This window comes from Pollachius pollachius (genome assembly GCF_949987615.1).
Source record: "Pollachius pollachius genome assembly, chromosome: 3".
NCBI classification, from domain to species: Eukaryota; Metazoa; Chordata; class Actinopteri; order Gadiformes; family Gadidae; genus Pollachius; species Pollachius pollachius.
In genome coordinates this window covers 31,089,754-31,211,649 of record NC_136936.1, presented here as the reverse complement: position 1 = coordinate 31,211,649, position 121,896 = coordinate 31,089,754, and the positions used below count along the sequence as shown (strand labels likewise).

The 121,896-nt window shown below is 45.6% G+C and overlaps 3 protein-coding genes across 5 annotated transcripts; 2 read left to right on the top strand and 1 right to left on the bottom strand.

The window, feature by feature from the left end:
• Positions 1-551: 551 nt before the first annotated feature.
• LOC307072845 (CASP8 and FADD-like apoptosis regulator) lies at positions 552-11,298 on the bottom strand. 2 transcript variants are annotated; one of them, XM_079732365.1, is made up of 10 exons: positions 11,127-11,298; positions 10,246-10,566; positions 10,042-10,147; positions 9,607-9,742; positions 5,783-5,847; positions 5,626-5,689; positions 3,956-4,002; positions 2,144-2,222; positions 1,226-1,757; positions 552-1,060 (listed from the first exon to the last, which is right to left on the bottom strand). In XM_079732365.1, exons 2-10 carry the CDS (start codon positions 10,536-10,538, stop codon positions 931-933), a joined length of 1,452 nt encoding a protein of 483 aa, XP_079588491.1. In that variant the 5' UTR covers positions 10,539-10,566; positions 11,127-11,298; the 3' UTR covers positions 552-930. The 2 variants fall into 2 exon arrangements, with proteins under 2 accessions (XP_079588491.1, XP_079588492.1); XM_079732366.1 differs by lacking the exon at positions 11,127-11,298 and adding an exon at positions 10,775-10,900.
• Positions 5,856-72,156, top strand: LOC307072844 (hyccin 2). 2 transcript variants are annotated; one of them, XM_079732364.1, is made up of 11 exons: positions 5,856-8,980; positions 35,977-36,058; positions 36,724-36,825; positions 38,713-38,892; positions 41,393-41,473; positions 42,464-42,579; positions 44,555-44,650; positions 46,512-46,628; positions 60,259-60,346; positions 62,830-62,986; positions 67,113-72,156. In XM_079732364.1, the coding sequence occupies exons 2-11, from the start codon at positions 36,008-36,010 to the stop codon at positions 67,853-67,855; spliced, it is 1,731 nt and encodes a 576-aa protein (XP_079588490.1). In that variant the 5' UTR covers positions 5,856-8,980; positions 35,977-36,007; the 3' UTR covers positions 67,856-72,156. The 2 variants fall into 2 exon arrangements, with proteins under 2 accessions (XP_079588490.1, XP_079588489.1); XM_079732363.1 differs by lacking the exon at positions 5,856-8,980 and adding an exon at positions 11,401-11,586.
• Positions 72,157-75,700: 3,544 nt separating this feature from the next.
• trpm2 (transient receptor potential cation channel, subfamily M, member 2) lies at positions 75,701-105,349 on the top strand (the record flags this gene model as incomplete). Its single annotated transcript, XM_079733779.1, has 32 exons — positions 75,701-75,879; positions 76,306-76,444; positions 76,698-76,878; positions 77,536-77,699; positions 78,150-78,330; positions 78,544-78,605; positions 78,942-79,142; positions 79,664-79,766; positions 80,492-80,613; positions 81,132-81,497; positions 81,789-81,911; positions 82,018-82,147; positions 86,476-86,621; positions 89,448-89,560; positions 91,516-91,614; positions 92,014-92,239; positions 92,708-92,826; positions 93,207-93,339; positions 95,990-96,161; positions 97,340-97,520; positions 99,847-100,028; positions 100,732-100,864; positions 100,993-101,074; positions 101,334-101,421; positions 102,047-102,189; positions 102,270-102,334; positions 102,584-102,613; positions 102,721-102,807; positions 102,931-103,009; positions 103,175-103,276; positions 103,583-103,699; positions 105,224-105,349. 32 exons carry the CDS (start codon positions 75,701-75,703, stop codon positions 105,347-105,349), a joined length of 4,374 nt encoding a protein of 1,457 aa, XP_079589905.1.
• Positions 105,350-121,896: the final 16,547 nt, after the last annotated feature.

Sequence of the window (121,896 nt, the reverse complement as noted above, 5' to 3'; positions counted from 1 at the left end):
ACCAGCTCTAGATAAGGGCATGTGTTGCCTTCCATGCAGTTGCAATACTGTATGTTATTCTCATAAATAAAAGCAAAAGGATAGTATGTGATAGGCATGCAAACTTGAAACAGATTCTACTAAGTTCTGTTTAGTTCTGACTTTTTTATCGGATAAAAAAAACGTGCTGACTGTGAAGAACTTTTAGATTCCTAACGCAGTGCACATGAACGGTCGCTGTCGGAAACATGCGAAAACCTGTCGAGCCGTCTCGTTATCACCAGGACAGTGAACGCGCCTTTAGTTCTCAGGGCTGGCTTTGGGATTGGGCCATTGTCTTTGAGCCCATAACAATTCTGTGGGTAAAACGAGGCAGAAATTTTTTTAATTATTCCCTTTGTCTAATTGTGAAATCATCGTCAAACAATCTACTCATTGAGCCAACAAGGCAAGTAATGTACACGTATATCCAGACAACAATGTCTGCATGTTACCTCAGCCCAAACCTAACTTCTGTTAGGTTCACAAAGAAAGTAACAGGTTAAAGTCATTGACATGAGCACACACTGCAGTATTATGACATAAGCTTTATTTTAGTTCGAACCAACAGACAAAGAGACTGTGATACGCCTCAAAGTGATACTCGCAGCCTGTTAAATATAGGATATTGCTTTAGTAGAATAATAAATAACATCATACAAAATAAGTGGTTCATTGCGTTAATATCCTTATGCTTACTATTCCTCTTATTTAATATATTACCTATTAGGCGTTTATTCAATAATCAATGAAAGCCTAGCCATAATAATGTACAATTATTGCTAGGATATAATCCATGTACAAGTGTGAGTATGATATCCACCACTAGAGGGCAGCCTCTGCATTCTAATACAGGTTTAACTAATATCTTGGCCCATCATGGGCATCTAATTAATGATGGAGAAACATGACTTATGTCAAGCAGAGTTGCTTTCTGAGTGTGTGTTTCAGATCAATGTCGTATCTGGCTGCAGGATTCCTCTTGTTGTGTTCGTAGATCAGCCCGTTCAGTTCAGTGTGAACATCAACCAGATTGGTTTTCCTATCAAAAAACCAAACAAGGGATTAGCGTGAACAATACAACTTTTATTTATATTTTTTACTTTGGGGAATTGGGGGATGTTTACATTTTATGATTGAGGCTGAGAACATGAAGCGACCCTCACAGACGTGTTATCAGATCCAATAACCAGCTGCTCTCTCTTACCTCCTCCTCCCCCTGAGCAGGCCGTCAGTGAGTGCCCCCAGGTAGACCGAACGGTGGTTCCCCTGCTCCAACTGACACTCGCTGGTCCAGCAGTGGCTCCAGAACACGTCTGCGTCCGTTGGGACCGCCGCCCCTCCGCCACACGCCACCTTGCCGCACGCCACCCCGTCTGTCTCCAGATCCGAGTCCCGGTGAGTGGGCGCGCTGCGTTGCGGGGCCGAGGGCTGCTGGACTCCGTACCTCTGGATGAAGAACAGCTTGGGTTTGCCGGCCAGCATGGGGCAGTTGATGCCTGAGAACAGGTGTCTGACGAGGTCCAGGTCCAGGCCTACGCCGTGCTGGGCGGGGTCCGTGGCCAGCAGGCGGGCGGAGGTCCCCCGGCTGATGATGCAGCAGACGAAGGCGTCAGCGCAATGCTGCGCCCCAAGCCGCCAGGACACCTCCCTCAGGAGGGATTCCATGGTGTGGACGCTCAGCAACTGGTGGAGCTCCACCCGGAAATGGAGCGCTCTGAACGCTTGCTCCAACCTCTCTGAGCGGGTTGAGAGACCAACAGTTAAAGGGTTGGGATGGGATACTGGTACACTTTATTAGTTAGGGAGTGATTGTTCATGGATGGGGTGTTGACTCCCAGTCAAAGTTACTGGGTTTGATCCGAAAGTATCCACAATCCACTTGTAGGCATCCTGGAATAAGTCACCCCAACAAAATCCCTGCTGCTTAATGACAGTGGATCACTTTGGACAAAAGTCCACATTTTAACCATAAATGACAGAGCTAAGCTTAGACAGGGATACTAGAGGCTGGTGTGATGCATAATATGGACACATCCAAAGGCCAAACTACAACTAGTATGAGAAACTATTGAGGGCCATTATCACAGTCTTTACTGGAGGGGAAAAGCCTGCACAACCTCACCTCCGTCAGCTCCAACGCAGTCGATGATGAGACAGAATCCTCTCTGCTCCGCTTTCAGACTGTACCCCTCCATCACACTCTACAAGACAGTGAGGGGATTAACCCAGATGCACCTCACATCACTCTTCTTGTGTTTCACATTTTTATTTATATTTTATATATATATCAGGGGAGGCTTCTCCAGTGAGGAGAGGGAGGAAGATCCTCCTTAACATCGTTGTAGAATAAAAAATGGAGATTGCCCAGACTACTAATGAATTAATGCCATTAAATATGACTACTTTAATGCCTTTGTATATGTAATGTTCGTTTCCCTCAGTAAAGGGACATTAGCATCCCCTATCGCCTATTGACAATTACTTCAGGGAGTAATTGTCAACATGTCAATTACTCCCTGCCTCCATTGACTCCCATTCATTTCCCCGAAAGTGTTGGCGACCGGTGAATAACATGGGGTTCAATGGGAGTGAGGAGGAAAGTCCTCCTCTGAGTGGGTGTGACTAGCTAAGGGATCTGGATCTCGCCTACGTCTGTTCACGGCGCATGGCTACGCTATGAGCCAATAAGCAGGAGCCCTGGCTGTGGAGCAGCCTGGAGGGAGGGGTTATCCCCTCAAGTCTAGGCTACGAGAACCAACGAACCCACTCAGTCGTATGCCTCGCTTCCACCGTTATATTGGCGTTTCCGTAGCCCGCAGCCGGGATGCGGAGCCCGTGGCCGGGCTGCCCGTGGCCGAGCTGCGGAGCCCGTGAGGAGGATTGACTTGATGTTGAAGTCCCTCAATCTTAATTGGCTTAACACCATGACCAACATTCTGAAACATCCATTAACATCCACATTTGCCTCAAACAAAACAGCCCATGTAAATCGTTGTGGAATAATGTTATTTTAATTGTTTGTTACTCCGACCATTCTGTTTGATATTGTGGAAAGGATGTTAGCTAATGATTCAGAGCATGATGCATTTTATACGGCATCACTTTTGGTCCTGTGTCTTCATTTTTCTTAAAACAATTGTAGCTGAAATTAAACATAGCCAAATGACAACCAATAGCTTCAGTCATTGAGGGCAAAAATAGGTCCAATGCTAGGCCCAGATTTTTTTATTGAGTTTTACAAATCAAGAGTAGGCCTGATTTGACTAATTGGCTTTCCATCCTTTCCTTCTGCCATTTTAGGCAAAGACATGCTGCCCACCAGCTTTCAAAGTACAATGCTGCAACTAGTGGATTTGTATCAATTCACATAATTATCTCTCCCTAATATTTTGTAGTTCCCCAAACAACTTGAGCCTCACATACTTATGCCACCATACGCAGGCAAGCAGGCCAATGGCAACCAAGCACGCAGTCCTTCCTCCCTCACTTTAAAAACCACCAGCCGCCACTGATACATACGTACATACATACATACATACATACATACATACATACATACATACATACATACATACATACATACATACAATTTGCCCTGTCAGGATGTTATTTAAAATCCTGTGCAGAAATAATGTTATTTAATTAACATTATTTCTGCACGTGCAAGCAAAAAGATAACTGTGCCAAAAAGATGTTTCTTCACAGTAGTTTGTATCCTCAAGATGAGATTGACCAATGCATGAAAGCAGATCACACCTCACAACAAACGGTTCACAGTTCACACGACAACGTCCATTCGTGAATATTCACAGATGTGAATAGGATTTGCGGTTCACAAAACTTAACTTTGTTTATGTATTCACGTCACAAAACCATAATTAGATGTGTAAATGCATGTAAGTAATATTGGCACTAAATTCACTCCATAAATTACCTCCTGGCTGACTGGCGTTGACACCGGTACTGTGGAGATATGTGGAGCTGAAAACAAGAAGGGATGGGATGATGAATTAGCTATTATTCTTGAACTGGGGTCTTGAAAATATTTCTCAACCCGGGTCTACACACAACAATTTAAAATAAGCTTTAGGTTAGACTGTAGAGTTATAATGAGAGAGAGAAGACAGACAGAGAGAGTAAAATTCTGAAAAAATAACCCCAAAAAAACGCCTCCTTCCTCCCTATGCGGCACGTCCTTGAGAAGTATTGCAGTGACTCACTTATGATTGACAAGCAAGCAGAATTTCCTGAACCAATCAGATTAGAGATACCCTGATTGGTCAGGAGGTGGTTTCAAATCTATCCGGACCTATGCGGTTTTTGTTCACACTACATGCGTCCGTCAACGGATGACCGAGGGCGTGTCTGACGTATAGGGGACTAGTCTTTTTAGACGCATACTGCAGCCAATCAAATCGCTTCCCGCTACAAAGCCGATGTGTGGATATAAATTCAAAAGATGGCACAAACAACAGGTGCCTAGAAACAATCCTATCATTCCACATTTCTTTAAAAAAATATAACCGCCGGATTTTTACTGCTTCTTCCTGCTTGTTATTGCAAAATGGATCCAGGAAACGCATGGGGTATTTGCATATCCGCGATCTGATTGGCCGACGGATCCGCCGCTGCCTGAAAAGTTGAACATTTCTCAACTTTTTGACGCAGGCCACGGAGCCGAATGGACGGATGGACCCACAATGCATTTTGCGAGCGCCCCATGCAAAGTCAATGAGATCCGTCGACTGCGGAGGTAGTGTGAACAGGATTCGTGTGGACGGCCGCATGAAACGCAAACGATGACGTCATTAGCCCACCCACCAGCTGGGGGACGTCAGAGTTGCGTTGAATTTTTTTAATTATTATTTTATTTGTATTCTTTTTGTAGCTTTAAATAAAGCCCCTTGATAAATTTAATTACTAACTGTACATTAAAAAGTACTTTTGCTCAATTTAAAAGGTTGAATCTCCTCGTGACTGAATGTTTGGATACAGCGCGCCGGCTGTATGCGCGCAGGCTTGATGCGCTCCACTTTTTCTGTGGAGAACCAGCGCCTTGAATATTTACTACAGCGTTTCTACAGCTCGATGCGGTTTAGCAATGACTCCGTCTTTACGGAGCTGTTCCCGAACCGCATAAAACGAAACCGGATCGGCTCCGTGTGGACGGTGCCTCAGCCTGAGTACGGTTGCCTCTTGTACATACGTATGCGTACGCGCTTGTCGGCTCATTAGCATCTGTACCGTGGCCTGAGCACGTCTCTCCGAAGTGTACTGAGGCCAGGGGCGTAGGAATGAGTTTAACATTTGGGGGGACACATATCGGAAACCTGACAGATCCGGTATAATTTTTAGGCGGGACAAATGCGCCTGTCTCCGATATTGGAGGGGACACCTCCCCTCCGTCCCCCCCGGTTCCTACGCCCTTGACTGAGGCCACGGAGTTTAACTATATTTGAGTAGGGATGGCGTGCTCACACTAGCCAAACGATCTAGACTTTAGGGGGCAAACGTACTCGGGCACGGTACAGATGGCCTAGTGTTAGTGCGCCCTAACAGTAAGGTATGCGTGTGTGTCCAAGACAATTATACATATAAACTTACCATTGTGTAAGATCTGTCTGTGGCTTAGTTGTTGGAGAGGATAAGAATAAGTTTGAGTTGGACACTGAAAAGAGGGGTGAAAAAAAGGTAAAAAATTGGTTCGGTGGATTCAGAATAGGGTCCAAAAAAACAAGTTTTTTTCAAGCTTTCTACTTACATGAGCTGCAGTACTCTGCTGTGGAGCTGTCGGGTGAGGGACTGACTGTATCTGAAGGGCTCCATCTATTTGGTTTTGATGCAAATATTAGCATTTATTTAAATATTCAGCCCTGTATCAATATGACAGGTGCAAACCCAGTCTCACGGACATACGTGACACTGTCATGTCATTTAATCTATTCATTTGTGATCTGGGACACGTAATTTCAAATTTCTAACAATATGACAGCTTTTGGCCACCCGTTTCTACTTTCACCTTTGATTCTGAGAAATAGTGACAATTCACGGATATATTTAATGCAGGTGCGCTGCTCTGTAGGCAAACCGCGACTGAAAAAAAGGTAGCTGCTTGCTCTTCTTTTTAGGATGAGTTTGAAATTTGTGCTTTTGGCACGAAAAAAAATGAAATTAAGTGTCCCAGATCAAGAATGAATAGATTGAATGACGTGACGTGTCACCTATTTCCGTGATACTGGGTTGGGTGCATAGTAAGTAACACTAGCGCTTCCAGTGGCGTTTCTACATTAGGGGCAGGTGGGGCAGTGCCCCACCAGACCCACGAGATAGCGCTGTTGAGCAGAAGGCTCAATCCATTCCTACTTCGTGGCAAACTATATATATATTTTTTATATGCAAAGTAGCGTACATATTTGTGTGAATAAACTTGACTCACAAGCATTATTGCCTTGTTTTGGAGTAATTTGATTTGTGTGTTCTACTGCCTGTGTGCTTGCTTGAATGAACGTTATGTCTATATTTCCGTTTCCTGTTTCCGGAGGGGCAAAGACCCACGCTGCCCCACCGTTACCATAGAAACACCAATGAGCGCGAACCACACCAGCCAAAGTTAACATTGAGGCTAGGGGCAATTTCAAATTTGCCCCTAGACGTTAACTGCGTAATCTACGTATTCTACGTAATGTAGACTGGGATAATGCGAAACCCGCGAGAACTCTACCCCGAGACTAAGCAAAAAAAAACATACAGTGAGAGTGAGATCAGGAGTTACAGGAGACTTACAGAAGAGTTCGCTATCGGTAGATTTTACACAATTTTGAAAGAGTTTTTTAATTAATGAATAACAATGAATAACGTAGATTATTTGCTGAGGGTGCAATTCAGCACATTGCCGCAGGAAGAAAAATTAGAAATAAAACGTTTGGGACCACACAGACCAGACGACTTCATTCTGAACCAGCCTGGTGAGAAAACGAACCGAAATTTCAAGATGGAGTGGTTTGAAAGAAAGACATGGCTAACTGCGAGCACAACAAAAAGAGCACTGTTTTGCTTTCCATGCCTTCTTTTTGGAAATACCACTAACGCAGACTCAGTTTGGACCACTGATGGCTTTAAAGACCTGAAGCATCTGGCGGAAAGAACGGTAAAGCATGAAAGTAGCAAAGCTCATATCAATTGCGCCATGAAATTGGGACTATTGGGACGGGTCAACATCATGGCACAGCTGGACAGTGCTTATCAGCGGAGCATTTTAGAGCACAACAAGCAGGCGGAGGAAAACCGATATGTACTGGGGAGACTGATATCGTGCCTAAAGCTGTGTGGGAAGTGTGAACTGGGTCTGCGTGGTCACGATGAGTCAGCCGACTCTGTAAACCCAGGCATTTTTAGGTGCATTTTTGAAACGATGTGCGAGGGCGACACCAGGCTGAGACGTCACTACGATTCGGAGCCTACGTTCAAGGGGACATCAAGCACCATTCAGAACGAACTCCTGGATTGCATGTTTGAGGTCTACAGGTGTGAGGTGGCCAAGCAATTGCGGGACACCCAGTTTGTAGCTGTTCAGGCGGATGAGACCACTGATGCCTCATGCAAATCGCAAATGGTCATAGTCCTGAGATACATGGTGGACAGCAGCGTCACAGAGCGGTTTCTTGAGTTCATTGAAGTGAAGGACAAAACTGCCATTGGCCTTTCTACTGCTATGAAACATGTCCTCGACCCACTGGGACTGACTGACAAGCTCATAGCCCAAACCTATGACGGGGCAGCGGTTATGCGTGGCAGTGTAGGCGGCGTGCAAGTACTTATTAAGGAAAGCTACAAAAACGCAATATTTGTACATTGCTACGCACACCAGCTGAACCTAACTCTGCAGCAAGTATGTGCATCCAGGATCAGTGAGCTGAAGGTGTTCTTTGCTGATCTGTCTGGATTTGCCACGTTCTTCTCCACCTCACCGAAAAGAACGGCTGCTCTGGCAGAGACATCGGACAGGCGGATCCCGCGGCCACCCGGCACCCGATGGAATTTTAAAAGCAGGACCGTGAATGTGGTATGGGAAACTCGCGAAGATATACTGGAGTGTCTGGATAACATTCGCACTAAACCAGGATGGGACAAGGTGTCCATCAGCGAGGCATTCGGCCTCTCCATTCACCTGCGGGACCGTACGTTTCTCCAGCTGCTGGAGTTCTTTGCCAGAGTTATGCCAGAAGTGGATGTTTTGTATGGCATACTACAGAAAAGAGAGATTGACGCATCTGGGGTGAATCGTGCAGTGGAGAATTTCAAAGTGCACGTGAAAGAAATCAGAGAGAAAGCAGATGAGATTGGTAACCAAGCCAGTGAGGAGCCGGGCACATCAAAGCGCAGGAAAACAAATACGCCTGCCGTGATGAAGGAGGCCTGTGATACGATGATTGCGCAAGTGGAGGACCGGTTCTCACAGAGTTACCATCTTATTGCCGCACAACTGGTGGACTGCACACTGTTGCCAAAGTTTGTTAAGTCATTCCCGGAGGCCCAACTCGCCTGTGCTATCAAGCTCTGGCCCACAGCTCTGATGAACGAGGGGAAGCTGCAAACTGAGCTTACTCTTTTTTACGGACACACTGAGCTGCACACAGGGAAATCTGCACTGTTGCTGTTCAAGGCCATTCACGACGACAACAACCTGCAAGAGGCCTTGTCTGAAACCTGCACTCTACTCAGCATCATCATCACAACCCCCATGACGTCTGCGGAGTCTGAGAGGAACTTTTCAACGCTGAAAAGGATAAAGACTTTCACTAGGAACACGATGGGACAGAAGAGACTGAACGCCCTCTCCATGCTTTCTATTGAAAACACCTTCATTAATGGACTGCTGGATTTTAACGACAAAGTAATCGAGAGGTTTGCTCAAGCAAAGAACCGTCGAGCCAACTTCCTTTTTAAGTGATCGGCATTGGTGAGTCAAAACCTTTTTTTTTTTTTTGAGCTGAAGGAGATCGTCTTTTTTGTTTAATAAATTATGGAAGTTATTGAAGCTATGTGTCTGTCTAATTGTTTTACTTTAATGGTATATTATAGTGCGTACCATGTTGGCGCTCTGAGATTCTTTGGAACGAATAGTGCGTTTAAAATATAATGCAATATTATTATTATTATTATTATTATAGGCAACATCTTTGTGTCGTACTGAGCGCTAAAGCATGTGAAATGTATTTGAAATAGGATGTCTGCTCCCTGGTGGCACTCAAAATGCAGCACATAGTATACCTGACTGGTCTATATACGTAGGCCTACTGTTATAATAATCAGCTACCTCTATTTTTGTGACGTAATATGACGTCATATAAATTTGCCCCACCAGAAATTTCAGGCTAAAATCGCCACTGAGCGCTTCACAGTGGCTTTGATAGCATATAACGATATAAATATAAAACAATAATATATTTTTACATTACGACACTATATGTATATGCAATATGTAACATACACAAATACAACTCACAATTATTTGTTTATGCCGTTTAAAAAGCCAATTAAAAAACCCTAGGAATATTTATAGTTATAATTGAAATCCACTCCCACCTGATTGCTTATACAGACAAACTTTTTTTGCCAGATCAATCCTGTCAATATTTCTCAGGCAATTTTCAATGAAGTCCAAGTGTTCAGGGGAACATTTATCCAGTTTCTCCAGTTCAACCACCACATCCAGGAAATACTATAAAGAAGAACAATAACATCCATGTATATGATTTGTTTATTTTGTATTTATATTTATTATAGGTGATCTAAAATGATGCATTATAAATCGAATGGTAATTCTTCAATCGCTGGGGAAAATATTAAACCACAAAGACTAAATCGTCTTTGTGGTTTAACCACACTTATTATTCATGCATTTGTGGAATCCTGTGTATCATTTGTGGAATGTGAATTAGTAGTATCAGCCTTCAGTGTCTTGGCCGATACTTCCTTCATTCCAGACATTGCCATTCCTACGTCAAATGTATAGCTTACCTTAACTTTGTACATTTTTTCTCTTGGTACCGTTCTACTTAATAGGAATATTAAGTTTTTTATATCTCCATTTGTTATATTCTCATTAATGTTCACCATCAGCACCCTGTGCAAATCAAACACATTTAATTTGGTTTAAGCTTCAACACTTGACTGTTGTCCGTTTCCATGGATCTAAAGAGAGGTAGGCTACTCAGTTCTCACCTGTATCGGGACAACACATGCCTGTTCCCCAGGGCGCTCTCAACGTCATGAGCTTTGGTGCTGAACAACTTCCACAGAATGTCAAAGCGTTTTACCTCAAACAAGAGCTCGACTAGAAACAGGTCATTCATCTTCCCCTGAATGACCCCCGACCTCAAGAACTCTCCAAGGCCCTCTTCGTTAGTGTCCAGATCGAGGCGTCCACACAGGTACAGCATGGTCCTGCACTCCCCCGAGTCCAGGGCTCCGGCCATCTCGTTAACGGTCTTGAGCAACTGCACGGTCGAGGCCATGGTGAGGGTTTATCCAGAATCAAAGGCGCTGTGAAGCAGAGACACGAATGAAGGTCTGCATGTAGTTGCGTTTTAACCCCTTGGCTAACTGTTAAGGGTTCGATTCCCGCTTCGGCGTTATATTCAAATTAAATCACAAACTACGACATTGGCCTCTTGGTTGTGACACAAACGAGAAATACTCATGTTGTTTTTTAAGTTTGCAATATTTAAATGTTTCAGAAATTGGAATTCACCTTAATGTATTGCTTGCCTTGCCTCCCCTTGTCCCAAAGTAACACTCGCCAGTCACACGGCATATTTTACATAATTCTCGGAACATTTAAAAAATCCCTTGCGGTTTCTACGCATCAGCTATTGCGAAAGAGAAACGAAACTAAAAATACGTGATAACTGCTGATATGCGTCACAATTTCGTCCTGTGTGTGTTCATCTGGATACCTTAACACATAACAACTCCTTGTACTGCTATAGCAATTTTCTGACTTGGTAAACTCACTCAAAGATACACAGGCCAACAATACAAACGGACAACTACACATCATCCTAAAATAGATCATAGGCTTTAGGTAATAAAGCATACCGTACCCTGTCAGTAGCTACATGCCCCCGTACACGACCAACTCCATCACTAATCACTGACAATTTACATCACTAATTAACTACTAATTACTTATCGAAGCTCACTGTGAAACACGGGATTAGCCCACAGTGCTGTACAGCTGAATCTACATTACTGAAGTGATCCGGGTGAGCTTCCTGGATCATCTAACCCCTCAGACACACCTCCTCTATCCGAGCGCAGAAGGCGCACAGCGGCCAATAGCGGCGGCTCTCCACCAGTGGCTCACTGTTCTCCGGCAGTGACTCTCTCCAGCCCCAGTGGTCGCAGTGTGTCGGGATACCACATGAAGAAGGTGCTACCGGTCCAGGGATCCTCCTAAGGGAATAGTTCAACTCTTGTCTCTCGGACGTACCGATAGTCGTCCTGCGTTGTTGATGCAGTCCCTGGATGAGCGTTCACCGTTCAGCGACGTTCCTACAACGGGTGAGTGTCAGTTGTCCTAGCAGCCATCAGGGGTAATGCGTCTCCCAGGTAGTCGCAGTCCGGAACACCGCTACATGTGTGGCTGTGGATCCGAGTGTCCGATCCCCCGGTGTCCCGAGTCACGACCCCCCGGACTGCGACCACATGGGCGATACATAACGGAACGGATCGGCTCACTCACACCACAAACCGGTATTCGTAACGCACCGATTGACCATCGACGTGTTCCCCGTCATCGATGAGCTAGAATCGGATGTGTGAGTGACCAGGCATGGAGGTAGCTAGGGCTAGGTGCAGATCGCTAGCAGGCTGCTGACGCTAGCCCAAGCTACCTCCTTGCCTGCTGGAGCTACTTAGCTGCTAAAGCTAGCCGTGGTCGTGCTTAAGCCTCCGTGGCATCCCCGGTGTTTTGGTTGTAATGTGGTTCACGTTTTCATAACACCAAGGGTGAACGCCATCCGAACGCCGATGGTGCTCGGAGCTGGGGTGCTGAACGCACGGCACGACTGTCGATTGTCATGACTTTGGGTTGAATGAATGACCCAACGTCCTCGGATATCAGGGATAAACAGTGTAAGATTCAGTGGGTGGGCTGTGTGATTGTGATCAAAGGATGCCTTTATTGTTCTCTAAAGCAGCACCGTCGTTTGGCCACACCGTGTGTTATGGTGGCGATCATATCACAGACAGATGAACTGAACTACTCAAAATCCCCATAATTCCATGCCATCTGCTGCTCATTTTCTATCATCATCATCCTCATCCCTCCACCTCCTCCCTCTTCATCGTTTCCACTGTGTGCTGTGGGACCAGGCTGCCCATCAGAACTACAGTCTATTTTAGAAACTCTGCTTACCCACTCTGGGTCTCCTGCTCTCACAGAAGGGCCTTTTTATTTTCTGCTTGCCTGTACAGGCGTTTATTATGGTACACCTTTGTTTCTTGTCTGAAGGTTGTTGATAGATGCGAGCGTTGAAATATGTTGCTGTGGATCATATGTATTGCTAAAAACATTGTTGTGAGTCAGAGCTCTTACGCAAGGGCTCCCAAGTCGTTTTTTTTTTTTAATGCTGCATCTTTCGATGATCATTTGTACAGTATTATCTGATTGGAACATGCAATCAGGCGGTCAATGTATTATTGACGGTCTGTTATTGACTGTGTGTGCACTATGTGGAATATATGCTGAATCTATGCAGCCAAACAATATAATCCCGCTTTCACCCCCTTACTTCTGCTTCAGCTGGGGCTAAGGTACTCTGATTGAACGTATTTACCAGGGGTCTGACATGAGTGCACCATGCCTGTCCACTGCTGTCTCTATGCCCCATGGAGGGATTCACAGCTTGGAAGATCAGAGCTCTAATTAGCCTGCCGTGGATTAGCAGCAGTGGGGACTGTCCTCCACGACGCTCGCTCCCTTAGCGCCTGTGGCTCACACAAGCAGCTTTACACAACGCCGGCAGCAATGGGAAAACAGGTTTGCTGCATTTGTAGTTCCCCCCCCCCCCCCCCCCCCCCCCCCCCGCTATAGGTAATGGCAGGGGGGAGAGGGCCCATGGGCTCTTTGATGATGCCAATTCTGCAGGGGATTCATATTGACTCAAGGTATATAAATGTTTATTAACTGTAAAAACCTTGAGCATAGCCCTACTGTTACAGAGCAGTCTATGTGTATGTTTCTGTACTTGACAGAGGCTGAGGCTGGGCTGTGAGGCCGGGCAGGTGGGCTGCATGCTTTTGTCAAGTCAAAGACGACCTCATGTCAGACATCAGGCTTGTTTCATCATGATACACACCTGGGGCCGTATTACAGAAACTTCCTAACTCGATAATCCTATCCTATCTTATCTGTTCGGTAACTATGGTAACAAGGGTTAGGACCGGATTTTGGAAAAAAAAGTCATTACAGAACGGCAGATCCTAAAGTCAGTGTTCTTATATTAACTCCAGATAGGAAATGTGTATTACAGAAATATCCTTAATTACCAAAATCCCAAATAAACTGTCCTATCTTTAGGATGACCCATCAGCTCTCCTAACTGTCATTTACTGTTACAAATTAGCGAGATGGCAGCTCTTTTATTACATGTAGCGCAGCAAAGTAGATGTAGGCCTAATGGTGATCGACAAAATATGTTGGTTGAAAGGCTTAATCCGTAATCCGACTCCGTAACTACGGAGACCCCTCGAGCATTCGAAGTTCTCCGTCGGGATGTCGGATATGCAATGCAATTCGCCGCCCGATTGATCTTATATGTTGACTACAAACCATGTAAACAGTGTTGTAAATAAACTTCCAAAGCTTTTCAAAACTTATTTGGTGTTTTATTGGTCCTTAATGTGCAAAGTAAACAATGTACAAAGTAAATAAGGTGCAAAGTCAAAACGGAAAGTGATTCCGGAAATGATTTTGTTAGAGGACCAATCACAGTGCTTGCCGTCTCCGTTCCGTCGAAGGATGGTTAAAATCTTTTTGGATGTGCACGTAAGCTTCATCTGTTGCTAGGTAACAGACATAAAAGCTGAATGTCGATGCTAGATCGCCTACTTAGGATAACTTAACCTGAGATAAGATAGGATTCCTAAATTAAGATAGGATTTTTCTCAATACAGAAACATATCCTATCTTACACTATTATCTTAATTAAGGATTTAACATAGGAAGTTTTTATACATTTTCTAAGTTTTGAAAAGCTTTGGAAGTTTATTTACAACACTATTTACATGGTCTGTAGTCAACATAGAAGATCGATCAGGCGGCGAATTGCATTGCATATCCGACATCTCGACGGAGAACTTTGAATGCTCGAGGGGTCTCCGTAGTTACGGAGTCGGATTACAGATTAAAGTTCACACCCATTCATACCCTACGGTAAATACGGATAGGAACCCTTTCGTCCGGTCCTGGAGGTCGTTTCGTCCGTCAGTGGGTGCGTCGCCTCTGACGCCTTGTTCACACTACATGCGTCCATCGACGGATGGGTTTTTTTTGATGTATCCATGTGTTTTTCCGGGTTGTATTACAAAGGGGATTTCATTGGACAGTGTCCTTGTGTATATTTGCATAACACAGTCTGATTGGACGACGGATCCGTCGCTGCCTGAAAAGTTGAGCATTTCTCAACTTTTTGACTCAGGCCACCGAGCCGACAGAACGGACTGACTCACAATCCATTTCGCAAGCGCCCCATGCAAAGTCAATGAGATCCGTTGACGGACGCATGTAGTGTGAATAAGGCGTTAATTTACGAATCCGGAGTGCTCCGGGAGAAACGGAGCAATACCAACGGAAATCGAGGCGGCAGTACTGAGTATAGAGTCAGAAGTCCAACCATTCGTGAAAATAGAGAGAGTAGTATAGAGTGGCGAAGTCACGCCCCTTCCGGTAGAGCTCATGGGACTTATGAGATCGAAAAATATGAATGGGTTTCAATGGAGAGAAAGTAATTATTTTCTGGTCCCAGTCTTTATATGCCCTGGATTACACATATGTTGTTTGTCGATTTAAATGGTAATTTTTATGTCTTTTATGTTTTAATTTTAATGTCAAGAGTTTGACCATTTATTGTGCAATTGTTCAGTGAAAGGCTGTAGAGAAAACACAATGAGAGACTACACGTCTCGTATGTGCCGTCACGCTCCCTGCGACTGGCGTGGACAAGACCGACAATCTCCCCATCGGCATAACTGAAACTCTCCACATGCCCTGACTTATACTGTTTTTCACCTCTTTCAATGCTTTTATAATCCCCTTGGAAAAAACATTATCAAACTCCTTCACGAAAAGGTTTAGTTTTCTTTGCATGAAAAATGATCATTTAAATCCACAAACAACATATGTGTAATCCGGGGCATATGACGACTGGGACTAGAAAATAATTACTTTCTCACCATTGAAACCATTCATATTTTTCGATCTCATAGGTCCCATGGGCTCTACCGGAATGGGCGTGACTTCGCCACTCTAAAATATCTGATATGTATATATATATATATATTGTATATTATCGTTTTATACTTATATTATATACCTGACCTTTTTATTTTATTGTTCACCTGCTTTGGCAATGAGTTGTAGCTGGTCATTTAAAAATGGCGCAACATTTTGAGGAGAGATTCTGCGGGTTGGTGACGGGTGTCACATGCCACCGCCTTGTAGGCCTACACTTTTTGCGCCTTTTTTTTTTGCAGATTTTGGATTACACAAAGCAAAATCATTGCCATGTTTGCGATTGTCGATGCAGGTAATTTGTGACACGACAGTCACTGCCCTCTAGAGGATGTATTGCGTAAGATCCATAACAACGCTGAAACTGGACGGCGGTATGAAGGGTAGTCCCGGCGACAACGTTTGGTGCGGATGGACGAATTTCGTCCGGATCCGGAGGTATGAATCGGCCTTAAGCCTTTCAACAAACATATTTCGTCGATCACCATTAGGCCTACCTCTACAATTTTGCTGCGCTACATGTAATAAAAGTGCTGTTAGGACAGCTGATGGGTCATCCTAAAATTAGGACAGTTTATTTGGGATTTTGGTAATTAAGGATATTTCTGTAATACACATTTCCTATCTGGAGTTAAGATAAGAACCCTGACTTTAGGATCGGCCGTTCTGTAATGAGTATTTTCCTGAATCCGATCCTTACCCTTGTTACCATAGTTACCAAACAGATTAAATAAGATTTTCGAGTTAGGAAGTTTCTGTAATACGGCCCCATCTTTCCAACTTCGCTCGGCAAAGAAGCGGTTCAATCTGCGTTTTGATGGAAGATTACCAAGGAGGTGCATGTGCACCAGCAGTATGTTGTACCACCCAGGGAGCGCTCTAGTTTACAGTCAGAATGCACGCACTGGAAAATAATGCACTTAGTTTATTTTGGTCAGCAGCAGAAGACTGGGGCTTGTTCTAGCGGTCTACTAGGCTTGCCATGTTTTTTTTGCTAGCCTTAGTTTGGATAGTGAAGGCTATCCGTTTGTTGTTTGTGCTGCAATTTTAGAGCAACTACATAACTAAATGTTCCATTGTGCAACAGACTAGGTGACCAAGAAAGTGCTGTAGTAACAGCTCTGTCAACATTGCCGCTGAAGGAGTCTAGCTCTAATCTGCTATCCTTGAACGGACAGATAAAGGTTAACCCCATTGCAAGCGTGGTCAGAGCCCTGGTTGATAATTAATAGTTTGAAGTCGGCCTCTTCCCTCTCGGCCAGTGTTACATGTTATCGAATGGGGAACAGGGCCGTTATAAGGGCTCCTGCACACAATCAGCTGAGCTCATTTGCTGGGCGAATGGTGAAGTCTAGCTTAGACGCTGTAGTATCGACTGAATATGATCCCCACTATTGATGTGCACCTATGCTGCAGGGCCGATGACACACAGCCCACACCCCAGCTTCTCTTTCCATTGGACCCCTGGCCTGGACTTCATTGAATATCTTTTTTTTGTGTGTGTGTGTGTGTGTGTGTGTGTGTGTGTGTGTGTGTGTGTGTGTGTGTGTGTGCGCACACACACTTGTATCTGTGTGTGGCGTGTGTGTACTAAGCATGCCTTTGTGTGCACGTGAGGCACAGGTTCCAGGGTGCACACAACATTAAATACAAGACTTAAGCACGACAGCTGTAGCACAAGTTGACAGAGTTGAGCAGCGATAAGCAGGGATGCAGAATTGTCGTGCAGCGTCCCAATAGCAAGCTAAACCTGGGCTTGCAGTGTCAGACAATCTGACCCATAGATCCATTCGATGTTGTTGAATGCATCTACAGGGAAACTGTTGAGATGACATGAAAACAACATCATCATCCTTATTTGCTAGGCCCGAGGGGTGTGCGGATAATCTACGTGTGTTGTGTTTCCTTCAAGCTGATCCATCAATAGTGCCTGTATGATTTCTCTTTGGGTGAATGTCGCTCCTATTGCCTAGTCTGCCGTACAACTCACCAAAGCTTTGCACAATGTTCAAACCACCTTTCTGCTTTGTGATGATTGGAAGTAGGCCTTCTCTCCTTCTAGGGAAATGTTAACCTCCACAGACTGATGAGTGGATCGTAACCCACTGGCCTTAAAACAGCAATCCTTCCTGATATTGCTGTTTACGTTTTGCTTTATTAGTCCCATTAGAAGTGCAAAGAAAACTTAACAGTAATCGGCAGCTGGAATGGATGATTTGGGGCCCACCCTGGTAGATGAACAACAAGCCAAATGTTCTTCACAGGCACCCCCTACCGCTTTTTGGAATGCGTGTGAGTGTGTGAACACAGAGCTAATTTTGAGAGGGGGACTCAGCCGCAGCTCATCCCTGATGTTCAAAACCTTTTTGAATGTGGCTCATACATAGCTGGTCTGAGTGAGCAGTTCTCCAAAAAAGCGAATAATTCTGCATAATTCTGGGTTTATCCTCTGCTACCTCGTCTCGTTTGCAGAATGGATACATGGTGTACAGGCCTTATTTTGCATGCTTAAAATGTTGGACCCATGATCTCTGTCAGGATTTTCATTTTTTATTCAGGGACATTTTTGGGAAATGACACCAAATGTTGGGGAACTTTTTTTTTACCAAATGACACCAAATGTTGGAAAAAATGCTTTATGGATGTGTCGGATTCAAAAACAATTTGGGAGTTTGATTAAATTATTGGCCAAGTAACGTGGAAATCGAAATATTTAAATGAACGAACAGTTTCAAACAACTCCACTTCAGAATGTGCCTGACCCTTGAGACCAGTTATGCTGGAGAAGGGCGGCAAAGCCAAATAGACTAATACTTTTAACAGTCATTACCTGTTATAGTAGTTGTTGTTTGACCTTTTAATAGTTCACTTTTTGTATGAGAAGTGACCAACTGTTGCTCTTCAACAAGAGGAAGTGATATATCCTGTTGTTTTTTTTATCAGAGCTGTTGTTCCAAATGAGTAACCAGTAACTAGAAGGTTAGCCAGATGCCACTCTGACCTGAGCCTACCCTGAGCTGGGCCTACCCTGACCTGACCTGATCCTACCCTGACCTAAGGGTAGGCTAGAGTGAAAGTATCTGATGCCATAACCAGAAAATGTCTTTCTTTAAACCAGATTGTTACTATGTCTAGTAGTATGAGCCCGACATGTCAGCATGAGCTTCTTTGGTGTCATGGCTACTGAACAATTAGCGTTGTTTTTGTGGAAACATACTACAGGGCTTCCGGCGTTCATCAATCCATGACGTGTGAGAACGGACTAATCACAATGGCTCTGGACTGAACGCTGAACATTGGGGGCCAAACTGACCACAATGATATCTAAAGCAGCTGTTTTCCCTGCCCTCTTCAGCTTTCAATTGGTGTATGACAACATGTCAGACTCAAGGGGGGGAAAGAAAACAAGCTGTTCATCATTTACAACACGCACACGCACACACTCACACAGGAAGCTGCTTGACCGGGTGGTTGCCTGTGTGTCCAGGCCAAGATAATTGTCCATTGTTGTTATTTCCAGCCGTGCTGCGGTTACCTGCCAGACTGTCTGTCTGTTCTCACCCTGCTCCCTTGTGGAACGAGCCCCTGCTACCAAGTTGAGCAGAAGCCATAGGCCGGCTCATTCCAGGGGCCACTAACTGGCTCATTCCAGGGGCTACGAGCTGGCTCCTACCAGGGCCCGGTGAATGATGGGAATCAGGCTCTTTGGTGTTCTGAATGAGGAGGATCGGGAAGAAGAAGAGTGCCTCAAGCCAATTGGATGTTTGGTACAATCCCCCGTCATCACTGAGCTGGCTTTCTCGGTTCACTGGAGAAGGCGGGGCTACGCCCAGAGATTAGACCTCTTTAGAATAATTTGCATACTACGAATGTTAAAAAAAGAAAATTATGATTCAAGACGGTATATTCTTATATCCAATATATTCTTTATTTTGCTGACCACTTTTTTTATCCCGAAAAAAAAAAAAACCTCATGAGGAAAGTTCCTCTGCCTTCCTGTTCCTCTCGTAGATCGCACCATCTTTCCCTGCACCATCTTTCCCCGTCTTCGTAAAATGTGACTGCATCACCTTCTCTCACATGATCAGTAGCTCACGGATTAAACCATCTCTCCAGTTAGAACTACTCATGTTGATGTTGCTGTGTTGTCTCTGTTGTAGAGACAACGCAGCAACATCTCTAACACGCAAGTCCTGCCCCTGGAACCATGGAGCCATCTAATCGCATTTATATCAAAATGAAACTTCAAATATGTGTAGGGTCCGAGAGGGTAAATTGGGGTGCGAACTCAGACCGGTATATTACCTTGTTCAGTGTAAACGTGCGGACCAAAAGGGGTGCATAAGACAGGCATATTTGGCAGTGTAAAAACGTTTAGTAATGCAGCCAGTTCCACTGTTAATTCTGGAGAATATCTTGCTTAACCTCCTTACATTAGCATATTCGATTATTCATTTGGATAATCCTGCAAATTTTTCTAATTGATGGCATTTCAATCGAAGGGGAAAGTGTGTGTGTGTGTGTGTGTGTGTGTGTGTGTGTGTGTGTGTGTGTGTGTGTGTGTGTGTGTGTGGGGGGCGGCCTGGCTGTGGGAGGCATCGCGGTCCCTTCCTCCTCCACTCCACAGGCCATCGCTCCCCCCGTGCTGGTGGCTGTTCGTAGCACACAGCACAAACTGGGGGTGGGACAAAATATCGATGCGCTGATATATCGTAGCCCTTCTCCGTGCAATACTAGAATCAATACACTGGTACTAAATATCAATATTATATTTTTGCATTTTTATGCTTTATTCCTGAAGAGTTAGAGAGAGGAAAGAGACAGGAAATATTGCCTCAAATGTTGATATTTTAATCGATAAAATAAGGAAACTTGAAGAAGATTTTCTGTTACGACAGACAATGACGTTTTCTGAATCTGAATCTGAACAGAAGTTAATTAACCAAAGATGAGCAACTGAAAAACTCAGTTTGGATCCTGAATAAAGAACGAAATCCAGCCCTTTACCTTGTCATTTTGTATTCATTGTATGACATACATCATGATGTATCATTATAGGATTGTCTAACAATATATTGATTATTGCAGATTCGGGGTATCACGGTATTACCGTATCGCGGGCCATGTCTCGCGTATCTTATCGTAAGATACCCTGTCACTCCACCCCTAGTACTGACTGGGGTTTGGCCATCATCCCTCTGGCTCCTTAGTCCCAAGTACGATCCGGTGCCTAGGGGGAAGGGGGGTGCGGAGGCAGGTGGGGGGAGCAATACAGGAATGAGGATGTATTAAACGGGGAGCCTTTTAATTCATATAATGATAGCCAGCCCCTCCAGAAAAATGCGGCGTTTTCTTGTGATTGTGGCGGCCAAAAATCCTTGATTATGCGGCACGTTTTCTTAAAAAATGCAATGAAATATGCGGCATATTTATGCAATGAAATTGCAGGAACTTGCAAAAATTGCGGGAACTTGCGAAAAATGCAGTTTTTCGATGACGTTCACGTCGCGTAATTACTTCATACTTGCAGTCACTTCATAACGTTCCCATGGCAAGATATATGTGACTTTTTTTCTAACGGAAATGCGGGGATTATGAAATCATGCAAGCCCCGCATATTTTGCGCGGAGGTCTGCAACTTATGCGGTGAAAGTGCGGCATATTTGATAAATTGCGGCACTCGCATGAATATGCCGACTTTGGCTGATTATGCGTTGAATTATGCGATCGCATAATTGCGTTTTTCTGGAGGGACTGGATAGCATGTCTCCTCAATCAATCAATGGCTCCCTTTAAAAGTCTGTGTGCCTGTGGTTATTGGGACATGATCGCAGCATCGTGTTCCTTTTAATGCTATTATCATATTTTTTATATCACAATCTAAATCATCTCCATATCTTTAACTACTCTTCTGGAGCGCAGAACAGAACAACGTTCTTGAGAGCAGCAGGCATGTGGAGGCGGAGATGAAAGTTGTCAGATCCACAGAGATGGCTGGGTTGAACAGACACTCGTGCTGGTGAGCAGGGGACGGCTGCTTCACACAGTGATAGCTATTCCACAAAGGTGTGTGTGTGTGTGTTTTAAGCATCAGGACACTGTACCCCAGTCAGCCCCCCCCGTCTGTCCGCAGCCCTCGAGATTGGCCTTTTGTGGACGGATTTGAGAGCACTACATATATAGTGCTCAGTGCACCATACCCTCCCATAACCCCCCTTCTCCAGAGTCTTGATAAGTGCTTGGCCACACACACACACTGTTGCATCCATCAGCGCTAAACACAGAGGAATTAGCGGTCATGTGTGTTAACTGACCCAGTGTTTCGTAACAATATGAATCATAAACCACTCCAACCCCTCCAGACCTTTGTATATGGCAGTTCTTGGCCATTATGCGGTCAATGTTATCAGGCTGTAAGTAATTTTTCTTGTAATTTGTTGCTCGAAAAATGTGTTAATGCTACGTAGCTTTAATGTGTATTCGGTACTGAACCATAGGTGTGTTCCCACTGACTCTATCGCAAATGTTTCTTTAAATCTGCCTAACAAAATACAAATGTGCACTTGTTTCCAGTTCACTGCTGTTATGTGAATTGTAGTAGTTGGTTTATCTAGATAAGCAGTCGGTACCAATTCTGCAATCAGGGGCTGTTATATCACCGCAGAAGAAGAGGGGCAACGAGATGACGGAATTAAAATGGTGGCGGTCAAACGTCAAGCGAAGGAAGCGGAGGCTTGATGGAGCGAGGGTCAGAAGAGTTCTGCTACGGCCCTGTGCGTACCAGCGGAGCTTCAGTGACATTTCAGTCACCCGATTTCTGTAGCCTACCTCATCATTTATTCATATTTCTTGGCTGAATCTGTTTCAGTTGTACCTAGTCGCATTTACCTTTTATCGATACTCTAACGTTTCCTCCTCACCCTCATGCAGAAAACATTATCCTCGATTTTGATATATCTTTTCAAATGTTCAGTGTTTCAACTCCAACGTTTTTTTATGCAAATTGCAAATGCTGATAAAAGCAGCTGAATGAAAACAAACCTGAGGCCTCCCCAGAGCTCAGGGCTCATTTGTTTGTGGTGATCCCCGGCGGTGCTGTAGGAGAGACGGGAGGAAGGGAGGGGCGTAGGCAACGCGCTAGAGAGATACTGGGGGGGGAGGATCTGCTGGCACATCACCTGCAGCGCTCACCTGTCGGGCTAAAGCAGGCGGAGCAGCGTGGCAGACGCTCTGTGGCTGGCTCCGGGCTCCGGGCCCAACCCAACATGTCTGGCCCTGCAGCTGCGGCAGAGCTAATTTTAGCCTGGGACATGCGTCGCCTGTTCACCAGACCAACCATACATGAGAGAGGGAGACTCTCTCTCCCTTTCCTCTGGTGTGCTGTCCTAATCACCTCTTATGATGGGGCCCACAAAACATAAAGTCCTGCATTATTGTTTGTGGTAAAGTGAAGGTCAGCAGTGGGCTGCTTGCGTCTCCATTTTGTTTGTCTCCCTGACCACTTGCTCAGGTTGTTGTGTGACTGGCTGTCTGGCAGCCTGGGGTTTGGTCTCACCATCTTTATTTCCTTTTGTACTTGATTTTGTAGGCTAATCAAGGCCACTGTCTGTCTGCTATCCCGTGAAGAGCCTGCTTCTTGTTAGCAGCAGTACAGACACTGTAGAACTGGGCATAGTCCTTGTCCTCATGTATAACACGGAAGTACCCTGTATCAAAAAGGGAGACAATAATTGTCTGTCTTGCCTCTAGCTTATCTAGTCCAGAAGACGACAGGTCTACTCTTTTCACCTTACCTCCTGGGTTCTCTGGGGCCCGAGACCCCTGTGGACCACTGTCTCGTTGAGAACACAACATGTCACATCTTGCTCGACGCTCGGGAACCATAGTAACCAACCAATCGGAGCAGGAGGGATTCAAACCGCAGGTCTCCATAGCACACCACGCCCCACTGCCGTCGCCGTGCCGACCCCAACCACACCCGCGTCAAAACAAACGCTGATGTTGGTAGACTGGTTCCCGGGGACAGCTCACCCGATCGGGGGCCGGAGCGGCCCTCAGTCCGTCCCCTCGGCCGACCCAGCCCGGTGTCACCCAGTAAACATTGATCGCCCCGCTACAGCAGTACTCCGAGGTGTGTGTGTGTGTGTGTGTGTGTGTGTGTGTGTGTGTGTGTGTGTGTGTGTGTGTGTGTGTGTGTACAGGGGTGACTTTTCCTAACCAAAATAAACAGACTCTTTGGCTGTCGAGGAAAATATTGTCATAATCACTATTGTTAGCATGGCTGGTGCTTACTGCTCGGAATAGTCAGAAGATGTCCTGTCACAGGCTGTTCCCCGACAAGAGGAAACGTATGAGGACGGGTAGGGACTCGAGAGAGACAAGCGTGGAAAACGGGAAAAGCGTGGAAAAATCGCATGTTGGAGACAGGCAGCGGGAGAGAGTGAGTGAGAGAGAGAGAGAGCATGCAGCAGCGGAGTTGAGGCCGTAGCCGAGGAGAGCAGCAGCCTGAAGGGGATGGGCAACAGGGCTGGAAGTTCAATAATTCAGGGTTGGCTGAGCGACGCTGACCTTGGAAAAAGGGCCGGACTGTTGGAATCTGCCACTGGTTATGTAGGACAGGGGGAAAAACACGCACGCGTATGCACACTTATCTTTTATTTTGTCTTTTTTTTCATTAACTGATGTTTGACTGGCTGAGTTTGACCACATTGTGAATGGATGTGAATGGAAAAGGGCTCAGGCAGCCAATATAACACCAGAAAAGGTTTTAAATTAGAGTGTGCATGTGTTTTCAACAACAGATTAACATGTAATACTAATGTTTAACTAGACGAGTCAACGTCTATGTTGATATTCATGCGGGTTTCTTCCTGAAAAGTAATTTAAGGAAGCCTTTTGCTAACGTTAAATTTGCAAAGAGCAGATGTTTGTCTGATCTTCCTCCTCTGATAGTGTGTGTGTGTGTGTGTGTGTGTGTGTGAGTGTAGGTGTCATGCTATAATTCAGTTAATAAAGGTGGTTCAGTCAAGGGTACTAAAGCACTCGTGGGAAGCTGTTCAGCTGTCCACGGGCCAAACCACACAGACCAAACTAGTCCAGGCTGGGGCCTCCATGCTGGGGCTTCCAGGCTGGGGCCTCCGGGCTGGGGCCTCCAGGCTGGGGCCTTCGGGCTCTGGGGACGGGGCTTTGCCTGGCTTAAAGGCCGATGATTTCAGGTTATAACCATGTAATGAGACATTGGAGGCTGGAGGAGAAGAACCACTGGGCCAAACGTGACCCGACTCTTTCTTCAGTTTGGTCCCACAGCTATTGGTGTATTTTGAAACAATGGCCAGAGGAATATGAATGTTCCTCTTGGATTATGTGAATTCACATAATCCCAGTGTCGTGTACATTCTCCACAGCATATCATCTTTTGCTAATCTTTATTATTATTTTTCACCTCAATGGAGGCAACACCAGGGAAAGCCCTGTGGTAACCAGAAACGCCGCGATCATTAAGGCTAGGTGTCACTTCTGAGCTGAAACGTGTCACCTGTCAGAGAGGAGGGACACCTGTCTGTCCTTTCTGCTCAGCCGACAGGTGTGTGGGTGTGTGTTCCTCTGTGCAGTACTTCCCTGTTGTGGGTGCGGTTCTCTCAGGGTTGGAACCCATGGGTTTGTTTGCATGTCATAAATGCTGCTGGTCTGACTCATTTTACCACGAGGGATGAATGTTCCCTCGTCCTAGGACAAACACCAACGCCTCTTGAAGACTGCTCTAGTACCCAGCGGTACATAAGGCGAGCAGACGGGTAACGAGTGTAATGTACACTGTTTGTCCTGAGACGCCTCTGTTAAAGGATGTTATCGGGTCAGCACTACGTGTTGAACGCAGTGTATTTAGAGGTTTATCTACAGCCGCTTGGGAAGGAAGTGGACCCCCTTACTGCAGTAATCATTAGTGAGACCCTTAAAGTGGAGCCGCCGTTTAAATGGATTCAGTCCAGAAGGTCGGAGAAGGTGCATTGATGATACGCACACGAGGCAGGCACAAACAGAAACACACGTACACACACCAACATACAGGCACACACGAAGCAGGCACAAACAGACACACACATACACACAACAACAAACAGGCATGCACACATCAGAAACCTGCAGCAGGCAGGGGATTCGGCCTTGAGTGTGTTGCCAGCAGCTTGTTTGATCTGACGGCGTGTTGTCGTTGTGAGAGGAGTGCTATGTTGTAATGTAGCGTGCAATGCTGCCGGTGTTCAACGTCCCAGCATGCTTTGAGATGCAGGCAAGAACAACACTCGTCAGTCCCCGCAGCAGGAAGACCCAAATATGGCGGTGGACATCACCCCACCTGCATGTCATGTCACCGAAAGACAAACAAGCTCGTCGTTGGTACACAGCGTGTAGGGCTTGCATGAGACGTCCTGTTCACGGTGGTCACCACAGAACCCCCTGTAGTGGCTAGGCATTCCAACTATGTCGCGAAACCAGTATAGTTCAAAGAATTAAGTTCCAGTTCTTGTATGCGTTTGATCCTTTATCCTTTATTCTTTTTCTTCGTAAACAGGTTGGAATACAAACTTGTGCCAGTGACCGAATCTTTAATTGTTGTGCGCAAGTGCAGTCAACGGAAATGAATCCCTCCCAAGTTCGCTCTCGCTCTCTCTCTCTGTCTCTGTCCATGCCAAAAACATACGAACAGGAGAATGCAATCACACATAACCACCATTACTACGGCCCAACCCTCTGGGAACACGGCCACCACCTACAGTGAGAGTGCGGGGTAAAACCACAGAACACAGGAGACCCACGTGGCTCCCGCACCCGCTATGATGTTCCAGGCGTCCTTTTGCCTTTTCCTGAAGCATCATGTTAGTGATGGGCTTCATGGTTTGAGGTTTCCCTCCTAATCATAACATGATGACGGCGCTTCATGTGGCTCAGGAGGTAGAGCTGGGTTGGCTGGTAACCGAACGGTTGGCTGGTAACCGGGAAGGTTTAGCTGGTAACCGGAAAGGTTGCCAGTTCGAGTGTCGAGGTGTCCCTGAGAGAGTCACCTCATCCTGACTGCTCCTGACGTGCTGTCTGTCGCCTTGCATGGTTGACAACGCAGCCGGTGTGTGAATGTGTGTATGAATGGGTGAATGTTAAGGAATATTGTGAAGCGCTTTGAGGTGCAACTGGTTAGAAAAGCGCTGGATAAGTGCAACCATTTACCATGTTTCCTTTGTGATCATAACACTATGACACCAGGCAGCTGGAGAAAAGCTTATGGAAAACATGGATTCATGTTGGTCGTCATGGTCAAATCATTTAATACGTGGAGATTCAGGCCTTCCCTGGTGCCCGTGGGCAGGGAGGGCTCTGTATCAGAAAGGATATCTATTACCAAACAGAATTCAAAAATGCAATCGATAAGGCAAATGGGTATATCTTCAAACAAGAGCCTAAGGATTAAAAAAGATTGGACACAATTGCATTGTTTGTTGTGCAATACTGCAGGGTAGAACCTGAGACGACAAACCACAACTTTTCTACCCCATAGTGTTACGGTTGTTCTAAGAACAAATTAAGTTGAATGTCTGCCAGAATGTGTAACGCCAGACGTTGTGCGCTGTGCGTTGTCCACAGTGCACACCCAGTCTCCTCACCTGGGAAGGGAAACTACAAGGCTGGCTAAAAACTTCAGCTGGATTCTTGAGGACTGCGTCTATATTTATCATCCTGTAGGCTTTGCACTTTGCATTTTTATATTCCTCACCTGGCTGATTTTTCTTTCTCTTTATAGGGGTCCTACAAAATCCGTAGGAACCCTATTGTATTCGTTAGTATTATTATTTTTTTTTCCCTGACAAAATCGGCCATATCTCAAAAACGACATGGTCAAAAGTTCTGAAAATTGGCAGGCTTGTAGAACTCGTGAAATGAGTGAGGGATAACAAGGATGGGCCAGAATGAAGTATAGGTGGCGCTTTTGAAGTTCAACATACTCTACAGGCTGCCATTTCCACTAGGAAATTGCAATATGTATGAAACTTGTTATACATGCACCATTTGTCATGATGAACAACTTTCACACTGCAACCCATACAGTCAGACCATTTGGATATAGTGCAGTGACCACAACTTGACCAAACAACCACACATTAACTCCTTTGGCGCCGAAAGGGGTAAAAGCTGCATACTCGGCACACATGTACCAGGTGAATTTAACACCGTATAGTCCCAGGTGACCCTGGGACTATGTGGCATTAAATTCATAGCAATAAGGACAAAGAATAACCTGGCTCCGCCCGCCTAAGTACTTCCGCTCAATTTGAATTTCCCTTCAGTACTACATCTGGGTCTGCGGTGTGTTAGTTGGTTTTCTCCGTCCAAATTTTCTGCGTCCAATCAGCGAACAGAGGGAGTGCCTGAGAACAATGACGTTAAAGTCAGCTCTCGTTGACATCTTCACGCACAGTGTTTGGTTTGTTTACAGCCTGCGCGCAACGTGATTCCCGGCCAAACATTAGCGATTGGTTATGGCAGATCCAGAGTGGCACTGGGCAGATCCAATAGTTTTAAACTTCAACAGACACCCACCTTCAAGGGAGTTAACATTTGTCAATTGAGTAGGCCCAGACTCTCTGTGCAAATTAAATGAAGTACGAGAGTCTCGTAGGACCAGGCTAGACAAGACGGTAGAGATATACATTTTAAAGTGAAAAACAGGCGTACCTCCGATGTTTAAACAGCTCGAACATTACGTAAAAAAATCTACAGAAAAGGCCTACAATGTTTATGTAGTCTTGCATAGGAGATAAGAAAGAATATCATAATGAGGGCAAAAATGACGTTCGCCTTTGTAATGATATGAACAAATTCATAATAACGCATCAATCAACATATATATTGTACAATTTCCAACAGTTGGAAGCAATTCAATATATTCGGTATTCTTTACTTATTTTAAATAATGTGCACAATCAGAACAGTTTTATTTCACTACAATGGTGCACATGATGTTTTCTATCTGCCGGAGCTGGATGGCAGTCCTGCGGCCCTCGTTGGCATGTCATCTCAGGTCTTTTATCTTGCAGAATAGGCGCTCTCGTCTTCTTTACCGCAAGTCGTTTTCGGACAGGTTGGAGAGGATACACAGACTTGGCAGGCCGATGTGAAGCATATCTTTAGGCTCTGGTAGAACTTATTGATTATAGAATCAGAAAGACAAAAGGATGTGTTTTGATTTATTGAAGATAGCAACCACTAAACAATGATTGGCAAGGGAGTTCCTCCTAGCTGCTGCCCTGGTTCAGCCCTGTCTCTGTCTTCGTTGCGTCCGAGGTGCATGAGGTTTGACTCAGACAAGGGTTCTGGATTCAAATCCTTAGTGGCTATTCTACCTGTAGGCATCCTTGAGCAAGACCAAGACCTAACCCCCTGCTTCCTCGTTAATGATGTTTTTAGATCTAGTCTTGGTGGTTCAAAGTGTCTGCTATACTAACTGTACAGGAGGAGATGTGGAGGAAGAAACAGCTCCTCTCCACCGCTCTTCCTGGGAACAATGAGGCTGTCCTGTTGTCATTGGCCGAGCCTCATTAGACAGACGGCCCGTTTAGCCAACAGAGGGAGGTAAGGTTGCTATTCTAGACAACACTAATACCAGGGTGGGTTGACGGTAAAAGGATGGGACAGCATTCATGGCCCCAGGTTACATTCCAACTTCCAAGTATACAACAAAAACAACATAATGGGGGAACTCGGCTTACCGTGTTTATTCTGTATGGGGAAGTTAAGATAGCAGTCTATTTTATGTGTTGCTTGTATTCAAATAGTTGTTTTATATTATGTTTGTCAGAGATGTGACAAAGTCACTGTTTGGCAAGTCCCAAGTAAGTCCCAAGTCTTAGCAGTCAAGTCCGAGTCGAGTCCCAAGTCAAGACAGGGAAAGGCAAGTGGAGTCCAAGTCAAAGTCACACCAAAGCCAAGTCGAGTCCAAGTCCAAGTCCAAAACTTTATGCAGTCTTGAACAAGTCACCGTATTTTTCTTAATAATGTCATTATTAGGCTATTGATCATAATTTCAACATGTCACTCTAATGTACAGTGGCACAGGGCTCTCAAGTTATGAACTGAGTTCAGAGTGAGATTTTGTCGGTGGCGGGGGGGGCGTATATTAACATGTGACTGCATACAAATGTGTCCCCAGACATGGTGACTAATGTATGATAGTAAGCATTATTGGCCCTTAACACTAATATTCAGAAACAACACTGCCTCAAAAGGCTATTGGCTTAAGCAACACCAGGAGAGGCCTATGCTTTCCCTGAACTTTTAAATGTTGCAAACGTGCAAAAACATAATTATATATTTATGTGGCATTCAGTCCAATGCTTAAAATATATCTGTGGCATTCAGTAGGCCAATGCTGTGGTAAAGTGCGTTCGTCTCGTTCGTCTCGTTCGTCTCGTTCATTCTCGTTCATTCTCAGACTCGACTCCTCCCAGACCCACTAGTCGCTGACAGTTCGTTCACTCACTGTGAGTGGTGAAGAGGGACCGACGAATTGCGTTGTTGTTTTCCTTTTAAAATAGCTGTAATGCTTTTTTCTTCGATGAGAGCAAGGAAAAGGTTTACCTTTTCATCTATTATTCACATTGGCCATCTGCTGCATGAATGAATTTAAAGGATACATTGTACATATTTATAATTCGAAATTCCCAGCCTTTATACCACAGATTCTCTAGAGTCTATAGCATATAACCGCATTGTCTGATTACAGTTTAATTCATTTTTCACAACCTACCAGCTCTCGTTGTGTAGACTAGTCACCGCGCCATTCGTTTCAATGGGAATCACAACGGCCTATACTTTCAACATAAAGTGAACATATTTGTAATTTGAAATTCATCCCAGCCTTTATACCACAGATACTCTAGGGACTATAGCGTATAACCGCGTTGTCTGATTACAGTTTAATTCATTTTTAACAACCTACCAGCTCTCGTTGTGTAGACTAGTCACCGCGCCATTCGTTTCAATTGGAATAGCAACGGTCTATACTATCAACATAAAGTGTACGTATTTGTAATTTGAAATCCGTACCAGCCTTTATACCACAGATACTATAGGGTCTATAGAATATAACCGCTTTTTCTGATTACAGTTTAATGCATTTTATCACAATTTACCAGCTCTCGTTTTGAAGGCAGTGTTAATTTTGGCAGCTATTTTAGATTTAGTCTTGGGCTGCACAGGGTTCTGTTTATGAGAGCCTAAAACACCCGGGACCCCCATCATCATTGCTAAATCAAGTCTATTATCTTGCTGATTTGTTAAACATCCAATAATCAATTAAACTCCCCTACCCGCTGCGTTTGGTTAAAGTTGTAATGTTGACGTTTGAGAATGAGAACGAGGGAGGAGCTGAATCTGAGAAACGTGCATTCCATGATTCAATTCACCGCTACCGGAAACTCGACTGAACGAACGAACGATTCGCAAACGACTCCTCTTGGCGCACTGACCGACGCGAACTGAATCATGGAGACAAATTAATAAATCCACCACTAGACTCGAGTCCAAATCTCTGATGGTTGTTGTTGGTCGACTTTTAGGTCTTGGATGTTGTCCATAAGTAGCACCGTTGCAAAGACAAATCCAACAGTGTGTTTTTGTGTTTGGTTCTGGCCCTGTTGTAACGGAGCTCAGAGTCTGTGTGCATTCCTCTGCTCCTCGTGTTTTTGCCTCCTGTCAGAAGAAGCCCTTGAGGCACTCTCTGACCTGGGGACACGAAGCTAGACCCAGACCTCAGTCCCCTCTCTGACCTGGGGACACAAGGCTAGACCCAGACCTCAGTCCCCTCTCTGACCTGGCGACACGAGGCTAGAAGGGGCCCTCAGTCTCCTCTCTGACCTGTGGACACGAGGCTAGACGGGGCCCTCAGTCCCTTATCACTCTCTGACCTGGGGACACGAGGCTAGAAGGGGCCCTCAGTCCCCTCTCCGACCTGGGGACACGAGGCTAGACGGGGCCCTCAGTCCCTTTTTGCCCTCTGACCTGGGGACACGAGGCTAGAAGGGGCCCTCAATCCCCTCTCTGACCTGGGGACATGAGGCTACACTCCGTCCTCAGTCCCCTCTCTGACATGGGGACACGAGGCTAGAAGAGGCCCTCAGCCCCTTTTCGCTCTCTGACCTGGGGACACAAGGCTAGATGGGGCCCTCAGTCCCCTCTCTGACCTGGGGACACGAGGCTAGATGGGCCCCCCACGCAGGAGGAAGGGCCCCAGCTCATAGCTTATCCAGAGACCATCATCGCTGTCTTTCTCCAGATGGTTGCTCATACAGCAAAATGTATTTATGACTGTATGATGATGAATATACATGCTATTAAGTTATATTTATTGCAATTATATTATATTTATTTTTTCTGTTATTGACACAAACAGGTTTAAGTGAAGGTATGAGGACTTGTACAAGCTTCTAAAAAGGGCCAAGTAGCTTTATGGTTTAAAGTTGAAGTGATCTTATATTGAACTTGTTCATTCAGCTGTTGTAATCTTGAATGTGGTTGTATCAGAAGAGCTTGCCTAAGGGGAGGGGATCCCTCCACTGTCGAGGTGTAGGTGGTTGTAATACTGTCCTCTCCTTACTAGAGGAAATGGTTGACCTCCTGTGAAGCTTGTGTATGTGATGATCAAGATGACCTGTCTGTTTTTTTCTTCCTCTCCCTCTGAGCCTGATTTTACAAGTTTGTAGTTCAACTTAATGCATAAAGAGGAAGGTCTATTTGTTTCCTTTGTGATGAAGGAGCATGTCACCATAAAGAAGCATGTCATTTAGGGGCAGTCAGTTGGGGCTTTGGGCTGGGAGACCCCTGTCCCATTGCTTGGCCCTGTGAATTGCTTAACATTTGATGCAATTCAAATATTGAGCAATTGCCGCAAGGCACCAAGGAACCATTAAACCATGATCATTTCAACTCTTGGTTATTTCTAAAACCTTTACCACCTTTTCGTTGTTCTTCAGCTTAACTTTGCGTGACTTGTGGCATGACGCCATATTGACTCTCCTCCCCATGGTGTGTACGGGCTGTACACACATGAGTGAATTGAACCCCGCTGTACACAAATTGAACCCACTTTCAGGGTTTCATAGTTACATATCTATGAAAGCACCCTCCTGATATGACTAGGTTTTGCCGTCATTTTCGCTTTACCTTGAAGGGGATTGCCTGTGACTGTTGGACAGTTTGACAGGGGAAAGAAGAACAGAGTTTTGTTTCCGAGGCAAACAGGGCCACGGTTGTGACGCAAGGAGCTGGTTAATTTATCACCTTAACTCACACACACGCACATACACGTTTCATGTTCTTGAATGCTTGAATCGGCGGAAGTGGTTGCGTAGGAAACCTACACAGACGCATCCACACAGCGTTTCTTTATTCAGTCTGTGACTATGATGCCTCATCACGGAAAAAATTGTCTTTGCATGGTATTATATTGTCATTAAATGAAGATATAAACGTATCATTATACCAATTTAATAGTCTACATTATACCTTTAATATGATTTCAATATTATGCTTTACATTTCCATACACTTCAATTGAATGGCCCTCAGTTAGACTGTTTAAAATGGCATTTTGAATTTGTAACCAAATCGGGATATTTATTGGAATTCCCCATAAATATCGTGTCAATAAATCTTTCCATATTGCCGAGGCCTAGCTGGATGTGTCAGAAGTAATGTTTCATGCAAACCACGTCAGCGATTTCTCTTCCCTTGCTAATTTTAGCTGTTAGTGTGATGAATTGGGCGTTTCTGATAGTGTTCTGCAGTGCCTCTGAAGGGGCTGTAGTATACACACAGGGCTGGGTCTTAAATCCTACAAAGGCTGACATTGCGCTCATTGGGCAGAGCTGCTAATAGCTTGCTGCGGATCAGCACAATTTCATAAGGGGGATTTGGATAATGATCACATGCACATAAGCAGTGTGTACCACGAGCTGATCCTGCTCGGACTCTTGTGGACGTTTCTAACTTCAGAACCCTGGGCGGTGGTGTTCTCCATGGCTAGGTTTGGACCCATCAGCGTGCTAAGACCGGAGGCAGGGCTGCTGCCTGTCAGGGCGTCCGGGCGCTGTGGACCGTATACTGCTCTTTAAATTGCCCAGTAAGCTGCTCTGGGATTATACCTGACACTGCTAACACGCCCAAATGGAAATATATGCATTCATCTAAATCCCTAATCCTATCAAGTGAAAACCACAACAAGCTGCCGAGTTGTTTTTGGAGGGCGAGGGGCTCAGTGGCTTAGCTTATAAGAACCCCCCGCACCTCAGCCCGTGCAGCCTGACGGGCGGCAAAACATATTTTAGGTCTTCTCCTTCTTCAGTTGTTCCAGAGTAGCATCTAAACCCTTTGAAGGAGCTGGCAGAAAGGCTTTGATCTGCAGACCAGCCTCCAGGCCTGTGGGGGGGGGGGGGGATGCATTTCTTGCCTTTGGATTATGACATTTTTACGGTGATCATTTTTGCTTTTCTACATCATCGAGAGGATTCTATTGTTTTCTAGAATGGTTGTCTGCTAAATTAAATCAGAGAGAGGCGTACGTTTCTCTGTCCGGCGTAATGCTCCTTGATCAATACTCCATACTCCAGCTGGATTCTGTATGAATGTGATGATGAAGACATTCCTTCTGCATTATGTAGGCTTCAATAAAGGAGGAAAAACATTTCTATACTTGGGAAGATATAGACTCATCCTGGGTTCACGACACAGTATATTTGCTAATAGAGCAGACAGACCCCAGGACATCAAACACAACTGCAGTTTTACGAGGACCAGCTAACTATAGTTGGTTGCTAAGGAACCAGCTATCCGGATAGGCCTATCTTTACCAAAACTAAAGTGCTAATTATAAGTTATTAAAGTAGTTATCTTCTGTTAACTTTCTCTCTATGCCAAGACAACCTTTGGAAAAATTATTCTTTTTTAGTAGTTAGAACATTCTTGAGCCTGCCTCCCCATGTCTAGTGAGTTTACCTACCTAATACCCCACAGTCATGCATTCTCGGTTACACTGTCAGGGAAGGGTTAATAATTAGGGGACAGTGGAGCTCTTGTGTTCCTATAACCTACATACCCAATATTTGCCATGTTTGGTAACTTCTTTGAGTGCACAAACACTCCATTGTGCCAAGTACAATCAACACACACATTCACACAACACTAACTTCTCAAATACTGTCATTCTTTAATGAGTAGAGAGAGACACATGCTCTTTGATAGCAGCTCGTATAAACATGGTCTATTATGGTATAGTTAATGATCGATCAGTTCTGTTGGAGGAAATTTTGCTTTTCACGCTCTCTAAACTGCTGATTTTAGTTGCCAGACACTCGCAATTTGTGACACACATATCTCTTAACGTCTAATATCCTTAAGCAAAGTGGTATTGGAATAGATAATATGATGACGTGTATTAAGAAAAAATATATACGGAATATACAGTATGTTAATCCTATAAATTCATCATCTATACACATTCAATGTCATAATTGCTGGATTGACAGTGTGGGCGGCCATCTTGAGAAAGAGCATTCTTTGGCCAGTGTTGTGTCGTCCATACCCCTGAGCACTTAAAGACTGTTGCCCGTTAGTAAAGACCCGAGGTTGATGGTTGACCTTGTCTATGTTGAGATGTGAATCAGCCATGATGTTTGGTCGCTCACCTCCCCCCCCCCCCACAAGGAGGATTCGCTAATCCTTCCTTTGCAAAGCATAGGAACCACCCTGTTGATTTCTCGATTAAGAAATCGACAGTTTGGATTCTGTGTTTGCAACCCAGTGTATGGTCAGAGTCTGAAAAGCTGTACTGTATGTACGTTCATGCAAACGGATCCGAGCTCTTTATTTATATTCAGAAGAATTGAGCTGCCCTTCCTGCACCGACCAGACCCTCTTATTCAGAGAACATCTCCACTCTGATCTGGAGTCCTGAGTCCTGAGCCTCCCAGTGGCCTGTCATCCCGACATCCAATGCAAGGATTTGTTGGTTTGCGGGAACAATTTAAGAGAGAGACCTAGCGAGGGCGGTTTGTGTGCACCCACTTGTGTTCGACAAACCAAGATACAGCTCTGGGAGAAGCTAAAGTTTGAAATAGGCCGTGAAGGTCTCACCAGCCCCCCAATTTAGAAACGCATTTCCACTGCAAGAGGGAGTTGAACATCAATCGTGCATGAGTTACATCTCCAACAGGTCAGCATTAGCCTGGGGTCTGAACTATACAAATCCTTTCACGATTTCACTGTCTCAGGAAGGTCAGGTGGTCAGATAACGACACATGTTGTCTGTTGCTCCTGGTACTTCAAGCAACCATTTTAGTCTCTCTCTCTGTCCCTCTCTCCCTGTGTGTCTCTCCCTGTCCCTCTGTCTTTCTCCAGGAGGCTGCGGGAAGGGGGTATTCTGAGGAAGATGCTGGGGTCAGAGCGCGGCGTCGTGGAGGAGTGGCTCTCAGAATTCAAGGTAACCTGTCAAAATTATAATCCAGTGTGAGCAATACATTTATTTGGGAAAATATGCCAATTCTTCTGTGTACGTTATAGCTGTTGTTATAACTGCTGGCTGACTGCCATACCAATCTGTCCAATGGACTTTCATTGTTTTCAACTATTTATATGAAACCTGTGATGCAGGAGGAAGGGAACTGCAGCATACACATGATGGCACAACAGGAGGAGAGGTGTGTCTGTGTCTTTGGCTGGGGGTGCTTGTGTGTGTGTGTGTGTGTGTGTGTGTGTGTGTGTGTGTGTTGCTCTGACCGAGCACACAGTGTTCACCCCTAAGCCAATAGGAGTTCACGTTTGTATTTTTAGGCAAGGGATGCCAATGAACATCCAATGAACACAGCAGTTTGCGTTGCCTGGATCCAACTGTGATTACATCCCGGTCATAAGCTGTTCTTCAGATAATGAACTTTCACATATGTGTGACTCAACATTGCAATTGACCACAATATATATTATCACATCACAACACACTCCTACTCTTTCCCCTTGAGTGGGGGACTCTTCTGTCCACAGTGACTGGACTGGAGTGTGGTGTGTGGAAGGCTGAGGAGGCCTCTGGGACCCACAAACTTCCAGCTGTGTGTTGACTGCACTGTCGTGATGCTGTTGTCGTCCTTTCAGACCTTGCCAGAAACCTGCATCCCCAGCTACGCAGGCAGCCTGCACCTGAAGAAGACCCTGGTGCCAGCGCTGTACTGGGTCATCCAAGACCCCAACAATGAGGTGACACACACAAGCACACATTCATCAACATCCAAACACACACACACACACACATTCATACGCATGCACATGCACACACACATTCACATGCACTGTTGGCTCAGGAAAGAGCTTTGTGATTGAGGGGATATCACGGTCCAGGCCATCCAAGTCCTCTCCGGTGATTCCAGCAACACTGATTGGCTGATGCTAACCCTATCGCATGCATGGGTTGAGCCAACATGGGAGGGACTCTTGAGTCCATCATCATTGGTTATGTTGGCAGTGTCCACATGTGGGCATGTGTGTCTTTGTGTATGTGTGAGTCACTAAACAATGAAGGACGCTGTAGGCCCTGACTTTATCTGTGAGTTGTGTGACGCCGGCCTGCGAGTCATGTGACGTGGGCCTGCGAGACATGTGACGTCGGCCTGCGAGTCATGTGACGCTGGGCAGGGGTAAGGGTCAAAGCAAGTTAACGTAACTGCACACAATGAGGTCGGTTTTGTGTATCGCCAAACGTGCAGACAGACTTCCCATCCAGACGGAGGAGGGGAGGGCAGCATGATGTTGCCTGCATCTCGCCCGCTGTCTGCCTATTTCCCCGGCAAACATGTCTCCATGCTCTCCAGTGACTGGACTATTTTAGTCCAAGGGAAAAATAAATAAAAGGTCACAGCGTCTGCGCCGCCAGCCTATAGGCGCCCAATGAAACGCTACTTCAATTTCTGTCGTGTGTGTGTGTGTGTGTGTGTGTGTGTGTGTGTGTGTGTGTGTGTGTGTGTGTGTGTGTGTGTGTGTGTGTGTGTGTGTGTGTGTGTGTGTGTGTGTGTGTGTGTTGATTTTTAATCCATTTGTGTAGGTAAAGGTGGCTGCATGCTGCCTGGCACACAGCAGTGTGTGCTTGGCTGAAGCCTCTTGTCCTCTCCCCAAGCTAGATGAAAGTGTGTGCTGTTACTCATCGGCGGGTCGACAGTGTTGTGTGGGCCGACCCAGTACTGCCTGCTCACCCCCTCAGTCAGACCCCCACCATAATGCTCACTGCTCTCTTGCTCTCTCTCACTCGATTGCTGTCTCTGTCTTTCGGTCCCTCTCAATGGCTCTTCTCTGCGTCTCCCCATCTGTTATCTCGTTCTCTTTCCAACCACTCTCCCTCTTCTCCGCTTCTCTCACTCTCTCTCACTGGCTCCACCTCACTCTCTATCTCTCCCTCCACTCTCCCCCCATGGTGTCTCTTATTTATCGTCCTCTCTGACGTACACATAACAGTCATTAGCAGAAGGCCCTCCGACCACACACACACACCCGTCCACCGTGACGCAGATCTGTGAACCCACACCAGCATCTGTGTTATGAAGTCAACACAAGTCCCAGCATATCACTGCTGGTCCACTGGAAACCAGCAGTGATGGAGAGTCACTCACTGCTGGTCTACTTGAAACCAGCAGTGATGGAGAGTCACTCACTCCTGGAGACGGGGAGGGAGTCAGGGAGGGAGGAAGACTGGGAGGGAGTCGGGAGTGAGTCGGGGAGGGAGGGAGATGGGTAGGGAGACTGGGCCAGAGGGAGATTGGGTAGGAAGGAGTCGGGAGGAAGGGAGACTGGGAGGGAGGAAGTCGGGGAGGGAGGAAGACGGGGAGGGAGGATGTCTGGGACGGGGACCACACTGGTGGTCTGTACACAATCACAAACTAACCCCTGTGTAAACAATGTGCAGTGGCCTGAGCTCAGTGTCATTCTCCTTCTCATTCATTGCAAACATATTCATAACTATTGCCTCCAATGACTGACCACGCACACCTTTTACTATGACTTTGGCCTTGCCCTCATCAAACATCCATGAGCCTTTATATATTGTAATCTCCACACACAGCGTTGACGTTCTTCAATGTACGATCCCCTCCCCAGCTGCTGGAGCCTGTGTGCCACCAGCTGTTCGAGCTATACCGGAGCACAGAGGACCGCCTTCGTCGCTTCACCCTGCAGTTCCTGCCCGAGCTGGTCTGGGTGTACCTGCGCGTCACGGCCAGCAGGGACCGCCAGAGCAACGGCTGCATCGAGGCCCTCCTGCTGGGAATGTACAACCTGGTGGGTGCCCCCCCTCGGGCCTGGGTCAGAACTCATTGAAAAGGCCTTTTTTAAGGAGAAGAGCTGGTCCTCTAAGGGAAGGGGGCTGAAGGCCTTTGTTAATGGTCTCATGGCATGAAAATTTCACTTTATGAGGTTTTCTAACATTAATGAGTTCCCCTAGCCTGCCTATGGTCCCCCAGTAGCTAGAAATGGCGTTAGGTGTAAAACAAGCACTAGGTATCCTGCTCTGCCTTTGAAAAAAACAAAGCTCAGACGCGCTGTTTTGGAATTTTCCCCGTATGCCGTCATAAAGGGACATGTTACCTCCCCTTCTCTGCTTTGCCCGCCCAGAGAATTTTGCCCGCCAATGAGACAATGAGCTACGACTGTTATATACTTCTTTGTTATTTGGATAACCGTTCTGCTGTTGGTGTAATGGCGCAATAATGGCGCAAATAGTCAAATCAGGCCTACTCTTGATTTGTAAAACTCAATAAAAAAATCTGGGACTAGCATTGGGCCTATTTTTGCCCTCAATGACTGAAGCTATTGGTTGTAATTTGGCTATGTTTATTTTCAGCTACAATTGTTATAAGAAAAATTAAGAAAAAATACCAAAAGTGATGCCATTTAAAATGCATCATACTCTGAATCATTCACTAACATCATTTCCACAATATCAAACAGAATGGTCAGTGTAACAAACAATTAAAAGAACAAGAACGTTATTTCTCTAACTTTTTAGCCTAACTTTTACCCTAACTTTTTGAATGGGCTGTAAGCCTAACATTGTTTAAGGCAAATGTGGATGTTAATGGATGTTTCAGAATGTTGGTCATGGTGTTAAACGAATTAAGATTGAGGGACTTCATTTATAGATCAAATCAATCCTCCTCGCGGGCTCCGCAGCTCGGCTGCAGGTTCCGCAGCATGGCCGCGGGCTCCGCAACTCGGCCGTGGGCAGCCCGGCCGCAGGCTCCCACGTCAGCCCTGCCTGGCCGCGGGCTCCGCAGCCCGGCCACGGGCTCCGCGCTTCAGAAAGGCCAATACAACCAAACAGAGCTGCACTGTACCGCAACGAACAGTAGCACACCGCTCTGTGGAAACGAGGCGTACGACTGAGCGGGTTCGTTGGTTCTCGTAGCCTAGACTTGAGAGGATAACCCCTCCCTCCAGGCTGCTCCACTGCTAGGGCTCCTGCTTATTAGTTCAAAGCGCAGCCATGCGCTATGAACAGACGTACGCGGGATCCAAATCCCTTAGCTAGTCACACCCACTCAGAGGAGGACTTTCCTCCTCTCTCCCATTGAACCCCATTTTATTCACCGGCAGCCAACACTTTCGGGGAAATTAATGGGAGTCAATGGAGGCTGAGGGAGGAACGTCCTCCCTGAAGTAATTGTCAATAGGCGATAGGGGGTGCTAATGTCCCTTCACCGAGGGAAACAAACATTACATATACAAAGGCATTAAAGTAGTCATATTTAAGGGCATTAATTCATAAGTAGTCTGGGAAATCTATTTTTTTTTTATTCTGAACAATGTTAAGGAGGATCTTCCTCCCTCTCCTCACTGGAGAAGTCTCCACAGAACTACATGTAGACAAGAGATAGATTGCTAATTAGCAGAGAATTGCACTTTCCAGCCATTTCAGTGGAGGAATTGGACTCCCAAAGCAATGTTAAAAAAAGGATAAAAGGAGCAAGTAAGTTGCATATTAATTAAGTCTTTCGGCCTGTAGCATATAAGCAAAATGAAGCAACTGTCCCATATTTCTAACTGTAATTGAAGTAGACATTGAGACTCACAAAAAAATTACGCTATAGGACAGTGATCATGATTTGTCTCAATATCAGAATAACAACAATGGGTCAAATAGCAATGGCTGGTGGAATGGCCTTAAAGTAGGTCTGTATATGCAGTGTAAGCTTGTCCAGGCCCTGCAAGTCAGGATGTAGGCTATGAATCTGAATGAGGAGTCGGTAATAGGTAGTGGCCATCCCCAAAATGCACCAGAATACAGGAAATCAAATCTGCAGTCTGACTTTACTTCAGTCCTGACTCCTCTCCTCCCAGTCTAGTATACTTTACTTCATTCCTGACTCCTCTCCTCCCAGTCTGGTAGACTTTACTTCAGACCTGACTCCTCTCCTCCCAGTCTGGTAGACTTTACTTCAGACCTGACTCCTCTCCTCCCAGTCTGGTAGACTTTACTTCAGACCTGACTCCTCTCCTCCCAGTCTGGTAGACTTTACTTCAGTCCTGACTCCTCTCCTCCCAGTCTGGTAGACTTAACTTCAGTCCTGATTCCTCCTACCCGGTCCACGCCTCCACTCTCAAAAACTATCCAGAACTGAAGATCCCCGATCATCAATATAAAGGAGTGTGATGCGATGCAAAGAGCCTTCACTTACTCCGATTAGACTTTTTCCTCCTGCTCCTCTCTCCCCCTTTCCCCTCTCCCATCCTCTTCCTCTCCTTCGTCATTCACATCAATTTCCTGTTTTTTGTGTTTCAGGAGATTGTGGACAAAGATGGCAACAGCAGGCTCCTCTCCTTCACCATCCCGTCGCTGTCCAAGCCCTCGGTGTACCACGAGGTGAGGCTCCCGTCTGTCCCTCCGCCTGTCCGTCCGTCTGCTCGTCTGAATCACAAACTCAAAGGAAGATTGTTGGGTTTTCTGTCAACATGGTTTGCAAGCATGATGGGTATTGGGTCTGAATAGTTAAGCGTACACGGTAGAAGAGGCTCTGAACTTGCCAAGGTGCAAAGTTCAACCTCAATGGAAACTATTATGTAAGTCGTTTTCTCTTAACGCCCTTCTTGTCTTCCAGATTCTCTCTTCGCTGTCTTGCTGAGGTTTCCCTAATCTTCTCATCCATGTATCAGTCTTCATATCTTCTGCATTGCTGCAGTGTCTGTATCTAATTATCCCACTCTTCTAACCTCATTCATTCCTCACCCTTCATCTCGATGACCATCAAGGGAATGAGCTCCTCATCAAGGGAGTGAGCTCCTCATCAAGGGAATGAGCTCCTCATCAGGGAATGAGCTCCTCATCAAGGGTTAGGGTCTGCCCCCGCTGGGACATGGCTCTGTGTCCGTCTGTCTGTCCGTCTGTCAGTCTCTGTGTCCATCTGTCCTTCTTTCCGTCTCTCTCTGTCCGTTTGTCCGTCTCAGGGTCTGTCTGTCTCTCTGTCCGTCTGTCTGTCTCTGTGTCTGTCTGTCTGTCTCTGTGTCCGTCTCTGTGTCTGTCCATCCGTCTTGGTGCCTGGGCTTTGGTGTCCAGTCTCTCTGGATTTGGTCAAACCCATCCAAGTGGCTTTGGTTCCCTCTTCAATTATTCACTGAGCAGACAAAGCCCTGATCTTCACAGTTGGATGTGTGGATTATCTTCTTCAATCGCCAAGCACCACTTTGTTTCTGCTCTCTCTCTCCCTGTCCCTCTCTCCCTCTCTCCCTCCATTTAAAAGAACCACTGGTTCCCCCTCAGACATCAAATTGCAGAATCTTAATGTGCCTTTCATCTGGTCAAGGGAAGGGAACCTGGGGAATAAGCAAATATCCTAATTGGTTTGTGTGTGTGCAGCCCTCCAGCCTGGGTCCCATGGCGCTGACGGAGGGGGCCCTGTGTCAGCATGACCTGATCCGGGTGGTGTACAGTGGAGTCCACCCACAGAGAGAGACCTTCACTGCACAGAACAGGTACCCCCACCCCAAGAGAGAGACCTTCACCGCACAGGACAGGTACCTGCCCACCCCCCCACCCCCAGAGAGAGACCTTCACCGCACACAACAGGTACCCCCCAGCCCAAAGATAATAATGTTATTAATAAAATCCCATCCTATGACTGATACACTCTTAAACACAAACCCCCTCCCCAGTGGACATGAACACCGTCAGTGAGGATGAACACCGTCAGTGAGGATGAACACCGTCAGTGAGGATGAACACCGTCAGTGAGGATGAACACCGTCAGTAAGCATTAAAGGTCCCATGGCATGCCACCAGGTGTGGTGTGATTAGCTGTTTTGGAAATCTGCCCCTTATGACATCACAGGTGGGTGTGTCCACCTAGAAGTGTGACGGATAGATGAGCAATGTTTGCTACAGTCCACTGGGTAGGCTGGTAGACTGATCTATCAAGCACACATCTAGGTGGACATGCTCACCTGAGATCATAAGGGGCAGATTTCCAAAACGGCTTGTAATGGCTAATCACACCACACCTGGTGGCATGCCATGGGACCTTTAACACAGTCAGTAAGCATAAACACTGTCAGTGAGCATTAATATCGTCAGTGAACATTAACAGTGTCCGTAAGCATTAACACCGTCAGAAAGGATGAATACCCTTAGTGAGCATTAACACCGTCAGTGAACATTAACACTGTCGGTAAGTGATTGATGAGACCATTAGTTAGGGTTATAAGTGTTCATTAACTGTTAGACTCAGTCTGGCTTGGCTTACCTAGAGAACACCTCTTAGTAACTGGTTGGATTACAGTTAGAGGGTTTAAAACAAACCTGCTTTGCAGGACCAATCAGAAGTCTTCAGGGCGGCCCTTCATGTTCATAGGTTGTGGGTTAAAAAATATTACCAATCCTGTGGACTGAGGACACGCATTCAAAAAGGAATAAAATAAGTGAACTCTCTCCTAGTCACAAAGTTGTGAGAGTCGTATGTCAGAGTTCCACCTTGACATTCAAACAACTCACTTTTAAGTGAGAAATAGAGATGTTTGGTAGGTGGCAAGATTTCCAATGGTCCGGTGTCCACAATAATGAGCTGTTAGTTTTAATGACTGCACTTAAATTAATCGAGTGTAATTAAGTGTTGGCAGTGGTTCTTAAGAAAATAGATGAAATCTATTCACTAGCTACACGTTGGTGTTAATAAGAAACCTTTAAGAAGTTAGAATCCCAGCCCTCACCTATAAAAGCTTTTCGGGCTTGACATCTGTCCACCATGGAGCAGTCCTCAGCTCAATCAATAAGTTAAAGAAGTAAGTCAAATTAATAGTGGGTTTTGCTAGTCTTTTTTGCAAGTATTGTGCTAGTAGCAGCAGACTGGTCGGCTCTCCTGGAGAGAGCCATCCAACACTTCACAGTTAATAAATTGCCAAAGTGATTCTGGATAATTGTGTAGAGTGCTTATGCTCCGGCTGCTACAATTTCATCTGATTAGAAGTATTGACAAAAGAAAATGCTGACCGGGCCTCGCGGTGGATCTCAGATAAACACCTCGGACATGCACGGAAAAAGCCTTCACGTCACGTGACCATGCAGTCTTCCTTTGGAACAATTGAGTTTACTATTGCTGTTTAGAAGTTATTCAGCAGACTCATCTCAGAGCCACTCTGATGTGAATTCAGATCAGTAAGCAGCAGGTGGGGCTAGAGATGTTTCCCAAAGCTTCAGACCCCAGGGATCAAACCAACAACCATGGGTCTGTAAACGAGGTAGCTCGGTGTGTCCTGGCTCCGGGGCGTGGGAGTTGGAGACTTGTGTGCTGGACATATTACCAAAACCTTTTGGGATGAAAAGTGATGAAAAGGTCTTCTAAATGTTTATCCCAGCAGTCTGCCTGATGATGTGTAGATTGTCCATCCCTGACGTCAGACTCCCCCCAGCCCTCCCTGCCGGTCGCATGGTGTGTGACTGTGTCTCTGTCTCCAGGTTCGAGGTGCTGTGTTTCCTCATGCTCTGCTACAACTCGGCCGTGGTGTACATGCCCCTGTCCTCCTACCAGTCGGCCTGCCGCATGACTTCACGGTACGTACAACACGCGCAGGCACACATGCACACACATGCACACGTATGCAGGGGCCAAGGCTTCTGGGTAATGTCGTTTCAGTTCGAATCAGTAATTTCATTGAATATTAGAGTTTTGTCGACTTCCGCCTAGGGCTGGGCGATATATCGATATTTGAAATATATTGATATTTTTTCGAAAGAGACGCTATCGTCAACATCGATATAGTTTAATTTTCGTTGAAAGTACAGCATATTTTATCCCAATAACGGCAGTTTCGAACCGCGACTGCCGCCTGCTATTTCGTAACTCTGCTTATCTCTCTCCCGCTCTGCCTCCGGCTCACACAAACGGCCCGGCCCCCCTTCCAATCATGTCACTTTTTTAAATGCCCTACAGAGCGAAAGATGGCGGCGCAGAGGAGCTTGTATGTAAGCAGAAGACAAATGGCTCCATAGTATGGAAATGTTTTGGGTACAAGGTGTCTGACGAATGACAGAATCAGGTTTTTTGTAGAGAGTGCTCCAAATCTGTCGCAACTAAAGGTTTGAGTACGACCAACCTCTTCCATCACTTGCAGCAGCACAACGTGCTCAAAAATGCGTGCAGCAACCCAAAATCTTAAGCTGTCTCGACATTAATTATTTTTTATTCAGATAAGGCAGTACAGCAATTGTCGCAAAATGATTCCAGACTCCCAGACAACCGCCGGGGTGTCCGGCGGGTGTTCGCGATTCAATTCTGTGCTTCAGATTGATGAGGAAGTGGAAGAACCAGAGACGTCAGAGAAATATTAATAATATAATTATTATTAATATATAATAAGATTCATAATATTCCAGAGGCGCAGACAGCTTTTGGCCATGATAGTATATATTATATTGTAATGTTCTCAAATACGAGGCGGAGGCAGTGTCTAGTCCACGGTTTATTCAACCATCAAATTGTATTCAATTCCGAACGGTAGGAATAGTAAGGGTAAATCCAAACGGTAGGTAGGTAGGCTATAGTAATAACGGTAACTCCCCCCTCCACCCCATCAGTAAGGCAGGTTAACGAGCACAGCGACGCAGGCAGGCTGGAAATGAGAGCACAGCGGCACCACCAATGTAGAATGACGAGTTGGAGCGCGGCAACAGCAACTATGTTATTGCGTCAACAAATATCGATATTTATCTTATATCGATATTCTGCTTGAAGATATCGAGATATGACTTTTGGTCCATATCGCCCAGCCCTACTTCCACCCCGCCTCAGGCTCTCCTCTTTAGCGAGACAAATTACTAGAATCCCTCCGTCTCCCCCAGAGTCGCGCTGAGCTCTAGTGAAGACCTCTTAATGACGAGCCATTTCAACGATGCCTTCCTCAACTGTCAAAAGGGGGCCAGACCCCACATGCTCTGTAGGCCTGGTACTGTTGTCTGGGACCGCCTGCAGACCGTTATGTCTAGACAGATGCACAGACACCCACCGAGCGTTCAGCGCCCCACTGTTTGAGAGCAGAGCCCCCTCCTAAAGGAATTCTGGTGGCCTTTGATCTCATTATGATTTCGGGATCTCGGCCCCCCTGCGTCTCATCTGATCCTCCATGTTCCTTTCGGGTGTTGCTGTGGTTCCCACTATGGTTTGCATTATTCCTGCTCGCTGTCAATGGACTCTTCATCTACAGCATTTTCTTTTGTAAACAATGTGACAAAGGAACTCCACCATTGTCTGACCTCAATCGATCTCCGCTTTTACTATGAAATGTACTTCTTCTTCTCTGAGCATGTGTGTTTGATATGTGCGAAGACATGTGCACATTGACTAATGGAAGCCGTTCTCATTGTGTGTGTGTGTGTGTGTGTGTGTGTGTGTGTGTGTGTGTGTTTGTGTCCTTAGGTTGTGTGTGTGTGGGTTCCCACGGCAGCAGCAGAAGTCGTGGAGAGAGCCGTGTAACCGCGTGCTGCTGGACCCGGAGTTCATGGTTCAGATGCTGACCGCCGTCTACCACGCCATGTACGTATCTATCCCATAATACTACAGGTCATACTCAGAAAAATAGTTAGCACGATATTAAATGAACTTTTTATATTGTGCAAAAGTTCATTTATTTCAGTAATTCAACTTAAAAGGTCATGCTAATACATTATGTAGACTCATTACATGCAAAGTGAGATATTCTAAGCCTTTATTTGTTATAATTTTGAAGTTTATGGCTTACAGTTTATGAAAACCCAAAATTCAAAATCTCAGAAAATTAGAATATTACATGAAATCAATAAAAAAAGGATTTTAAATAAAGAAATGTTGGCCCTATGAAAAGTATAATCATGCATATGTACTCAGTACTTGGTTTGGGCCCCTTTTGCATGAATTACTACCTTAATGCGGCCTGGCATGGATGCTATCAGCCTGTGGCACTGCTGAGGTGTTATGGATGACCAGGATGCTTCAATAGCGGCCTTCAGCTCTTTGGCATTGTTTGGTCACATGTCTTTCATCTTTCTCTTGCCAATGCCCAATAGATTCTCTATGGGGTTCAGGTCAGGCGAGTTTGCTGGCCAATCAAGGACAGTAATCCCATGGTCATTGAACCAGATTTTTGTAGTTTTGGCAGTGTGGGCAAGTGCTAAGTCCTGCTGGAAAATGAAGTCAGAATCCCCATAAAGATGGTCCGCTGAAGAAAGCATGAAGTGCTCTAAAATGTCCTGGTAGACGGCTGCGTTGACTCTGGTCTTAATAAAGCACAGTGGACCAACACCAGCAGATGACATGGCTCCCCAAACCAACACAGACTGGAAACTTCACACTGGACTTCAAGTATCTTGCATTCTGTGCCTCTCCAATCTTTCTCCAGACTCTGGGACCTTGGTTTCCAAATGAGATGCAAAATTTGCTCTCATCCGAAAAGAGGACTTTGGACCATTGAGCAACAGACCAGTTATTTTTTTCTTTAGCCCAGGTAAGACGCTTCTGACGTTGTTTTTCGTTCAGGAGCGGCTTGACAAGAGGAGTACGACATTTAAAGCCCTTTTCACATATTTGTCTGTGTGTGGTGGCTCTTGATGCACTCACCTCAGCCTCAGTCCGGTCCTTGTTAAGCTCTCCAACACTTTTGAAAGGCCTTTTATGCACAATCCTCTCCAGGCTGCGGTCATCCCTGCGGCTTGTGCACCTTTTTCTTCCACACTTTGCCCTTCCACTTAACTTTCTATTAATATGCTTTGATACAGCACTTTGCGAACATCCAACTTATTTTGCCATTACCTTCTGAGGCTTTCCCTCCTTGTGGAAGGTGTCAATGATGGTTTTCTGCACAACTGTCAGGTCAGCAGTCTTCCCCATGATTGTGAATCCTACTGAAGCAGGCTGAGAGACCATTTAAAGGCTCAGGGACTCTTTTCAGATGTTTTGGATTAATTAGCTGATTACAATGTGACACTTTGAGCCTACAATATGGAACCTTTTCAAAATATTCTAATTTTCTGAGATTTTGAATTTGGGGCTTTCATAAATTGTGACCAATATTCTTCAAAATTATAACAAATAAAGGCTTGGAATATCTCACTTTGCATGTAATGAGTCTACATAATGTATTAGTTTGGCCTTTTAAGTTTAATTACTGAAATAAATGAACTTTTGCACAATATTCTAATTTTCCGAGTATGACCTGTATATAGCACCATCTACGTATCTATCCCATACTACTATATAACACCATCTACGTATCTATACAGTAATTCTATATCACACCAGGTACCTATCTTTACCATAATGCATTTTCACATGTCATTTATCGATCAAATATAAATCACACCAGACACAAAATGTTTATAAAATATATATTTATATGATGTACGCCACTGAAGTTAAAATTCAGAGTTCAGAGTGACTCTCCTCTGGTAGGGGAGGAGCTATAAGGGGTTAGATGATGATGATACCTTTTCAGTACTTTATTCTCTCTAATAACATAAATGTAATTTCAGTTGTCAAAAATTTTATTTAAGTTATCCAACACTCATAATTGCAGCGCCTCCAAGCAGTCTTGGTAGAGAAAGAAAACGGCAGGAATGTTGTTTGGAAGTACTTTGATTTTGAGGCAAATGACCAAGGAAAATCAAAAGAAGCATGTCAAGCCATATGCAAGCAATGCTAAAGAGACACATTTAGCGAAGCACCTGAAGTGCTGAAATGCAGCAACTCTTTTGGAGAGGTTGGTGAAAGCTCCAGTTTTAACATCACTGAAACATTACCTGTGTCTATGTAAAGCCCCTAACCCCCATTGCAATGAAGTTTTGAGGCATTTCAATTTATGACAAATCATGTGACACACCCCTAGAAAGATTACATTCTGAACTTTTAGTCTATCATAACCATTGTTGGCTGAACAGATAGATTGCTCCATATAACATATAATACCAACAACATAGTACATGTACGTTGGCCTAGAAAACGATACAGATTCCATCCAACTATTTACGAAAAATGCTGTCAATAATTTATATAAAAATAAATGGTTACATATCGATCGGCAACGAGGTTGGAGTAGCCTACCCACATACATGTTTGTAATAGGCCTACAACAACATTGTTAACTGTCATACATAGCTAAACAAGCAAATTAAAAATTAAATACTAACACAACTGAAATGTTTATTAGGCTATTAACAATATTATAAAAATGATACCGTATGTACCCGTTCTTTGTCCTTGGATCTTTTGGATAAATGGTTCAATAAATGGTGAATCGCAATGATCGCAAGCAGAAGAACGTGAGTCATTGAGCAGCAGCTGAACCAGTCAAAAAATCCCTTTATCACTAAAACACTTTTAGTGATAAAAAGTCACCGCAGTGCCTAAAAACCATCAACGTCATTCATGTTAAGTAAAAGGAAAATCCTCGGACACAAGAAATTAACGGAGCCGTGCACTAGCCCCTCTCGAATGCCGGGCCAAAACAACATTTGTTTCACTACGACTCCTTTCAGCTGCCCACCCCTCCTTCTCCAGCAAAAAATAATAACATAAAACGGCTAATAAAACGCTAGAGGTGGCGTTTTGAAAAGAGAAAACTTACATTTTTTTAGTACATGGCATAAAGATAATTATGAGCCTTTGATTGATATCCAGTCATTTTTTGCGGAGACACATTCCTGTTCCCCACTTGTATTGGAGTGAACGGAGATATCTACTTCTGGGCCCCTTGAATCGAGGGACCCGTCCACAGCCCGCTTAAACAGCTGCAATACCAGGCTTGGCCGCTGAGCACTGGTGGATTACGGAAGTATGCACTGTTCCTGGGGGCTTGATGGTGACACTGTCTGGACCAGCCTGTTGTCCTCGTGGGCGTCCAGGCCCTGGAACAATGTCTGTATCCACTCCCTGGACGGAGAGGGGCTCAGCAGGACTCCTCAGGTCCAAAAGCCTCTCTTTGGTCCTACTGATGAGGAGTTGCAAGGGGTTTAGCTCACACAGTCCTCGAGGTTTTCACCACAGCCTGGTCCTCCACCAGGTGTCCCCCACAGCCCTGTCCTCCCTGAGGTGTACCCCACAGCCCTGTCCTTCCTCTGTTCTCTGGGGTGTCCACCACAGCCCCGTCCTCCATCTTTCTCCTCAACACCCTGGGGCGTCCAGCTGCTGCAGTCCTCAGAGACTGCAGGTAGCAGGATGCTGTGCGGTGGACTAGGTCTTGGATGTACAGGGGTAGACACGCATCTCTGCAGGCGGACGGAAAGCAGGCCTCCAGTCAGGAAGTCCACGATCCAGGACCCTGCAGACCTCCAGTGGGGTAGATCCACCAGGTGGATCTACCCGATGGACACCGGTGGAGCATCTGCCTGCACCGCCAGGAGTCCCAATATCTCAGTCCTGCTGGGATCCCCTCGTCCTTCTTCCATCTCCATGGCAATAATCCAACCAGTGGTCTCAGTCATCTGGATGTGACCATGTAACTGACCAGGTGCTCAGCCAGCACATGGTCGGTGTGTGCACCTGGTCTGTACAGCAGACAATGCCTCAAACATGTAAATAGTTGGGAAATAATATTCTTGTTCTTTTAATTGTTTGTTACTCTGACCGTTCTATTTGATATTGTGGAAAGGATGTTAGTGAATGATTCAGAGCATGATGCATTTTAAATGGCATCACTTTTGGTCTTGTGTCTTCATTTTTCTTAAAACAATTGTGGCTGAAAATAAACATAGCCAAATTACAATCAATAGCTTCTGTCATTGAGGGCAAAAATAGGCCCAATGATGTTGTGTTCTGATAATAAATATGCGTGAGTCACTTTTGTTTTTTTCGTTTCAAAACATGCCAGTTCCTTTATCTTCTTCGTTCCAGTAGTATCAGCGCATCTTATATCCACAGCGCCCCCCACGGGACAATGACAATAACCAATTAGCATTATACCACATCTCCCTTTCTTAATTAGCAGAGGGTAGACTGCCTCTGTCTCAGCAGACCTTGGGGGTTAGTGGACGAAAGGCCTGTTCCTATCAGAACTATTATGAAAGACCTATTTAACATTATATAAACCCTAACCTATTAGGTTTAACAATGGTCCTCCCAAATCTGGTTTGGACAGAGGGAGTCCCTGCTGTTTAGGCCTGTGGTGCCACAGCAGGTGACAAAGATGGCTAAGCAGCAGGCAGCTCAGGCTCAGGTGTCTTCTCCTGCAGTGGGGCCCCTCCATCCTGCGCTGGTGTTTGCAGAGATATCAGGTGCTGGCGGTTTCGTCGAACCACCCCCTGAGGTAGATCGACCAGGTAAGACCTCGGAGTGAAGTGATTCCCGAGCACTGTCCCTGGCATCTTTGCATTCGTCACCCATACCTCATCACCTGGGGACAGGTTTGAGAGTGCTCTAGCACGGTGACACCTGTTGTAATTTTCAGCATCTGTAATCCCCTTGACCTTTTCCTTCTGAAAAAAACGGATGCTGTCTGGCAATACAGGGTCCAGCTGCGAGGGATCAGACGGCACAGTAGTACGTAGACGCCGACCCATAAGGAGTTGGGCTGGGCTGTAACCACTCTGGAGAGGTGTAGCCTTATAGGAAAGTAGAGCCAAATAGGGGTCCCTCTGCCTTTTTCAGAAGGCTTTTCACCGTCTGGACGGCTCGTTCTGCTTCAACATTGCTTTGCGGAAATGCTGGACTGCTTGTTACATTCCATAGGAAGCCGCAAAGGAAGTAAAGGCTTGTCCAGAAAACTGCGGCCCATTATCTGACATCAAAACCTCTGGGATGCCATGAGGGGCAAACATTGACTTTAAGTGAGTAATGGTGTCAGTGGACCTGGTGTGACATAACAGGGCAATTTCGACAAACCTGGAAAAGTAGTCTACGACCAGCAGGTTTGTTTTGAACTCCAGGAAGAATGAAGTCCGTCCCTAACTTTTGCCACAGCCTTTGAGGACATTCTATTGGCCTGAGTGGCTCTTTATTGTTGCGCCGCTCTTGTATGCAGGTCCGGCATTTAAGCACCATGTCATTCACTTGCTGTCTGAGTCCTGGCCACGATACAGACTCCCGAGCACGTGCTTTGCACTTCACTATACCAAGGTGGCCCTCATGTAGTTTAGCAAGCACGTCATTCCGTATTGCAGATGGAATAAAGAGTTGCATGCCTTTAAGTAGTAGGCCATCTCTCACGGTAAGTGTAGCTTGCTCAAGCCATTAGTTTTTTAGCACAGGCTCCTGTTTTGCATGAAGCAGCCATCCTTCAGCGCACAGTGTCATCACGCGTAAGCAGACATTGTCTGCTTTTAACTGTTCTTTTAGGTTTTTCACATAGGAAGAGACAGGTTATTTATGACACAGTCCACATAAATGTTTGTGCTCTCCATAAGTTCCATGTCTTCAGTGGATGTGCATGATGTCACAGGTGCGCGTGACAGGGTATCTGCTGTCCCAAGTGACTTGCCCGGCACGTACACAATAGAATATGTGTAGCTCATCAGCCTCCTCCTGAAGCGCTCAATTCTTGGTGGAAATAGATCTAGAGCTTGGGCTCAGAGTAGGTTCAGAAGAGGTTTGGAATCGGTTTCCAGGCAGAATTGCTTTCCAACTAGGAACATTTTGAATCGCTCACAAACCCAGGTGAGCCCCAGAGCCTCTTTCTCCACCTGCGCATAATGCTTTTCTGTCATGCTAAGCGACCGTGATGCGTATGCCACAGGCTTCCATTCTTCCCCCCATTTCTGAAGAAGAACGCCTCCCAAGTCGTATGATGAGGCATCAGCTGACACTTTGGTTTCTATGTTTGGGTTGTACATGGCCAGCACTAGAGGAGAAGACAGCTTTCTTTAGCTCTTTAAATGCTGTCGCCTGGTTCACGTCCCAGACACAGGAGTTCTTCATTGACAAGAGGTCACGAAGTGATTTATCTTTGTCTGTTAGCTGGGGAATGAATCTTCCCAACTGATGTACTATCCCAAGAAAGCTCCTTAATTCCGTCACATTAGTGGGTGCCTTCATCTCTGTGATGGCCTCAGTTTTCCTCGGGTCAGGGTGGATGCCCTCGATTGTGATGATATGGCCTCAAAAGACAACCCTGTCTTTTGAGAGTTTGCACTTGTCTACAATCAACGCCTGCTTTTTCCAGTCTTTGAAGCACGGCATGGAGTCTAATGTCATGCTGCTCCTGGTCTTTCCCAAACACCAAAAAGTTGTCTATGTGGACAATCACACCTTCCAACCCTTCAATGACCTCAGCCATCCTACACTAAAAATGCCCTGGGGCCGAAGCAATACCAAATGGAAGGCGATTAAAGTGGAACCAGCCAAAGGGTGAGATGAACGTGGTATACTTTGCAGATGCCTCTGTCAGGGGGATCTGCCAGAAGCCCATGTTTGCATCTAATTTGCTTAACACTTTAGCCCCGGCGAGCGTTCCAAGGCTCTGCCCTACTGATGGCAAAATATACTTCTCACGGCATACATACTAATTTAAGTCCGTCAAGTCAACACACAACCTGACCTTTTTGTCTTTCTTGGCCACAACCACAATTCCGGCACACCAGTCAGTTTGCTCCTCCACCCGGCTGACACCCAGGGCTTCCATTCAATGGAGCTCATCTGTGACTTTATCCACTAACGGCAGGGGAATCCTCCTTGGGGTTTTCACAGAAACCGGTACGGCCCCTGATTTAAGTTTGATAGCGTATGGCTGCTGAAATACGCCAAGGCCACTGCACAGCTTGGGGTAATCTGATTTTAGTGTAGCCTTGTCTATACTATTAACACGGTGCAGTAGGCCCAGGACTTTAATGGTTGGCAACCCAAACAATGTATTACTTAATTTTTTGACCACATAAATATTCTCAAGAGCTTGCTTATCAACTATTGTCAATTGCAGTCTGGTAAACTCCACCACCTCCAAGGGAATCTGTCCAGGACCCAACAAGGGCTTTTTCGTCTTTTGGAGGACGGTGACTTGGAGTTAGAGAAATTGTTGTCAAAATCAGACTGTGAGGCAACTGTGACATCTGCTACAGTGTCAAGTTTAAAAATGATTGTTTTGTCCTGAATGTTTATCTTAACAGTCCACTCATCAGTAATTGGTCACAGGACCAAGAAAGAAACATTCCTCCTCCTCTTCTATACTATGCACAGCTCTACCTGCACGACACACACGCTGGTAGTGTCCCATCTTCCCACAAGAATGGCACTCGACATCATTTGCAGGGCATTCGTGCTTAGCATGAGGCATACCACCACACTTAGAACAGTTGGAGCCTTTTGTAAATTTGCTTTGACAGCCCTGTGGCTTTGTCCCATAGTTTTTAATTTTGGTGAACTTACTTCTGTCTTTTTGCTGCCTGCCGTGCCACAGAGCTAGCCTCAGTCTGCTTCATGCTAGCATCATTCCTTAGTATGGTTTGTTGCTTTTTTATTTCTTCTAACTGTCTAGCCCAGGGGTCGGCAACCTTTTGTATCAAAAGAGCCATTTTGGCCCATCTCCCGCAAAAAAAAAATGTTTGGAGCCGCAAACTTTTTAATTCACCCCCTCCCTGTGACACTCTGTAAAAAAAAACATAGTTCGTTGCATTCATGAAATTATAAAACAACAAAGAGAAAGCTGTTGAAGAACATTTTATGCTGTTCTAACAGGAAAACCTCAAACTCTTATGAAGAGGAGAAATAACTTTGAAATAAATCAAACAAATAGAACGAGTATAATAAGTCTAAACATAAAGAACATAGTTCGTTGCATTCATGAAATTATAAAACAACAAAGAGAAAGCTGTTGAAGAACATTTGATTGCTGTTCTAACAGGAAAACCTCAAACTCTTATGAAGAGGAGAAATAACTTTGAAATAAATCAAACATATAGAACGAGTAGGCTATAATAAGTCTAAACATAAAGAACACCTAAACAGGTAAACATAGGTTTGTTGTCATCCTCTTGATTTTTCCTCGGCCACAGCAATAAACCATCGAATCTGAACAAAAATCAAAATAACACACCAGCTCAGTTTCTAAAATATATATTTTTTGGTGCAAAATAATAGCCTATTAAATTGTAGTGTCCTCACCTGTTTAATGTGATTTCTGTTTCTAAACATCACTGCTGAGCTTTTCTATGTCGGGGCTGTAGGACGTGACCTTCATCTTAACGCAGGATTGCAGGCTGACATCTGTGAGGCGTGAGCGATATTTTGATTTGACATAGTTCATGTTAGAAAATATTTGCTCGCATAAGTATGTGGATCCAAAGATGGACAGGACTCCAAAGGCATACTTCTTGATGTTGTGATAAGTTTCGGGAATTGCATTCCATGTCTCAAACACAAGTTTGTCGGGTTTGGGAAGGTTTTCTATTTCGCTCCATTTGTGTTCTCGAGCGAGAATAGCCTTCCGACGGGCGACGTCTTCGAGATCAGCTGTCAGACTTTTGAACTTGGACACCCATACCTCTTTGTCAGCTATGTCAGCCAGTTCAATTTCAAGATCGGGTTGACTCACGAAAGTGAATGCTGACATGTTCAGCATGGACGGGTCGATGTCCAGGGGTGTGACGGGGAAGGATAATGTGCTTTTTTCCTTTCTGAACTCACTGAATCTTTGTCCAAATGCAGTTTGCATTGCAATGATCGTGTGCTGCAAGTACTCACAATTGATGTTGTGTGACGTTTTGAACTCTCTCAGGGAGGGGAAGTGAGAGAACGTACCTTTCTCCACATCTCTGGCAAACACTGTCATCTTGCGCTCGAACGCCAAAACATACTCCAGCAGCTGAAGGGCAGTGCTTCCTTTTCCCTGGAGACTTCTGTTCAGCATGTTAAGGTGACCTGTCATATCCACCATGAAGTGCAGCTTTTCCAGCCAATCTGGGTGTTCCAGTTCTGGATAGGTGAGGCCCTTACTTTCCAGGAAAGTTTTCACTTGTTCCAGACAAGCCGCAAACCGTTTAAGCACTTCTCCCCTGGACAGCCACCGGACTTTGTTATGCAGCAGGAGATCCGAATATGCGCTGTCGACTTCATCTAACAATGAACAGAACTGTCGGTGGTTTAACCCTTTTGCCATTATTTTGTTGACTATCTGAATGACAAGGTCCATCACCTCTTTGCATTCGGGGGGAAATGTTTGAGCGCACAGTGCTTCTTGGTGCAGGATGCAGTGAAACGTCAGCAGCTCTCGACCCAGCGACTTCTGAAGTAAAGTAATAAACCCCTTCTGTGTTCCTCTCATACTAGGTGCCCCATCAGTAGCCACTGACACCATGTTGGTGGTATTTATTCCTTTGGCTTTTAAACAATTCACCACAGCCTCACAAATGTCCTCCCCCCGTGTTTGGCCTTTGAGCGGTATCAACTCAATGATTTCTTCCTGCGGCCCGTCAGAGTTCACGTATTTGCATAACAGCGCTAGTTGTTCAATGTCGTTCACATCACTGGACTCATCACAGGCGATGGAGAATGCTGGAGCTGAATTTATGTCGTTAATTTGTTGACTGGTGATGTTTTCTGACATCTTAATGGTCCTGTCCTTTACGGCTTTTGCAGAGAGAGGCATATCTTTAATTTTCTGAACAATTTCAGTTTTGTTTTTAAAGTCCGAGAATAGATGTTCTGATATTTTAATGAATGTCTCTTTCAAGTATTCTCCATCTGTGAATGGCTTTCCGCACCTGACGATCTCCTGAGCTGCCGCAAAACTAGCAGCAGTTGTTGAATTTGGAGACTTGATCCATTTCTTAAAAGTAATTTTACTCTGCTCACATTTCCGCAGCAGTTCCGAAATCGCTCTTTTCCTTTCATCTCCTGCTTGGTACTTTTCAGCAAATGCGGAGTGTTTGTTCTGGAAATGTCTTTGTCTCAACATTACATTTTTTGTTATTGGCTAATTTCTCGCCACATATCAAGCATATAGGTAAGCCTGCATCAGTAGTACTGAAAGCAAATGAATCTGTCCACGCTGAATTAAAATCTCGATTTTCCTCTGCCACTTTTCTTTTCTTGGATTTATCCATGGTAAGTTTACTCAATATTAGTCAGAGAGGGAGTTACATGGTTAAATCTTTAGCTGTCATGTGGCATCAGGGATAGCCTACAGTAGCCTACAGTAGACTACAGTAGCCAGTCAGCAGCGTCAACCGTTGACGTTCTACGTGATCAGTCATGGCCAGCAATGTAAACAAGGAATAGATAGCATAGCATAGCATAGCGATACAATAGTCAAGTAATGAAAAAACTGTAAGGACCTTTATTATCAAAATATAACGTACTGAAACTTTAATATTCAACACAGCTAAATAACTTTTTGACTACGAACTTTAATGCTGTAAACCCTTCTCGCTCAGTATTCGTTCGTGCAATTGGCTGTCAACGGTGGATGCTGCTGATTGGCGGCTCACTGGCATGTCCCGCCTCCTGCCAATGGCAGCATCTAGGCTACTTCCTGATGCCAGATGCCAGTTAAAGATTTAACTCCTACTGGGATTAGCCACCTGCAAATCAACGAAGCTTTGTCATTCACTCCCCCCCTCACGGTAGCGCTATTGCGCATCCATTGCGACCTCTCGTTTAGTTGACGATATATATAAAAAAATATATATAATATATATATATATATATATATATTTTTTTTTTTAAGAAAACTGCAGGGAGCCACGGCTGAGGGGCTAAAGAGCCGCATGCGGCTCCGGAGCCGCAGGTTGCCGACCCCTGGTCTAGCCATATTAATGGCTTTCTCCAGGGATAAGTCTCTCCATTTGCATACGTCAAGAGAGGTGTTCATTTGCCAATCCAAAAACTATTCTGTCTCTTATAAACTCGTCATGCAAAATCCCATAATTGCAGTGCTCTGCTAGTGCATACAGGGCAGTCACGAATGTATCAACATTTTCATTTGCTTCTTGCTTCCGCATATTAAATCTTGCACGCTCTTAGACAATGTTCTTTTTCACAATAAGGAAGGCCTGAAGGCCAACATACTTTGCCATATACGAGTTGGTCTTCCACACTCCGAGTTTTAAGCCTCTCAAAACGTCACCCGCTTCATCTCCTATCCGAGTATTCACCTGGTTTTCGTCCAAGCATGTTGTTAAATTGCTTGCCTGACGGAACCGTTCAAATCTATATCCATTCATGTGGCTTTGAGAAATCAAATGGTTCAGGAGGTTGGATTGCTAAATGTTGCCAGTTCCTTTATTTTCTTTGTTTCTCCCTTCCAGTAGTATCAGCGCATCTCATAACCACAGCGCCCCCTACGGGACAATAAAAATAACCAATTATAACCAATTGGCATTATACCACAAATGATAGGACCACATTTTTTTATTTAGTTTTACAAATCAAGATTATTTGACTAATTGGCTTTGCATCCTTTCCTTCTGCCCTTGTAGTCCAAGACATGCTGCACACCAGCTTTCAAAGTACAATTCTGCCACTGGTGGATTTGTATCAATTGTATTCAAATAATTATCCTTCCCTGCTATTTTGTAGTTCACCAAAACACCCTGAAACTACCTGAGTCTCACATAATTATGCCACCATACGCCACTAACAGTGCAAGCAGGCCAATGGCAGTCAAGCGTGCAGTCCTTCCTCCCTCACTTTCTAAACCACCAGCCGCCACTGGTACAGACACATGGTCGGTGTGTGCAAATGGTCAGTACAGACACATGGTCGGTATGTGCACATGGTCGGTACAGACACATGGTCGGTGTGTGCACGTGGTTCCCTTTGGTGGACAATCAACTAACTTAGCAAAACCGCTATTCACAGTTCTCTATACTGAATGAAAAAAAGGTTCTGCCACACAACCTCATCCTCCTCAGTACCTTATTTATTTATTTATTTTCTTGAACATGTAGACATTAACAAAAACATATTTAAGAATCAACATAAAAATATGTAACAAAATTAAATAGTCTCATTACATGTTCAAAAAAAAAGGAGTAGAGGGAAGCAAAAGCTTGTAGGTCCCCTACCCCCTTCTTTCGTTTAATTAACCATTTTCACGATCAACGTTAACTATTTACATATTTTTATATATTTACATACGTTTTTCTTATAATTGCGCATTTAACAAACATTATTCCTATGTTTTTCTATACCTTCCTACCTACCTTCATCATTATCAACAACAATAGGCCTCATCGTCATCAACCTCTTCATCATTACCATCATCACCATCATCAGCACCAACATCAAATTCATCATCTTCATCAGCCTGAGCTCCTGTGCATTTGTCCTTGGGCCATGAGTGACCCTCACCCTACACAGGGGAAAAGGCTGAGGTCACCGGATGAACCTTGACTCTCCACCCCTGAAGAACATGGCTCACCTTAAACAAGGGCGCATGCTGCTGCATATTCAACGCAGATTAGTGAGAGTCAAAAAATATCTAGATCCATGTCGCTCCATCTGTCTTACTGACATTCTTTTCATCCTTCTCTCTGGGATTCTCTCTCCTTTTTTTAATTTCTGTGCTGCAGCGCTCAGTGAGTAAATAGTTAGTTAGTTTTCTCTCTGTCTGTCTCTCTCTGAGCGTTTCATCTACAGCTCCCGTGATCCTCTCCACATCACAAAGGTTTCATTGAACCTCCTCAGTCATTTGTCTCTTCTAAAGTGAGAACGCTCTCCAGTCGATGTTCATCCATGTTGATGACTGTTTGATTCCCTCTCCTTGGTTTCCTTGTCACTGCGTCATGAGAATAGGAGATGTCCTTGACTCCCAAGACCTCAACAAACCCAGAGTTTTTATGAGTCATGTCTGTCCGATCTGAATATTTCTCCCATGCATCACAAAGAATTTCCCCTCGGCTCAAAACGGCCGCCAACGTCATTTTAGACAAAGCCCTCTGATCCTTGTAATAAGAACATACTCATCAGGAGGATGATTGATCAACCCTGACCGTTTATCCACCTCTTAACTGTAAATACTCACTTTTTCTGCACTTTTCAATTTGATTATTTGAAATATTAGTCATGAAAGGTTTGCTGATATACACCCTTTTAAACCCTATGATTTGAGCTCATAATGCGGACACCTGAGTGTTCACACCTGCTCATCTTTTCCTTATCAAATTACTTTCAATAATAGACCAGCGTCATGTCTCACAGTCTCATGTTTATCTGTGTGTGTGTGTGTGTGTGTGTGTGTGTGTGTGTGTGTGTGTGTGTGTGTGCGCAGATACAATGGAGAGTGGGAGCTGGGTCGAGAGGCGCTAGAAGACATCCTATACAGATCCCAGTTAGAGCTCTACTCCCAGCCACTACTGGTAAGACCAAAACACCTACTATAGACCCAAAGACCTACTATGGACCTACTATAGACTCAAATACCTACTATAGACCCAAATACCTACAATAGACCAAAATACGTACTATAGACCTACTATGGACGTACTGTAGACCCAAATACCTACTATAGACCCAAAGACCTACTATCGACACAAAGTCCTACTATAGACCCAAAGACCCACTATGCACCTACTATAGACTCAAATACCTACTATAGACCCAAATACCTACAATAGACCAAAATACCTACTATAGACCTACTATGGACGTACTGTAGACTCAAATACCTACTATAGACCCAAAGACCTACTATCGACACAAAGTCCTACTATAGACCCAAAGACCTACTATGGACCTACTATAGACTCAAATACCTACTATAGACCAAAATACCTACTATAGACCTACTATAGACGTACTTTAGACCCAAATACCTACTATAGACCCAAAGACCTACTATAGATCTACTATAGACCCAAATACCTACAATAGACCAAAATACCTACTATAGACGTACTGTAGACCCAAATACCTACTATAGACCCAAAGACCTACTATAGACCTACTATAGACCCAAATGCATACTATCGACCTACCATAGACCCAAAGACCTACCATAGACCCAAAACCATCAATAGACCTACTGCAGATCCAAAGACCTACTATAGACCCAAATACCTAGTATAAACTTACTATAGATCTACTATAGACCAACTATAGACCTACTATAGACCCAAAGACCTACTATAGACCTATGATAGACCCAAAGATCTCTATCGACTCTAAGACCTACTATCGACCCAAAGACCTGCTATAGACCTACTATTGACCCAAAGACCTACTATAGACCAACTATAGAAACAAACACCTAGTATAGACCAAAGACCTACTTTAGACCCAAAGGCCTACAATCGACCCAAAGATCTACTATAGACCCAAAGACCTATTATAGACCCAAAGACCTACTATAGAGCCAAAGACCTACTATAGACCCAAATGCCTACTATAGACCTACTACAGACCCAAAGACCTACTATAGACCCAAATGCCTACTATAGACTTGCTACAGACCCAAAGACCTACTATAGACCCAAAACCTACTATAGACGTACTGTAGATCCAAAGACCTACTAAAGACCTACTATAGACCCAAATACCTAGTATAGACTTACTTTAGATCTACTATAGACCAACTATACACCTACTATAGATCCAAAGACCTACTATAGACCTACGATAGACCCAAAGACCTACTATCGACTCTTAAGACCTACTATCGACCCAAAGACCTTCGATAGACCTACTATAGACCAACTATAGACCTACTTTAGACCAAAGACCTGCTTCGATCCAAAGATCTACTATAGACCCAAATACCTATTATAGACCCAAAGACCTACTATAGACCTAATGTAGACCTACTATAGACCCAATTACCCACTATAGACCTACTATAGACCGAAGACCTACTATAGACCCAATTACCCACTATAGACCTACTATAGACCGAAGACCTACTATAGACCCAAAGACCTACTATAGACCCAAATACCTACTATAGACCCAAATGCCTACTATAGACCTACTATAGACCCAAAGACCTATCATAGAACCGAAACCTATTATAGACCTATTATAGATCCAAAGACCTACTAAAGACCTACTATAGAGCCAAATACCTAGTATAAACCTGCTATAGACCCAAAGACCTACTATGGACCTACTATAGACCCAAAGACCTCCTGTAGACCCAAATACCTACTATAGACCTACCTAAGACCTACTATACACCCAATTACCTACTATAGACCCAAAGACCTAATATAGAGCCAAATACCTTCTATAGACCCAAAGACCTACTATGGACCTACTGTAGACCCAAAGACCTAAAAACGTAGCGATAAAGCTGTGATCCTAATGAGATGTGGAATGTAGCAGCTGCTCCATCACTCTGTACGTAGGCTGGGTTTCGACCTCCTGGTCTCCTTAGAGAGCTTCTCCCTCCGAAAGGTCTTCTCTGTTGTAGTTCTGGAGCTAGGTCGTGTAGCACAGGGGTTCCCAACCTTTATTCGGAGGATCGGTAGTAAATTTTAATGCATCATTTTAAGATGCATCATTTTTCAACAAATAATGTGGCTTTTTTTCAAGATGGTGTCATATTCATGACAATTAAAGCAACAGCAATGAAATGCTTTAGTCTCAGGCTCACTTCAACAATGCAATAATACAAAATAATACAATTTAGAAGAGAAACACAAGGAAAGCCTGGTTCTAACGTGTTCGGGGACCAGGGGTTGGGATTCGCTGGTGTTAATAGAGGTTAGGGTTAGGGTAGTATAAGCTAACCCTTATACTGACTCCCCAGTTGTTCTGCTGTGACGTTGTCAGACGGCTCCAGAGCTCAGCTGACTCATGGAGGGCGTGAGTAGTGACGGGCTGACAATGTCCCTGCTCTCCTCAGGTGGGGGACGCCATGAGGAACTCCCTGCCGGCCAGCGCCCCTGACGAGCCCCGCGCCCGCCAGGTGCTCCAGGTGGAGGTCACCCCCACCGTCAGACGCATCTCCATCTCCGCCATCACCACCGCCTCCATCCGCCGCCACCGCTGGAAGAGAGAGGGTAAGGCCTGCTTCCAACAGCAGAGTGCTGGGTCCAGGGCGATGGGTGCAGCCCACCCCTTAAGGGACAAGTACCTCTCCTTGGGTTTCAGGGGGAGCCGAGGGAGTAATTTACTTTGTGTCCCATTCGTTATTTAATACAGTACATGTCTCAGTGTGTCTCTGTAGAGTGTTCAAACAACAGTCCTGTAGTGTGTGTTTAGGTCCCTGGTATATACTGGTGTACCTGGTATATACTAGTGTATACTGGTTTCTATATCATAAGCTCTATCCTACAGGCTTCATGATGAACCAGCACCATCCAGTGTGTGTTCCTGCTTTACACTCGTGTGTCCTGCTGCTCTGTGCTGCTTGCCTAGTTCCTCTTTCCTTGTAGTTATGATTTGTGATATAAAACATCTATGCATTTGAGAGTCACATTTTGGAGGAAATGGTCCAAATGCTTAGATTAGACATCCTCTGGTTGATTGCCTCTTGTCCACACAGTGCTGCTGTAGGGTAGGGGGGTTGAAGTCTTCAGGTGGAGGGGCCCTTCATTGAGGCCTGTCTCGAAGGGGGGGCCACTAAAGGGCGTCAACCCATCTTGTCTTGTTGACTCCCAGATAATTTTGACCTCTCAAGTGACTCCGAGCTCAGAGTCCCCGCCCACCCTCCTAGCCACGCCCACCAGAACCACGCCCACCAGCAGGAGCCGTCGGGCACCGCCAAGGAAGGGGCATGGCCGCCCGGTCGCCCTAGCAACTACAGCAGCAGCGCCGTCCACACGGGGCCCCCGGCCATAATGGAGGGTAGGAGCTCAGCGCGGGGCGGGACGTGGTCTCTCGAAGCCAAGGGACCACACCCTGCCCCCTCCGGTTCCCCCCCCCCTGCCCGCTGCTGCACCTCCCCCTCCTCCTCCTGGGAGAGAGTCACCGCGCCCTGATGCTGATCTTCATTTTCTGGCTGCCCTCCTCCTCCTCCTCCTCCTCCCCAGAGTCTTAGTCACCCCCGCCTTTTGGCTCCCCCGCTCCCCTCCCACGCTGGACTGGTCCTGCTGCCGATCCCCCCCCCGCCCAGGTGTTGTTCTGGCGGTAAAAGGAGAGCTGGACCCCGGGCCGCTTTGCATGGGCCTGCTGTCATCACATCACCTGGTCTCCGGTTGACCCCGCCCCCCAGGAGGCCCTGTCACTCACTGAGCATGTCCGGTGCTAGCGTATGCAAGCGGAGTCTGAGCATGTGCAGCAGTACCACTCATTATTAATGCTGCAAATCAGTTGGATTTATCTGGCGCTTAACTTCTGCTGGCCAATTTGTCTTCCAAAACACTTCCTCAGAAGACCTCAGGTCTCTGCTGCTCCTCTGTCGCCACACGGTGGTGGCTCGCAGTACTGCAGGGTTTGTGTCCATCTCCATTTTGTTCCTGTGTGCAGACGCTTGCCTGTATTGCTTGTGGTGTGTTCTGGAGAGACCTTTTCCCATATTGTGATCATCAGCGCAACGCTCAGTGAGAATCAGACCCTCCCTCCCCCCGTCTCCTCCGGCATGTGCATGAGAAACATAAAATTCAACCTTCCAATCCGTGCAGGAGGGGAACGGGCAATGGCCCATTCAAAATTTGCTCCCGTTCAATTATTTTATTAATAATTGGATACTTGGCTTTAATGATTTATTTGTTCTTCTTTCTCGTTATCTAGTAGTTCAGTTTGGATACTTTGAGATGAATTTGCCAGTAGCAACTGGCATGTTCCCAGTGTCTGCCTGGCATCCTATCCAATTTAACAGTTATTTCTTTATTGTACTTACATCCATGCCATCCCTCACATAACAGTTTCATCTCGCCGAAACTAGGAGCAAACTATTTTTCATAAGCCACCATTGGAATGAGCTGTAACTTTTGTCCAGACGGGATACATTCACCTGGTGACCCTTGGACCCTGGTACAAGTTTACGCACCTGGAACACTTTGACCCTTTAGTCCAGGTTCACATTAACCTGGTTACCCTTTGACTCTGGTCCAGGTTTACACTCACCTGGTACACTTTGACCCTTTAGTCCAGGTTCCCATTCACCTGGTTACCCTTTGAACCTGGTCCAGGTTACACTTACCTGGTAAACTTTAACCCTTTAGTCAAGGTTCACACTCACCTGGTACACCTTTGTCCAGGTTTACACTCACCTGGTACACTTTGGTCCAGATTCACACTCACCTGGTACACCTTGGTCCAGGTTCACACTCACCTGGTACACTTTGGTCCAGGTTGACACTCACCTGGTACACTTTGGTCCAAGTTTACACTCACCCTGATACACCTTGGTTCAGGTTCCCGTTCACCTGCCAACACTTTCAGTACGTTTACATGCACCGCTTAATCCGATTACTGCCATAGTTCGACTATGCTCCTCAATTGGACAACTGCAATTGTCCGAGTGTACATGGCGGTGAGTAAATCAATTCATTGGCCGAAGCATGTCATGCCGCGGTACGATAGGTGGCGCCGTACCCATTTCAACTAGTGGTAATAGAGCCACTGGCTGACGTCTTCACGTCACCAGCAACAACAAACTCAGGCGGCATACGAGAAAGATTTTTTCATTAGGCAGATGTCAATTTGGCAGCGGCGCAATGAACGAATAAAGATCGTAAACACATTGGAAGAAAAAAACATTTGCTTTGACAGATGTGTCCGAAGTTACTACTCTACAACCTCGTTGATGACCAACATTTAAAAAAACATGTACTTTTAATTCAGCCTTGGGTGAACGGGGGTGAAATCAAAGCGTGCATGCACTGGATGCATGCGCGCTACCGCAGCCGGGGATACACTTCTTATAGGGGGTAACTACATTGGCACGACACCGGCTTCCTTCATCTTCTTCGCCACCTTTTTAAATAAATCGCTGTTTCTCATTTTCCGACGGCGACAACAACACAACTATCATCTCCTTCTACTTCCAGCTCACGGCCCGGGAAAAAAACTTGAGCATGCGCAGAACACAAATTCTGATGCCAATCCGATTGAATGTATACATGCACGATTAACGCAACTATCAATCTAATTATCAAGGGGTCTTAATGAGAAACCTGATTCGGTCAGACTTTAGTCAGACTAAGGTGTATACATGCATCTTAAAAATCCAATCATAGTCGGAATAACCCAATAATTCGGTTTTCTCAAGTGTCTGTTTTATTGGCTAACACAGAAAGGAAGGCGGAAGGAGAAGAGAGATGTTGCTTCAGGCCATCCGCAGACTTTGTTGATGGGCAACAACATAGCATAGTTGGTAGCCTGACTGATAAAGGATTCAGACTTAGTTCGGATCCAGAACTGAGGGGACAGAAGAGGGAGAGCGAGGGGGAGAGTGAGGTGGAGAAGGAGAGTGAGGGGGAGAGTGAGGTGGGTAGGGGGTGTGAGGTGGAGAGAGGAGTGAGATAGGGATGGGGAGAACAAGAGGGAGTGAGCAGGAGAGGTTGGCCTAGTCAGAATCCTGGGACACTGTGGTACAGGGCATGCGTCCTCCACCCTTACGTCATCTGCATGTCTTCTTCTCTGTGTTGTCTGCGCTGACGGCCTCTGGCGCCCCCTGGCGGCCTGCCTGTCCCACCGTAGCATGACAGGAGATGTGGAGTTCTTTAACCAAACCCTTTTATCTAACTTTATGTACAATGCAGCTTCATGGAATATTCTCCAGTTTCAGTGTTTGTACCAATTATTATTATTATTATTATTTACATGTTAACATGGCACATTAAGTCAAATGCTGTCCAGCCTTGTAGCAAAATGGCCCCCAGCAGGTTGTGATTCATTTGAAGCGTTTTCCGCTCATTCAGAGATTCAGAATGGGTGTCATGATATATTGCATTGATCTAAAGCTCAAGGTGTTCAGTCATCTCTAGTGGCAATATAGTAGCAATGTAATAATTTGAGGAAATCTAAAACTATTGGCTGTGTATTGGCATGTCTTCATGGTTTTATTATTCAGATTTGATCTCATTATGACATGACCCCACACGGGTCCACACAAGATGGCGGGTCTCTGGCTCCATGGTCCATGCTTGATGAGACACACTAGCTGTGTTTACCAGCTTTTGTGTGTGTGTGTGTGTGTGTGTGTGTGTGTGTGTGTGTGTGTTTCCCTCCTTCAAACAGACGCTGACGGCATGAGCGGGGGCGAAGACTCGTTCAACCTCAATGACCCCGACGAGGGCTTCTCCTCGGGGGCGTCAAACAGCAGCCAGCCCAGCGCCACCAAGCCGGGCGTGGCCGGGGGCGTGGCCGGGCGGGCCAGCAGCCAGAAGAGCGGGGGGCTGGGCGGCGGCGGCAGCAGCATCAAGAAGGCGGTGACGGCCCGTCTGTCTCGGGACAAGGAGCGGGAGAGAGAGAGGGAGAAGGAGAGGGAGAAGGAGGTGGAGAAGCAGCAGAAGGAGGCGGAAAAGCAGCAGCAGAAGGAGGTGGAGAAGCAGCAGAAGGAGGTGGAGAAGCAGCAGAAGGAGGCGGAGAAACAACAGAAGGAGGCGTTCCAGCAGCAGCTGAGGCGCCAGTCTCCGCCCGCGGGCATCACGTTGGATGCCATCCAGCTGAGCCCCATCAAGAAGCACCTGAGCTTCCCGGCCGGCCCCGCCCTGGTCCGCACGGCCAGCACCTCCTCCAGCAAGTCCTTCGACTGCATGAAGCTCAGCCTGAATGGGGCGGGGCAGGCGGGGGAGGGGCCGTCCGGGGCTGGGGCTGGTGGGGCGAAGGCGGGGGGGTCCCGGCGACACTCCACCATCAGCCTGAAGGAGGAGCACCTTGTGCGGCCGGAGGAGAACCAGGACCTCCTGCCCGCCGGGGCGCCCCTCACGCCCCAGTCCCGCTCGCCCAGCTTCAACATGCAGATCATATCCCAGGTGTAACACACACACACACACACACACACACACACACACACACACACACACACACACACACACACACACACACACACACACACACACAGACTCTGAGCTACCTGGTCCTGTCACTTGAGGAATCGAACTTCGTGTTTAAGATGTGTGTGGAGAGAGCCTGTCTATGTGTGGATGTTTCTGTGTGTGGTTCTGTTTATATATTTGGGTGTGCCTGGATTGTGTATTTCTGTTTGCTGACAGAAGACACGCCCATCCCCAGGTGAAAGGGTGAACGTTGCCCATGGACACTGGTCAGTCTCCACTGAAAACCATTCCTCATCTTCCTGCCGTCTGATTGGACGGCTCGCGGGGGTCGTGGAGGGAGAGACACACACACACACCAGTCCAACATGTCCATCATTAACCTCGTCGTGGGCGTGTGTATCACTGGTTTCTTCCCGTTGGTCCGACTGGGGGGACAGGAGGGAGGGGTCATCAGTCAGATACAGAGAGGAGGAGGAGGAAGCTGGATGATTCAGCTCTCAGAGTCCGAAGTTTAAACGTTGCGGACTGAATCGGTGTTGGCCTAAAAGATTCAGCAATAAGGTGTGTGTGGTCGTGTGCTCGTTCTCTCCTCCTACCCGCTCATTCCTGGACTCAAGTGCAATCTGTCCCTGTGACATCTTCTTTAAAGTCTTCTGATTTTATGGGTGATTATACGTTTCATTTTCTTTTACCAGTGGCATAACCGTCAACGGATGTCATGTGGGAGTTAAAACGATTAGATCAAGTGAAATAACTGAAATCCAAAGAACATAGTTCTAGTTGTTTCTTGTTTTTTGTTTCAAATTATAACTTCCATTTGTGTAGAGAAACGACAGAAGTTTTTTGCTTTTAAGCGTCAATGTTTTCTACTTATTTGATTTATTGCTGTTAGGATGTGAGGTCCTGGTCCGAACAGAAGGGTTGAGGAGACACTGGGCCGTGGCCCCTGAGAAGCTAAATCAGGCTCCATTAGGTTTGTGCTTTCAACAGTCATTCTGAGGGCCACTACTGACTTCATGTGACACATGTATCTCTCTAGCTCTAACTATTCTAAGGGAGACTCTGAGTTCCCTTTACTTTATTTCAAGGGGCAAATTTATCATTTGCTGTAATAAAATGCCTTGGTGGTTCAGGGTGGCAGTATACCGACCCCTGGTGGCTCTGAACAATGGGTTCAGGGTGGCAGTATACCGACCCCTGGTGGCTCTGAACAGTGGGTTCAGGATGGCTCTGAACAGTCGGTTCAGGGTGGCAGTATACTGCCCCCTGGTCGCTCTGAACAGTGGTTCAGGGTGGCTCTGAAATGTTTGTTTTAGGGTGGCAGTAGACAGCCCTCTGGTGGCTCTGAACATTGGGTTCAGGGTTGCAGTATACCGCCCCCTGGTGGCTCTGAACAGTGGGTTCACTCCAACGTTCATCCAGTGTTTTGTGCGCCCTGATTGGATGCTCATTGTTTTTGTTCTACCTCATCGTGCAACACATCACCTGCCACTCAGACACTGATCTTTCAGTGCTGTTCTGTCTGAGGCGGGACATGAGTTCAGATTAATCCACCATTAAACAAAGCCCCTTTATAGAGTAAACTGTAATGACGATGTTTAATAGGTTTGTGGGAAGATTCAGTTAATTTCTTTTGTGCCTAGAGTTTTAATTCTGTTTGGATCCACTTAAAATACACAATCTTGCTCTATCTTGAACTGTCTGCTTATAGGTGTAGATTTAAGTTCTAGTTTAAATTGTGAACGATCACTATTTGTTTTTATTTGGTTATAATACAAGTGCAATTTATTTAGGTTCATTTTGGATCTCCTTGAAATGCCTCTTCTTGTGCACAGCTTTGTTGTTCTGCTTGAGCGCGGAGCCAGGATGATGGCTGCCAGATTAAGACATGAAGTAGTTTCTCCTGGTCTCCAACAGATGTGCCAATTTACTCATTTAATCCTTAATTCTTTTTATTAGCTGTTCCAATGTGTGACTTATGAGTTTTGGTTTCTGTGCTGTTATGTGTCAGTTTATCTTCTCAATGTGTGAGGGTCACAAACGTCATTCACGGTCTTCAGATCAATATTCTATTCCACCGATCTGGAGGAATTGTTTGCGATGAACAATTTCCTTTTCTCAAAGCAATCATGTTCTCCTGCGGTAGTTTTTATGTTTGGGTGCTGAGAGGAACCTCAGTGAATACAAAGCGCTGGGGTCAGAGGTCCCACAGGGGGATACACTGATACAATCCATGGTCCAGTCCTCTTTAAACAGGCTCATTCTCTACGTAGACAACAGTCAGCGGGGAAGAGTTACTGCAGTGAAGGGGGGTCACTACTGCTGCTACGGGGGTCCAGGGGGAGAGTGCTCAGGTGTGTGTTAGGGTGTGTTCATGCGTTAGGGTGTGTTTGTGCATTTGTGTGTGTTGGGGTGTGTTTGTGCGTTAGGGTGTGTAAGGGTGTGTGAGTGAGTGCGTTAGGGTGTGTGTGCGTGTTAGGCTGTGCGTTAGGATGTGTGCATGTGTTAGGGTGTGTTTGTTCGCTAGGGTGTGTCCGTGTGTTAGGGTGTGCGTTAGGGTGTGTGCATGTGTTGGGCTGTGTTTGTGCGTTAGGGTGTGTGCGTGTGTTAGGCTGTGATTGTGCATGCGTTAGGGTGTGAGTGTGCCGGGGTGTGTGCATGTATTAGGGGGTGTGCGTTAGGGTGTGTGCATCCATCAGGGTGTGGCTGCATTAGGATGTGTGCGTGCGTTAGTGTTTGTGTGTGTCTGCGTACGTTAAGGCTGCGTGCGGTAGAGTGTGTGTGTGTGCATGCATGCGTTACTTTGTAAGTGGGTGTGTGCTTGAGACGCAAAGGCACACACTCCTCCTTTAGAGGGTGAGAGAATAGGAGGGAGAGAGCGATCAAATAACACCCTACATAGCTACATGGTGTAGTACACAAACACCTGCATCCTCAGTGTGTTCACGTGCTCCCCCCCCCCCCTGTTCCTGCTGTATTCTGCTGTAATCTGCTGTATTCTGCTGTATTCTGCTGTGTTGATCGTACCCCCTGGTCACCTGCCCCCCCCCCCCTGGTCAATACTGTGGTCCAAGACCAGGACGCAACACATCATGGCGGACCAGGCCAGAGGGAGGGTTCCTGGGTGTTTGCTCGTGTTGCCCGCCTGACGCTGGTCGGACGGGGGGGTTTACCGTCCTGCATGTGTTTCTTCAAACGTGTGCTTTTGTTTCGCTATTTGGTATAATGCACTTTAATCCACCGTTCATCCACCTCCTCTGTCCCTCTGGTCCATGTGATTAATATATAGATGTGCAGACACCCTCCATGCAGGGCTCAGTCTGAGTAGTACTTCAACACTGCTTTTATTTTCTTTAACAAAGTTTATATAAAGGTTTAGGGTACAGCTGTATATTTTTCTTTCAAATGTTAAAGATATATAGAGATATATAGATACCATACATATATATATATACGTGTGTGTGTGTGTGTGTGTGTGTATATATATATATCTATATAGTTCTATATATAGATATATATATATATATATATGTATATATATTTATATATGTGTATTGATATATATACATATATGTAGATATGTGTATAGATGTATACATATGTCTATATATATGTATATAGATATACATAGATATATATGTATTCATATATAAGTGAGGGTCAGTAAGGTCTCAGGATTTCACCGTTTATTGAAGCTATTCATGAACCCCGTCGGCACCAATCAGATCTATTTTTTGGGGGGTGGGTTTCTGCTGGGCTCCCAGTGATTCTATGCAACACTCACTTGTTCTGCCAGGTTTGTTCAGCGTGGGAGACGAACCGCAGGAAGAAGCTCTCCCCCTCTCCTGCTCGTTCGTTTTCTCACTTTATCCAGTGCACTCTGTCCTTTGTAGCTCCCCAATCCCACGGTGGAGCCTCTCCACCCCCGGTGTGACGTTTGTGTGTCATTCTGTACAACCATCCTGCATGTGGCTGTAATTAGAGGACGCCACCACTAGGGAACGCTGTTTGAAACGGGCCCCGGTGGTGAGTGACGGGAGGAGGTGGAAGGGGGAAGGGTGTGAGGGTAACACAGGTCCATGTCGGTCACTCTGATGTCAGAGACTTGATGGAATGAGAAAAAAAGGTGTTTATTAAAAGATGAGTAGAGCACCATGTACTGTTGTCTGTTGTATAAATAGAAAGAATGACATATTTTAAATCTTGTAAATAACAAATGTACAAAAGAGATTAAAATCGAAAGGTATAAAAAAATGAATAAAAACGCAGAGCAGTCTGGAGATGTAAGAGATTAAATAATCTGTATATTGTTGAATAAATATTGTGCCGTATGGGAGTCAAGTGTCTGTGTTAATTTGTTCACGTGATACAGACGAGCCATGCACCACTGCAAAGTACATATACACATAACGACTTAGAACACATTATTACATCCATGTTTACTACAGCGAATCTAACGCAGCCTCAGCATGCAACCAGCGTTGAAGGTGAGGCACTAGCCAGTGCTTTGAGACGCCTCAGACCCATGGACCTATTGACGAAGGCACCTCATGAAGGGAATCGCAGAGGAGTTCTGCTGCGGTCTTATTGACCTGAATCAGATTGCACATGTGGTGCTGTGTGCGGGAATGTTAAGTAGGGTATCATTGTATGACCATTATCATTTGAGCTACTTTCCATTCTATCTTTATCTTCATGGAAGGAATCTCTGCTGGCTATTGCCCCGGGACCATTCAGAACACTAATATTGGGTTTCCTGTGCGATCTCAGAGCGTGTAAACAGGAACGTCTGTCTCTGAACCATAACACAGCCACAGAATGAGACCAGGTTTAAGATAAAGGAAGATTATGTATAAGGCTGGGACAAAACATTTAGGTTTGGATATTATGTTGAGCGTTTCAATGGTATGAAATCCAACAGAAGATTGTTAATTTTATATTAATAGGTACACCAATCTTCATGGAGACGACTCTAAAAACAATACATATTGCTTTTCTTGGTCTTGTTTTCCCATTTGTCGGTGGTGTGGATAAAGGCAGTTGAATTGTTAGACTAAAACAATGATCTGGTACACATTAGTTCCCTTGATTACCCTTTTAAAGAGTTAAATAGTTAGGACAGAGAACAGAATCTTCAAAAAGTGTTTTGCTGTGAACCAACAAATCAGAACAGGACTGAGGCTGAACAAATCAGAACAGAACTGAGACTGAATGATATTGCATGTGTATATCTATGTATATGTATGTCTATCTCATTCAGCCTTAGTCCTGTTCTGACTTTGAAAACAATGCATTTGTTTTCTGAGCATTCCAGCTGAGGTGATTCATTAATCCCATAACCATCTCCATGGAGAAACAGGATCCCTCGATGTATCGTCTCACGAGACGTTGTCTAGGTAACCGGAGCAGCGACGCCCAGTGTTAGTGTCGGGCAACGAAACGCAGGTTGGCTCACAACAGACCCTGGTCCTGTGCTGGAGGTTCAGCGGCCACGTAGTCGCCACCGCTGGGCCCGGGGAGGAGAGGTCTGGAGGGCGGTTCACATGGTAAAGGTCAAACGCTTTCTAGGATTTGCTCTCTGTGATGTTTAGAAGTGTTTGCTTGTTTGTCAGATGTTTGTTCAGTGGTTAAAGGTTTTTATGAATACTTTTCTCCTTCAACTAATTAGGATCAGAATGATTGGAACTGAAAGTGGTAGAAGCTTCCCAATGTTAGTTGCTGGTGAGCCAACCTGTGAATAAAGAGCCTCTCTTAGTGCATCTCGGTACACAACACTGAACAGTGAGTAAAGGGCTTCCACAGGAGGAACTGGATGCCTGCTTACAGCGTGATAATGGATGGGAAACTATTATAGTCTGGTATCGATGTTGAGGAAAGCTATTATCTTGTTCACCACACTTCAATCATGGAGGGAAGGTCATAGTCACAGTGCTGAATGGCTTTGTTCAGCTCATCTCCTGAAGGGGCTCTGATGGATCCCTGAGCTCAGGTCCCTGGCCCTTAACTGGAGCACTTCAAAAACAATGGGGTGAAAGGGTGGACATTTTAAAGTGTGAATCCTGCTGTACTTTTTTGAAGTTTTGATAATATTGCACAGAAATGTATTGAGTAGCATTGGGTCGCATTTGCACTATACTTAAGGTACAACATGTAAAACGTTGACTTAACTAAATCATAAAATTACTGTGATGTGTCATTCTAATGAAACAAGTCAAAATAACATCTCCTCCGACAACAGTGCAGCAGTCAGTGTATTCTCCTTTGACCTTTGACCTCTGCCCCGGGTCGGAAACCTTTGTTATTGTTTTTCTTGTGTTGTGACTTGAGTACTCCGGGGTTGCCAGTTATGAATCAAATTGTCTGTATAATTCGTAAACAATATCTGTATTACCAATGTAGACATTAGCTAATCAAGTGGCTGATTGTCATTGTCTAAATAAAATAGTTGCCCTCGTCTCAAAATATAATGTTGCGCTCCACTTGCGCCCCTGTCCGTTCAGCGTCCTCAAACTGGCAACCCGTGTGAGCCTGACTCTGGGTGTGCGTGTGTGTTAGGATGTGTGCCTGCGTAAGGGTGTGTGTGTGTTAGGGTGTGTGCCTGTGTTAGGGTGTGTGGGTGTGTGTTAGGGTGTGTGCCTGCGTAAGGGTGTGTGTGTGTGTGTGTTAGGGTGTGTGCCTGCGTTAGGTTGTGTGTATGTGTTAGGGTGTGTGTGTGCTAGGGTGTGTGCCTCGTTAGGGTGTGTGTTAGGGTGTGTGCGTGCATTAGGGGATGTGCGTTAGGGTTACGGTGTGTGCCTCGTTAAGGTGTGTGTTAGGGTGTGTGCGTGCATTAGGGGATGTGCGTTAGGGTGTGTGTGTGCATGGGTTAGGGTGTGTGTGTGTGTGTTGGGCTGTGTGCGTGCATTTGGGTGTGTGCATTAGGGGATGTGCATTAGGGTGTGTGTGTGTGTGCGTGGGTTAGGGGGTGTGTGCGTGCGATAGGGTGTATCTAGGACGCATCTCTCCAATAGTGTGAGATTGGATTGCAGTACCATTTTAAATGCTTGGTGTCATTGTACATAGATATTGTACATTTAAGATGACAGATACAAGGTAACAAGGCCAGATGCATGCTGGGCTTTGTATTCTTTGAATGGACAGATATCCTCTCTCCACCAGAGATGCCGTTGGTGATGGTGAGCAGAGTGCAGCCAGAGGGACTCACCCACCATCTGCAGAAGATAAACTGGCTGCTCCCCTCTGTTCAGAAGGTTTAACCTCCTACTGTGTGTTTTATGGGCGCTGTCTTTGTGTGTATTTATGAGTGTGTGTGTGTGTATGTAAGAGAGAACGCTGGCCAATCAATATATATATATATATATATATATACATAGCATCAGTATATATATATATGAATATATATATATATATATATATATATATATATATATATATATATATATATATATAACCCTAACCCTATATATATATATATACTTGTCTTGCCTCTAAACAATATATATATATACAGTATATGCATACACACCTTTTTATTTTATATTTTTTATGTACTAGATCTCCTTTCTATCTCCTTTCTATCTTTTTTTGTTTTTTACTTGATTTCCTAAAATAGATGCCAGCTATTGATCTCTGAACAGTACATTGTTAATGCCCACATCCTGCTCTGGCTGATTAGAGCAGGAGCTGAAGTCAGGGCTGATCTGCTCAGTCCTCTGTCTGTTGGCTCGCTGCCCTGTGACGTGATCAGCTTCAGTCTCGATGATGCGGCCGGTGCTCTCCCCGGTCCACTGCTGAGACTTCAGAATCAGCTCCCGCTCCAGCAGCACCATGCAGGCTGGCAAGGCGGAGGTGGGCTACACCCCCTCCATCCCGTCGCTAGCGGTCAGTGTGGGCCGCTGCTCCAAGCTTCTGTCTCTCTGTCCTCCCTCCCAGCGCTATGCTGCTGCCTCCTGGTTCCGGGACAACATCAAAAAGAAGGAATGCCTTCTCTTTGCAGAAGGCAAAAAGTAAGTGATTCACTGAGACACACATGCACACAGACCGTCCCTCGACACCAGCCCCTGTTAGAGGCTGAGTTAAGGGTAACTACCGTGGGTGAGGATGCTTGGGTGTGAGGATGTGTGTGTGTGAGCAAGCGTGTGTGTGAGGAGAGGTGTGTGTCAGTATGCGTGTGCGGGGGGATGCGTGTGTGGCGGTCAGTGCTACTGCAGCATCAGAGGTATTACACAGCATCAGCTCTGTTTGTGGATGTGTGTGTGTGTGTGTGTGTCTGTCTGTCTGTCTGTCTGTGTGTCTTCTTGTCTGTCTGTGTGGGTGTGTATGTGTGTGTGTGTGTGTGTGTGTGTGTGTGTGTGTGTGTGTGTGTGTGTGTGTGTGTGTGTGTGTGTGTGTGTGTGCACTAGGGAAGGGTTCTGTCAGTGTGGCTACCCTAGGTCCCTGCATGAGGAGGCGGCCCTGAAGCCAGCAGGCGGTGCCGGCCAGTCCTGGGACCGACACCAACACACCCACGAGGTCCCTACCGATGCCTTCGGGGAGGTGGTCTTCGGGGGTCTGGGTCAGAAGACCAGCAAGGTGACTGGAGTCTGGAGGCTGGTTTCTAAAATAGATTCACTTCATCATCAATCCCCATCGCAATGCCCATCCTGATTGACTACATTAGTGTTGTGGCGTATGTGTGTGTGTGTGTGCGTGTGTGTGTGCGTGTGTGTGTGCGTGTGTGTGTGCGTGTGTGTGTGCGTGTGTGTGTGTGCGTGTGTGTGTGTGCGTGTGTGTGTGCGTGTGTGTGTGTGTGTGTGCGTGTGTGTGTGTGTGTGTGTGTGTCCAGTATGCCCGTGTGTCAATAGACACCACCCCTGAGGTGTTGTACAAGCTGCTGACGGAGCAGTGGGGACTAACCCCCCCCAACCTGCTGATCTCAGTGACCGGGGGGGCCAAGAACTTCTACCTGAGGGCCCGCCTCAAGAGCATGTTCCACAGGGGCCTCATCAAGGTCGCCAAGACAACAGGTCAGAGGACACACACACAAACACACACACACATACACACACACACAGTGACAGACACACACACACACACACACACACTGTGTCTCTGACAACACCACAATTGAGTGACTCTGTAAGGGAGAGTGTGGAGGTCAGTGACCACAGCAGGGTGAGTCCCCACCCTCCACCTTGATAACGACGAGCTCGCTGTACATTATCCTATCTTATTAAAGAAATCAGCAATTTGACACCAAATATAAACATATAAATTCACTGCATTGGTTCTGCTAACAGAAAAACTGCTGTTGGACTCTGGAGTAGCAGAGCAGCGGCCTGCTACTCTTCAGTCTGCTACTCATAGCTTCAGTCTGCTAAGTAGGACTAACAGACAGCAAAGTCACTATCTGACCAGTCAGAATAAAGTCTTTCCAAAGGTGTTGAATAAGTTATGTTATTCGGTTCAGTGTCGTTTTCTAACTGATGGGGTGCAGGGGAAAGATTTTAAAAAAATGTGTGAAATAAATGATTCATTTTGACGATTTCCTCCAAAGCTGCTCACACTGAGTTTCAGACATCATCAAGAGCATCTTGTTCAGGGGACAGACGGTGGACGTTGGTGTCTGAGCAGAACCTCTCTCACAACGTGACCCGCCTCGTCCTTACCCCCGCTCCTTACAGAGGCGTGGATCATGACGGGGGGCAGCCACGCAGGGGTGATGAGGTACGTGGGCCAGGCGGTCAGGGACCAGGCCCTGAGCAGCAGGTCCAACCACGGCCAGATGGTGGCCATCGGGATGGCCTCCTGGGGGGCCATCCACAACCGCCAGGCACTGGTGCAGGAGGTAGGGGGAACCAGGGACAAGGAGGGAACTATCAGGGCTTTCTGTCTGTTTGGAACAAACAAATCCAAATCTGTGTGTCGTTATCTGTAAGGACTCTGGCTAGGGAAATACGCAAGAGTATTCAAATATGTACATGTAGTTTTAGCAGTGCACTTTTATCCAATCCAATCATGATGTTAAATATACCTCCAATGAAAAGGACCAGTTATGGTCCTTTATATTTGACTTCCTTATAATTTTTTCCTTGTAAATCTACCTTTGCTTCTTGTATATCTTCTCCCAAACGTCCTCTCCACCTCCTCCACCCCTCCCCTTCCTCCTCCCCCTCCTCCTCCTTCTCCTCCTCCACCCATCTTCCTCTTCCCCTTTCTCCTCCTCCACCTCCTCCTCCTCCTCCTCCTCCTCCCCACCTCCTCCTCGTCCACGTCCTCCTCCTCCTCCCACCCCCAGGGGCTCCACCTGGCCAGGTACTCCATGGACATGCAGGGCCAGGGCCGGCTGACCTGCCTGGACAACAACCACAGCCACTTCCTGCTGGTGGACGACGGGACCCACGGGCACTACGGCGTGGAGATTGAGCTGAGGAGCCGCCTGGAGAAGTTTATCTCCCAGAAGCCCCTGGGGAACTCAGGTGAGATGTCAGGTGACCTAAATGTGTCTCCACATAACATCAGGAGACACAACTCACTCTCTTACCTCATCTAGTCTTGTCTGGTATCGTCTCTCTTTCTGTGTTTGTGTATGTATCTGTCTGTTTGTGTATGTGTATATATGTGTGTATATCTGTCAATCTGTGTGTGTGTGTGTGTGTGTGTGTGTGTGTGTGTGTGTGTGTGTCCTTCAGAGAGTGGTCTGAAGATCCCGGTGGTGTGTGTGGTTCTGGACGGCGGGCCGGGCACTCTAAACGTAAGTCATGCTGTCTGCCTTTCTGTCTCTCTATCGCCATTTCTATCTGCGCCATCTCTCTCATTCTGTCTAACCTTCTCTGTCTCTTTATATTCACCTCCCTCTCTCTCTCTCTCTCTCCTCTCTCCCTATTTCATTGAATTACTCACATTTAGTTTTTATTTATTTATTCTATTACATTTATTTACTAGCTGCGGGAATGTACAAAATCGAACAAAAAATCATGATTCTTGAAATTGTCCAACCTACCTCTCTCTCTCTCTCTCTCTCTCTCTCTCTCTCTCTCTCTCTCTCTCTTTCTCCCTGTTTTTACCTCTCTCTCTCTCTCACCTCCAGACCATCTTCAATGCCATGCTGAACGGGACCCCCTGTGTGATCCTGGAGGGCTCCGGGAGGATTGCGGATGTGATTGCCCAGGTGGCGGGGCGGCCCCTGGCTCGCGTTACCATCGCCCTCATCCACCAGCTCATGAGCAAGTTCTTCGGCAGCGAGTACAACACCTTCTCTGCCCTGAAGATCATAGAATGGACCAAGAAGGTACAGACCGAGTTAAGTCTGGCCACGCTGTTCACAGAGAAGACGACTGAAGGGCTGCATACTTTGAACGTGGCAAAATAATGATAACAAAGAGCTGAACGGTATCATACTGTAAAAAGTGCTCAGTGAAATCTTAATTCACAAAATAACAGCAGATACAACAGAAACACTTCTAAGTTTGAGATGAAGTCCTCATGCAATCTCCCAGGCACAACCGTTTCATCTTAACACTTTAGTAAGTGTACAAATAACTAAGTTCACACTTATAAAATAGTACTTTGTAGTGCATTGTGCAGCATCTGATCCTAGCTATCTTTGTTGCAGGCGGAGAATAGGTTAACCTACTGATTGTTAGTGCTTGCCACTTGTTTTATGAACATCCTTACAGTACCGACAGCGATATATTGTTGTTTGTCTTTCTTTGACAATGTACTTAGCAGACGCTTTGGATAAAGCGTCTGCTAAAGGCCCTCAATGTAATAAAGTATTAAGCATTCTACTCTGATGTTTCTCTCTGCCAGATTCAGGACATCATCAGGATGTCTCACCTGCTGACCGTGTTCAGAATAAGCGAGGAGCAGCACGGAGAACTGGACGTGGCCATCATCCTGGCCCTCCTCAAAGGTACCAAGGACCTCTGAGTCAGCTGAATTCTGGAACATATGAAGTGGAAGAAGAGGTTGAGTTTCCTCAATGGAAATGTAGTGGATCGTGTTTAGTCATTTTGTTCCATTCATTTTTCAGGCCTTTCAACATTTTCCTGTTGGTTGTCATTTGTCAATAACAAGTTTAGATGGATCAAACTCTAATGCTATTAACGGAGTATGTTAATGATCTGTGTTAATTTTTGTGACAGAGGAATAACTGCAAAAAAAAACCTCTGTTCTATCTGTTTAGTTTCATTTTTCCCTTTCCAGAAATGATGGGCTCTAAGATCTAACTTCCTGCTAAACTTACCTTTCATTTCATAGTCGATATAAAGTGCACATTCCATGTTTGGGGTGCTCATTGATCCGTCCCACAGCGTCAGACGAAACCAAACCTCTTAAGTGTCAGTTTTATTTTAAAGTTCAAACCTTGATTATGTAACCTACTGCAGCTATTTACTCTAGTCGCCCCGTCCAGGTAATCCTACTGTATAACTATATATGATAGATATATAACTGTAGCTAAACCTAAAGCTACTACAGGATTCTAATTGGGAACCGTATGAAGTGCAGGTTAAGCTAACTGAAAAGGATGGTAACTTGACAGCATATCCCAGTTTCCCACTAAAATCGTTTCCTAGTCAAAGGCTGGGTATAAACACATTAGCATAGCATAGGGTGGTAACCAGCGTCCCCTGGTAGTCTCCAGGAACCAGGAGACGGGGGCCAGGGACAGCTGGCAGAGGCAGCTGGAGCTGGCTGTTGCCTGGAACAGGGTGGACATCGCGGAGACAGAGATCTTCACGGAGGAGAGTCAGTGGAAGGTGAGCCACTTCCTTCCAGCCAAATGTGTTTCTTACCTGCTGTTTGCTATTTCAAAGAGCTTTTACTGGCCTAGGTCTCCTGTTTCCCTCTCCTCCCCACTCGCAGGCCATGTCCTCCTCTAACGTGTCTCTCTCCTCCCTGGTCCAGGGACCTGGAGCAGGCCATGTCCTCCTCTAACGTGTCCCTCTCCTCCCTGGTCCAGGGACCTGGAGCAGGCCATGTCCTCCTCTAACGTGTCCCTCTCCTCCCTCCCCTCCCTCTCCTCCCAAGTCCAGGGACCCGGAGCAGGCCATGTCCTCCTCTAACGTGTCTCTCTCTTCCCTCTCCTACCCAGTCCAAGGACCTGAAGCAGGCCATGTCCTCCTCTAACGTGTCTCTCTCTTCCCTCTCCTCCCCAGTCCAGGGACCTGGAGCAGGCCATGTCCTCCTCTAACGTGTCCCTGTCCTCCCCAGTCCAAGGACCTGAAGCAGGCCATGTCCTCCTCTAACGTGTCCCTCTCTTCCCTCTCCTCCCCAGTCCAGGGACCTGGAGCAGGCCATGTTCTCCTCGCTGACGGGCCTGAAGCCAGAGTTTGTGCGCCTGCTGCTGGAGAACGGGGTGAGCCTGGGCCGTGTGTTGGCGCAGGACGACGCCCTGTGCGACCTCTACAACCACCTGCCCGGCTGCTTCTTCCTCAGCCAGACGGTGCGCCGCGTGCGCAGAGGGGCCCGCAGCGGGCCCCAGGGCCTCTTTGTGCGGGGCCGGGCTGCGCCGGACCGCGGCGCCCGGATCTCCATGAGCCACGTGTCGGAGGAGGTGCGCCATCTGCTGGGCAGCTTCACCGAGCATATCTACCCCTCCAAGGGCGTCAGCAACGAGGGCCGCGATGACTACTCCGTCACCGTGAGTCTGCTCTGATCACTCATGTGTTCGTCTATCTGAGGCTCTCTATCGCCACCATAGGATGCTATGGTGTTGGATTACCAATGACCCAAAGGTTCTGAGTTGGAAGCCCAATGACTGCAGTCTACCTGTAGGCCTCCCTGAGGAGGAAGCCCTAACCCCCATCTACCTGCCCCTGAATGACATGCCCTCTAAAATGTTACGTGCTGCTTAATGGATGTGTAAGTCAATAGTAAATGACCGATCATGAAACAATCAAATTGAATTTCCTTTTGTGATGGTCTGATCCAGATAGATCCACAGGAGGCGGGCGGGGAGGGTATCAGCGAGGCCCCCAGGGACCCGGGCACGGACCTGTTCCTCTGGGCCGTGCTCCAGAACAACAGGGAGCTAGCCCAAATTGGCTGGGAACAGGTGATCACAATACCCAGCAAGCACCACGGCTGTGTGTGTGTGTGCACGCTAATTAGTGAGAAGGTAAATGACTATCTGTGTGTGTGTGTGTGTGTGTTGTCGTCAGTGTAAAGACTGCATGTGTGCTGCACTGGCAGCCAGTAAGATCCTGAAGAAGATGGCAGAGGAGGTCAAGGATGCAGAGGAGACGGAGCAGATGATGGAGCTAGCCAACATCTATGAGAAACACGCTATAGGTACACTACTACCTTATAGGTCCACTACCACACTAAACTATAGGTCCACTACCACTATAGGTCCACTATAGGTCCACTACCACTATAGGTCCACTATAGGTCAACTTCCACCCTATAGGTCCACTACCACCCTATAGATCATGTATAGGACCACTATGGGTCCATTATAGATCCACTTCCACGGTATAGATCCACTAACGTTACATTCACACGACATGCGTCCGTCGACGGATCTCATTGACTTTGCATGGGGCACTCTAGAAATGCATTGTGGGTCTGTCCGTTCTGTCGGCTCTATGGCCTGCGTGAAAAGTTTAGAAATGTTCAACTTTTCGGACAGCAGATTGCGGTTATGCGAATACAATACTGTAACGCTACTTGGACTCTGTCCAATGAAATCTCCTTTGTGATACAACCGGGAAAACACGTGGATGTCAAAAAGCACATGTCAAAAAGCCGGCCGGCAACGGGGGATTCAAAAATGGAGGAGAAAGTTATCATTGCCCAATCATCGCCCAATTCTGTTTGACCAGTCTCTGTACACGTACAGGGGCAACACTCTATTTGCGACTATGTGATCCATCAATAACAACAATTAGTATATGCTACACGTGAACCTCCTAAAATGGCGCGATCTGATTGGTTCGCTATCTCGGGATATTGGGGAGCGCGCTAGACGGTTGTCTCGTCACGCTAATAAAAACAAATAAATCCCGGCAGTGTTCACGTGTAGTATATACTAAAACAATTATTAACCTCAGGCTCTGTAAATAGTAACTAATAGTAATAATTCACTTTGCCTTCGGCGAATAATTTTTAACAAGCAGGAAGAGGCAGGAAAAAGCCGGCTTTAAGCGGGGAGCAATTTGATTGGCTGCAGGCTGTGTCTACAAAGATTACTCCCCCATGCGTCAGATATGCCCTCGGTCATCCGTCAAAGGACGCATGTAGTGTGAATGTAAGGCAAAGGTCCACTAATACGCTATAGGTCCACTATAGGTCCACTATAGGCCCACTACCACGCTATAGGTCCACTACCACCCTATAGGACCACTACCACACTATAGGTCCATTATCAGGCTACTACCGGCCTATAGGTCCACTATAGTTCCACTACCACCCTATAGGTCCACTATAGGTCCACTACCACGCTATAGTTCCACTACCACCCAATAGGTCCACTATAGGTCCACTACCACACTATAGGTCCATTATCAGGCTTCTACCACCCTATAGGTCCACTACTACCCTATAGGACCACTATAGGCCCACTACCACACTATAGGTCCACTATCAGGCTTCTACCACCCTATAGGTCCACTACTACCCTATAGGACCACTATAGGTCCACTACCACACTATAGGTCCACTATCAGGCTTCTACCACCCTATAGGTCCACTACTACCCTATAGGACCACTATAGGCCCACTACCACACAATAGGTCCACTATCAGGCTTCTACCACCCTATAGGTCCACTACTACCCTATAGGACCACTATAGGTCCACTACCACGCTATAGTTCCACTACCACCCTATAGGTCCACTATAGGTCCACTACCACCCTACAGGTCCACTATAGGTCCACTACCACACTATAGGTCCACTATCAGGCTTCTACCACCCTATAGGTCCACTACTACTCTATAGGACCACTATAGGTCCACTACCACACTATAGGTCCATTATCAGGCTACTACCGCCCTATAGGTCCACTATAGGTCCACTACCACCCTACAGGTCCACTATAGGCCCACTACCACACTATAGGTCCACTATCAGGCTTCTACTACCCTATAGGTCCACTACTACCCTATAAGACCACTATAGGTCCACTACCACACTATAGGTCCACTATCAGGCTTCTACCACCCTATAGGTCCACTACCACTCTATAGGTCCACTATAGGTCCACTACCACCCTACAGGTCCACTATAGGTCCACTACCACACTATAGGTCCACTATCAGGCTTCTACTACCCTATAGGTCCACTACTACCCTATAGGACCACTATAGGTCCACTACCACACTATTGGCGCGTTACCACCGGCGGGTGCGGGTCTGTTCAGGATGCAAAGGTGTGGCACAGTTTTGCATTTCCACAGCCAAAAGTGGGCGGGGTCCGGACTGAGCCGTACTAAGCTGTACTCATCTTGCAGTACTCCTCCGTTGGGGTACTGAAACTTCTGAAAGGGTGCCAACAAGTTTGAGCTACACACGCCGTCTGTTCATTGGTCAACAGAATCGCCACTTCCGTCCGACAGGGGGATAATAGCAAACATTCATTCAGTACCCATATTTCTTGACAACGGCAAAAGCTTAGTTTATTGAAGAAAATGTTGCGCAAAAGTTTGACGTCCTTCTTGGACGTCCTACATTGTTGCTCTTTGTTTATTGCGTTGCATTCTTCTTTTTCCTTGGATTTATTAGCAGGCTACACTGTGTCGGGCTGCTATGAGGTCCTGATGCTTACGTAGCTACCGCGGCTATCGCCATCCGGCTTAAACCCCGCCCTACCATAAGGGTACTGTCAGCGGTGGAAACGTGAGCCCTAACTGAGCTGGGCCAAACCGCACCTTCACTACTGGGCCAAGGCTTGCTGGGCCGAAGCGTAACCCCCGGTGGAAACGCGCCATAAAGGTCCACTATAGGTCCATTATAGGTCCACTACCACCCTATAGGTCCACTACTGTTCTATATGTCCAATACCATGCTATAGGTCTACTACCACACTATAGGTCCACTACCACGCTATAGGTCCAATACCACGCTATAGGTCCAATACTACGCTATAGGCCCATTAAAGGTCCACTATAGGTCCACTACCACGCTATAGGTCCACTACCACCCTATAGGTCCACCATAGGTCCACTACCACCCTATAGGTCCACTACCAGCCTATAGGTTCATTACCATGCTATAGGTCCACTACCACCCTATAGGTTCATTACCACCCTATAGTTCCACTACCACCCTATAGGACCACTATAGGTTCACTATAGTTCCACTACCACCCTATAGGTTCATTACCATGCTATAGGTCCACTACCACCCTATAGGTTCATTACCACCCTATAGGTCTACTACAACACTATAGGTCCACTACCACCCTATAGGGCCACTATAGGTTCACTATAGGTCAACTACCACCCTATAGGTTCATTACCATGCTATAGGTCCACTACCACCCTATAGGTTCATTACCATGCTATAGGTCCACTACAACACTATAGGTCCACTACCACCCTATAGGACCAATATAGGTTCACTATAGTTCCACTACCACCCTATAGGTTCACTACTGTTCTATAGGGCCACTACCATGCTATAGGATCACCACCAACCTTTAGGTCTACTACCACGCTAAAGGGCCATTACCACCCTATACGATCACTATAGGTCCACTACCACGCAATAGGTCCACTAAAGGTCTACTACCACAATATTGGCGCATTTCCACTAGCGGGTGCGGGTCGGTTCGGTGTGCAAAGGTGCAGCACGGTTCGCCTTTCCAACGCCAAAAGTGGGCGAGATCCGGACTGAGACGTATTTAGCAGTACTCCTCCGTTGGGATACTGAGACGTCTGAAAGGGTGCCAACAAGTTTGAGCTTAACACGCCATCCGTTGATTGGTCGAAATAATCGTCACTCGTGCAACAGGGAGATAATAGCAAACAAACGCAGTATCCGCAAGGTATTTCTGGACAATGGCGAGAAAATGTTGCGCAAAAGTTTGACATCATTCTTGGACGTCTTACATTGTTGCTCTTTGTTTATTGCGTTGCATTCTTCTTTTTCCTTGGATTCATTAGCAGGTTACACTGTGTCAGGCTGCTCTAAGGTCATGATGTTTACGTAGCTGCCGCGGCTATCGCCGTCCGGCTTAAACCCCGCCCTACCATTAGGGTACGGTCAGCGGTGGAAACGCGAGCCGTAACTGAGCTAGGTCAAACCGCACCCTCACTACTGGGCCAAGGCGTGCTGAGCCGAAGCGCACACGCCGGGGGAAACGCACCGGGGGAAACGGTCCATTATAGGTCCACTACCACCCTATAGGTCCACTACTGTTCTTCTATAGGTCCACTACCATGCTATAGGTCCACTACCAAGCTATAGGCCTACTACCAGACCATAGCTCAACTACCACGCTATAGGTCCACTACCACACTATAGATACTCAACAACACTAGTTGGAATAGGAGCTTCACACTTGGTGGTTGAATTAGGGGGCTTTCATTGTGTGTTTGTGTGTGTGTGTGTGTTTGTCTGTGTCTGTGTGTGTGTGTGTGTGTGTTTGTGTGTGAGTGTATGTGTGTGTGTGAGCAGGAGTATTCAGTGAGTGCCACAGTTGTGATGAGGAGCGGGCCCAGAAGCTGCTGATCCGGGTGTCCCCGTCCTGGGGCCGGACAACCTGCATCAGGCTGGCCCTGGAGGCAGATGACAAGGGCTTTGTAGCCCACTGCGGAGTCCAGGTACCCTCCCCTTGAACCCGGGCTCCCTCCTTCCTGGTGGTGTTGAGGATGCAGCCCAGCCAGCCCATGGTCTACCTCGCTGCCTGTTCTGACCTTTGACTCTCATGCTCTCTTGTGGGCAAGTAGAGTTCAAGTGCAAATTTATTAGTGTGCCTTAAAAAACAAACCAGGTGGGTACCAAGGTGCTGCACTGATCATTATACAATTCACCTCCTCGTTGCAATGCAAGAGCCTTAGTCAGGTGACTCTCTTTTTAAAAAGACCAACTGAGTCGGCTGATTTGATATAAGCCGGCACATTTCTCAAAGAGTAGGGGCAGCAGCGGAGGGACCTAAAGGGCCTGCTGGTTTGTAAGGGGAGATGAGATCTGAGATTTAAGCAGGAGTAGGACCATGCAGGGCTTTAAAAGGTACAAAGTAGGATTTAATTTAACACACAGGTCATGTTTACTAGAGAAATTACAACAAAATTACGCAAATCTCAAGACTGTTCTACCCCAATTCAACCAACACGTGAACTTTCCCACAAAAGAAAGTGGGACTTGGTTTACACCTCACTCAAAAGGCTTCCCCCCTCCACCACATCGGCAACTCAGACCACATCAGTGTCATGCTAATGCCAGCTTTTGTCCCTTTTCCACCGGCGTTACGCTTCGGACCCAGCACGCCTCAGCCCAGCAGTGAGGGTACGGAATAGCCTAACTCTATGGTATGGCAGGGTTTAAGCCTGATGGCAATAGCCGCGGCAGCTACGTAAGCATCGGGACCTCATAGCAGCCAAACACAGTGTAGCCTTCTAATAAATACAAGAAAAAAGAAGAACACGACACAATGAACAAAGAGCAACAATATAGGACGTCCAAGAAGGACGGCAAACTTTGGTGCGACATTTTCTTAAATAAACAAAGCTTTCACCGTTGTACATAAATACCTCGCGGGTACTGTGTTTGTTTGTTATTATCCCCCTGTCGCACGGAAGTGACGATTCTGTCGACCAATCAACGGACGGTGTGTGTAGCTCGAACTTGTCGGCACCCTTTCAGGCGTCTCAGTACCCCAACGGAGGAGTACTGCAAGACGAGAACAGCTCAATACGGCTCAGTCCGGATCACGCCCACTTTTAGCGGTGGAAACGTGAACCGTGCGGCACCTTTGCATCCTTTATCAACATGCACCCTCCGGTGGAAATGCGCGATTACAGACCAAGGGTTAAAGTCACCAAGCCGGTTCTAAAGCAGGTATGTGTGTGGCCAGAGGGGGCCACTGCTGTCCTTCAGGACTGCTTTGAAACCACTGACTGGGAGATGTTTAAGCAGGCGGCCACCAACCTCAACCTCATAGACATTAAAGGTTCCATGGCATGAAAAGCTCACTTTATGACGTTTTCTAATATCAATATGAGCTCCCCTACCCTGCCTATCGTCCCCCAGTGGCTTAAACTTGCGTTCGGTGTAAAACGAGCACTAGGTATCCTGCTCGCCTTTGAATAAATGGAAGCTTAGGCGCGCTGATTTGGAGTGTGGCCCCAATGTCGTCATAAGGGGACAAGTTACCTCCCCTTCCTCTGCCTTGCCCGCCCAGAGAATTTGGGCCGCCAATGAGACAATGAGCTACGACCGTGCGAGCGCCACATGTGTATGTGTGTACACGTGTTGTACACAAGTGTTGTACGAGCTACTTGCAAGTGTTGTACACTTCTTTGTTATTTGGATAACCATTCTGCTGTTGGTGTTATGGCCATAACACAACGGTTCTTTGACGTCTCTGGTATTTCCACAACGAGACTGCCGGCAGCGGGCAGCGGGCAGCGCGCGGTTCAGTCTACTTCAGATTGATGTGGAAGTGGAAGAACCAAAGACGTCAGAGTCTTGAGCACACACAGCTTTTGGCCGTGATAAAATGTATTATATGATATAGATATATATGATATTATTTAGGTATAGAGCTCCAGGACTGTAACGCAAGTGCGTACACTTCTTTGGTATTTGGATAACCGTTCTACTATTGGTGTTATGGCGCATAACACGTCGGACTCTCGTCTCTTGTATATCCACAAAGAGACTGTAGTTGGGGTTCTCTCAGCCATGGTTTAGAAGGAATTGGGGGAAAGAAACTTTGGCTTTGACTCCCTGAAGTACATGAACCACGACATTGAGGAGAAAGGGATTGTTGCCAGCGATTTTCTCCCGCTTGAGCCCCGCTTCCCGCTCCCCGCTGCCGAGGGACCACCGCCTCGGCGCAGGCCGCTGCCCGCTGCAGGAGGCGGTGGTGCCTAAGCGCTACCCCCACGAGTCTCGTTGTGGAAATACCAGAGACGTCAGAGAACCGACGTGTTATGCGCCATAACACCAACAGCAGAACTGTTATCCAAATAACAAAGAAGTGTACATCACTTGCGTTAGTTTGTGTAATCACACCCACACACACACACACACATGTGGCGCTCGCACGGTCGTAGCTCATCGTCTCATTGGCGGGCCAAATTCTCTGGGCGGGCAAGGCAGAGAAAGGGGCGGTAACTTTGCCCCTTATGACGACATATGGGGCCAAATTCGAAATCGTAGCGTCTGAGCTTTTATTTTTCAAAGGCGGAGCAGAATACCTAGAGCTCATTTTACACCTAACGCCATTTCTAGCTACTCGGGGACCATAGGCATGCTAGGGGAACTCATATTAATGTTAATCCTTTAAGTGAAATTGTCATGCCATGGGACCTTTAATCAATCCATGTTTCTGTGTGTGTGTGTGTGTGTGTGTGTGTTTGTGTGTGTGTGGGGTGGGTGGGTGTGTGGGGGTGTGTGTGTGTGTGGTTGTGTGTGTGTTGCAGATGCTGCTGACCCAGATCTGGTGTGGTGAGCTTGCTGTGGACAATCCTTTGTGGAGAGTCTTCCTCTCCATGGTATTCTTCCCCCTCATCTTCACAGGCTTCCTAGGCTTCAGGTGAGCCAACTGCCCCCTGGGCCGCGTCTATTCATAGAACAGCTCTCCCTTTCAACTCGTCCTGGTGAGTTAGGGTGGAGCGTAGCCGTTTGGTTCCCCTATTTACTCTGAGAGAGATCAAAGACACAGGGGGTGTTAGGAGGGCTCTGTAAACAACCATACCCACCCAGTTTAGCTATTAGTTTTAATTCTAATGCCTCCGATTTTTTGACGTTATTACAATGGTTTGCATGTTAACTATTAACTCCATTTAGCCTTGAACTCTGTTCCAATTTGTTCACTTGGGTTCAACATTTCTTTACGTATTAAACTTTGTAGCTTCAGGATACATATTATTCGTATGTAGGGTTGTGGATGGGTCAGACCAATTGTGTGTGTGATCCTTAATTTAAAAACGTTATCAAATCCCTGTTTAATCTAATACAAATGACTAATATACTGTTGTATTATCTGTGCATAATAGAGATTTGAATAGCTTGATGGTCTTTAAATATTTTGTTGCACTGTAAAAAGTTTCGGTGCATAGGACGGACCTATCTGCGATCGTTCCTTAGGCCTTTTTACCCTGCCAAGCCGGTTCGGTCGCGGCTTGGCGCACAAGGAACGTTCCTCTGCGTCTTTCTCATAGATCGCACCATCTTTCAACATCTTTGTTAAATGCGACTGCATCACCTTCTCCCCCATGATGGTCAGCAGCTCACGGAATTCACCGTCTCTCCAGTTAGAACTGCTCACGTTGATATTGCTGCGTTATTGTCTAGAGCAGTGGTTCTCAAACGATGGTACTGCGTACTGGTGATGCGCTATCTAGTGGTACGCAGAGGAATTAAAAAATAAATCGTTAGATTAAAAACATTAGGCTACTATCAAAATACTAGTTTGAATGGAAATACATTTACCATGAGATCATGTTCTCACTTGCTGTGTGTGTATGTGTATGTGTTTTCGTGTCTCTGCTCTAGTGCTACCACTTTGTACAGCTGACAACAGCTAACAATAAATAATATTTTTTTAAGAATAAATGTGCCTCCTGCATGAGATGTGCGTAACTGAATAGGGCCGCATGCCTACACTACTGTATGTTGTTATATTTTATAACATCTGTCATAATGGTGGTACTTGGGGAGACAAATATTTTCTGTGGTGGTACGTGGTATAAAAAGTTTGAGAACCACTGGTCTAGACAACAGAGACAGAGACAACGCAGCCACACCTCTACCCAAGCCCCCCCCAGCGTCTAATCGCATGTACATCAAAAATAAACCGCCAGTGTGTGTAGGGTCCGGCATTGTTAAAACGTCTCTTGGTTCTGACCAAAGAAGAGCGCTTTGGAATCTCTACCATTACGCACCATTTCTGGCTGTGCTTTAGTGCGTCACTCTAGATCTAAGGCCTATAGACTGAAAAAGTGGTCAGGAATATAATGTTTTCCACATAGTTTAGTTATGCTCGTATAATATGAGGCCGACTATTTCATAACTCTGTTTAATTGTTTAAGTTTTCAACAATATTTTGATATCATTAGCAACAGACTGAGCTTGGCTTATTATACAAAGAAGATGCAATCAAATGTGATAATAACTAACACAATAGTTTACCGGCAATTCACGGTCATCTACGAAGATTAATAGCCCGTTAATGCAAATCGGATCAAGCATCAATATCAACAAAGTTTGCTGCATTGCAAAAATAAAGCATTTCAGAAGCCTTTAAAAAAAATGAATAATAATAATAATAATAATAATTAAAATATATTAACCTACCCTACCTATTAACCTTTATTTTTATTTTTTTAATTTTAATTTTATTTTTTTGTTTTTGGTGGGCCTGTTGAACAGTGGGTGGTCCTAGGTCCATCAGGCCCACCCTTAACGCCGGGCCTGCCTCACTTTACACTAAAGCACTCAACGCGTGTTCTAGATGAAATGCATGTTCTGGTTGTTGACTTTGCTCAGACGTGACGAGGTGATCCAGAGAGAAGCTCAGAGGACAGAGGACATCATCACCATGGAGACGATGACAGGAAGTGTACGGCGGACCAACGATAATACGTTGTAAGTTCACATAATGGCTGGTTAATTAAGTCTCACAGCAGTTAGCGGGAACCTTGAACCTCCCAGTGTGGAGCCCTTAATGAAAGGATGGCTGACAGAAGTGGTTTAGTGTTGTGCCACACTAAAGCTACCATTAAATTAAATTCAATTGTATTTTATTTGTATAGCCCTTAATCACCAGTATAGTCTCAGAGGGCTTAGCAGGCCATATATGTATGACACCCCCTGGCCTAGCCCCCCAGAGGACACAAGATAACTCCCTTAATTAGCAAGGAATACATTTTGAAGAGGAACGCAGAGTGGGGGGTCCCTCCCTATTCACCAGAAAACAAAATTGTCAAACACCCTAACTGTTACCCTCCCCCTAACCTCTTGTATGGGACTCCTCGCCTCCCTCAGTGAGCCCCCCAGCACCAAGCAGCTGCAGCCCCTGAGGGGGTGTTCCCGGTTGGCCAGCCTGTACGGCTCGCCCCTGGTGAAGTTCTACTGGAACATCCTGTCCTACTTCGGCTTCCTCTTCTTGTTCGCCGTGGTGCTGATGGTGGACTTCCAGAGCGCCCCCTCCTGGCTGGAGGTGCTGCTCTACATCTGGCTGGCCACCCTGGTGTGTGAGGAGGTCCGGCAGGTAGGAGACAGGGAGGGCATCGGCCGATTGAACATGCACACACACACACACACACACACAAAAACACACACACACACACATACGCGCACACACACACGCACACACACACACAGACCGACAGACCGACACACACACACACACACACACACACACACACACACACACACACACACTGGGAGGCCACAGTCCCTTTGCCCTCATGGGCAAAAATCTATATAGTACTTTATAATAATTGTTTATTGTTGTAGTTTTCATTACTGCAGATGCTGTAATGATAGCAGCAGTAAATCACTGTCATGATAGCAGCAAATCTTTGCTCACCAACTCATGAAGATTCACTGGCCCTCACAATGTCTGTGCATGGCCCGCACACACACCTTCCCCACACACACATACAGATACTTAATACAGAGGTAATAAAGATGTATATTTTCTCAGAAGTACATCCACATTATGTTCTCTCTTTAGCTTTTTCATGACCCTGATGGGTTTGGATTCAGCAAAAAGGCCAAGCTCTATATCAGTGACCTGTGGAACATTCTGGACGTGCTGTCCATTCTTCTCTTCATCATCGGCCTCGCCTTTAGGTAAGTTCCTTATCCAGTCCTCCCTCTGCATCTGAGTCACCGAATAACTCCTCATTAGACCTGGATTTGCATTTACATCCAGTGGCTATACTCAGACTAAATCTCAGAGATGTGACGATAGTATTTCTCAAATAAGTGCATTCCAGATTCAACATCAGCGTTCACAACTCAGTTTGTTAGATGTCTGTGGAAGAGGTTGGTGTTCAGACTAGATAGCCCTGTATGGGATGTTCCACCTCCAATTCACCTTTCCCTCTAGCAACCCACCGCCACCGACACACACACACACACACACACACACACACACACACATATTAATGCACGTACAATAATGTTGACTAGAAAAGAAAAGTATTTTCCCCTCTCCCTTCTTCTCCTAGGCTAACGACAGAGCTGTTCTACGCGGGGAAGATCCTCCTCTGCATCGACTACATCGTGTTCTGCCTCCGCCTGATGGCCATCTTCACCATCAGCAAGACCCTGGGCCCCAAGATCATCATCGTCAAGAGAATGGTGAGGGGATGAATGATGAGGGGAGGTATGGTGAGTGGTTGAATGGTGAGGGGATGAATGGTGAGGGGAATGATAGTGAGGGGAGGGATGGTGAGGGGATGAATGGTGAGGGGATGAATGGTGAGGATGAATGGTGAGGGAATGAATGGTGAGGAGATGGATGGTGAGGATGAATGGTGAGGATGAATGTTGAGGGTGAAGGGTGAGGGGATGAATGGTGAGGATGAAGGGTGAGGGGATGAATGGTGAGGGGTGAATGGTGAGGATGAATGGTTAGGAGATGAATGGTGAGGGGCTGAATGTTGAGGAGGTGAATGGTCAGGCGGTGAATGATGAGGGCGTGAATGGTTCTGCAGATTTGCACTCTACAACATCAGCAGGATCCTGCTTCCTCACAAGGGAAGCAGCTCAGCTCCTGGTTCAAAGCGCTTGTCATCTCCCGCCTTGACTACTGCAACTCGCTCCTGGCTGGAGATCCTGAACGCTGCAGCGCGCAACCTACCTAAATTCTCCCGTCACCCCCCTCTTCCGGGACCTCCACTGGCTCCCTGTAGTAGCTTGCATCAGATTAAAGATGATGGTACTGAACTACAAGGCAGTCAATGGAAATGCCCCTGCCTACCTCTAAGCGTTGGTCAAACCACACACCCCAGCTAGGGCGCTCCGCTCAACTACCTCAGCTGGACGTGGTACCGCCATCACTAAGAGCAAGAAAAGGTCGATCATCAAAGTCACAACTCTTCTCTGTTTTGGCACCACAGTGCTGGAACAAGCTCCCTGCCGATGTAAGGACCGCAGAGTCACTCACCAGCTTCCACAAAAGACTACAAACTCACTTGTGCAGAGATCTCTTAGACTAACCCTAGACTCTGCATAGCCATCCAGTCCCCCCCTCCCACTATTGTATGTTGTACGTCCTGGCACTTAATTCCTCTGCTTTCTTCCAACTATGCAACATTTCAAAACTCCGGCCCACACTTTCCAACTGAGTAACCGAGACCCTCACTGACTCTTTCATCATCCCGTCTGGACTACTGCAATAGTGTCCTGTCTGGGCTACCCAGCAAGGCCCTTGACAGATTGCAGTATTCAGCTGCCAGGTTGCTAACCCACACCAAGCCCTGGGAGCACATCACCCCTATTCGCAAGAAATCCACTGGCTCCCAGTCAAACAACGCATCACATTCAAGATCCTCCTCCTCATCTATAAATCACTCTGCTCAATTGCACCCAAATACATCACCGAGCTCCTCCAACCCTACTCCCAGTCACAGTCCCTGCGCTCCACAGGCAGGGATATACTCTCCATTCCCCGAACCAGACTTAAAACGTATGGTTATAGGGCCTTCTGTGCAACTGCCCCTACCCTATGGAATAACCTACCACTTCACATCCGTTCTGCCCCCTCACTGTTCATTAAGCCACTGTTCATAAAGCACCTCAAAACATACCTCTTCTCCTTGACCGACCCTCCTCAATTATCCCTGCCCCCCCCACCCCATCCCCCCATTCCCACTCTTGTTAAGCAATCTTGGGTACCTTGAAAGGCGCTATATCAATTTAAGTTATTATTATTCTTATTATTAGTTCATATTATTTATTCATAGTACATAATTGTGTAGCATCTGCATTAGCTAGCTAGCACTGCTGTATGCAGGGAATGGGTTAACCTAGCCATTGTGAGTACTTGCACTTGGTTCTATGAACATCCTTACTGTACCAACAGCTATATATTGTTTCACTTCTAATGACAAATGTACTTATTGTAAGTCCCTTTGGATAAAAGCGTCTGCTAAATGCCCAACATGTAAATGTAAATGAATGGTGAGGGGATTAATGGTGAGGATGAAGGGTGAGGGGGTGAATGGTTAGGGGGTGAATGGTCAGGGGGTGGATGGGAGCCTGGCCTGCAGGGATTTGTTCAACTTAAAATGTTCCATCCAGTCTGCTTCCTTCTTCTTCTCTCTCTCTGCTCTCTCCCTCCCTCCCTAAGTTTCCCCGGTATTGTGATGTGTTTGATTCAGGCACCTGTTATTGCAAAAAAACGATGATGGATAGAGAAAGATGCACGTCACTGATAAAACCCCCTCGGTGTCACCCCCTCGGTGTCACCCCTTCAGTGTCACCCCTTCAGTGTCATCCCCTCTGTGTCACCCCCTCAGTATCATCCCCTCTGTGTCATCCCCTCTGTATCATCCCCTCGGTGTCACCCCCTCAGTATCATCCCCTCAGTGTCACCCCCTCTGTGTCATCCCCTCTGTGTCATCCCCTCTGTATCATCCCCTCGGTGTCACCCCCTCAGTGTCACCCCCTCAGTATCACCCCCTCAGTGTCACCCCTTCAGTGTCATCCCCTCGGTGTCACCCCCTCGGTGTCACCCCCTCGGTGTCACCCCCTCAGTGTCACCCCTTCAGTGTCATCCCCTCAGTATCATCCCCTCAGTATCATCCCCTCAGTGCCACCCCCTCTGTGTCCTCCCCTCTGTGTCATCCCCTCAGTATCATCCCCTCTGTGTCATCCCCTCAGTATCATCCCCTCTGTGTCACCTCCTCTGTGTCATCCCCTCGGTGTCATCACCTCTGTGTCAACCTCTCGGTGTCATCCCCTCGGTGTCATCCCCTCTGGGTCATCCCCTCTGTGTTATCCCCAGGTCATGGACTTGTTCTTCTTCATGTTCCTGCTGAGCATCTGGGTGGTGGCGTACGGCGTGGCCAAGCAGGGCATCCTGATCCACAACGAGGGGCGGCTGGACTGGATCCTCCGGGGGGCCGTGTACGAGCCCTACCTCATCATCTTCGGCAACGTCCCCACCAACATAGACAGTGAGGAGAGCCTCCTTAGGGAACCATAATGACATAGACAGTGATGAGAGCGTCCTTAAGGAACCATTATGACATAGACAGTGAGGAGAGCCTCCTTAAAGAACCATAATGGCATAGACAGTGAGGACAGCCTTAGGGAACCATAATAACATAGACAGTGAGGAGAGCCTTAGGGAACCATAATGACATAGACAGTGACGAGAGCCTCCTTAAGAAACCATAATGACATAGACAGTGACGAGAGCCTCCTTCAGGAACCATAATGACATAGACAGTGACGAGAGCCTCCTTAAAGAACCACAATGGCATAGACAGTGAGGAGAGCCTCCTTAAGGAACCATAATGACATAGACAGTGAGGAGAGCCTCCTTAAAGAACCACAATGACATAGACAGTGAGGAGAGCCTTAGGGAACCATAATGACATAGACAGTGACGAGAGCCTCATTAAGAAACCACAATGACATAGCCAGTGAGGAGAGCCTCCTTCAGGAACCATAATGACATCGACAGTGATGAGAGCCTCCTTAAAGAACCACAATGACATAGACAGTGAGGAGAGCCTCCTTAAGGAACCATAATGACATAGACAGTGAGGAGAGCCTTAAGGAACCATAATGACATAGACAGTGAGGAGAGCCACCTTCAGGAACCATAATGACATAGCCAGTGGCGAGAGCCTCCTTAAAGAACGACAATGACATAGACAGTGGGGAGAGCCTTAGGGAACCATAATGACATAGACAGTGACGAGAGCCTCCTTAAGAAACCACAATGACACAGACAGTGAGGAGAGCCTCCTCCAGGAACCATTATGACATAGACAGTGAGGAGAGCCTTAAGGAACCATAATGACATAGACAGTGAGGAGAGCCTCCTTCAGGAACAATAATGACAGAGAAATCATCATAATAGTATGGTTTTGTATGTGCCCAGTATTCAGACACTCAAAAACGAAGTCAATACACATCATAAAAAGTCAAGTTGCATAGCACACATAAATATTGGATTTACTAGAATAATCTTTTTTATCTTGCTAGGCTATATATTTCCTCAACAGTTGCTTTGTTATATATATATATAATTCTATAAAAGAGCTTGACTAATTAAATGAAAAAAACACTTCTAATGAGCTGTGTATATCACCACAACACTAGTGTGTGTGTCTCCTCCTGGCAGATGCGGAGTTCGACATCGAGTCGTGCACCGTTGACGGCTCCAACCCCCTGAAGCCCAAGTGTCCGCTGCTGAACGACCACCAGATGCCCGCCTTCCCGCCCTGGCTCACCATCTTCATGCTCTGTGTGTACCTGCTGTTCGCCAACATCCTGCTGCTCAACCTGCTCATCGCCATCTTCAAGTGAGACCCCCATCCCACCCGCTTTGAGGAAGAGATGTTTGGGGGGGCAGGATAGTCTAGTGGGTAGGTCTCCCAGTGGGAAGGCTCTGGGTTCGGACCCCCAATTGATGTGGTCTCAAAGCTCAAGAGGGACACTTGATATCTGATCCCTTCATGCAGCAATATTTACATGTTGTAGTATGGAGCCATAGATTCCTCTCTGCCTGTTTCCATGGCGTGGACCTGCTCACGACCACCTGACCTCCCTCACTCCTCATCAATGGGCTGCTCCAAATCCCTCCCATGGCCTTGGTTCTGTCTGGCATTAACCAACTTACCTGGGGGCCGCTGGAGGTAGTCTGGGACAGGCTGGGCCACATCAAGTATTCCACAAAAAAAAGTAGCACAACTGACCCAATCTAAGTTAATGATCGGGATATAATTAGATCACGTTGGCTATGTAATCGCTGACAACAGGGGACATTTCGTAGTGGTTGGTGGAAACCGGAACATTTTAGCGTCCTTTGGCTTTTGTCAGGACTCAGGACACACAACTCAATATTGGGACTGTCCTGGCAAAACCAGGTCATCTGGTCTCCCTATCACAAGTGATAAAATAGCGTGGCAAGCGATTCAGCAAAAATGTGCGTTTGACAACAACGCCGGGGCCGCACTAACACTAAACTTTGATTTCAAGTAGGGGGCCACAATATATCATCCCGCAGGCCTCAATTGGCCCCCGGGCCGCGAGTTTGAGACCCCTGCTTTAACCTGACCCAACCTTTGGGCCTTCTATCCTTGAAGTTTGACTGCTTTTGAGAACGAGCTTTCGCCATAAGGTGACTTTCAGAGTGTGTTCCATCAGGTTCCGCTCTTCACCCAAGACTAGTCTCTCTCATGTTTTCTCGGGCAGGACATAATTAAAGCCTCCCCTCTACCAGCCTCTGAGGGCTGGTTCCTGTCCTGACTCCCTGTAGCCAGACTGACCTACGTTTGCCCTTCAAAACAACATGGTCATACTCACCTGATGACCCAGTGCGCCATTCAGTGGGAATATGATTGACACTGTTGCCATGGTCCTACTAACTAGATCTGGCCCGGCTAACCTCTGTCTTCTGGAGGTTAATAAAGTTGTCAGTGGGCCAGAAATGACCTGATGGTCATCAGTCCCTTAACGCCTTGGGCAAGACTGAGCGCAGTGAAGTCTGGCTCTTCAAGTCCAGTGGCCCAGTGGAACTGCCAATCAGAATGCCTCGGTGTCAGAGGTCAGGTCATCCTGATCATGGTCCTGATTCAACAGCTGTAGGACAAGCGGCAGGAATGTTAGGAGCCCCTTTCACCCTCTGACCTCTGACTCCCCCATGCAAAGCCTCTGTCAGCTCCTTCTGTCAGACATACCCTACTTTGGTCAGATTCAACCAATGTACTTGGTTGGTTGCAGGCAGATTCCAATCACTTTAAGGTCTTTGGTGATCCCAGAGTGTCCGAGATACAAGTTCTTTCTCACTGCCAAGCCTGGAGGTATGTAAATACAGTCAACCACCCAGTTGATCTCCATATGATGGGCAAACTCTCGGAGATATCCAGCAGTCTAACCGGTGGAAGCCATCAACTGCAATTAATTGAATAACCTTCTGACGCCTGGCGCCAAGCCCCAAGAAGGAGGAAGCCACTTGAGATGAGTGCAAATTCCTCCAGGTGTCATGAGCGGCTGTGGAATAGAGCCGTAATATCAGCAACATTTCTTTGTCCATGGTGTAGGCCATGACCTCTCTCCCTCCTAACCCATGGTGTACATATCCTGCCCACTGCCTTTGTCCTGTCTGGCAGCAACACAAACCCCATGTGAGGACCCTCCAACCCTGGGATTCACATACAAATACATGGTTGTGCCTGATAAAAACACATCACTGCCCAGCCCAATCCCCTCCTGTTGCTGTGCTTCGGGTGCATCGTGGCAATAAATGTCTAAGAAAGAAACCTCAGTGATCCATCCTCTTATCGATGGGGATGCCCAATTTGCTATGAACCAATCCTAGAGAGGGAGTCTACACATAGTGATGACAGTATTCACAAGTTATGCCATATATTTATAGTACATAGTAATTTATTCATTATATTTATTATACTGTGTATTTAATTGGCTCTATATGTTCTTCGATTGGAGCCAATTCAATACCCAGCAGCAGTCTGTAACTCCGATATCATAGTTTTCAGTTAGTATTTCACCCGTCAAACAGGAGAACTTGTGTGTGTGTAAACAAGCATGGATTAAATAAGCATGATACTGAGAGTAGATGAACAACACAATCCCATTGACACAACATTGGTCTCCTCCTCCCCCCAGCTACACCTTTCAGGTGGTGCACGACAACACGGACAGCATCTGGAAGTTCCAGCGGTACGAGCTGATCAAGGAGTACCACACCCGCCCTGCTGCCCCCCCGCCCCTCATCCTCTTCTCCCACCTCTACCTCTTCATCCGACGGGCTCTGCTATGCAGGCCGGCGCACAAGAGTAGTGAATTCAGTAGGTCGACGCAACCCTCTGAATCGACCATGGAGAAACTCAGGCCTTTTCTGTTCCCTTTACTTAAGTATTGGTTCTGATTATAACACATGTTGTATGCCTTTATAGAGATTGGGACTGACAGGGAGGGGGTTGAAAGAGAGAGGTTATGATCTGATGGCTCGAAAGTGGGTTGAATTTATGATAAGTTCACTTATTTATTTGACTGATTTTTTCAAAAAGATCTTGTGTAAAATGTATGCCAGCTCTGAAAGGAAGCCTTCAGGATTGGTCAACCTGGACACTGTTAACCAATCAGTGTGGTTTAAGTGACTAATGCGGACCATAACAGCTGGGTTCGATCCCTGATGTCCCCAAACTTTCTGGAGCCATCCTTGAGTGAAATGCCTAACCCTGATTCAATGACATTGTAATGGTCATTTCGTTTTCTTATGATTTTGATATGTACTGTATACAATGCTATTGAGTCTTTCAGCAGACCCTTTCATCCAGTTACAGTCAATACAGATACAGTCATTACGGAGCAGACCAGGGTTAGACTTTGAATCAAGAACGCTTACAGGTAGCTTAGAGACATCAGGATCAAAACCACTAGCTCTGGGCTGGGAGTCCAACACCCTCAACCAATGAGTACTGGTAATTGAGTCAAGCATGTATCCCTGATGTTCTGAACCATTCTGTCCCCCTGGGGTTCCTCCCTCAGAGGTGGAGCTTCCGCAGGCCGAGGAGGAGGAGCTGCTGTCCTGGGAGGCTCTGATGAAGGACAACTACCTGCTGTCCACACGACAGGAGCAGAGCCAGAGCATTGAGCGACGCATCAACGACACAGCCCAGAAGTAACCCCACCCCCCTGGCCAGGTCTTCATGACCTGAGCAGATACATTGACAATAACCTGATGTTGTTTGGAAGCAGACCCAGTGATGTTAAAAACGTAGAGGTACTTGAGCTCTGGTGTCTCCCCAGGGTCAGCACCCTGGCAGAGGGACTGGAACAGGACAGCAGCGCTGCTGCTGTGGCCAAACACCTGGCCCGACTTGAGGAGCAGGTGGGAATCTGGTTTAGTGATGCATTGTTGTGTTATTTACGGGCACTTTGTCTTTGTTGAGGGATAAAGTGAACACTTTATACACAGAATACACATCTTTTTCACCTTGGGTCTATAAGGTATGTGTGCACCATTGTCATTCATCTGAGCTCAGGCAGGTATGTTGGTGTGTAATTAAGCGTGCCTAGTAAAGCAGAGAGAAGCAGTAAATGCAGAGCCTATATAATCATGTAAACCCCTTCCTTCCTGTCTCCTTCAGGTCTCCCAGTCGAGCAAGGCTCTGCAGTGGATCATGGACAGTCTCCAAACCCAGGGCCTCCACGCTGGAGAGGAACCGCCTCAACTCAGTCAGTCACTTCCACTGGCTTTCTGTTCTCTGTGATTCTATGATTGTTTCCATACAGGAGAGGTTTTTTCCAAAGTAAATCTGTCTGTGAATGCACACACAGAGACAGGTAATGCAAGGGTGTAGGGCGTCTTGCTCATGGATGCTTGGGGACATCAGGGCATCAAACCCAGAACCTTTCCACTGTGAGAACAAATACCATAGCCATCATGCTTGCCGTTCAAACCAGATTTGGTCAAGGGTTATTATAATTAGTTAGAACTGGCTTGTGTCGGCTGTGTGATTTCATAACATCCAACTTGCCCTCTCACTCAAGGAGAATGGAAGAGAGGGTGGAGGCAGAGAGGAATGGGCTGTCAATTTCGTTTAGTTCAAAAATCTTCCTCTCTTCTGCTCTTTTCGGCTCTCTCTCTTTAGAAGTCTGTCAGTCTAAGGAAGATCTTACCTACAGCACATTTTAACAAAAGCTTATTTTATTCCATTTTCTGTACATAGATGAAAAAACTGTCCATCTTGCTATCTCACTTTTTAGCTGTTATTTTATGATTAGTATCTTCTCATGTTTGATCTGCAATGTGTCCCTTACTCATTGCTGCTCGTCTCACCTCCCATCCCGTCTCTCTTAGCAGCGGAGAGTGAGCCTCCAGGAGCCGGCTCGGGGGAAGGGGAGCGAGAGGAGGCCGGCTTCCACGTCAAAGCCCGGCTGTTCAGCTACCCCGGGGCCAAGGGTCCCCGCTTCCCTGTGCCTGAGGAGAAGGTCCCATGGGAGGTGACAGCCACCTTCCTCATCATCATAGTTATTATCAACGCCGAGGTTCCCTGAGCTAACGTGACCTCTGTTCTGTCCAGGTGACCTTTGGATCCTACGACCCTCCGACATACGACCCTGAGGAGAGCGAGGACCGCCTCGATGGGTACGCTGGTCTTTAACTCCTCCTCCTCAGTGGTCAGGACACGTTTCCTGTTCCTCCACTTCAAGAAATAAATAATGTTATTTTAATGATTGTATGAATGAGGATATATGTGCATAGAATATGAAACAATGCTTGGTTGTTATTTGAATGAACATAGCAGATTCTTTTATACATATTCAGTTTTGAAGATACATGCTTATGTTTCACCTTGTTCGTTATAATCTCTCGTCCAATCCACATGCTTCTCAGATCGCACAGGAAAGCCTTAGAGAAACACAGGTACAGGTCTAGAGCTCAGACACCCTGCATTAGAGCATCATTACTGACAATCTTACAGAGTTGATCTCTAATGTCCTGGTCCTGTTCCTCCCTGACCCGCTGAGCAGGAACCCTGGAGGGAGGACCGGCCTTATGGGCAGGGGGGCCCTCCCCAAGCTGGGGGCCAACCCGGTGCTGGACCTGGTTCTGACCCGGTAGGCCCCCCGCTCCAACCTCTGGACACATCCTCTCTCAAGGACAATTTGGTTAATAATATACAATATAATAATATACAATAATAATATACAATTAATAATATACAACTATATTTGTTTTAGTTGGAGAAACCAGGACCGATCGGCCTTAGAGTTCCTGGCTGTCTGGGACCAGTTCCAGGAGAGCTGGGCTCTACCTGGGGTGAGTTCCAAAACATGGTAGTCTAGTTTTCCCTCATGTCTTTAGGGTAGGGCTCTAACTGGGGTGAGTTCCAAAACCTGAAGGTTTTCCTCTCATCTTATCTGTTTAGCTCCAACTCGGCTGAGTTCCAACACAGGATGTTCAGTTCCCCTTCTTCTCCTCTAGGGGCCTGTGCAGTCAGAAGACCGCCTGCCAGCGGCTCTTGAAAAGATGATGGGGAAGCAGCTCTACCAGTACATACAGGAGAAGGTGGAGGAGGGAACTAAGGTGAGCGGCTAGGAATGTGCTAGGGTATATCCACATTGAGCTGAGCTCAACCTGACCTGCTCTACCCGTGTCTTACTTGATAAAACCTATTACTGAGAGCTAATTTGCTACAGTTTTGATTTTATCTGCGAGGAGATCTCTGAGGGGACCATGTTTTATCCTAAATTGTACAATTGTCTCTGGATCTCCACACTGTTCTACATAAGTTTATTTAAAAAATAACCGTCTGTATATATATATTCGTAAATCCAGTACGTGTCTGGGATTTCATCATATGTAATCAGAAGTTGTACTGCTCTCTGCCAGGTGTTTGAAGGCTATGTAGATGATGCCAGGAACACAGACAACTCCTGGGTGGAAGTGACCGTCCTGGCCCTTGAACTGGACAGAACCGGCCCTCTGATGACCAGCATCAACCTCATGGTGAGCAACCCTGTGCTAAACTGATAAAATGGACCAAAGTCCATATCTTTTCCGTACTAAAATATAAACAAATATCTTTTGAATGCAGTATAGTGTAATTAAAACTGATTTGATAGCTATTAAATGTTGTAAAGGTTTTTCAGGTAACTGATTTTTGTTATCGTTCTTATTTAGTCTGACTTTCATTTGGTGGTGGCATGTAATCCAAAGCATCCGAGTTCAAACATTTTCAAGCAGGGGTGGTCCCAGTGGGGATCAAACTCCAAACCTAGGTAGTTATTGTAAATACTTTGCTGTACTTGCCCAGTTGTATTTTAACAATGATAACGGATTAAGATAGGCTCCGGGAAAGGCTCCGGACAACGGTTACCACTGGACCCCTTAGCCATAAGGTTGTGGGTTCAGATCATAGATAGTATATAAAATGGATGTAGCATCCGGGCAGACCTCAGTTATTCCAACTGCATCCAATTCTCTTGGTTTATGCGCGTCGCCATCTTAGTTTGACTCATCATAGTTTGACTCCGCCTCATTTCCTTTAACCAAAAAAGGGCATTGATCTCCCGCCCCCCATCAGATACGCCCATCCAGGTGACGTACAGAGAGTGAGAGTCAGCGGCTAGCTGTAACTCAAGAGGCCGCACCCCTAATTATTCATACATTTTAACCTCCAATAAAATAAAAACTAGCCTCCTAAAAAAAAATTCACCCCCCTCAGTGTTGTCATGGAGATATGAACTAAACATACTGACTAGAATGGTTTTTTGGACCAGGCTGTAAATAGGTTTAATAAGACTGTGAAAACGGCCTGTTTAACATGTGAGTAAACAAAGAATTGCTCCCATTTGTTACCACCTCCTAGTGGCCACCCGGTGCTACTGCAATGTTTGTCACTTCCGCATTGAATGCTGGTATATCTCGCTGTGGTTGGGGCTTGGTTCAGACCCGATGTCCTCAGTCCCCATGTATCTAGACATGGGGTCTCAAACTCAACTTACCTGGGGGCCGCTGGAGGTAGAGTCTGGGTCAGGCTGGGCCGCATCAAGTATTCCACAGAAAAAAGGAGCACAACTGACCCAATCTAAGTTAATGATTGGGCTATAATTAGATAACATTGGCTATGCAATCGCTGACAACAGGGGACAATTCATAGCCGTTGGTGGAAACCAGGACATTTTAGCGTCCTTTGGCTTTTGTCGGGACTCAGGACACGCAACTCAAAATTGGGACTGTCCCGGCAAAACCGGGACATCTGGTCACCCTACCACAAGTGATAAAAAAGTGTGGCAAGCGACTCAGCAGGAATGTGCTTTCGACAACAACGTGCGGGCCGCACTAACACAAAATTTTAATGTCAAGTAGAGGGCCACAAAATATCATCCCGCGGGCCTCAATTGGCCCCCGGGCCGCGAGTTTGAGACCCCTGATCTAGACATTTGATCCTCCTCAGTAAACCCCTGTCGGTCTCTTTAATCAAAGCGCCTAATAACTCAACAGTAATAGGATCTTGTTTCTGTGTGTCAGGTGGCCCACAGCAGGGGGTCCGCGGAGGTGTTGGAGTGGCAGGAGGTGAGTGGCAGGGCTCGTCTGAGTGCCCACCAGAGAGACAGCCTGCGACGCGTGGCAGAGCTGCACCACAGGAAGTTCTAACGCTCCTCGTTTCTGATTGGCTAGCTGTGGCTTCAGACTCACGTTTACTTTTATTGTGGAAGTGACTCCTTGAAGTTCTACAGTGCACAGAATTCAAGCGCCATAACGTGTGCATGTTTCCCCTTGTATGTGCTTAAGCCTGAGAAGGTCTTTATTTGTTTACTGCACCAGTGCACCATTACTTTGCTCATAAGATAATCAAAGGAATGTTGGAACACTTACAGTGTGATTACTTCCTGTCGCTGACCTACTTCATTTTTTAAGGAATACATGTTGCTGTCTCCAAAGAACCAAATGACTATCAAGTACCTTTGGCCTTAATATTTATTAAATCTATAATGTAATCAACAGTGGGGAACTTCATGGTAGACTTTAGCCCACATCCCCACCAAATGATGTATCAATTAAAGATTTGTTTTGATAAAGGTATATGCGTCTATAGTTCCTTTTGGTTGCAAGTTACAAAAGAAAAATAAACAAAGCATGCAATATATATCGATACATCTATATCTTCATCTCTGGAAAAACAACCATCTATTGGAACCGGCCGGGGGTAGATAAGGATGAAACACAACAACCAAATAATATTGACTGAGTAAAAGTAAAGGTGGAAAAGGTAAAAGGGTTTTATTTTCACAACTCAAGACATAAGTATAACAATGCCTCAAAACAAACTTGTGGGGGAATAAGGGACCAAAAGGAAGTTGCCAAACAAATTAAACAAGTATAACAAAAGTAGGCCTAACTATTCACTAACTCTGCAACCAAAACCAAAGAAATTAAGGAAAAATACAAGGGGGGCAACAACCAACTGACCTAAGGGGTATTCCATCAACCAAGCTAAACGCAAAGACAGGCTTATATCGCTAAGCCTCGCTACTTTTATGGAAGAAATTAATGACTATATTCTAAGGCAAACCATGATTATTATTAGACCTATATATCTAATGGTAGAAAGCAGCTAGAACCGCCTCTGAACTCTCATCTAGGACTTGGCACGGTGCCAGGGTTTCTCAGGGATTAGAGCTGAGAAGCCAACACAATACCGGAGGCTATGGGGTCAAAGTGAACTGACCCCAAGCCAGGGGTATTGATTAGTGTCGCCGGCCATTCATGGAAGGGAATGTATGACTGATTGGCCATGGGGGGCCGTGGGCGGACACCTCACAAGAAACAGCGTTGTACGTGAGGATAAAAAAGAGGCCGGGATCTGTTGACCGGCAGTGCTTTGCAAACTACTCGGCTTTGTTGTTGTCTTTTTTAATGATAAAGTCTTTTTTGTCATACTTGCTCCGGACCCCTCGATTTCTTTTGCTCTCTTAGTTGAAGTGATAGAACGCGGTTATTTTCTACCACACTTTCAGTTAGAGTTCCGTTCCATTAACGTGACTTAAGGGACTCTCCGCTAAGTAACCATGGGAATTTATCCGACCAAACTAACCAGGGGCCTCTACGAATAGTCAAATCTCCTAACCTTTATGCCTCCTTTCCTTTACCTTTGTGGAAAACGTCATCGAGTCAAGGAGAGACGAGAAGGTGCTTTCTTTCGAACATAGGAAAAGACAGCACTGTTTAAAATGAATTCCGACTCCACTTTTCCTAACCGATGTCATTGCGCGACGGCGAGTATTGCTGACCTCTAGCATCTCTCGTGAAACTACAGTTTTCCAATTGGACTACAACAAGCATTCTTTCGATCCATGCATTCTTGTCGTATTGATTTCAATCAGGTTGTCGCCAACAGTGAGAATCACTTAGGTCGGACTTGGCCAATGGGAATATTTTAGGCCACGTGAATCCCAACTCACCTGTAAAAAAAAAAGAGCCTCAACTTGTACTTACAACTGTAACCTTCGTTGGCGACCTGTTGCTTTAAATATTGCCGCCGTAAAAGATTATGGCATACCAATATCTCCTTTCCTTTTGCAAATGTTGGTCAGGAGTAGCCTATGTTAAAGGAGAGTTAAAGAATGCATCAAGGCACCTTTCCTAAGCATTTTTAGAATTCGAACCACCTTTCCTCCAAGTACTTCCGGTTCATCTCCTTAGGAAGGAAAATTTCCTATGCAAAAAAGAGAATCTGTCGAGGCCCCTGGTCCGTGGAAGGCTAACTGCCAGGCTTACTTGAGTGGTGTTTCAGAGAAGTCTATCTGTCGGAAACAAGTGTACCATCAGATGGTTCCGCCAAGCCTAGTCCTCAGGATTTTGTCAAGTGAAAGACCACAATTGTTCAAATTTACATGAAGTACAAACAGCCTATATTTTCACTAAGTGTCTAAGATTAAATGATTGCAAATAAAATAATATCATGAATTGCACGTTGGATATTTTTTCAACCCATTTTTATTAAAAACTATTTTGCTGCAATCGGGAACCATCAGTTGGGTGAGTGGTCTAGCGCTGGCTCCACAGTACCAGCGCTAGACCAATAAATACGTCTTACAATTTCCCCAGAACCCAAATATAACTTGCAAAACCCCATGGTAAAGTTAATGTTAATATTAATGTTACTGATAGTGAAGTCTTTTTCACGTTGACAAAGACACCCTGGTGAAAATTAAATGTACTAAGTATACTTGAACTAAGTATCCTTAATGTACTTACAGCACCACTTAGAGCCAGTATATTTTAAGTGTGACATTTTCGCGTAATTTTAAGTATATTTAGTGCATTTAAATTGAAATAAAGTAGTACTATCTTTATACTTTTGGAATACTTCATACTAAAAATGTGCTAAAATGAAACAACTCTAAGGGCCCTATCTTGCATCCAGCGCAATTGACTTTCTACACCGACGCATGTGCCGTTGCTAGTTTGCAACTGGCGCGGAGCATTCTTTTCCCTCCACCGCCACGCGTCGCTAAATTAGGGAATTATCTTGCGCCCCAAGGGGCGGTTCAGCAAAAGGAGGAGGCGTGTTCTGGCGCAAACGTTCCCTGGTGCTATTTTGCAGTTTTATAAAACAATTCCGCCACAAACCAGGCAATACCTGGTTTAAAGTCAGTGGCGTGTTGTTCAGATGCTATTTTAAGGGTGCATGCATAATGTTGCTTGTGCACCTTGCACATACACTTTGCTGCTCTCATCTACCTAGCCACACATTCTTGGTAAATTATTTGGGAACAGCTGACCGCTGTAACAGCTGATACAGCTGTAATAAGTTGAGCAAACAAATATTTTCTTGACACAGACATCGTGTACAAGCCCATAACTAACTAAGGATTGATGAGTATTTGATCGTGAGAAAACACTGTTTTACCGTGAGTGAGTGTTAAAAAAAATGAATGAATGCGGGCGCGTGTGTGTGTATGTGTAAAATAATTAATTAATGTGGCCGTGCGTGTGTCCATCCATCTGTTTGAACGACCGCAAACTAAACATGTAACACATAAAACAGTCCATGGAAATGTTTATTAACGGGGGGTCACATGCATATTATGAACACAAGTCGATAACGATAATGTAAGGATATCCTGCAAAACACTATTATGTTCCTAAGAGGCCACCGTAGCTGGAGACTGTGACGTAACAAAATGTTTAATAAAGTTAGTTGAATACTTACCAGCTAAGATGTCAGTAGCATATTATTACATGGTACCAGGAGTAAAAGTATTAAATAGTTAATGTCTGTGTGAGAAAGACGGAATGGATGTCATAAAACCACCAGAGCCATTGAAGCTCACGGGAAATATTGATTATGCTTGGAAACAGTTTAAACAGGCGTTTAAACTTTATTTGACTGCAACTGGCGCCAACGACAAGAGCGGTGAGAGGAAAGTAGCATTGTTACTTACGATAGCAGGGACACAAGTGATAGAAATATTCAATACGTTTGAGTTTACAGATGGAGATGAAAAGAAACTGAGCAATGTTCTGGAACAGTTGGATGCATACTGTAGTCTGAAGAAGAATGAAGCATACGAGAGACATGTTTTTCGTTGCCACGTACAGCAGCAAGATGAATCGTTTGACTCGTATGTGACTGAGCTAAGGCTGAAAGTGAAATCCTGTAACTATGGCGACATGCAGTCCTCCATGCTACGCGATCAGATAGTCTTTGGAATACACAAAAAAAGGTGCGGGAACGCCTGCTAAGGGAGGACAGTCTGCCATTAGAAGATGCAATCAGAATGTGCAGAGCTTGCGAACGGACTGAGAAGCAGATAAAGATTTTTGAGAAGCCATATGTTACTACTGAAGCACCAGTGGGTGTAGACAGGGTCGTCAGAGCTCGCGCACCTCGCTCAGAGGGGGAACGTTCTAGTAATGCACGTGAAGCAGGATCAGACTACGTCATGAACTGTAGGCGCTGCGGTGGGAAACATCGCTTCAGGCAATGCCCCGCATATGGGAAAGTTTGCTCGAAGTGCAGGAAAAAAAAATCTGCTAGTGAAAAGAAACAAATTAATATGATGGAAGAGAGCGAAGGCTATGATGAGGATGACATATTCTATACTGACACTGTCACTGTTGAAAATGAGGCCACTTCAACATTGGAAGTTAGTGTGAACACAATAAATCCAGACAAGTGGATTGTGCCACTTACAGTGAATGGCACAGAGCTTCACATGAAACTTGACACAGGAGCTATGGCAAATCTTATCACATTGAAAGACTTCAAAGCTCTGCACCACAAGCCGGTCATAAAAAACACAAAAGTGGGATTGAGAGCTTACAATGGACAAATGATTGAAACACAGGGTGTCTGCAGGTCAACAAGTCCAGAATAAGCACATCAAGAGAAATCTACCGTTTGTGATAGTGCCAAAAGGGAAGGACTCACTACTGGGAGATCAAGCTTGTGAGGAAATGGGACTTGTTAAGCGTGTTCTAAACACTGCCAAGACAGAGAGAATAGTACAGTCACCGCAGCTGAAAAATACAAGAGTCACCACATCACAAGCAGAAAGCTGGGAAGCGCCGTATCCAAACATTTTTGATGGCATAGGGGTGCTGCCGTCCACATACAGCATTAAACTAAAGGATAATGCTAAACCTGTGGTGCATGCTCCACGTCGAATTCCGGTTCCACTGAGACAAGATCCTCGCAAAGAACTGGACGGAATGCTGTCATTAAATGTCATTCAACCCACCAAGGGAGCCACGGAGTGAGTGAACTCAATGGTCTGCGTAAGAAAGCCTAATGGTGCTCTCAGAATATGCATGGACCCAAAATACCTCAATGAAAACATCCTCAGATCCTGAGTGAGATGGCTGGGGCACAGTGGTTCACAAAGCTCGACGCGTCACATGGATTTTGGCAGTTGAAAATTGACAGTGCAAGCACAGACCTATGCACCTTCAACACGCCCTTTGGGTGCTGCAGTTATCAGAGACTCCCCTTTGGTATTTCCTCAGCACTAGAAATTTTTCACAGTGCAATGGAGAATGTGTTTGAAGGACTGGAGGGGGTCAGGTTAGGGTGGTAAGGAGAAATGTCAGTTCAGCACACAAGAAGTCACGTTTCTTGGAGATCGACTGACACCGGCAGGAGTACAGCCGGACATGAACAAAATCAAAGCAGTGGCGGACATGCCCCAGCCAACGGACAAGAAGGTGGTACAAAGAGCATTAGGAATGGTGAAGTACATGGGAAGATTCGTGCCTAATCTGGCCGCCAAGACTGTTGCTCTCCGCCAGCTCCTGCAGTCAAACACAGAGTGGTCCTGGCACCAAACACATGACAAAAAGTGGAAAGAAATCAAGGACATTTTAAGCACAGAGCCAGTGTTGGTGTTTTTTGATCCGAGTAAGAACACGCGAATCTCCACGGATTCCTCAAAAGATGGACTGGGGGCCGTCTTGCTGCAGGATCATGATGGAGATTGGAAACCAGTGGCTTATGCTGCACGATCAATGACAGAAGCAGAACAAAGATATGCACAGATAGAAAAAGAGTGTCTGGGGATTGTCTTTGGCTGTGACAAGTTCCACTCTCATGTCTTTGGCTTGCCACACATTGAACTTGAGACCGATCACAAGCCACTCATAACTATCTGCAAAAAGCATTTGAATGAGATGACACCACGCATCCAGCGTATGATGATGCATCTACAGAAGTATACCTATGAACTGTCATACAAGCCGGGAAAATACCTGGTAGTGGCTGATGCTCTGTCAAGGGCCAATACAGCACAAGGACTGAACACAGACGGCACAGAGGAATATGAAGCCATACGAGGCCACGTGGATGCTGTGGTGGAGGCTCTACCTGTGAGCTCTACCCTGAAAGAAAAAATAGTAATGGAGACTGCAGTTGACCACCAGCTCCAGAAAGTGATATGGCACATACGAAATGAGTGGCCAAAGCAAGCGTGCCAGCAGTACTACTCATTCCAGGATGTATTGGCGGTAGCTGGTGGCCTGCTGCTGAAAGGTGATCAAATAGTCATCCCAACAAAGCTGCGGAAGAAGGTCCTCCAAATACTGCATAAAGGGCACTTGGGCATAGAGAAAACAAGGAGACTAGCCAGACAGACTGTTTACTGGCCAGGCATGAATCATGACATAGCAGAGATGAACAATGACTGTGCCACTTGCCTTACTTACCATAACAGACAGCAAAGAGAACCGCTGCTCATAGATATGAGGGCGGAGCACCCCTGGGAAAAAATTGGGACAGACCTGTTCCACTTCAGAGGGAGAGAGTATCTACTGATGATCGACTACTACTCCAACTATCCTGAGATGGCTCTGCTCATGAGCACAACAGCAACGGGAGTAGTTAAGCATATGAAGTCCAGCTTTGCACAACATGGCATTCCAGGAATTTTCGTCTCGGACAATGGGCCTCAGTATGCCAGTCAGGAGTTCAAGCAGTTTGCCAGAGAGTATGGATTTGAACACGTCACAGTAAGCCCACACTTCCCACAGGCAAATGGCAAGGCTGAGAAGGGTGTTCAAATAGTGAAAAGTCTTCTGACAAAGGCAACAGAGAATGGTGAGGATCCTTATTTACCTCTGCTCGCTTAAAGAGCAGCACCTCTGGTGTGCGGGAAGTCTCCGACTGAACTGCTCATGGGCAGACGACTGCAGACGACTACAGACACAGATACCAACAGTGAAGAAACAAGTCTCCACACCTGTGCTGGAGGCCATGAAAAAACTACAGAAAAAAACAAAAGAGATACTTTGATCGCACAGCAAAAGCAATGCAACCTCTGCAGGCGGGCGACAGAGTCAGAGTTTTCAACACAGAAAGACAGGATTGGCAGCGCGCTGGAACAGTGCTAAATGAAGTGGCTCCGAGGTCCTACGCAGTCCAGACGGACACCGGGGCTGTGGTCAGACGAAACAGGTTGCAGCTACTCAAAACACAGGCCAGCAATGCAGTTCCTTCAATAGAGGAGCATATGAACAAACATGCACAGCAGGGAACAGTAACAGATAATCAGCCAGTGGTTTTGGAGGAGAATGCACCTGTCATGACGGAGCCAGAGGCAGCTCCAGAGAGACAGTCAGAGCGCAATAGAAAAGCCCCTGACAGACTTGATCTATAGCAGAAGGCTGTAAGCTCATTATTACACAGTTGAGCTATAATAAGTTTATTGTTTTAAAGGAAATGATCAGTTAAAAGAGTTAACATCAGGTAATGTGTTGAGCCTTAGTTAATACCAGGTAATGTGTAGCTTTATTGTTGAGTCATGTTCTCATGCTCAGGTTAGGCTAAAGTAATTGTGACACAGTCTGTTTGTTATGAGGCGGTGGTAAAGACCGTCCTCCTACGGTGTGCTAAGTACTGGCAACCTCTGGCACCAAATTATTATTTATTTACTTTATGTTTAAAGAGTGCACAGTGAATCTGTTTTTATTTTACTGTATAAGGGAGATGTAAGGATATCCTGCGAGACACTATTATGTTCCTAAGAGACCACCGTAGCTGGAGACTGTGACGTAACGAAATGTTTAATAAAGTTAGTTGAATACTTACCAGCTAAGATGTCAGTCGCATATTATTACAGATAATGCATACAATACTGGTAAAAAAGCTATGTTTGTTAATGTATTGCGTATATCTTTAAATAGAACCACAGTTACCGCATATCATATGTGTGTTAAGTTTTCTTTGCCGAAATGTATTTAAAGATTTGAAGAAAACACTATTCCATGTGTGAATTAGGCCATATTATATGGCCATTAACTGAGCCATTTAAGGTTTAAAATTCATGTGGTCATGCATCTGTCTCATCGGAGACTGCAAACGTGCTGTCAAAATATCAACTTGTCAGATTCAAATGCGCTCATGGCCCTTAAAGGGGATGGGAGATGGCACTCTCATTGGTTGATTGCACGTTACGCCCAAACCACACCTACAGGTAATCAGGCTACTTCAGGGCAACCCTTTTTAGATTTGCGTCGGGCGCAAGAGCCATTTGTCCGCCGGTATAATAGCAACATCGCTATTATACCGCTATTATAAACGCAAGAACATCAAAGCTACTTGCGTTTGGCCCTTCTCACTTGTGTTTCAGACTGTTAAAATAGGGCCCTAAGTGTACTTCGCACATACTAAGTACACTTCAGTGTCATGCTTCATTTCTAGCATTCAAGATCTCTTAAAGGTCCCATGGCAGGCTACTTTATCGATGCTTTAATATAGATATTAGTGGGTCCCTAACACAGTATTTGAAGACGTTCCCGAAATTCAGCCATGATACAGAATTACAGCCACTACTACGAGCCAGTCGCACATTGAGCTTTCCCTGAATGCGCCGTTTCGGTGTCTGTAGCTTTAATGCAAATGAGGAGGAGAGAGGCGGGTCAAGGAGGAGGGTGAGGGTGTGGCCCTGAGCAGCTTGCGGCCACGGAACCATGCACTGTTTACAGTGGATGTATCGCAATGGCGAGGCGCACACAGCCTTTGGCTGTGTTCTGTAAATATTCTGGAGTCCTGGAGCTCTATATCTAAATAATATCATATTATACATAGATATCTATATCATAGCATACACTAAAAAAAAGCAAACTGGGTGTCTGTTACCTTATCCTAAGTCTAACATGTAGCTTCTACTATATAAAATCATGCTTTGTGGTTGAACAGTTTTAAAATATGTAGTTTTAGCATAAAATGCAACAATCTAAAATTTACTAGAATCATTTATGTTAAAACAACCTAACTCTAATGGGTTAAGATTGCAAATCAATTCTGCTTACAACTCCAAAGCAGTAGGTGGCAGTTATTCCTAATTAGTAGTGCCCCTCTCCGTTGAAGGCCATGGTCAAGGTGACATGCCTTTGTTGGCAAAGAGGAACCGTCATTTTGAAAATATATATCACGTGTGGAAGAAGGTAAGTTTAATCTTTTACCATCCATCGAACAGAAAAGCAATACGGCTGCAGAAATGTTATCGACAGTTAGTTATTGTCCTCTTTTGCGTTTTGGATGATTTTTTCGTCACTGGGCGTTTTATTAGAGTGCATTAATATATCCAACTGTCGCCATGCGCATAGCTAACTAAGCTTACAAGCTAGCAACCTGAGGTTGGCGGCATCGTTGACAACGCGCGGACTCATTTACAAAACCGCAGACGCTAATGCAGGCATGGCTGGCGGGGGATAATCGCCTGCCTTTGGTGAATGTAGCTTTGTAACAGACTACTTGAATAATAGTGGTGACGAATATTCCCCCAATCCGCATCTTGGCCGCGGAAAGGTCGGCACTTAATAGTCATTCGCTCTGTGTTTGGAAACTACCACGGCATCCTGGCATCTTAGCGGGGTTTCTCTGTCAACTTCACGTAGCATTAGCTCCTCTAGCTGGTAGAGCGTCAACACAGCAGTTCCTCGCTACGGAGCTTTTCACAGTCTGATGTTTTTCACTTTGTTGACGAGGTGTGCAACATTGAGTGTACTGTTGCACTGCTTGTGTGGATTAGCACATAGCCCCGCATTTTTCCAACCACCGACCTCGCCCAGCAACTTCTCAGGTGTCATAACATGAACATTTGCTATGGATGTCTAACCGTATCTGTCGGTCGCACCGCGGCACGTTCACACGTTCCACAAACACAAGGAAACATTTATTCCATGTATTTGTCCACCAAAAATAATAGAACCATCAGTCATACACTGTATTAACTATTGTTTTTATATTTGTAGCTCCTTTTCTAAGACTGTTTAAAGTCATATTTCTCCCTCATCCTGTCTCTCTTTTCTCTCAATTTATCCCAGAAATTTGTGTCCAGTGTCATCTTACAAGAGATAACCATTCACCATACTCCTGTGAAAGTGTCCTCTTCTACGGCTTCATCAAACAAGAGTGATGAAGGGAGTCATCTGCTAGTGTCAGGTTCATGATTTAAATACTTTAGTATATAACTAAATGTAGTGACAAGCTGTTTAAGCTCAAGTAAGGTGAAAAGGGGAAAATAGGAAATGAAAGATATTAAATATTATGCCTGATTTTACTGTTCTGTTACTGATATGTGGAGGTGCAAGGAGTGTAGTGTATCTTTTTCATATATCATAAAAATTGTTACATTTGAAAGAAAGTATAATTCAATGTTTTGTTTGTGAAATCTTCTACCTGTTGATTAAAATGTTTTTTATCTTTTTTGATTGTCCTACATACTCAGACTGATGCCATTGATGTCGGAAGAGAGTGCATCATCCAAGCCCTGTGTGTGTACCTGAATGAAGAGCCCGAGAACCTTGTTAAAGAATACATGGTATGTAATTTAGTTTGTGTGTGTTTGTTAGTTTGAGTGAGTGAGTGATAAAAATGGGACTGGTATAAGATATCTTTACATCTATTTCCCCCTTTTTTCTGTGAAGAACACAGATGGTGAAAGCAGTGAAGCTGCAATGATGGAGACGACATTTGGAATCTCTGTCATTCGCAAGGAAGGTGCAGAGCCAGATGTTGGACCGGCAGATGTAGGTATTGTTCTGGAGGGTGTGCAAGTTCTGGATGAGCAGGGAAACGTACAACTTGCTGTGGCCATGTTGTTTGCGCTTGTATATGCTCTTAACCTCAGCTACCCGCCACAGCTGAGATACACCTTTGAAGCTTTGCAGAAGATCATCATGGTGCTTGATGGAAACAGACTCTCAAAAAAAAATCAAACACTGAAAGCTCTACTTGCGCGTTAGTCACCCTCAATAGAGTAAACTACAGGTAGGGGTTACTGTTATGGGAAGGTATTTGAAGCCATTTGAGTATTTACTGTATTTACTAAAATGGCAAGCTGTGTTTCTGTATTAATACTTCCAACTGTTGCTATTTTGGGCTTACAAAGTAGAATGTTTTGAATTGTTTCTTTAGACAAAGGGAAGGTAAAAAAAAAAGGTGTTATTTTCTACTATACTAACTATTTTGTTTGACACTTGAGATATGGATGCACAATGCTGTATTTTGTTTGTTCTCAAACATTTTTCTTTGCACTCAGTTGCCAGGACCACTTTCTGCGTATAACCAGCTTTGATTTGTTTTTTGGTAATCAGAAAGCTGTAAATATAGACACCTAATGTCAGTTGTTAAATGGTTATGTCTGTGTATAGGAATGTATGTTGCAGACTGATTTCTCAAAAGCCATTTGAGCTTTTTTTGGCTACCTAGAAGAATCCAGAAATGTTCTGTTTCTGTAGATTTGTTTTACTGACATGAATACATTTTATATGTTGATGTTGCCAATGAGATGTAAACTGGGGGCAGGCTCGACAGTGGGCTCAAAATTGTAACCCAGCAGTTACAATTTTTGCTTGTACATCTGTTTTTTTTTTTTACAGACATAACATGATGTACAGACTGTTAAACACTGAAATTGCACACTGTATTGTTTGTTGTATTTTCACAGCAACAGTCTGTTTTGCCTTTTCTGGTAAAGTGATTCCAACAAATCCAATTTGCTTCGTGTTTTTCTTTTCCAAACTTGACACCAGCTGGGGGTATATATGCTGACATTTATGTTTAAATTGCTGAATATGTATATGTTAAAAATTATTTATTTTCTGAATATTTACTATTGATAAAGGTAATCTCTTAGGCTAAAGCACTTCAACCTAACTTTGTTTTGTTGGCTCAGCACAAGTAATTCATGTACTGTACTATTTTAAAAAGTAGTTGTAACTACCCTATTAAATTAAGTAACTCATAATCCTATCATACAAGTTTAAATGGCGTAAGAAAATTACGTTAGTATGTTAAATTTACCCATACAAATCTAGTTGGACTGACCCCTGGTAATTAAGTAATAGTAATGCAAATACATCATATTGACCCAACATATTTACATTTTGTTCACTCGACAAAATAGTTTCTCGCTAAATTAAAGCATTTTATTTAGGTGGAAATTATTTCCATAATTTTATTACGCTCCGGGAACAAGTTATTTTTTTGAGTGTATATATTATCACGGCCAAAAGCTGTGTGCGCCTCCAGAAGATATTATGGATTTCAAACGATTGCGTCGGGTTCTCCGACGTCTCTGGTTCTTCCACATCCACATAGGCCTGTCGCGATAAGCAATAAATCAATTAATTGCGCGATAAATTAAAATGAGCGATAATTTTTTGCCGGCCGCAATAATTTCCATTTGCACTTTTTTTTTAAATCATTGCTTTATTGGCCTAATCTGAGAAGAAATCTATGCCATTAACAGAAATATTATAGGCCTTTATTACACGGGTCTTCTCAATGCCGTGGAACGCTCCATTCACTTGCATAGATAGTAGTCCAGTAACTTGTCAACCCCAGTGTCTTCGGTTGCTAAGCAACGTCAACGTCTTTGGCGGACTATTTCTCTGCTGATCAACACGATGAATGCTGCTAATGAATAAATTGTAAAAAGACACACCATGTGAGGTTATTTTTTCGTTTTGGCAAGTAGCCGTGTAATAAGCGGGATAATTCATAGAACGTCGCCGGTCATTATCAAAAATAAGCCCCTTCAGGGCTAAGCAAGACACCTCCGCTGCACGTCCTGTTCGCCCTGTCTGGGCTTATTTTCCCGATAATGACCGGCTTTCTATACATTATATATGTTTATATATATATTATATATATTAGCAGAGTAGGCGTAAGTAACAAATGTCGGGTTGAAATCGGGCTCGGGCTCATAATTACAGGGCACAACGAGTAAACCCCCTCGAGCATTTTTTTGTTCAAATAGACTGAATCCATTTTATTTATTGTTTTTTGTTGTTTTGTTAATTTATTTTGGATATTTTAAATGTCTTCCAGACGTCCAGTTCCACTGTTCTTTAAAAATAAAATTTTATTGATCTTCAAAAGGGTGTGCTTGCATTATTATGCCATTATCATTATATTAGTTGAAAACTTGCAATATTATCGCTTATCCCAATAATTTCTGGGGCATTTAATCGCCCAGAAAAAATTGTTATCGTGACAGGCCTACGTCCACATCAATCTGAAGTAGACTGAACGACGACATGGAGGAGAAAGGGATTGTTGCCCGCGATTGTTGACCACGATTTTCTCCCACCGGAGCCTCGCGCAGCGGGTAGTGCTAAGGCACCCTTGGCAGCGGGCAGCGGGAAGCGGGAGACAATCTCGGGCAACAATCCCTTTCTCCTCCACGTCTTGGTTCATGTACTTCAGGGAGTCAAAGCCAAAGTTCCTTTCCCCCCAATACCTTCTAAACCATGGCTGAGATAACCCCCACTACGAGTCTCGTTGAACTGGTGGAAATACCAGAGACGAGAGTACCACGTGTTATGCACCATAACAACAACAGCAGAACGGTTATCCGAATAAAGCAGTGTAGGTCTACAACACTTGCGGTACAGTCCTAGAGCTCTATATCTAAATAATATCATATAGCTTAATAGGCCTACATATCATATAATACATATTATCACGACCAAAAGCTGTGTGCACCTCCGGACGATATTATGGATCACAAACGACTGCGACGGGTTCTCCAACGTCTCTGGTTCTTCTACTTCCACATCAATCTGAAGTAGACTGAACCGCGCGCCGCCGGCTGCCCGCTGCCGGGCAGTGGTGCCTTGCAGCAATGGGCAGCGGGCCTCAACGATGGCTGAGATAACCCCCACTAGTCTTGTGGAAATACGAGAGACGTCAGAGAACCAACGAGTTACGCGCCATAACACCAACAGCAGAACGGTTATTCAAATAACAAAGTGTGCAACACTTGCGTTACAGTGTGTGTAATCACAAACACACACACACACACACACACACACACACACGGCGCTCGCAAGGTCTTAGCTCATTGTCTCATTGGCTGTGTCTCAATTCAGGGGACTATGAAGGTGTGACCTTTGTAGACCGTGATGGCCAGACCGAAGGCCGAACAAACGTTTTTAAATGAGACGGTCTGGCCCATAGACATCCTTTATCATAGACGGAGCATCGAACGCTACTGCCAGACGAGACGAGGCGCAGACGAGACGTGGGCTGCCATCAGTAGATCACCCGTCGACGCCATTTTGTTTTTAAGACTCGATAGGTAGATTGACGAACACAGAGATTGTGACATCCGTCAGCAACACGCAAGCTCTGTGTTCGCCAATCTACTTATCGAGTCTTAAAAACAAAATGGCGTCAACGGGTGATCTACTAACGGTATTGTGTGTATAAAATGTCATTTTTAATAAACAATCTGTGCACTTACAAAGTTCTCAATGCCTCGTTTTATATGTTAAGACCCTTATTATACTACCAAAGAAGTGTCGGGCTACTTTTAGCCTTTTAAGTGGTTTAAAATAGCGATTAGGTTTTTACCATAACAAATGCCCCCATCGTTCCAAGTTTATAGCGTTTTGATAGAATCGGCTAAAAACAGCCAACTGAAGAAAGCGTCTATATACAGTTTTTGTGCTTCAAAACGAACGTTTCAACTCATTATCATACAAAACATATCCAAAATCCATTTTACACCGGAATTACCCTTTAAGTAAAAGGAAAAACCTCGGACACAAGAAGTTATCGGAGCCGTGCACTAGGCCCTCTCGAATGCCGGGCCGAAACAACATTTGTTTCACTACGAAATATATAAAACGGCTAATAAAACGCTTGAGGTGGCATTTTGAAAAGAGAAAACTTAAATTTTTTAGTACATGGCATAAAGATAATTATGAGCCTTTGATTGATATCCAGTCATTTTTTGCGGAGACACATTCCTGTTCCCCACTTGTATTGGAGTGAACAGAGATATCTACTTCTGGGCCCTTTGAGCACTGGTGGATTGCGGAATTATGCACTGTTCCTGGGGGCTTGTACGGTTTGCAGCGCCGGCCGGCTCAGTGTAGCATACAGTGTATCCTAAGCCAATTCAATCGACAAATGAAACATGGAAGGGGACGAACTGCTGGTTCCTAAAATAACTAATAAGGGATCAGTGATCTGGCAGTTTTTTGGATATCGAGAGGAGGACGTGGAGAAAAACACGCCAATGCTTCTAACATCTTGCCTGATCTGATATCGTCATGGTTGTTATGTTTGTTCCATATACAGGTCATACTCAGAAAATTAGAATATCTTGCAAAAGTTCATTTATTTCAGTAATTCAACCTAAAAGGCCAAACTAATACATTATGTAGACTCATTACATGCAAAGTGAGATATTCCGAGCCTTTATTTGTTATAATTTTGAAGATTATTGCTTACAATTTATGAAAACCCCAAATTCAAAATCTCAGAAAATTAGAATATTGTGAAAAGGTTCCATATTGTAAGCTCAAAGTGTCACATTGTAATCAGCTAATTAATCCAAAACATCTGAAAAGAGTTCATAAGCCTTTAAATGGTCTCTCAGCCTGCTTCAGTAAGATTCACAATCATGGGGAAGACTGCTGACCTGACAGTTGTGCAGAAAACCATCATTGACACCGTCCACAAGGAGGGAAAACCTCAGAAGGTAATTGCAAAAGAAGTTGGATGTTCGCAAAGTGCTGTATCAAAGCACATTAATAGAAAGTTAAGTGGAAGGGCAAAGTGTGGAAGAAAAAGGTGCACAAGCAGCAGGGATGACCGCAGCCTGGAGAGGATTGTGCGCAAAAGGCCTTTCAAAAGTGTTGGAGAGCTTCACAAGGACTGAACTGAGGCTAGGGTGAGTGCATCAAGAGCCACCACACAGACAAATCTGTGAAAAGGGCTTTAAATGTCGTACTCCTCTTGTCAAGCCGCTCCTGAACAAAAAACAAAATCGGAAGCCTCTTACCTGGGCTAAAGAAAAAAATAACTGGTCTGTTGCTCTATGGTCAAAGTCCTCTTTTCGGATGAGAGCAAATTTTGCATCTCATTTGGAAACCAAGGTCCCAGAGTCTGGAGAAAGATTGGAGAGGCACAGAATGCAAGATGCTTGAAGTCCAGTGTGAAGTTTCCAGTCTGTGTTGGTTTGGGGAGCCATGTCATCTGCTGGTGTTGGTCCACTGTGCTTTATTAAGACCAGAGTCAACACAGCCATCTACCAGGACATTTTAGAGCACTTCATGCTTTCTTCAGCGGAACATCTTTATGGGGATGCTGACTTCATTTTCCAGCAGGATTTGGCACCTGCCCAAACTGCCAAAACTACAAAAACCTGGTTCAATGACCATGGGATTACTGTCCTTGATTGGCC

Bases quoted from the DNA above. Each gene is read 5' to 3' on its own strand.
- LOC307072845 (XM_079732365.1), bottom strand. From the start codon at position 10,538: ATGGCCTCGACCGTGCAGTTGCTCAAGACCGTTAACGAGATGGCCGGA. The intron at 5,690-5,782 runs GTAAGTAGAAAG...CCCTCTTTTCAG, and splicing joins AGCAGAGTACTGCAGCTCAT to TGTCCAACTCAAACTTATTC. The intron at 1,758-2,143 runs GTGAGGTTGTGC...CAACCCGCTCAG, and splicing joins CTGCGTTGGAGCTGACGGAG to AGAGGTTGGAGCAAGCGTTC.
- LOC307072844 (XM_079732364.1), top strand. From the start codon at position 36,008: ATGCTGGGGTCAGAGCGCGGCGTCGTGGAGGAGTGGCTCTCAGAATTC. The intron at 44,651-46,511 runs GTACGTACAACA...TTGTGTCCTTAG, and splicing joins GCCTGCCGCATGACTTCACG to GTTGTGTGTGTGTGGGTTCC. The intron at 46,629-60,258 runs GTACGTATCTAT...GTGTGTGCGCAG, and splicing joins ACCGCCGTCTACCACGCCAT to ATACAATGGAGAGTGGGAGC.